This window comes from Urocitellus parryii, chromosome 7 (genome assembly GCF_045843805.1).
Source record: "Urocitellus parryii isolate mUroPar1 chromosome 7, mUroPar1.hap1, whole genome shotgun sequence".
Taxonomy (NCBI): Eukaryota; Metazoa; Chordata; class Mammalia; order Rodentia; family Sciuridae; genus Urocitellus; species Urocitellus parryii.
Window position 1 is genome coordinate 147,198,257 of NC_135537.1, and position 130,813 is coordinate 147,329,069.

General features: G+C 43.4%; 6 protein-coding genes and 1 pseudogene across 7 annotated transcripts; 1 reads left to right on the plus strand and 6 right to left on the minus strand.

Annotated features, from left to right (window-relative positions):
* Positions 1 to 12,331: 12,331 nt before the first annotated feature.
* On the minus strand, positions 12,332 to 15,800 carry Ccl16 (C-C motif chemokine ligand 16). The gene is made up of 3 exons (XM_026380264.2): positions 15,615 to 15,800; positions 13,013 to 13,133; positions 12,332 to 12,613 (listed from the first exon to the last, which is right to left on the minus strand). Exons 1-3 carry the CDS (start codon positions 15,682 to 15,684, stop codon positions 12,466 to 12,468), a joined length of 339 nt encoding a protein of 112 aa, XP_026236049.2. The 5' UTR covers positions 15,685 to 15,800; the 3' UTR covers positions 12,332 to 12,465.
* A 2,142-nt stretch (positions 15,801 to 17,942) lies between these two features.
* On the minus strand, positions 17,943 to 20,768 carry Ccl14 (C-C motif chemokine ligand 14). Its single transcript, XM_026380268.2, has 3 exons — positions 20,631 to 20,768; positions 18,595 to 18,709; positions 17,943 to 18,141 (listed from the first exon to the last, which is right to left on the minus strand). The coding sequence occupies exons 1-3, from the start codon at positions 20,701 to 20,703 to the stop codon at positions 18,054 to 18,056; spliced, it is 276 nt and encodes a 91-aa protein (XP_026236053.1). The 5' UTR covers positions 20,704 to 20,768; the 3' UTR covers positions 17,943 to 18,053.
* Positions 20,769 to 25,811: 5,043 nt separating this feature from the next.
* LOC113175901 (C-C motif chemokine 15) lies at positions 25,812 to 29,749 on the minus strand. Its single transcript, XM_026380267.2, has 4 exons — positions 29,557 to 29,749; positions 27,074 to 27,136; positions 26,474 to 26,585; positions 25,812 to 26,053 (listed from the first exon to the last, which is right to left on the minus strand). Exons 1-4 carry the CDS (start codon positions 29,630 to 29,632, stop codon positions 25,957 to 25,959), a joined length of 348 nt encoding a protein of 115 aa, XP_026236052.2. The 5' UTR covers positions 29,633 to 29,749; the 3' UTR covers positions 25,812 to 25,956.
* A 3,594-nt stretch (positions 29,750 to 33,343) lies between these two features.
* On the minus strand, positions 33,344 to 39,366 carry LOC144255854 (C-C motif chemokine 15-like). The gene is made up of 5 exons (XM_077800883.1): positions 39,240 to 39,366; positions 34,867 to 34,929; positions 34,688 to 34,744; positions 34,105 to 34,219; positions 33,344 to 33,682 (listed from the first exon to the last, which is right to left on the minus strand). Exons 1-5 carry the CDS (start codon positions 39,313 to 39,315, stop codon positions 33,586 to 33,588), a joined length of 408 nt encoding a protein of 135 aa, XP_077657009.1. The 5' UTR covers positions 39,316 to 39,366; the 3' UTR covers positions 33,344 to 33,585.
* A 7,179-nt stretch (positions 39,367 to 46,545) lies between these two features.
* Positions 46,546 to 52,495, minus strand: LOC144255855 (C-C motif chemokine 23-like; annotated as a pseudogene). The gene is made up of 4 exons (XR_013343965.1): positions 52,369 to 52,495; positions 47,845 to 47,901; positions 47,262 to 47,376; positions 46,546 to 46,838 (listed from the first exon to the last, which is right to left on the minus strand). The product of XR_013343965.1 is annotated as a C-C motif chemokine 23-like (transcript).
* Positions 52,496 to 111,760: 59,265 nt separating this feature from the next.
* Positions 111,761 to 113,758, minus strand: LOC144255900 (C-C motif chemokine 3-like). Its single transcript, XM_077800973.1, has 3 exons — positions 113,566 to 113,758; positions 112,587 to 112,701; positions 111,761 to 112,201 (listed from the first exon to the last, which is right to left on the minus strand). The coding sequence occupies exons 1-3, from the start codon at positions 113,624 to 113,626 to the stop codon at positions 112,120 to 112,122; spliced, it is 258 nt and encodes an 85-aa protein (XP_077657099.1). The 5' UTR covers positions 113,627 to 113,758; the 3' UTR covers positions 111,761 to 112,119.
* Positions 113,759 to 120,053: 6,295 nt separating this feature from the next.
* On the plus strand, positions 120,054 to 121,123 carry LOC113175896 (C-C motif chemokine 3-like). The gene is made up of 3 exons (XM_026380262.2): positions 120,054 to 120,129; positions 120,574 to 120,688; positions 121,033 to 121,123. Exons 1-3 carry the CDS (start codon positions 120,054 to 120,056, stop codon positions 121,121 to 121,123), a joined length of 282 nt encoding a protein of 93 aa, XP_026236047.2.
* The last annotated feature ends 9,690 nt before the right edge of the window (positions 121,124 to 130,813 follow it).

Sequence of the window (130,813 nt, forward strand, 5' to 3'; positions counted from 1 at the left end):
ACCATTGACCTGAAAACCAATCACTGACCTTGACCTTGGAATGCTGTCCCCCTCGACCTTCATTGCATGGAATTTTCCCCTGAATTTTTTGTTCCCCAATAAAAGCTCACTCTCTGGCGTGCTTCTCTCTCTCTCCTGCTGGTCTCTTGTATAAACCTCACTACCACATCAGGTGGCTAGAGGCAGGAGCCCAGAGAAGCCGTCTCTGAGCTGGGCAAGGAAAAAGGTAAATTGAGAGCTATGTGTCTTTAATTTGATCTCCCTAGTTAACTTCTATGTTTCGAACCTCTAATTATGAAGCTAGCGTGCTGGGTGCGTGGCAGACCTGATGACCTAGGGAAAACTATATTTTTACTCTTAGGTTTGATGAAGAATGGACAGTCAAGCAACAGACTGATTAGACAAAAAGGGGGTGTGACCGGATGGCGATGCACTGGGAGGGGCTTAGCAGGGTCTGTTTGTTCAGATTCTTCTTGGCTTCTCAGTATGGGACAGGACCCTCATGGAATGAATGACCTGCTTTTGGGGACATGAGTCAGAGATTTCTGTTATGACCATACTTCAAGGAAGAAAGAAGGTCAGAGAAAGAGAAGGGCAGAGAGAACTTTCTGCTCCTGTGATTTCCTCAATTTCCTTCAGCTTTAGGTTCTCAGTGTGCCAAGTGCTGTAGTTAGGTGTAGCGCTTCCTGTTCCCCATCAACCTTTTCCCTCTCACCAAGTATGTGAGCCTGGGCAAGTCACCCCATCTCTTGAGCCTTGATTTCCTCACTCACCCTACCCGCTTTTCTGGGATCCCTTAGGTAGGGTGTTCCAGGACAGGACATGAGGCAGTTTAACATAGGAAACTTTCTTTAGGATTACTGTGAGCATCAAGGGAGATAACATATGTTCTTTATATTGTAGGGAAAGCAAAGATCATTTTTTTTTCGGCACCAGGAATTGAACTCAGGGCGGGGGGCACTCAACCACTGAGCCACACCCCCAGCCTTATTTTACATTTTATTTAGAGACAGGGTCTCACTGAGTTGCTTAGTGCCTTGCTTTTGCTGAGGTTGGCTTTGAACTTGTGATCCTCTTGCCTCAGCCTCTCCAGCCACTGGGATTATAGGTGTGCACTACTGGCTAAGATAATTTTTTTCCTGAGTTATTATTTGGGAAAGGTCTTTGTAAGAAAAGACAGATTAATATGAGAAAACAAATTTAATAATATATATACCTCATGTGTATGTGGGAGATTTCCAGAGAAGAATAAATCTCTAACAAGTGGCTTCACATCTTCTGGAACAAAGAACAATGCTTGTGGGGAAGACCCAGTTACTACAGCCAGGAGAAGCACCATAAATCAAGTCAATGCCTCCTCCATTGATTGAGTTTCTAGTGGTTTAGAGTCATTCTCTTCCCAGTGTAGAGAATTCTACATATAGCTTTTTACTTTACAGATATAAATTTCTCTTTCAAAAGGGTACCTTCCTTTTTTTTAATATATAAACAAATAGGAAGGGTACCTTTTTGTTTATATATATATATATATATATATATATATATATATATATATATATATATCTCGATTTATTTGATCTCTCAACCAGTATGGGCTGTCACACAAATAGAGGAAAATGAAACTAAGAATGTAATAGATTTTTCCAGGGTCTCCTTTGGCTAAAAGGGATTGTTGTTCTAATTCCTCACTCCTTTCAACAATTGGCTAATCTATATACACCTTTTACCATAGGATTTTGTGGTGTTGTTTTTTTTTACCTCCTGACTCAGGGAAATTTGATTCATGAAATTTGATTTGGTCAGTGATATTTTAGCAGGTGAGAACAAAAGAGGCTTGGAAAGCATGTGCACAGTTGAGACTGTCTCTCTCTTGCTCTGCTATTATACATAAGACCATTATATATCAATTTTCTTCCCCAGAGTGGGATCTCTGTTTCCCCTGGACACAGCTCCTGGAAGTTGGGAACAATATTTGCTTTTCCTTTTTGTTTGAGAGTCTTAATTCCAATGCATCCAGTTCTCTTGACTCTTTATCCCTAAAGGTTTGAAGGCGCCTCTACAGAATGATGTCTTCAGGACAATCTCAACTGTTTACAGTCCATTTCAGTTCTTCTTGGTCCTCGGGAATGGTTTTAGCTGAATTAAATACTCTTAACTGTGAGCCCATATAAAAGAAGACCATTTACTGCTTTTCTACTTGGTGCATGGACTAGCAGAAACTAGCTGGAATAGACATTTGCCCATAATTATTATTATTTTTTAAAATATTTTTTAGTTGTCTATTGTGCCTCGCCAGGGTAATTTCTGCTGCCCAGGATAAGCCACCTGAGAAAATACAGTCTGAAATAATTAGTGAAGAAATAAAGACAGAGTCAGAATTATAGTTTAAAGGGAGCACCTGATGGAGTCTTCCAGTCCTGGTAGGAGCTAGAGCCAAATAATTAGAAAATGGCTCTGTTGATTTTATTTAAGGAGGTATGGCAAAAGCAGAATAAGACTTCAGGACTGGAATCTTGCTTCATGATGTCTTGCAGTCAACAGGTTGATTGGCATCTTGGCAGGCTACACCTGAGAGACTGTGTGGCTACAGCAGGTCACCCCATCTCTGGTATTAAGTGGGACCTGACAGACCGAATAGAAATTCACATCTATCTGGGCAGTCTTAACCAGTGGGATTGCCACTGGAAGTTCCAGAATACTGAAATCCGCCCAGATAGATTTTTCTATTCATTGGGCTTCTAGGCCAATTTGGTCCACACATAGTCTCCGGACGGCTCTCGACGGTTGTCAATGAACCTTTATTTTACTTGTTTATATGCAGTGCTGAGAATAAATCCAGTACCTCACATATGCTAGGCAAGCACGCTACCACTGAGCCACAACCCCAACCCCATTTGCCCATTCTTGTACATCTGATTGCAATGAAGAAGGCCCATCAGGCATATTTTATCTCACCTATGGTAACTCACTTTCCTTTAGCACTTTTTTTTAAATACCTTTGTTTATTTATTTATTTATTTATTTATTTTTAAGTGGTGCTGAGGATCGAACCCAAGGACTCATACGCGCTAGGTGAGTGCTCTACCACTGAGCTACAACCCCAGCCCCTCCTTTAGCACTTTAAAGGTGCTGTCCCATCGTGCTCTGGCCTTCATGGCTTCTGACAAGGAGTCTTCGTCATTCAAATAGTTATTTTCCTTGTAACACCTCATTTTTTCTCTCCAGCTTTCAAGATTTTATTTTTTGTTTCTAGCAGTTTGACTTTGATACACCTAAGCATGAATTTCTTTGAATCTATTTTCTATGGGCTTTTCTGGCCTTGACTTTGTAAATTTGTGCCTTTTACCAAAGTTGGGAAGTTTTCTGTCATTATTTCTTCATGTTTTCCCATTTTATTCCTCTCACTTTCCTTTTTGACTCCAAGTATCCATGGGTTGGAACTTCTGAAAGAGTTTCATAAGTCCCTGAAGCTATGTTCATTCTTTTCTGATCTTTTTTTCTTGGTTGCATAATTTCTATTAACATATTTTCAACTTTATTGACTCATCTCCATTCTGCAATTAATATCATCTAGTTAATTTTTAAATTTTTAGGTATATTTTAAGAAGTTTGAGCTCTTAAATTCTATTTCTCTGTTGATAGTTCCTGTCTTGGCATTTATTATGAACATATTTTGCTTTACTTCACTAAACACACTTATAATAGCTGTTTTAATGTCCTTGTCTGAGCTGGGTGGGCTTTAGTGTATGGTGGCATGTATCTGTAATACCAGCGACATAGAAAACTGAGGCAGGATGATTGCAAATTTGAGACCAACATCAGTAACTTAGTAAGACTCTGTCTCAAGAAAAATTTAAAAAGGATTGGTGGGGGCCAGTGGATGTAGCACAGTGGTAAAGTATCCCTGGGTTCAATCTCCAGTCCAAGATATAAGATAAAATAAAATGAAAGTTTTGTCTGATGATGCCATTATCTGGTTCATCTTAGAGTTGACACACACTGATTGTTCATTTCCTGAGACTGGATCACACTGATCAAAATTATTGGAATAATTTTGGATTGTACCTTGGACTTGTGAATATTAAGTATGTAGAGACTCCAGATTCTGTCATATTAAAGATTTTTTTTCTGTTTTTATTTCAGCAGGCTATTAACTTTTTAGAGACAAATTGCAAACTTTCATGCTTACAGTGGATGGCAACTCAGAGTTTAGTTCAGTTCTTTTAAGTTTTGGCTGTAAGCTGTTTCAGTTTTACTAGTCTGTAGGGTTCAGGAGTCAACTAGAAACCTGACTCATTGGTCTGAAGATACCACAGTCTTCCCACTAGAGTGTTAGTCAATCCTGGGGTATCCCTCACAACAACCGAATTTCCCTCCAACCCAAAGCTACAAAAAAGTAGGAAGTCACTCCATGCCTGTCCTTCTAAAATCTGCCTGCTTTTGTAAGTCTTTCAAATTCTCAGTTGTATCTTTAAATTTTTTTCCAGTATTTGTAGCTTTTACTTGCAGAATGACCAGTCTGTTAGGTAGAAGCAGAATTTGGGGATTTGGGATGACCAGTATAATAAGAACTTTAATAAGATTCTTATTAAAAATTGCTTTTCTTGGACTGGTGTTGTAACTCAGTGATAGATTGCTTGACTAGCATGTGTGAGGCACTGGGTTTTATCCTCAGCACCACATAAAAGTGAATAAATAAATTCAAAAGTTACAAAAAATGCAATCTGTTAAAAAAATTGCTTTTCTTAATGGTGGCTCATGCCTGTAATCCCAGCTACTTGGGAGGCTGGGGCAGAGGATTTCTAGTTTGAGGACAGCCTGAGCAACTTGTCAAGATTCTATCTCAAAAAATTAAAAGAGGGCTTGGATGTTGCTCAGTGGTAGAGTCCCCCGCTCCCCCACACAGAGAGTTTCTTATCATACAGTAAAAAATTATATTTTGCATTCCTTACCATTGCCCTTACTCTGTTTCATTCATCTTTATAGAACCTGTCTTTGTTGTGTGTTTGTGTATGGTCTCTTTTCTCTTCAACTAAGGTAAGCTCTATGAGTAGGATCTTTATCTATTCTTGTAGTCTTAGTGAGGACTGAATACTTCAGCTCTCTGCAAGGGGAGAAAGCAAGGAGAGGCGGAATGATGGGGGCACCAGCAGGAAGCATCTCAGTAGCTGAATTTACGGGTAAGTGGTCTTTAATACATTAAACACCGTAGTTTCCTAGCTCTTTAAAGATTAGAGACTAGTTATGTGGCTATAAACCACTGGGTGGCGCTGCCTACCAAATTTCCTAAAATCAAGTCAGCCTAGAATTGCTTTTCAGCCACTCTAAATCTAAATCCTTACCATTTAAATCTAAATCTAAATCTAAATCTAAATCCTTACCATTCTCCAGAACGCAGCTTAAAATGCTAAATGCCATCTTTGTCCTGAACCCTGATTGACAGCCAAAAAGGCTCTATGAAAATGACTTCTATTCCTCCTGCCCTGGTCTTTATGTGAATTTCATGAATAGATGTTTGGGGAAGTCACATATGCAAAAGGCCCTGGATAGGAAGGGTTCTAGTTGGAAGTGGCTTCTGCCCAGCAGCCTTTTCCAGCTGGATCCAACTGGCTTAAGCCATGCATTGGATGTAATAAATGGACTTCTCTCCTTTGCATCTAGGACGGTGCCAGTTATATCTTGTTCTTAGGAGAATTGGGAAACTGGTCACTTAAATCATCTGTGTTCTGTGGTCCAGATGAGAAACCCCATGTGTACAGTCCAGAGAGAAGGACTCCTGTTTTGGTCAGAAGGCAAGGGAGGAGAGGACGGGAGGTTCTGGTGTGTGCTCATGGTGGAAATAAGCGTGTTCCCAAATGATGTCTTGGTTCTGTTGCTCACCATGTGATTCTGTTTCCAGCTTTTCCTTCGCTGTTATAATGGACAATGTGGAATTGAGAACTGTCGTCCTATCTTGTCTTTCTTTTACTAGAGAGAACTGGGCTCAAGCAGCCTTTGTAGGGGAAGGGAGCAGCTCTCCTGTGAGCTGGGCCTGGTAGTAGGCACTTAGCCTATCCTGATGTGTGTAAATCTACCAATTACCTACAATCATGAGGATCTCAGTCTCTGTTTCATAGCAAAGAAAACGAATGCTCAAAGCTGTTGGATACTTTGCATAGCAACATGCTCCACATTCTCACATCTTTAAAAATTCTCCCTTCAGTCCACACCTGCCTCCGGTTGCTTCCACAAAATCTTCTTAGAGTTGCTCCCAGTGCTGCTCCGACTTCCACAAACCCCATTCCCTCTCCCACCCATTTTGGTTGGGCTTTAGATTTGCCCCTGAAACTTCTGATCAAAGTCACGGATGGCCTCCATGGATCAAATCCAACGGCCCGCTCTCTATTCTCCCTTATCCCCTGTAGCACCCACCACGTTTGGCGATTTCCTGTTTCTTGCACCATTTCTTCTTTGGGCTCCGGGCTTACCACACTCTGCTACCTTCCTTGCTATCTCACTGGCCACTTGTCCATTCCAGTTTTGACTATCCCTGCTCTGCTCTACCACTAGATGTCTAGATGCTCCTGGGGGAGCCTCTTACCCATTACCCACTCCCTCTTGCTGACTCCGGATGGTCCCATGGCTTTATATCTCCAGCCTGAACTTTTCCTGGCACTGCAGACTCAGACAGCCAACATCCCACTCCGCGTGGCCACATGGAGCGTTAACAGGCATCTCAAGTTAACACGAGCAGACAGAACTCCCGATACCTCCTGTCCCCATGAGACTTCCCCTTTCTGTAAATGGCACCAACAGCCATCTGGTTGCTCCAGCCCAAGCCTTTCTCAATATGTTCCCAGTGGATCCCTCAAACATTTCCCAGATCTACTCACTTTCTTCTGCCTCCATCCCGCCCACCCTGGTCCAAGCCACCATCACTGTAGTGTGGACTGCTGCAGTGGCCTCCTCACTGGGCTCCTTGCCCTCAGCGATCCATCTCTGTATGGCAGCCAATGCTTCTTTAAACATGTAAATCAGAGGATTTCACTTGACTGCTGAAACAATCCCCGTGGCTTTTCACCTTTCCTGAAATAAATTGCTCCCTCCTTGTTTTGAGTGGCCTAATTTTGCCTTCTTTTTTAAAGTTTTAGTTGTGTGGACACAGCACCTTTGTTTATTTATTTATTTATTTATTGGGGTACCGGGGATTGAACTCTGGGGCACTGAACCACTGAGACACATCTCTAGCCCTATTTTGTAATTTATTTAGAGACAGGATCTCACTGCGTTGCTTAGTGCCTCGATTTTGCTGAGGCTGGCTTTGAACTTGTGATCCTCCTGCCTCAGCCTCCTGAGCTGCTGGAATTAGAGCTGTGCACCACTGTGTTGTAGCTATATATTTATTTTTATGTGGTGCCGAGTATTGAACCCAGTGTCTCACATGTGCTAGCTGCAAGTGCTCTGCCACTGAGCTATAGTCCTGGCCCCTTTGCCTTCTTTTATATCAGCCTGCTCTCCTCCTCCTCCATGCTCCAGCTGCCCCATCCAGGTGCCAAGCGAGTTCCTGCCTCAGGGCCTTTGAACAGGTTGTGCCTTCTACCTGGAAAGTTCTTTCTTCCTGTATGCTCTCATGGCTGATGCATTTAAGGCATTCAGCTCTCAGGTTAGATGTCATCTCCCCACTGAGTTCTTTGTCACCACCCAATCTAATGCAGCCATTCTGGATTTTGAGAGCAGTTTGATTTTTTTTTCATTTTTATCAATTCTAGAATCCAAAGTTTTCTTATGATTTCTGTGTATCCCCAAGGACTTACTTCACAGTTCTCAATCTCTAATCCCTTGTTCTGGGGATACTGGTCATGTGTCACATGTACGTTACACTGGATTTGGATTTATCTCCCTCTTCAATTTCCCCAAAACCACTCCAAATGATTGATGGAACTTTTGAGAGCTCCGGGGAGTAGGGTGTATTTGCTGTTCATTGCAGTCTCCAGCCTTTTCCTCGATTCCTTGCTTTCTTTCCCCTGGGGCTCTCAGGGGCAAAACTCCCTCTTTTTGGCTCACTCAGAGCAACTTCATTCTCTTCCTCTGAAGTATCTGCCTCGGTCTGTAACCATGTTCTGGGGGCGTTTCCTACTTCAAAGAGGGTTACCAGTGCATTTTCTTGACCAAAGGTCTTTCTTTCATCCATGGGTAAGATTCTTCAATTTTCTTCCCAACTTCCAGTAGTAGGGACTGAATCCAGGGCCTTGCACATTGTTAGACAAGCTCTCTACCTCTGAGCTATATCCCCAGCCCTTGTTTTAGCTTTTTGGAGAACAACAGTGTTTTATCTTTTTTTGTAATACTTGTTCAAGACCCTGTGCTGGGGGCTGGGGATGATTGCAGCAACCTTTTAAGATATCAGTTCTATTTTGCAAAAGAGAAAACTTGGCTCAGAGAGATAAGAGCCCTGCTAATACATACTGGGCTCTGGAGAGACTCAAGGAAACTTTCTGCATTTTTGCCCATTGCTTCTTTAAAGCTTTCTTGGCAGGAGTTAAAGGACATTTGCCCGGGGGCCAAGCTCTCCAGGTAGTCCAGGTCGGGAGAAAAGCCTCAGGTCTGGAGCTACTGCTTCCTCAGTCAGGTGACCCCAGTCTTTCCCACACTCTAGGAGTCTCAGGCTTATGTGGATTTGACTTTTGTTTTGTTTTGTTTTCTTTTTTTAAGAAAATATGGCCCCCAAGTTCTAGTGCCAGATATGCCAGAGACTCATACTGTGACATTGGGCACTTCCGTGTCCTTCTCTATCGTCTAGTTCCTTTATCTTCACAATGAGGAGAATCTCTTCCCTGACCCATACCCTATGGTCCTAAGGGAACGTCAGATACAGGGAGAAAAGGGCCCCTCTGTGAAGCACTTACTGTGTGCTAAGTACTCCTCACATCACCTGCCAATCCTCTCCACATCGATAGGTAGCTACTACCATCCATCTGTTCCACAGAGTGAGGAGATGGAGGCTTAGAGGGGGTCAGTGGTGACCCAAGTTAAGTGGCAGAATTGAGATTCGAACCTGGATTTTTCTATCCAAGTTTGGTTCCAAAGACTTTTAACCATCACATCAGCTGTGTCCCCCAAGTGCCAGCTCAGGCCCCTGGCAACTCTCAATGGCTGCTTACACATGAACATGCACACACGTGCTCTCCCGGGGGAAAGTGTGTGCTCACTTGGCCCACGTCAGAGGGCGAATAGCATTTCTAAAGTTAGCCTCAGGACATCTGGTCATCTGATCCAAATCCTCATGGTGTGGAGAGGAACATGCTCTTGTGTTACCCAGAGTTGCTTTTTCACTTTCTTCTCTTTCTGTCCCAGCTGGTTCCCCCATTTCTGTTTGGGCCTCATTCACCTGGAATTACCCCTTCTCTCATACTAGACTGAAAAAAATCCACTAATAAAGCTCTTACTTTCTACTCCCTCCCAACTGGCCACCTCTGTTCCACAGGATTGACAGCTCCTTCCATAAGCTGGTTGAAGTAGGTGTATATGGGTGAGGTCTTCACTTTAGGATGGCAAGAGCTGGAAATCCCTGTGTGCCAGAATGAGGAGGTGTGTGTGTGTGTGTGTTAAAGTCAGGTACCCATCTTCCTTCCTTGAAAAGAATAGGAATACCCCCCACTTTTTTTGGTATCAAGGATTGAACCCAGGGGCACTCAACCACGGAACCACATCCCCAGCCCTATTTTGTATTTTATTTAAAGACAGGGTCTCACTGAGTTGCTTAGTGCCTCACAGTTGCTGAGGCTGGCTTTGAACTCACAATCCTCCTGTCTCAGCCCCCCAAACCGCTGGGATTACAGGCATGCACATCTGTGTCCGCCTTAGAATAGCCCTTTAAAAAAACACTTAAATGTGCCCATGAATCACCCTTCTGGTTCTGAACCACTAGCCGTTTTTTGTCAAGATATATGTTATGTGCTGGGTGGGGATTTGCTTTTGTATATATAAATACTCAGATTTTTATACTGACAGCTCAACCTTGAACTTCTCTGATGAACAGGATAAAAAAAAAAGATAATGACATTTAATTTCCAACCTGACAGAATCAGGGCCCTGTGCTTCCTGTTTTCAGCCCATTCCTGTCCTTTAAGACTTTGAATCCTAGTTCCCTGACTTTGACCCTGGTGCTGGCTAAGGACTTTGAAACTTCCTCTTGCCTTGGGTGTGCCCTCTGTTGTCGTCCGGCCTCCTGTGTCAATTAGGCCCTTGTCACTCCCCCCACCCCCAACTCATGTCTACTCGGGCCTCTGCAAGCGAAGTTACAGGCCTGACTACGTTGTGCGGGTTAGTGATTCCTTGAACCTCAGACTGTGAGCTCTTGAAGGGGGGCATTGATCATATTTAGCTGTAGCACTTGGGCTCTGTTAGCAAGGAGTGCAGACAGAATTCCTGGAACACTGAGCAGGAGCTCACAGTCCAGGGAAGGACAAAAATAGGTAGCACTCACCTCCTGTGGAGAACAAATGGTAGCCAGCATGTGGGGTAGATTCCTCACCTGCCTCTGAGCTCCCTCTTAAGATAGTGGTGATTGATGGGTCATTGTACACACTCAGGTTGTTTTTGATGCAAGGAACAGAAACCAAGATCTGCTAACTCTGGCGAGCAGAAAGAAAAGGGGGAATACCACAGGTCCACTGATGGGTGATAAGACAAACAAAATGTAGGGTATACGAACCATAGGAATATTGCTCAGCCTTAAAAAGAATGAGGTTCTGACATATTACAGCATGGATGAGCCTAGAAGACAGTATGTTCAGGGAAGTAAGTCAGTCACTAAAGGAAGGACACTATATGATCCCACTTAAATGAACAACCTGGAGTAGTCAACTTCATAGTGACAGAAAAATAGAATGATGGTGGGGGAGGGGAGAATGGTGAGTTGATAGGCAATCGGCACAGAACTTCAGGCTGGGATAATGAGAAGGTTCTGGAGGTGGTAGGGGTGATGCTGAACAACAATGTGAGTATACTCTATGCTTAAAATGATTAGAGTGATGCATTTTATATTAATGTATTTTTTAATGCACACATGAACACACATCCCAGAACTGATCTAAACCAATGAAGGTTACTCCAGGGGTGCTAAGGGCCACTGTGGCCCTTCAACAATTTTTTTAAAAGGAGGAAAAATAGTCAGGGTGCTGGGGTACCTCATGGAATTGAAAGACTAGCCAAAACCCTCATCTTGGAGAAGGGCAGGAAGCAGAGCAGCGTCAGGAACTTCAGGGCAGAAGTTCATAGGTCTCTTCCTTTGGGAAACTGCCAGAATTTCACCTCTGCTGCCTACGCAAGTAGTCTGTTTCTCAGGTTCAAATTTCCAGTCTCTCTGAGAAAGAGTCAGGTGCCATGGGGCAGAGGCAGGCTCATGTATTCCCAACATGGCCACTGGGGGCAGTAAAGAGTCAGTTCGCCAGAATCCAATTCATGAGCCAGTTTTCACCAGTTTGTTTCTAGTAGTCATCTAACTTTAATTGCCAGATTTTGTTTTGTCCACTCAACAGCATTTTTTTTTTTGAAAATGTTGGATTCTGTTGAATTCAGCTCCCTGCTTTTGAGCTGGAGAGAGAGGAGTAGAGAGCAGGGGATATCTACTCTATGTTCCTGTCCTTAGTGCTACCTAACTCTCTAGTGCCCAACCTTGACAAAATTATTAAGGCAATGTAGAAAAGGCTGGGGCGGGGGAGGGGGAGGGGGTGGGAAGACTACTGAGTTTCTTTTATGCTCTCAGGGAAAAGGCAGAAAATTAAGAACCAAATTGGCAATTAAGGACACTTTATTTATTTGCAAGCTTGAGATCTGGATTGAGAGTTTACCCCCAGCCTAACCTAATATCCTTTCTCTGCCTTACATAATTCAGTATGGAAGCTACAGGAGCATGCCTCTGCTGTTGAGTCTGGTATCCTTTGCATGGCACTTTGAGGAAGACCAAACGTGGGGGTGGGGATGCAGCAATGTCTCTGTTACAGGTTAAAAAGTGATTAACATGGATATTTCCGCCCTGGGCTCCCCGATCCCCACCATCAAATTATGTTTTGGAAAAAAAAAAAAAGAATGGGAGAAAAAAATAGATCCAGGAAAGGGATAAGATAAACAGGAAAAATCAAGAGTTCTGTGGGGTTAATGGGCCAAGATTCAGAGACTAGAGATGGTTTGGTTGGTTGGAAACTGGAATATTTAGAACACCTGGTATATAAGTGTCAGGTGAGAAATGGGATGCAGAGCATGAGAAGAACGTGAAAGAGTTTTTTTTTTTTCTTTTCTGAATTGAGAATGTATCTTTCCCTGCCCTTAACTTTGACATTTCCTCCCAAAGTTGAGACAACATTCAAAATACTTTTATTTTGATCATTGACCTGTGTCTTTATGTCTGTGCTACCTCAGACCTTAGGGCTCCTTCCTCCACAGACCTGGGCCTGCATGGAGGCCTTATCATCATGGGGAGCCAAACTAGGGCTGGCCTTTTTCTGTTCTGATGATTTTAACTGAGGCTGAGTTCTTGGGAGGCAGCAAAGGTATTTGGGGATCCTTGATGTAGTCTTGGACCCAACTGTCGTTGGGGTTGGCACAGACTTCTCGGTTCTTCTTGGTGACAAAGCTGTGGAGGCAGAGTTGGATGTCATGGGCTGTGGAGCAAGAAAGGAGGACCAGTCCACATGCCCCCTCCAACTCTCACGGCTCATGTCCCCTATAGTCTCCCTTCAGCTCCTCTATCTGGGTCCCCTCAGACCTCTCTAGTCTCCATCCTCCCTTCTCTTAGTCCCTTCCCCACTCAACCTAGACATTCAGGCTCGGGTTTCACAATGGCTGCCATTGACTGAAAACACAGGTATAAGTGGCGAGATCAGGAATTAAACCCTGGTCCCTGAGATTCAAAGCCCAAACCCTTGGCCACTCCCTACTCCACTGCATGGAGACCTCTTGGTCTTCTGCAGCCCACTCCTGCCCCAGGGTTTCCCTCCCATTTCCACAGACGTCTTGGCAGGCAAGTGCTTACATGATTGCTGGCAGGTGACAGGTGAGGGCCTCTCTGTATCCTTTCACCAGTTTCTGTGGCAGTGTTTTCTCATAGTATGTCACGCAGCAGGAGGCTTGAATGTTCACCCCCGCAGGGTGTCCTGAAGGAATCACATTGCAAGTGGAGCCAGTGAGATCAAGAGGGAGACCAAGGCTGCTTACCTCCATCTCCCATGGATCGCATGCCACTCCTCTGATGGCAAAGCCACCTGTTTGCAGCTTGATGGGTGATAGGGAAAGAGAGAAAAAAAAAATGAAACCCTCCAAGGACACACATGGGAAGCCTTCAGCCTCAGAACTGAGTGTCATCTAAATACAAATGGCGCAGAGACTCATCTTTGCTAGTGAAACTGGCTCACTCTTGTTTACTTGTGATTCAATTTGGCAAATATGTATTGAGCTCATGTCTTTATGGGGGGTAAAAGGACAAGGCCACCGCAAGCCAGGGTAAAAAGAAAGTGAAACATTAAACACTACCATAGAGTGTGGTCCAGGGCAGAACAGACTTCGGGACAAGGTGCTGTGGAAACAGAATGAGGGGGACTGAGCCCAATCTTGGTGGTTGAGGAAGTCCTAAAGCAGGAGGTGGGTGCCTGGATTGGTTTTCAAAAGATGAGTAGGATCTAGACAGGCAAAGGGTTTGTAGGATGAGGAAGAAAGAAAGAGGCCTGAGGTTGGGAGAAGCTCACTCAGTGGATCTAGCCATCGCTGAGCAGTTTGGGGTCTCTGGAGGGAGAGGAGGGGGAGGAGGAAGGATGAGGAGGAGATGAAAGGGAGGGAGAGGGATGGGACACACACTGACCAAACTATGGTGAAATCTGGGCTCCAAACTGGAGGCATTAGAGCTGCTGAGGTAGGGAAGAGGGTGACCAAGAGGAAAAAGTGTACAATTCAGGCCTCAGAGTCAGCTGGGATCAGAATCTTGAATAAATGATTTGAATCATGAGCAATTTTCTCTCTCTCTCTCTCTCTCTCTCTCTCTCTCTCTCTCTCTCTCTCTCTCTCCCTCTTTCTTTTTGTAATATTAGGGATTGAACCCAAGGGTGCTCTATTACTGAGCTCTTTTTAAAATTTTATTTTGAGACAGGGTCTCACTAAGTTGCTGAGGCTGGTCTAGAACTTGAGATCCTCTTTTCTCAGCCTCCTGAATTGCTGGGATTACAGGTGGGGACCATCATGCTCAGCTCTAGGTTTCAGTTTCCTCATCCGTTAAATAGGGATAAAAGATACTTAAAAGATCACCGTGAGAATAGTTGAGAAGATGTCTGACCCAGCCCGGCCACAGAAAGCTCAGTTGGTGCTCCTTAGAATATCATTGAGAACAAATGGTAGTAATGGCCATTCTTCTTGCTTGGAAACAGCCGTTTTCCTTCTCTCTGAGGTTTGCAGGATGTTGGACTTGATAGGTTAGTGCTCTCTTGAGCTCCCCTGACTACTTGCCAGTTGGAGATATGACCCAGGAAGTCAGGCCAGAGACACTCCCATCCCCCAAACCCGCAGAGTGCCAGTAAGTCCTTCTGTGTAGTCTGACCCTGTGTTTCCAACCAGTGACAAACTTTGGGATATCTCAAGAGCGCCCTCTGGCTGATCCATGTTTCAAGAGGGCTATTTTCTTTGAGATCTGAACCCACTGCGTTGGCCTGACTGACGTTCCCAGAGGACATGGTTGTCCCTTCCCACCCACCAGACACACACAGTTCCTCCATAAGTGACTCTGTGTACAGTTCTTTTATAAGTGATGTTCCTGTCCCTGGTTCTCAAAATAGAGTTTACAAAGACCAAGGTCAGTCACCCTGAGAGTATGTGGACAGATTGCATGATGCACTTGACCTTTGCTCCTCTGTGTGTTGATGCAGGCCCAGCCAGGCCAGACCACAAACTTTGGGAGAAAAGATGGGCTGGGGCCACCCAAGGTGTCTACATAGAAGGGCTGAGTGTCTTTGTGCTTTTTTTTTTTTTTTTTTTTGTCACTAGTCCTCATAAATAATGGCAGAGGCAGGGGATAGGGAGTGGGCAAATAGGTCCCAATTCCCCCTCTCTTTGGATCCCAAACCTTTCAACGCTCCTCTCTTTGGTCTTTGGTGGGATAGGAGTGAGAAAGGGGGGCACAGATCTCCAAATAGCATACTTGGCCATCCCATGGAGACTCATTTTGTTTATCTGGAAGTCCTAGTAATCCATGGCAGCCGCTGCAAGGAAGGGGGGTGTCTGGTTCAGACTCCCCACTCCTGGGCTTGGACCCAAGTGATGGCTTCTACGTTCCTCACCCTCATTTCACTTGCCACACTTATTTACTGCACTGCGTTCTCCTCTACTTCTTACTCTCCTCTCCCTGAGACTCCTTGCAGACTCCTCAGGAAACCGAAACTCAGTTTCCTAGACCTGCCCATCCCCAGAAGGTTCTAGATCAAGCCCAACTCTACTTACACAGGGGAGGAATTGAGACCCGTAGCTGGGGCGAAGGCTGGGAGCGGCCCTGGGGCTGGTGTGGTCAGAGAGCTGACAGTACTGTTGGTATCCCCTCTCCGCCTGCCACCGGTTCCCCTTTCTCATCCCTGCCTTACGGGGACCAAAGGACTCACTTGGCTGGAAGTAAGAAGCCGATGTGGTGGCGAGGATGAGGAGAAGGAGGGCAGCCACAGAGACCTTCATCTCTCAGCAGGTCCGGACAGCTCCAGGGGACTGCTGAGTGGAGGTGTCCACCTTGCTGCTGGTCCTCGGTGCTCCCACTGCTCAGCCTTCTGGACTCTGACCACTTCAGGAGGGGGTGGAGGAGGAGAAACAGCTGCCTCTGTTTTGGCAGTGGAGGATGGGCGGGAGCTGCTGAGTTAGCAGGATTTGAATTCACGTGAGGGGAAGATTGGAGGACTGTGTGGCCAGGGGCCGCTGCCTGCCACTTTGCATGCCCCGTAATCCTCTCAATAGTGAAGAAGTGATCACTACTCCAAGGCCGCTGGCGCTTAGAGAGGGGAGGTTGCAAGGGTTGGAGGTGAATAGGCCAGCAGTACCGAGAACCAGATCTCTTTGCTTTCACAGTGTCACCTACCACCATCTCTGGGTTGAGAAGGAGGCAGGGTAGAGCAGTCCCAGTTTGCCTCTGGTGACTGGTCTTTGGGAGAGTGAGCAGGGCCTCCATCCCCAGTCTGAGGACACCTGATTGAGCTCAGACTCTTTCTTGTCACAGGTTATGCTACTAATACTCGGATAAAACAATAAGCCTGATGCCTGGGTCCCCATTTGTTGTTGAGGTGCTTGGTTTGTCTGTGTTCTTATTTATCTCTTTGGACCGTAGACTCTGAAGTGTTTTTATATTTCTAGTTGTTGATGGCCTTTATTTTATTCATTTATTATTTATATGTGGTGCTGAGATTTGAACCCAGGGCCTCACACAGGCTAGGCAAGCACTCTGCCACTGAGCCACGACCCCAGCCCTCCAGAGTGGTTTTTAGGTGCAGCAGCAGTCTGGGTTTTCCAAATACAGATTCACCGAACCCTGCCACCGTGGCCAGTTGTGACCAGCAGAGGCATTCCCATGCTGCCGCGAACCTGACAGGCAGTTTCCGTGGTCCTGAGTTCACTGGGAACTGCACCCCACCCCCATCAATCCTGGGCTCTGGCTGAATCTGCCCCACCGCGTCTTCTCTCTTTCCATTCCCTCAAGACCTGGTCCCAGGTTATGGCAGCAGTCTGTGAAGAGAAAGAAGATGCAGGGGATTTTACTGCTAATGGACTGCAAGCTTCAGAGGCCCAAGGGAAGAGTCAGGAATTGAGGGCAGCAGGAGGCAGGGCCCGATAGGCAATGTGCAGCTGGGGGGGCCTGCTGTTTGCTGTGACTAATTCTAAATAGGAGACACATCTAATGCAATGAGTCTTGGTGGGTCCCAGGCAGTCAGTGGTGGTGAAACTGTGACATCTTCCTAGGAGAGGGAAGGAGGGTCTGTGAGTGCTCCCTTGACCTCTGTTCATTGGAAGTGAGGGGGTCTGAGGAAGCCTGGGTGTGCCTTTAGCCCACTGGCCCCTGCTGGTTGCTGCTTTTGCCCACACACCTTTGTCTGTGAAAGGCTGCTGGCCAGGGCAGGGCGGTCAGGGTCCCTACACCAGGCACACTCTTCCTCCAAGTACACGAATTTCCTCCTTAACCCTGAAGATAAATTTAGGAGCCTATTCTTGGGGCACAGATCTCTTGATTCCTGTCTCATTTTGTCCTTCCTTCCTTCCTTCCTTCCTTCCTTCCTTCCTTCCTTCCTTCCTTCCTTCCTTCCTTCCTTCCATGATGCATCCGTTCATCCATTCATTTAATGAGCACCTGACATGGGCCAGGCTTTCTGCTTGGCCTTGTGGGGGATACAAAACGGAGTAAAGCAAACAGTATAAACTGGTATATGGAAGTGAAGAGGGAGGAACTGTCTAAATGTGAATGACTCATTTCTATCCCAGTCAGCAGCAAAGAAAAACATGCACACACACACACACACACACACACACACACACACACACACACATGCACTCTGGAGTCTGACTATTAAGGAGAGGGCTTCATGAAGATTGGGTAGTGAGTTTTAGCTTCTGTACTTGTTGTGCAGCTTAAATGAGATGGTGCCAACAGGCTGCTTAGCAGGGTGACTCGACTGTGGTAAGCACTGACAACATGGTACGTGTTACCCCTGGCACACAGGAGGTGTGTGAGGAGGTGGCTTCACCCTGTGTTTCTCTCTTGCTTTCTGCTCAGCTTCCCACTACCCCACTCACAGTCTGGACCTGTTTTCTGGACTCTGGCAAAATTTGTGCACAGTGAGACTTGATGCTGAGGTGCCACACCCGACTCAGCTCACTGGTGTCACCAGTCTCCTGCCAATGGACAGATTCAGTAGAAATGAACGAGGGCAGGGAAAGGCATGAGGGGTCTTTAATTCAAGGCAGGGCAGCTCCCAGGGGTGGTGGGGGAAGGTTGGGGTGGAGGGGCCTTGGCCTCTTCTTTTCTTTCGGCTGAGCTGAGCCCTTCTCCAGCACTTCTGGATCACTTAGCTCTCCTCCAGGTCCTTGATATAGTCCTGGACCCACTCATCCTTAGGGTTGGCACAGATGGGGTGCCCCTTTTTGGTGATGAAGCTGTGGAACAATAGGGAGAAGGATTACAAACCAAGGGGTCCAGTGGCCAAGGAGAAAGCCCATCCTCCCTCCCTCCCAAATCCCTGCTGGGCCAATCCCATCTCTCCTTCCTGTGTTAGCAGCAGCTAGGGGCCTGGTTCTCTTCAGAGACATGCTCTTCAGCCCCTGGGGCTCCAGCACGTGTAGTCTCTGTGTTCCCCTCTCCTCCCACCCCCCAAAATGATCTTGTGCCTCCTCTTTTCTCCTGATGCCTCCCCATCAAGGGGCCAGCATTCAGGTGGCTCTCTCAGCAGGTTTCAGTCACTGAGTCCCCGGTGTGCCCTCTGGCTGCCTCTCCCTGTGTGGACGCACCTGGGAGGCATTGTAGGAGTCCTGTTCCATGTCCTCTCCAGCCCCTCTCCCCAGGCCCTGCTAACCCCCCCTCCCCCAGTGTGGTGTGTCGTTGCCACCTACACAATTCCGGACTTGGGACACTCGCTGCTGGTCTCATAATAATCTATAATCCGATGACTCGGGGGTGCATGGGAAACATAGGTGAAGCAGCACTCTGAGGGGTTGTAAGGTCCTCCTGAGGAGAAAGCAAGGGGCATGCTGAGGCGAAGCCTCCGTCAAGGATGCATCGCTGCTGCTCCTGCAAGGAGGGAGGAGACAGCCCCGCAGAACTTGGAGGGAGGGCTTTGGAGAAACTCATCTCTTCTCCCTCTCCTTAGCATTCTTCAGCCCCTTTCCTCCACCCCACATGGGAAGGTCAGCTGATGACGTCCAGCTCCAGGCTTGGAAAGCAGTGAACCCCACCTTCTCATTGAGCACACTAGGAAGGTGGGGTTCACGGACTAGGAACTGACTCACAGGGAAGGCTAGTGACTGGCCCAAGATCATGGGACCTGAGCTCTTTACTCAGAAAAGATGCTCCAACTAGGAGTACTTGGAAAAAATGCCAACACAGCTCATGGCATTTGGGATGCAGCTCCACCCAGTCCCTTGTCCTGTCCCCATTAAGCCCATAGACAGCAGAGAAGGAAGAAGGTCCACACCAAACTCTTGAGGACAATGGTCATGGAGTCAGAACACCCCAATTCTAACCCATCTTCACCTTTTCTATGGATGGTGACCATTTCATTTTCCCTCTCTGTTTCCCCCACTGTAGTTGAACTGTGTCGGTGGATTTTACACTGAGCTTTCTGTGGCTATATTGGGGGAACTGTTGAATTTGAGAGCAGTGTCCTGGGGACCTCATTGAACCCTTTTTCCTGTATTATATACTGGCTTCTGTGGAAGATTTTGCTTGGAGAAAAGTTTCATGGTCTAAAAATTCTAAAAATCACTGGATTAGGTGACTTTTCAGCTATTGTTTGACTGTGAAATTTCACAGCTCTTATAAGAGATGCAAGGGAGTGACAGTGAGGTTACCCCAAACTTGAATTTCAGGGGTAGTGGGAAGGGCCCTGTACGAACAATCACATACTGTAGTCATGGAGCTGAAAAATCAGGTGTGTGCATGTGATGTGCCCAAGCTGGACAGAAACATGAGTGGGCACTGCAGTGGCATCAGAGGTCACTGGGTCATCGGGGCAGATGCTTGGGTAGAAAGAGAAAGGTCTGGTCCTGCACCCAGCTCTATGCCAGGTATCATCCTCACTATCCAAGGAATGGACTAAGGGATCCTTGGTCCCTAACGCCCACTCAGGGCTCTGACTCTACCACCTTTGTCCTCTGAGCTGACAAAGGACTTTTCAGAGATCAAACTGTCCAGATTTGCCTCCATTAATTTTCAACTGATTTTATTTCAACAACCTTCTACATTCCCCTCCAGTTTTCTGAAAACAGAAACAAGGTGGAGTTAGGACACCCCAATTCTAACTCTCTTCACCTTTTCTTTGGACTGTGACCATTTTATTTTCCCACACGGTAAGTGAGGACTTTGGATTGGGTCAGTGGATTTTACCCTGAGCTTTCTGTTCTGGGGGCTTCTGTGGCTATATTGGGGTAATGGAAGGGCAAGGAATAGTTTTGGCTTTCTGATAAGGCCACTCATCCTAAGAATTAAATTGCAAAAGGGTGGCCCAGACAGGAGCCCCCACTATTGTGGCTCTTCTAGTCCATACCCAAGTAATACTGCGCTCACAGGGCATGGGTGACACCAGAAATAGGCTGGGGGCAAATCTCAGGGTGAGGAGGGTGCTGATAGACAAAATGGCCTTGAAGGGTTCCAAACCCTGCTCCTCAACCTCCCTGGGATAATACCCCCCCCACACACACCCCCCAAAGCATAGGCTGCTTTTATGCTTATTGGCAAAGAGAGGAATTGAGGGAGTGGAGAGGAAGGCTGGCCTCCCTCTTGGCCTTGAGGGGAAGGGTCCTGGAGTGAGTAAGGAAGACACCAGTTTAAGAAGATGGCAGACCCCCTACACCCCACCTCTCCAGCCATCTTACTCTGCTTATTTTCCCACAGGGACTGGATTGGAAGGAAGAAAAGGTGTTGCACTCACGTGAGGAGGATGCGACCTTGGCCTCTAGAACAACAGAGAAAAGGAGGAGGAGGAGGAGGGAGACGGTGGCCATGGAGAATTTCTTCAGGAGGAGAGCTGGCCTGCCGGGGGCTCCCGAGCCTCCTGGGGTGAGGGAGTGTTGAGAAATGATCACCGAGGCAAATAAATATATATATATTTTTTCAAATAAGGGAACTGAGATTTTGAAAGGAACCAGGAAGCAGCGGATGACTCAGCGATTTCACATCCTGCCAATTTGTGGAGGGTGGTGTGAAGGATGCATGGAAAGCCAAGATTCCAGGCAGGAAATTGCCTCCCATCCTCAGCGGGAATAACTCCTCTGATGTAAGCCGTTGCCCTGCCGTGGGTCACGAGATAGGGGCTGGGGCACTGTCTCAGCCTCAGCCAAAGATCTCAAGGCTGAGATGTGTCCTGTGCCCAATTCCAGTTTCAGGTCTCCTAACAAGGGCAGGTGGGGCGTGATGATTCAGGATCTAGAGACCAGAGGACATTTGGGGTAGTGAGTTGAGGTCTGCAGTCTCCCTTCATTGATCAGAGCCAGGACTCCCTCACCTAAGTTCTGAAGCAGTTCCCAGCCTCATCCCCATCCCCCTCTCCACAGGGGGAGGATGTGTAAAGAAGAGCTATGATGCTGAGGAGATGACTCATTTACGGAAGGATGGCTGCACACCATAGCCACTGTCCCCAATGCATTATGAATTTAGTCTTTATAACAACAGTTGAGGAAACCGAAGCTCAGAAGCCAAGCACAAGCTTTGACACTTGATAAGTAGAGCTGGCGTTCAAACTCAGTCTGGCTTTGAAGTCTGTGTGCTCTAAAGAAATATGGTGGCCCCAACTAAACTCTCCCAAAATGTCCAGGCTGGCTGGGGTTCTCTATAAGAGCTTTAGTTTTAGCTCCTTCTGAGCTCGGGGAAGGAATCCCTTTGGTGCTTCCTCTTGCTTTCTGACTTTTGCTCCAGAGAAGCGGGGTGGAAAACATGGAGGATGCTCACTGCAGGGACAGCTAGCAGGTTTTATCGATTAGTGGTGAGTGGGAGCCCTGTACTAGAAACGATTCTGAGGCTGTGTGTCCAGGTCCTCAGGAAGAAGTCCTGTGATTGGTGTGTGGTCTCTGTGCAGCTTGTCCTCTGTGTACCTGCCATCCTTAGGTTAGTCTAAGCTGGCCATTGACCAAATGGAAACCAGGGATAAGACGGGGCCAGTGACTTCTCATGTTCACACAGTGACTTGGATCCCACTCTGCAGACTCAGTCTACTGGCCCTCACCATGCTCTTCTTGGGGGGCACTTTGTCCATTCTGCTTGCTGTTGTGGTTACGTAGCTGTATTAATCTCTTTTCACCTGGAATCATCAGGGCAGGGAACATCCATTGTTCATCTTTGTCCATTCATATAAGAGATGATTTCTAAATGCATGTTTTAAAGGGAAAATGAATAAATAAATCAAACCAGGTTATTCATGTGTATGGTATAGGAAATGGCTGACTTCTCAAGGTTAGGTGTGGAGACAGTCATTAATTTTCTTTATTTGTTACCATCCGTAACTGCACTGTTGAACTCCTCAAATAAAATGTCAACAGTTGTCATTAGGAACAATCTCAGGAAACAAGTTGTTTCTGGGAAGAATATGAGTTGGGAAGAGAAAGGGTTCACTCTTGTTTTCATGAAGGTCTAGCCCACCTGCCCAGGAAATCCCTTCATTTTTCCAGCAGTTATGGAGTTCGGACCTGCATCATTCTGGATATGCTAACTGCTCTACTAAACAACCCAGGGGATTAAACAAAATGAAGGCTTATTTTTTTCACATGTCACGGTCTCATGAGGTCAGCAGGGGGGCAAAGACCCGTGTGTTGGGGAGAGCTGTTTCCTTCGGGAACCAGGGCTTTTTCTATCTTGTGATGCCACCATTTGCAGCCTAAGACCTCTGAATTATGACCAAAAGGGAGAGACTGAGGAGGACTGAGAGATTTTCATGAACCAGTTCTGGAAATGATATAAAATTACTGTCACCCACAGTCTATAGCCAATATCAAACCACCTCACTCCCATCTGATGATAAATGGGTTGAAAATACACAACATTATGACCAGGAGAAAAAGGAATATAGTTGGTGGCCACGTCACTTTTTTTAAAAAAAAAATATTTATTTTCTAGTTATAGGTGGACACAATATCTCTATTTTATTTTTATGTGTGGTGCTGAGGATCGAACCCAGTGCCTCACGCATGCTAGGTGAGCGCTCTACCTCTGAGCCACAACCCCAACTCCTACATCACTTTTTTTAAACGTAATTTTATGCCATTTTTTGACCTTTTCCTATTCCTACTGAATCAAATTTCAAAGGGTGGAACCAGCAGTGTGTGTGTGCGTGTGTGGGTGTGTATGTGGGTGTGTGTGGTGCTGGGGATTGAACCCATGGCCTTGTGCATATGAGGGCAATCAGTTTTTTAGTAATGATTCTTATGCCTGGTAAGGTTTCAGAAGCCCTTATCTATGTAACAGATTTCTAGCTGCATTATATTGTTTTCTTTCTTTCTTTTTTAAAATTTTATTTATATATAACAGCAGAGTGCATTACAATTCTTATTACATATATAGAGCTCAATTTTTCATATCTCTGATTGTATATATAGTATACTCACATCAATCCGTGTCCTCATACATGTACTTTGGGTAATAATGATCATCACATTATATTGTTTTCTTTAGCCCTTAGACAATGTAATTTAGGCCTGGGGAGTCCCAGACTGTTTGCCTCCAAGTCTAAATAGCCTAATCTTTTTAGTCCAGTGTTGTATAATAATTTGGAGATTTAGTAATGAATTAGATGTAATTTTATATCATATTTTCATTTTCAGTCTCCTCTATGGATTGAGGTATTTTTAAAGTTCAGCAATTTAATGTGTTTTCTTCTCATCGTTTTCCTAATGTGTAGCAAAATGCATAACATAAAATAGCCACTCAATAATAATTTGTTTGAGTGACATAAATATCTATTTTAGAATTCCTGAGAAAGGGGTGTTGGCAGAAGAAACTTGTGTGGAATGACTCGGCTAGTTCCCACTTCAGGGCAGCTGGGAGCAGGGTTTGCACAATTCTCTAAACCAAGAAGGAATCTGCTGAGAGAGTCTTCCAGAGGGGATCATGGGCCAAGCAAGAATTGTGCAGTTCCCCAGGTCACAAGAAGCCCCACCCCACCTCTCAGTGTATCCCCCAGAAGTTAACCTGACCACCTCAATGAAAGCCTGGCAAATGCACTTCTCCTTCCTCCCCATCCAGCAGAACCAGAGCTCCTATAATCAGAATTTGCATTTATACCCAGAGAACTAGGGACTTCTACTTATGCTGAGAATAGCATCATGGGGAGAAAAGCAAGGCATTTCTGAAGACCCTGCATGGTCCACCAGTTAGCCCACCTACCTGCTATCCACACCTCTTTAAGTGCTGTCTCTAAGCAAGGTCCTAGGACACCTGCAGAGGAATCACCCAGGACACTAGTTTAAATTGAATGCACTTGTGCTTTATCCCTTATCTCCAATCACTTCCCAACAATCCCTCCCCATCTGCACCAAAAGTCAGCTGTCTGAGGTCAGTAAAGAATTCTTGGAAATTAAATATAGAAAGAACATAACTAAAGACAAAAGAAAATTTCTATCACACAGAATAAAGTGTAAAATATGAGAGAAAAGTTAAGACTCATAAGGGAAAGTGTAAAATATGAGAGAAAAGTTAAGACTCATAAGGGATAGGTGCACAAAATCCAATACCCACCGGTTGTTCTAGAAGCCTACGATAGCATGAATGGAGAGAAGAAAATAAGAAACCCACAGGGAAAAAGTTGAGTTAAAATAAGGCTCAAGCCTTCAGAGTAAAAGGCTAATTGAGGGAATAGCAGGCTTGATGAATAAAGGACACATTTAGATACATTTTGGTAAAATGTCTGAATTTCAAAGATAAAAGGACATTTCCTAAAAGTTCTAAGGATGTATTTTATTCAGTTAATAAGAAATCAGCTGGCTTTGGAATTTTGGCGTTATATGATATAGGAGAAGATGATTGAGCACTGTCTACAGAGAGAAAATGATCTTGAAAGAGGACTTTCATAGTCAGCTGAACTATCAAAAGGTTTTGACCCTCAAAATCTCAGAAAGTATATTGTTTGTATCATTTGGAGTTCCTTGTTGCAAAGCAGTAGAATATGACTCTGGTTGATTTAAGCAAAAGAGAAATTTATCCCTAAGATTTTGAGTAGTACCCAGAAATATCAGGAAAGCTTGAAAAATGGGTGGAGACCTAAAGAGAGCCACTTGATTGCCACAGCCAAAATGATGCACCAGGAGCCAGTAGTGTGGATACTGCCACCTCTGCTGGGCACTGAAGCTAGCGGTGCCGACCTCCAGAACTGGGTCATGAACATGTGTGCCGGCACCACCACCTCCAGAATCTGTTGCCACCACCACTGTCACCTGGGTGGATTCCTTTCTTCTTCTCTGCAATACTGGAAGGGAGTATCAGAATGACCAGATTTGCCTGCCCTGGTCCCACAAGGCAAGGGAGGGTGCTTGCCTTTCTCATCCTTTCCAGTAGGAGGCAGTAGGAGGATATATTCTAGTAAGATGAAAAATTCAAGAGGGAAGCTGTGGGCCACTTGTCATAAGATAACAAATTCAGAAGCGTGGTGAGAAAAAAATCCCTGTAAGCCTTTTTTTTTTCCCCCCCCGCAGGTCTAGAATCATTTCTGCAGACTGGAAGAGGAACTCAGAATGATCTTGAGGAATGTTTCCTAGAATGAAGTGGTTGCCAGGCAACCATGAATGCTGTGAATCTTTAGGTACAAATCAAGAATGATAATGAAACAAAGACCAGAATCTCTCTTTTGGTAAATAGGAAAAAAAAATTATGGGATAAACAGGAACCTTTCAAAAGATTACTCTGGGTCAGATATTAAATAAAATTGTACTGTGATTTGAGCAAATGGTGGAGGAGATTGTAACCAAGCCTTCAAAGATTAGCCATTTCAGAAGAGGGGAGATGAGACAGGTGAACTTGTTTTTTATTTCTTTGGGGCTCAGCAATTCTTTCAGTTTTATTTTGGTTTATTTTCTTCAAAAATCCAAGCAAAGTTAAACTGAATACTCTTTATTAAGTGCATTAGTTTTCTAACCAGAACAGAACAGCAAATTTCTTTAAAAAATAGTTTGGGCTAAAAAATTCATAGGAGGTACTCGGGCAAGAGAATTGGGGGGTGGGATGGCTGGCCATCCTGTTCTTTCTTCTTATGCAAGGTTCATAATTCTTGGATCCTAGGATGATGGATTGTGCTTCAGTTTTTTCATGCACTCTTGAACTGATGGATCATCGGGGTTGGCACAGACGTGTTGCCCCTTGTTGGTGATAAAGCTGGGCGACAAGAAGGCGATTATGAACTGAGTTATCTTCAGCAAGTGGACGAAAGGAGCCCCATCCTCCTTACCCCTGGGAATCACCACCCAACAGTCTCTTCTTTCCATTCTCTACAGAAGGCAGCTCAGGCCCAGAATCCTCTCTGAGACCCTCCTCTGCCTGGGAGGCTCCCTGAGGATTCATGGGAGTGTCCTTGGGCAGCCTTCTGCCTGCTCTCTCCTTCCTCCCCTCTCCTCCTCTCCACTAGGAAGGTCTCATCCCTCATGCCCTGCAGGACCCTGGTGAGGACACAAGTTGTCCCTTACCTGGCAAGATCCAAGGGTGGAACTATTTTAGACACCCATCCCTCATGCCCTCCCTCCAAGACCCTGCCGGCTCCCTGGCTCCCAATACATGATGGGTGAGATTGACACTTACATGACACCTGGCTGAGAGCACCCACTGCTCGTTGTATAATAAGTTTTCATGAATGTACACCGGATACTTCGTGTAATATATGAGAAGCAGCAGTCAGCAGGAGAGTTAAAGACTGTAAGTGGAGAAAGGGCTATTTAAGGGACAAGTCTTTTCTCTTAAGAGTACCACGGAGGGTGCAGTGAAGAGTACCAAGGAGAGGGACCAGCACTCAGAAGGGATGCTTCTTCCTCCTTGGGCATCACTCAGTGTCATCTCCTTGCTTCAGAACCCCCACCTCAAAGTGGAATGGTGTGTCTGAAGGTACCCAGGTGGACTTACAGCCTCAATAGGGGCAATAGCATTTTCTGAGAAGGGGAAGGCAGCTACAGGCACCAGAGAACACCCTGTGCCCCAGCTGGGAAGGCTCTCAGGACTGCCAGGTGGGAATAGAAAAGGCATCTTTGCAGGAGGTACCCGTGGCCCATCCTGATCTTCCCTGGAGATTTCTACATACCCCAGGGTCCTCCAGATCTCTCTGCCCTGTCAATATGGTGGATGAAACCATAGCACGGATCTTGCTCATCTTCTGCTTTTAAATATATAACACAATGGAATATTTACCTTTATTAACTAGTGGAGGTTGAAACGTATGCTCTCTCTCCAAGAGTTCTCTTATTTCTGGATCTGAAAGAAATAGAAAGATGGGGAGAGAAATAGCTGGGAGGCAGCACCCTCTCAGTGTCTCTGCTCCTCTATTCCTTGCCCCATCCCAAGGTAGAGAGGCTCTGATCCTGGACCACCGTCACCTGTCTGGGTTTAGGCCTGTCTCAGCCCTTTTGTATCATGAGTGCTCTGGGTCCTTTTGAAAATGTTGGAGACATGAAGACTATGTACTGACTCTGAAATACTAAAAGCAAACTGCAAGTTGAACATGCTTCTGGAATTTTAGGACTCTGGAATCAGCAAGTTTTTCATCTACTCATTTGGTGGCAATGTCCCTTGAAGTGATGTGAAGCTACTTCCAGTCTTTATTTATCTAACTTAGTATAAATATTCCTAAGTGTTTGATTAAAATATGCTCCCCAGAGACCACCAGAGAGATTAGGTAATGTCCAGGTATGGATGATTTTTTCAAAACCAGAAAAATTTTGCATTTCAGAAAACATCTAACTCTAAAGATTGTTGGTAAGAAATTGTGAACCTGCATCATTCTAATTAGGCAAGTGCAACTTAACTTCTAGCTGGTTTCTTAAATAGTTACAATTAAATTACATTTAATAAGGCATACACTTCTACATGTTTGATATGATGTGGGTAGAACTGCAATGAAAATAAATAAATAAGATCTGAGCTGGGAATGGTGACTCACTATCATGCCTATAGTTCCAGTGATTTGGAAAGCAGAGGAGGAATTTCGAAAGTTTGAGGCCAGCCTCAGCAACTTAGTGAATCTCTTAGCAACTTAGCAAGACACGCTCTCAAAATTAAAAAAACAAAAAGGACTGGGGATGTGGCTCAGTGGTAGATTGTTGAGTTCAATCCAAAGTGGAAAAAAAAAAAAGAAAGAAAAAAGAAAACAAGAAATCTGAAATAGCCTTATCTTTCCATAACTACTTCTGAACTGAGAAATAAATTTTGATCTCCCTGATTCGCTGGCCTGTCCTTATGTTTAACTGTCCTGATGTTAACTAATTTCAACAGTTATTATCTATATGATATTAAAGCAAGTTATTTAAGGTTTCTAAACCACAGTTTTTCTCATTTGGAAAGTGAGAGAATATAATAATGATAACAACAACCACAATAATAATATACAAACTATATAAAATTGCTTAAGTCCTACTCTTTTGTTCCCTACATGAATGGCAAATTTCCAACTTGTTCCAACTAATACCTAACCCACAAAGTGGTTTGGAAGACTCAGTGTTTAAAGAACAGTGACAGCATGGCACATAGAAAATACTAGATAATATGTTTGTTAAATAAAAATTCTAATTGTTAGGTGACTGTTAATCAATCCTTATTTTTATTTTTTATTTTTTTCCCCTGTATCTTGTGACATTTTAACTTCTTAAGAACCTTGACAGCTAGAGAGAGAGCCTCTCCCAGGACTGGTCAATTTTTAGAGAGAACAATTTTTAGAGAGTGTTTGTCTCACTCTCAAATGCCATGCCAACATGTCCCCTGCCCTAAATCATTCTATAGCCAGGTACCGGACAATGAAAGACCATCATCACTATATTCAAAGCTTTCGGGACGTATTCAACCTATCCAGTCTTAAACAGCACCCCCTCCTTTGACCTGAGTTCTTCTCAGAAACCTCATACAGGCTCTGGCATAGGTTTCCCCTCTATCCTTCTTGTGCTCCCTGGCCCAAAGCTGAGGTACACCGTGGCCCTCTGCTGCTCAGTGTACCTCCCTCTCTTAGGAAATGTAATAATACATTCTTTTTTTCTTGGTACCAGGGATTGAACTGAGGGGCAACCACTGAGCCACGTTCCCAGCCCTATTTTGTATTTTATTTAGAGACAGGGTCTCACTGAGTTCCTTAGTGCCTGGCTTTTGCTGAGGCTGGTTTTGAGCTTGAGATCCTTCTACCTCAGTCTCCCGAGCCTCTGGATTATAGATGTGCATCACCACACTCAGCTGCATTCTTCTTTTTTTTTTTTAAATGGCATTGGTCTCTCTGGAGATTCAGTCACCCCCATAAATTAAAATTCCACACATTCAAATGAGAAGGTGACCTCAGGTGAGTCACTTACCTGGCTAGTCCCAATTCCTCTGAAAATGACATTTCTACAGTAGATGGTATATAATGATGCAAACATCATGGAATTCTCTACTTCTTTCCACAAATTTATACTTTAATGATGGTTCTTTCCATCTAGCTAAAATGCCAGCCAAGAGAAGGTATCCAATAATTCTGGCCTTGCAAAGGAGAAAACTCTTTCCCCAGATGGGACCAGTCATCTCTGTGCAGTTTCTCTCAGGGATCACAAGCTGCAGACAGAGTCAGGGAGGGCAGTGGTGCCCTCTGCATCTTCTCCCCAGACCAAGAGTTACCCGAGGACCTGGCCACTGGTGAAGGGGCTCTCCAGACTCACCGGGTACGACCTGGGCCTGGGATCCAAGGGCAGCACCAAGAATGAGGAAGGAGAGGGCAGCTGCAGAGACCTTCATCTTTCCTCTGGGCAGGCAGAGTTGTTCTGAGAAATAAATTTTGATCTCCTTGATTTGCTGGCCTGTCTTTATGTTTATCAAAGGAGGAGGATCAGGAAGTCACAGGACAGAGGTCAGAATGCTCTCCATTGGCTCATTAATAGTGAACATGCTATTTCTATAAGACAGAAAGAGGCTGAGAATGTAACAGGAAGTAGAGGGCAAAGGTGACATGGGGATTTTCCAACTGTCCCAGTATACAGGCACAGAGAAGAACTATTTCAAGAAGGATTCCTCTGTTAGGAGACTCATTGGCTCTTATAAATCTGACCACAGGGCGAGGGCGGATGTCTCTGCCAGACTCCCTGACTCAGGGTTGGGACTTGGTGGACACTGTGTCCATTTCCAGTTCTCTTCTGGCCCAACCTGAAGGGAATTGAAACTTAGGAGCCAGTCCAGTTGGCCACTGGAATGAAGAGCAGGAGATTAGGGGCCTGGAGATTCCTAAGCTCTGATGATCTCAAGGCCTAACCACTGCACCCTGACTCTCAAGTGCCCTAAAGCCTGCAATCAGGGTACCCTCCAGGAGGCATGCTGGGGCCTGCAGCCTTGGCCTTGTGATTCATCATTCAGAATCTGCCAGGGGCTTCTCATGGACTTGGGGCCAACATCAAAGTCTTTGTGTGCAGAAGGCCCTGAAGACTTGGGTTCTCTTCCCACGCACTGCCCCTCCACTTTCCAATACAATGACACTTTAGTGAATAATAAGTTCAACAGCTAAAAGTGTATTTTTAAATTTAGATTTTCTTCCTTAGGAGAGGACCTATATACTCAAGGACCCCAATAGTTGTGCTTAATGGATAAATTGGTGCTGTGCTAATATTAATTCCTACTAAGTCATCAACTCTATTCAGGAAGGTTTCTAGGCCCTTGCTCCCTCCAAGTTGGGCCAAGTGTTCCTGCAAAGTGGTTCCACAGCATCTGGCATTCAAATCCCATAGTTCCAGTCCTATTCTATTTCTAAGGCTTATTTACCTGATTCCCACCCCCACCCGCCTTCTCCTTCCTCATGGGTGTGGTTAAAAGAGCATAGGTGATCCATTCTCTTAACAAAATCCCCAGTGCACAGTTACAAGGTCCTTGGATATCTGCAAGGATGAGGTAGTTAACAGAGAATAAAGTAAAACCAGAGGTGTGAGTTTCCATGTGCAAATGCACAATGGTGATAATGAAATAAAGACAAATCATTTTCTTTTGGTTAATCAGACTGAAAATTAATGGAAAATTCTTAGAAACTAAGACTTGCATGAGATTCTCATGGGTCAGATATTAAGTAAGTTGTGTCATTTGAGCATGACCATAGTATGATGAAAGATACTGTTTTCCAAACTACCACAAAACCTTAAAAATACTAGCTATTTTGGTAGGGAGGAGAAGATGAGACATAATGTGAATTTGTGTCTAGTTTCCTTGGGTTATAAAAATCCCCAGTTTTTGTTGTTATCTCAGGAATTTTTTTTTTTTTCAATTTGTGACTCATTGCTCTAAAAGTTATTTCCTCCTGTTGATTTCTTAGGCAAATCATACTAAAAGTAGACATAAGTTTAAAACTTTTTCTTTTTTAAAAAATATTTATTTTTTAGTTTTAGGTGAACACAATATTTTTATTTGATTTTTATGTGGTGTTGAGGATTGAACCCAGTGCCCCACGTATGCCAGGTGAGCACACTACCGCTTGAGCCACATCCCCAGCCCTAAAACTTTTTCAAATAGAAAACACTTTGTTGTAGTTTAGAATTCAGTGCTGTCCTTTGAATTTTATGAGATAGTAACCAAGGTGTACTAATTGTAAAAATAAGCTTATATGCTTAAATAGAGGTATACATATATATATATATTTTAAAGGTAGAGTGAGAGAGGAGAGAGAGAGAGAGAGAGAGAGAGAGAGAGAGAGAGAGAGAGAGAGAGAGAATTTTTCAATATTTATTTTTAGTTTTCGGCGGACACAACGTCTTTGTTGGTATGTGGTGCTGAGGATCGAACCCGGGCCGCACGCATGCCAGGCGAGCGTGCTACCGCTTGAGCCACATCCCCAGCCCGTGTACATATATTTGATAGCTACTCTCTTTAAAAGTTTTGCTTTTCTTTTTTTGCAGCATTGGAGATTGAACCCAGGCCCTCTATTACTGAACTACATCCCCAGCCCTTTTTATTTTATTTTGAGATAGGGTCTTCCTATGTTTTCCAGACTGACCTTGAACTTTCGATCCTCCTGCCTCAGCCTCCTGAAGAGCCAGTATTACAGGTGTATGTCACTGTGACTGGCTTACATGGTCTAAAAATATCCTTTAACTTTAGAGGAAAAGTCTTTTCAGAACTTATGTATATTAATAAAAACAACTAAGACTTAGAAACAGGGCAAAGGATAAGTGCATACCTTCCTATGTCATCCTGGAATGTTGCTAACAGCCCCTACCCCTCTCCAGGATTCCCGTAAGTGTAGAGGATGGTAGGTAGGGGGTTATGTTCCACTTACTATTAACCAGGTCCCAGAGTTTAAGAAATAACGTATTAACTTGAAAATTTTGACCAGGACACATGCAAATGATTTCTGTCCCCCAGAAGTGATCATAAAGCTATCCAGGTTTTGTTGTTATCTCAGGAATTTTTTTTTTTTTTTTTCAATTTGTGACTCATTGCTCTAAAAGTTATTTCCTCCTGTTGATTTCTTAGGCAAATCATACTAAAAGTAGACATAAGTTTAAAACTTTTTCTTTTTTAAAAAATATTTATTTTTTAGTTTTAGGTGAACACAATATCTTTATTTGATTTTTATGTGGTGTTGAGGATTGAACCCAGTGCCCCACGTATGCCAGGTGAGCACACTACCGCTTGAGCCACATCCCCAGCCCTAAAACTTTTTCAAATAGAAAACACTTTGTTGTAGTTTAGAATTCAGTGCTGTCCTTTGAATTTTATGAGATAGTAACCAAGGTGTACTAATTGTAAAAATAACCTATCCAGGTTTATGATCACTGTGTACACAGGTACTAATCTATCCCCTAACTTAGCAAACATGTTTTAGAATATCATCTGCAATTAACTCTATAAACTCTATTCCTCCAGTGATTTTTTGGATCAGTTTTATGATTCCATCACACATGAACCCATAACATCATGTATGGTTTAAATACACACATTCAATCTATATTTGAATGAGTCATGGCTTTAGCTATTTAAAAATAATACTATGATATCTCTTGTTTCAAAGATAATACTTATCCTAAGATGAGTAATTCCATCAGTTTCCTCTTCCTCATAAACTTCAAAATAAATTAGCAAAGTAACTGGATTTTGCTCTAGAACAACTCAGTCCTGGTATATAAGGACTGGCACAGGGTGCCGTGAGACCTGAGAGACAGACAGATCGAGCATTAGAGTGCAGTTTACTGGGGCCTCACTGATAGATACAATTTGAGTCAGAAAGAGAGGCAGGGAACTGGGTTTGGAGAAAAGAGACTTCATTGTAGCTGGAATGTACCTGGTTTACCTTACACTGACGTAAGTGTCAGGCACTCTCCTGGAGCCAGACTCTGGTTGTAAAGCTCCACATATCACTTTAATGGTTTTATCCTTTTATACTTTTCTGGGAATCTATGCAGGAAAACCCAATTTGAGTTGTTCTGGGGCAATCATGGTGGTTACAACTCAGGATCTGCCGTCAAATCAGGCTGAATCCACACAGATGCTGTTTATTGTTTACCAGATGCGTTGCTTTAACACTAAACAGAATACAGACTTTTTTTTTTGGTTTGTTCACTTGTTTTCAGTAATTCAGGCCAAGAATCTCCCAGGAGGTAGTTGGGTTGAGGGAGTTGGGGGTGGGGTGGCTGGCAACTTGTGTTCCTTTTCCTCAATTGATTTTTTTTAGCTCCAGATCCGTGGATCACACTCTTTCTTCATGTTTTTGCCTTCTACAAGACTGAGTTTAAGTTCAAGTTTGCCATGCACTCCTGGACTCCCCCATCATTGGGGTCGGCACAGATTCGTTGTCCCTTCCTGCTGAAGAAACTGGAGAAAAGTGGGGAAAGGATTGCAAAATGAGTTGTCTTCAGCAAGTGGACACAAGGAGCCCCATCCTCCTTACCCCTGGGAATCCCCACCCAACAGTCTCTTCTTTCCATTCTCTGCAGAAGGCAGCTCAGCCCCAGAATCCTCTCTGAGACCCTCCTCTGCCTGGGAGGCTCCCTGAGGATTCATGGGAGTGTCCTTGGGCAGCCTCCTGCCTGCTCTCTCCTCCTCCCCTCTCCTCCTCTCCACTAGGAAGCTCTTATCCCTCATGCCCTGCAGGACCCTGATGAGGACACAAGTTGTCCCTTACCTGGCAAAATTCAAGGGTGGGACTATTTTAGACACCCATCCCTCATGCCCTCCCTCCAAGACCCTGCCGGCTCCCTGGCTCCCAACACATGACGGGTGAGATTGACACTTACATGACACCTGGCTGAGAGCACCCACTGCTCGTTTTATAATAATGTTTCATAAATGAACACCGGATACTTCGCCGAGTATATACGAAGCAGCAGTCAGCAGCTTCCTGAATAATACCTGCAGGCAGAGAAAGTCCATTTGAGGGCCAAGTCTTTTGCATCAGGAGTACCATGTAGGTTGCTGTGAAGGGTACCGTGGCGGGGGACCAGGGCTCAGAGGGGATGCTTCTTCCTCCTTGGGCAGCACTCAGTGTCATCTCCTTGCTTCAGAACCCCCCACCCCAGAGCTGACCTCTGTGTCTGAACCATGATAGGAGCAGAAGTATTAGCCCTGGAAGGGAAAGGCAGCTGCAGGCATCAGAGAGCACCCTGTGCCCCAGCTGGACGGACTCTCAGGACAGCCAGGTGGCCATAGAGACGGCATCCTTAGAGGAGGTACCCGTGGCCCATCCTGATCTTCCCTGGAGACTTTCCCCACCCTCAGGCCCTCCTGTTCTCAGCCTGTCCTGTCAACAGGGTGGATGAATCTCTAGCATAAGTCTGAGCCCCCCTGCTGCTTAGAAATATGTCCTATTTGGTCATTTACCGTGCTGAATTTTTGGAGACTTAATAGGAATCCTCAGAAGTTGTCTTTTCTCTAGATCTGAAAGAAACAGACAGGTGGGGTGGAATTTACTGGGAGACAGCACCATTTCAGCATCTCCACCCACCCCATTCCTCACCCCATCCCAAGGCAGAGAGGCCCCGATCCTGGAACACAGTCACCTGTCTGGGTGGAGGCCTGCCTTAGCCCTTCTGTCTTGTTCTTTTCTGCGATTCTTCGGGGCCCTGTTGAAAATGGTTGAGACACAGAGACATTCTACTGTCTCTTGAATACTAATAGCACAATGAAAGTCCAATATGAGTAACTTCAAGGGATCCATTCCTAATGTGATGAAGTCCACACTCTTTCTTCATGTTTTTGCCTTCTACAAGACTGGCAAACAGCAAGTTGTCCATCAGCTCATTTGGTGGCACAATGTCCCTTGAAATGATGTGAACCTATTTACAATCTTTATTTATCCCATTTGGTACTAATACTTATGTGTTTGCTGAAGAATTGTGTTAGTCAGCTTTTTTTTTTTCTTTTCTTTTTTTTTTTTTGTACTGGGGACTGAACCCAGGGGCTCTTTCTCAATGAGTTACATCCCCAGTTCTTTTTACCTTTTTAATTTTGAGACCAGTTCTCGCTCAGTTGCTGAGGATCTCATTCAGTTGGTGAGGCTGGTGTTGAACTTGTGATCCTTCTGTCTCAGTGCCCCCCACCCCTCCCCTGCCCCTAGTCTCTGGGATGACAGGTGTTTGCTACTACCATGGTTGCCTGGGTGGATTCCTGACTATTAGTCAATTTTTAATCGCTGTGATCAAAACACCTGACAAGAACAATTTAGAGGAAGGAATGTTTATTTGGTGCTCTTGGTTTCAGAGATTTTATTCCCTGGCTGGCTGACTCCATTGCTGTAGGCCTGAGGTGAGGCTTACCAAGGGGACAATTGCGGAAATCTGCTCAGCTTGTGACAACCAGGAAGCAGAGAAAAAGAGTGAGGAGCTGGGGACAAGGTATACAATCCCCAAAGTCATGTCCTAGTGACCTACTCCAGCTATGCCTCCCTTGCCCATAATTATCACCTAGCAGTCCACTCAAATTCTTAATTCATAAAATGGATTAATCTATCTGAGTTTACAGCTCTCACCCTTGCCTAAAAGCCCACCTCTGAACCTTGCTACATTGGAGGTCACACTTTCAAAATATAAGCTTTTAGGAGGATCTTTCTAGATTTAAACCGTAATAGAAATATTGCTGCATTTCATAGAAATAGTGTGCTTTCCAGATCCCAGAAAGTTAAGCAACATGCAAGTGTTTATTGTCTTAATTTTTAAAAAATTGTAGTAAATATATATATAGCTTCAAATTTTGCTATTAAAACATTTTAAAGTGTCCAGTTTAGTAGCCTTAAATATATTCCAAATACAGTGCAAGTATCACCACCATCCATTCATAAACCTTGCAAATACCACTCTGTGTAGCTTATACAAGGAGAATCATGCAGCATCTGTCTTTCCTGACTGATGGCTTCACTTATGTCACCCGACCCTCGTCCATGTAGGAGCATGTCAGAATTTCCTCCCTTTTCATTGCTGGATAATATTTCATTACACGTGTCTACCACATTTTACTCATCCATCCATTATGCGTCCACTGATGGACACATCTTGTTTCTACCTTTTGCCTACTGTGGAGAACACTGCTAAGAACATGGTGGTACTGAAATCTTTTCATGCACATGCTTTCAAGTTTTTGGGAGTGTGTACCCAGAAGTGAAATTACTGGATATCATCTTAACTTTTCAAAGCCCCCCAAATTCTATATTCTGAAATTCATACAGCCCTAACTGTTTGGGGGGATTATAGACCTGTATTGTGCTAATTAGGCAAATGCAGCTAAACTTTTAGCTCTCCTTCCTTCTTTCCTTTGTCCCTCCCTTTCTCTTTCCCTCCCTTTCAACTCAGTCATTTCCACAATTGCCTGTATCACAGACTAAAACTAGCTCTAAAATTGATATTTATTTTTCATATCAAAACATAAATTAATGATTTGGGCAACAAGGATTCAGTCATCACAATTGCTTTCTTGTTCTTAGTTCATTTCTTTTCTTTGTTTTTTTTTTCCTTTTTTTTGTACCAGGAATTTAATGCAGGAGTGCTTTATCACTGAGCTACATCCCCAGTCCTTCTTCTTATTTATTTATTTATTTAATGAGAAAATTAAAAAGAAGTTTTATTATAGATATTTTAAAATACAAACTCAAAAAACACTATCATAGAGTTCTTATTTTTTTTTTAAAATGGAGTGCATTGAAAAAATTTTAATGTCAATCTCCATTAACCTGTATTTCACATAAAGTAAATATGATTGTTTTTGCACTTAAGGAAAGAAAATATAAATGTAACTTAAAATTGAATTTGGTTCTCATTGATTCTTTTAAAAAATTTTAATTTGTTTTAATTAGTTATACTTGACAGTAGAATGCATTTATGTACTTTGCTATATCATACATAGATGGGATATAATTTCTTATTTTTCTGAGTGTACGTGCTGTAGAATCATATAGATCATGCAGTCACATATATACATAAAGTAATAATGTCTGTCTCATTCTACTAGCTTTCCTATCCCCACATCCCCTCCCCTCGCCTCCCATCACTTCCCTCTATAATCTAAGATAATGCTATTCTTCCCTAGTGGCCCCCCCACCCCTGCCTTATTGTGATTTAGTATCTGCATATTAGAGAAAACATTCGGCCTTTAGTTTTGTGGGATTGGCTTATTTCATTTAGAGTGATATTCTCCAACTACAACCATTTACTGGCAAATGTCATAATTTCACTCTTCTTTAAAGCTGAGTAATATTTCATTGACTATGTATATCACATTTTCTTTATCCATTCATCTATTAAGGGATTCCAAGATTGGTTCCATAGACTAGCTATTGTGAATTGAGCTGCTATAAACATTGATATGGCTGCATTATTGTCATATGCTGATTTAAAATCCTTTGGGTATAAACCAAGGAGTGGGATAGCTGGGTCAAATGGTGGTTCCGTGCCCAGTTTTCTGAGGAATCTCCATACTGCTTTCCATATTTTTAATTTTGAGACAGGATCTCATTAAGTTGCTGAAGACTTCACTAAGACACTGAAGTTTGCCTTGAATTTGTGATCCCCCTGTCTCAGCCTCCCAAGTCACTGGGATTACTGGAGTGTGCCACCATGTCCCTCTCTTAGCTCATTTCTTATAAATTGTCAACCCTCTATACCTGGGGGTTCCACACCTATGGAGTCAACCAACTGTGGTTGAAAATATTCTTAAAAAGAATAAAGAAAGAAAAAAGTTGCATCAAGGGGCTGGGAATGTAGCTCAGTGTTACAGCACTTGCCTAGCATGTATGAAGCCTAGTTTCAATATCTAGCACTTCAAAACTGAAACAAAGCAAAAACACAAGTTGCATCGGTACTGAACATGGTCATTATTTCCTGAACAATATAGTATAACAACTATTTACTAGCACTTACATTGTTTTAGGTACTATAAGTAATCTAGAAAATATTTATAGCACAGTGGAAGATGTGCATGGGTTATATAAGGTCATGAGCATCCAGGTATTTTGGTATCCATGTAAGATCCTGGAATAATTCCCCAAGGACACTAAGGCAAGGTTGAATAGTTACATATAAATTGTATATAATGAGGCACCTGTATACAATATAATATGCTTGATATGGTCAAGGTGGCCTGTACAAAGTATCTTAAATAGTCTTGGCTTCCCATAACTACTTCCAAACTAGCTCCTATCCTAATTTCACCACCTACCAGCTGGGTGATCTCATGCAAGTTATTTAAAGTTTTTATAAATCAGTTTTCTCATTTACAAAATGACAACAACAACAACAACAATAATATGCAAATAAATGACTGATATCATGCTAGGTTTTTCCCCAACAAAAATAGCTATTTCACATCATTTAACATAATATCTATCCTGCAGGATTGTTAGCAGGAAGAAATTCATTAGCATCTGTAAGAAACTTGGAATAGTGCCTGCCCTGTACAGAGGAATCACTAGACACATATTTGTTAAAGAATAGAATTGTTAGGTGACCTTGTGTGAGACACTTGCCTGGGTTGGACCACTTCCTCTCCAATATGACAGATTTATATTAGATGGTATATAATGGTTCAAATGTCATAGAATTCTATGCTTCTTTCAAAAAAATTTCCAGTTGTACTATAATTTTTTTTGATCTAGCATTGAATAGTCCCCATGTCCATTAAGGAAAGGTATCCAATAACTCTGGCCATGAAAAAGGAAATAATTGTCCCCAAACAGGACCAGTCATTTGTGGACAGTTTTTTTTTTTTTTTTTCCAGGCTGCAGACCTTTTCCAGGTCTATACCTTGCTCTTCTGTTAAGTAAGTTCCACCACCATGTCTGGGATGGACAAGAGTCACTAGAGGAAAATGGTGCCCGCTGCATCTCCTCCCCAGACCATGAGTTACCGAGGACCTGGCCACCAGTGAAAAGGCTCACTGGACTCACCATGTATGACCCGGGCCTGGGATCCAAGAGCAGCAGCAAGAATGAGCAAGGAGAGGGCAGCTGTGGAGAACTTCATCTTCCCCGTGGGCAGGAAGAGCTGGGCTGGGGACTCCTGAGCTCACCACTCCTTGACTCCTTGTCCTGTCTCTGTGTTTATAAAAGGAGAATCAGGAAGTCCTGGGCAGAGGCAGAGTGCTGTTCATTGGCTATGTCATAATTAACAGCTGTTTCTAAAAGAGGGAACTGGGACTACAATGCAAAAGGAAAGGCAGGGCTGAGGATGAAACAAGAAGTGAGACCACCACCAAGGTGACACTCACAGTCCTGTGGAGTTCCTGAACTGTCCTAATGGGCACAGGCAAAGAGGGAATATTTTAAGTAGGATCCTTCCTTCTAGAAGTTTCATAATTATTCTATATCATAAGAACTCTTCCCCCACAGGACTTAACCATTAGCTATCCAGAATCCTATTGAAGGAATAGTGAGGAACGAGAGAGAAATGAGAGACGGAGACCAGACAGAGACACACAAGAGGGTGTATTCATCAGAGCAGACAAATAAAGGCCATCTCTCTATAGTGGAGAGAGGCAAAATAGGCTTGGGTTCTGGCACTTTTATGAGGCAGGATCAGAAATCAGAGCTGGGTGGTTAGGGGTTGGGTTGGGTTGGTATGAGGGAGTGGTGAGCCTTTCTCAGAAACACCCTTAGGCGGGAAAGCAAAATTTTCCTTAAAATGGCAGCTGTCACTTAAGATGGCTGTCTAGATGCTAAGCAAGGAACTTATACCTATAAGCACAGTGGTTCACCAGCAAGAGCTCTAACTTAAACCCAATCACACGATTCCTTTCACAGTGTCTAGAGATGTGTTTGGGCCTCCCCTGGTCTCATAGTACACATCTAATTCATTAATAAGCCCTTTGGTTATTTTTTGTTGCTGAAAGCTCAGTCTTTGTCCCTGATGCCAACCTAATAATGAGGACATGGTTTTGAGAAAAAGGAAAAAGAAGGTGTATTGCTTTGTTAGCAAAGGAGAAACACAGGGGACTCCTGTCTCAAGGGTTGGGATTCTGCCCATGAGCAGGAACAGGGGGCTTTTAAAGAGTTGACCCAAAGGCTTCATTCCACATGTCCTCTGTTGGAGTGGTGATTTGCTTGCTAATTTGAGAGATAGTCATTTCTGAGATCTTCTGGTGCCATCCCCAAAGTCTGGATTACTTGGTTCCTATGCAAGGTATGTGCTCAGGGACAGATCATTCTGCATAGGATGGAGATTGGGGAGGGGGAGAGATTTGGGAGGAGCAGGGATAGAGAAAGAGAAAGAAACAAGTCCATTTTAAAAATCAGTTGCAGTGGCAGAGCAGCAAGGGCTACATTCAGAGCATAAAGTGGACCACTGTTACAGCTGTGCCTTCAAAAATATGTCCAGAATTTTACCGTAGTGGCACTTCCTTTCTCCTTAGAAAAGACTTAATTGGGCTTCTTCAGAAATCTTCACCATGGCTGATTTTGGGACTGTCAGCAAAAGAGTCTCTGCAAAAGAGTTCAGTGTAGATAAACTTCCTATTTTCATGCTGCCCTATTTTACTTGGCCACAGGCTGGGAAGAAATCAGCAGTCCAGGTGCTGGATACCCCCTTACTAGTTTTTCACAAACATGTATCCAGTATAGTAGTTTGTGGAAATGTGCAAACAAGGCCTGCAGCCTTGAGCTGGGCTTCACGGAGATGTCTACATTTTTAAGAGAAGTTACCAATTGGGCTAAGTGGTAACAGCTGTCAGGGGGGAGGAACAAGAGGGGAGAAGAAACTCTCCCCTTCTCAGGTGTTGTCCTTGAAGGGTTAACTTGCCCAAAACCATGAAAGAAAAAGCTGCTTTATGTGAACTTCTGCAGACTGTGAACTTCTGAGCCCCTCCCCTTACATGCTGGGTATAAAACTCTGAAACTACCTGAACTCGGGGTTCAGGGGATTGATTGATTACAGCAAAAGCTGTGCTCTCTGAACCTGTCTGCAGCCAAATAAAACTGTTTCCTGCTGTCTTCGGTGCCTGGTCTCATTTGTCCCTACAATATTACTACTCCTTGGAAGAAAATCCCCCGTTTCTTTTCTATTAGCCCTTTCAATACTTCTCTTGTGACTATTTACACAGACCCCACAGGCTAAGGGCTCAGTCCCACAGATCTGCCTCTGCTTCAGATGTCAGTCACAAGTGGCAGGCTGCCCACCACTTCTGTCTGACGTGGCTACCGTAGAAAGACCCCGTGACCCCCGCCTCAGGTTTGATATTTTGCTCCAACTGCTCACAGAACTCAGGGGAAGAATTTACTTATGAGATTACCATTTTATTATAAAGATTACAGCTCTGGAACTTCCAGGAGGAAGAGTTGTTGTCGATTAATCCAAACTCAAAAACAACAAACATTAAAAAGTGCTTATTTGTGGGTCTTAGGTAACAGTGGCCACTCTTTGAAGAGTCACCCTTGGCGGGGTTACTCTCACTTCCCCTTTCTGCCCTTTCACAAGTTTGCTTCCCCTCCCAAATCCTTTTGCAAGGACAAGTCCCGTGTCTTTTGCCCAGCCTTCTAAATTCTAAAGAGAAGCCCCACCTAAAGGCTGAAGATGTGAACTGCTAACTAATCTTTCTTAGAATTTACCAAACTCAGAAACATCTGATGACCTTCAGATGACATCAGAATGTGGAACACGCTCCCGAATCTTTAAATCTTGTGTTAGCCGATACTAACACAGAACATGTAAGTTGCTGTGAAGTCTAACTTGCAGAAAAGTGTATGTTTATCTAAGAAACCATAGGAACCAGCCCCAGGAAGTAGAAGTCCCTTTTGCAATGCCTCTGAGAGGAAGAACAGACACGAGCCCAGGATGATGAAGACCCCACTCAGCACATGGCCTTCCTGCCCTGCACCTCCTCTCCCTTCCTATGAAAGCCCTTCGCACCCCTGATGGCCCCAAGATGAAGCTCTTGTTACTGAGAATAACAAATAAACCGGCCAGCTTCACTTGCTGTTAGTTGACTTAAAATCACTATTTTTGGAGGCCACACAGCTGGGCCACACATTTTTAGTCTCCCACTAGCTTTGCTGTAGATAACACCTCCGACAGGTGGGTTGTGATGACAACGGTTGCATAGCCTGCTCTTCAGGGATCTGAAGGCCACTTTTGCTGAAAATGGTGTCTCTTCACGTGGTCCTGCAGATATCTGGTGGGTGACTGGAACAGGATGAAACCACTTGACATCTCTGTCTTCATGTTATATCTGTCTCCTTTGTTGCCTTAACCTCTGGGTTAGATTCTACTCAGCTCTGAAGACATGTGGACCACTGGAGATGCCGAAGCCAAGTGCCAATGTCTCGGCTTGGCACAGAATCACGAGCCACCACACAGCTTTGTAGATTCAAACAGCAATTCTTTATTCCCGATCTCACACCAGCCTCCACACACGTTCAGGGGCAATTCCAATATGTCCGATCCCAAATCCTACTCCACGAGGCTTTTTCCAAATCCCATTTTAATCTCACTAGAACTCAACGGGAACAAGCAGCAGGAACACCCTAATCCCAGCATCAATAATCTTCAACCTCAACTTCCCTAAAACTCCTATTGTCACGCCCTAAACCCAAGGACAGAGATATTTCCTGCAGGAATACACCCTAATCCTGGATCCACCCTGGTGATTGAGCAGGGTCACCTTTCTCAAACACACAAGCAAGGTCGCAGCAAATTTCCAAGGCAAGTCCACTTAACATGGGGTACACTGGCAAGGATTACGATGCGTCATACCTACTTGGTAATGGCCCTCAGCATGGAGACATGTTTTGTCCCAAACTATAAAATATGGTTAACTGAAAGGAAATCGAGGAACCGCGAGATGGGTGAGCAAGAAATGGAAGACAGAGACCACATGAGAGTTTATTTGTCAGAGCTGACAAAGTCACAACTCTCCATAGATGGAAAGAGGGAAAACAGGCTTGGAGTTTGGAACTTTAATCGGGCAGGCTCAGGGATTAGAGCTGGGAGGGTCCTAATCCAGGCGGTTAAGGGTGAGGTTGGTATGAAAAAGTGGTGAGCCTTTCTCAGAAAGGCCCTTGGTTGGGAAAGTAAATTTTTTTTTAAAATGGCGGCTGTCACTTAAGATGGCCGTCCAGATGCAAAGCAAGGACCTCACATTCCCTCCTTTTTTGTTTGTTATTGGGCCACTTAAGGGACAGGGACATAGATCAATCTTCTGTAGTGTCATCCTGCTGGGAGGGGCGGCAGTGTCTGGACCCTTGTTAGGGGTGCAGGGTGTCATTGAGGTAATGGTGATGGTCAGGAGGTTCCAGGTGATGCTGACTCCAGATGGCCCAATTTTGTAACAGAAGCTGGTTCATGGCTTGGTTAGAGATCCCTTGAATCTGGTCTTGAATAGATCTAATGATGTAGGGGACAAGCATCTAAGCTCTGATGATCTCAAGGCCTAACCACTGCACCCTGACTCTCAAGTGCCCTAAAGCCTGCAATCAGGGTACCCTCCAGGAGGTATGCTCAGGCCTGCAGCCTTGGCCTTGTGATTCATCATTCAGAATCTGCCAGGGGCTTCTCATGGACTTGGGGCCAACATCAAAGTCTTTGTGTGCAGAAGGCCCTGAAGACTTGGGTTCTCTTCCCACGTACTGCCCCTCCACTTTCCAATACATTGACACTTTAGTGCATAATAAGTTCAACAGCTAAAAGTGTATTTTTAAATTTAGATTTTCTTCCTTAGGAGAGGACCTATATACTCGAGGACCCCAATAGTTGTGCTTAATGGATAAATTGGTGCTGTGCTAATATTAATTCCTACTAAGTCATCAACTCTATTCAGAAGGTTTCTAGGCCCTTGCTCCCTCCAAGTTGGGCCAAGTGTTCCTGCAAAGTGGTTCCACCGCATCTGGCATTCAAATCCCATAGTTCCAGTCATATTCTATTTCTAAGGCTTATTTACCTGATTCCCACCCCCACCCGCCTTCTTCTTCCTCATGGGTGTGGTTAAAAGAGCATAGGTGATCCATTCTCTTAACAAAATCCCCAGTGCACAGTTACAAGGTCCTTGGATAACTGCAAGGATGAGGTAGTTAACAGAGAATAAAGTAAAACCAGAGGTGTGAGTTTCCATGTGCAAATGCACAATGGTGATAATGAAATAAAGACAAATCATTTTCTTTTGGTTAATCAGACTGAAAATTAATGGAAAATTCTTAGAAACTAAGACTTGCATGAGATTCTCATGGGTCAGATATTAAATAAGTTGTGTCATTTGAGCATGACCATGGTATGGTGAAAGATACTGTTTTCCAAACTACCACAAAACTTTAAAAATACTAGCTATTTTGGTAGGGAAGAGAAGATGAGACATAATGTGAATTTGTGTCTAGTTTCCTTGGGTTATAAAAATCCCCAGTTTTTGTTGTTATCTCAGGAATTTTTTTTTTTTTTTTTTTTTTTTTTGCAATTTGTGACTCATTGCTCTAAAAGTTATTTCCTCCTGTTGATTTCTTAGGCAAATCATACTAAAAGTAGACATAAGTTTAAAACTTTTTCTTTTTTAAAAAATATTTATTTTTTAGTTTTAGGTGAACACAATATCTTTATTTTAATTTTATGTGGTGTTGAGGATTGAACCCAGTGCCCCACGTATGCCAGGCGAGCATACTACCGCTTGAGCCACATCCCCAGCCCTAAAACTTTTTCAAATAGAAAACATTTTGTTGTAGTTTAGAATTCAGTGCTGTCCTTTGAATTTTATGAGATAGTAACCAAGGTGTACTAATTGTAAAAATAAGCTTATATGCTTAAATAGAGGTGTACATATATATATATATATATATATATATATATATATATATATACATATATATATATATATAAAAGGTAGAGTGAGAGAGGAGAGAGAGAGAGAGAGAGAGAGAGAGAGAATTTTTCAATATTTATTTTTAGTTTTCGGCGGACACAACATCTTTGTTGGTATGTGGTGCTGAGGATCGAACCCGGGCCGCACGCATGCCAGGCGAGCGTGCTACCGCTTGAGCCACATCCCCAGCCCGTGTACATATATTTGATAGCTACTCTCTTTAAAAGTTTTGCTTTTCTTTTTTTGCAGCATTGGAGATTGAACCCAGGCCCTCAATTACTGAACTACATCCCCAGCCCTTTTTATTTTATTTTGAGATAGGGTCTTCCTATGTTTTCCTGACTGACCTTGAACTTTCGATCCTCCTGCCTCAGCCTCCTGAAGAGCCAGTATTACAGGTGTATGTCACTGTGACTGGCTTACATGGTTTAAAAATATCCTTTAACTTTAGAGGAAAAGTCTTTTCAGAACTTATGTATATTAATAAAAACAACTAAGACTTAGAAACAGGGCAAAGGATAAGTGCATACCTTCCTATGTCATCCTGGAATGTTGCTAACAGCCCCTACCCCTCTCCAGGATTCCCGTAAGTGTAGAGGATGGTAGGTAGGGGGTTATGTTCCACTTACTATTAACCAGGTCCCAGAGTTTAAGAAATAACGTATTAACTTGAAAATTTTGACCAGGACACATGCAAATGATTTCTGTCCCCCAGAAGTACACAGGTACTAATCTATCCCCTAACTTAGCAAACATGTTTTAGAATATCATCTGCAATTAACTCTATAAACTCTATTCCTCCAGTGATTTTTTGGATCAGTTTTATGATTCCATCACACATGGACCCATGACATCATGTATGGTTTAAATACACACATTCAATCTATATTTGAATGAGTCATGGCTTTAGCTATTTAAAAATAATACTATGATATCTCTTGTTTCAAAGATAATACTTATCCTAAGATGAGTAATTCCATCAGTTTCCTCTTCCTCATAAACTTCAAAATAAATTAGCAAAGTAACTGGATTTTTCTCTAGAACAACTCAGTCCTGGTGTATAAGGACTGGCACAGGGTGCCGTGAGACCTGAGAGACAGACAGATGGAGCATTAGAGTGCAGTTTACTGGGGACTCACTGATAGATGCAATTTGAGTCAGAAAGAGAGGCAGGGAACTGGGTTTGGAGAAAAGAGACTTCATTGTAGCTGGAATGTACCTGGTTTACCTTACACTGACGTAAGTGTCAGGCACTCTCCTGGAGCCAGACTCTGGTTGTAAAGCTCCACATATCACTCTAATGGTTTTATCCTTTTATACTTTTCTGGGAATCTATGCAGGAAAATCCAATTTGAGTTGGTCTGGGGCAATCATGGTGGTTACAACTCAGGATCTGCCGTCAAATCAGGCTGAATCCACACAGATGCTGTTTATTGTTTACCAGATGCGTTGCTTTAACACCAAACAGAATACAGACTTTTTTTTTGTTTGTTCACTTGTTTTCAATAATTCAGGCCAAGAATCTCCCAGGAGGTAGTTGGGTTGAGGGAGTTGGGGGTGGGGTGGCTGGCAACTTGTGTTCCTTTTCCTCAATTGATATTTCTTTAGCTCCAGATCCGTGGTCTATGAGTTTAAGTTCAAGTTTGCCATGCACTTCTGGACTCTCCCATCATTGGGGTCAGCACAGATTCGTTGTCCCTTCCTGCTGAAGAAACTGGAGAAAAGTGGGGAAAGGATTGCAAAATGAGTTGTCTTCAGCAGGTGGATGCAAGGAGCCCCATCCTCCTTACCCCTGGGAATCACCACCCAACAGTCTCTTCATTCCATTCTCTGCAGAAGGCAGCTCAGGCCCAGAATCCTCTCTGAGACCCTCCTCTGCCTGGGAGGCTCCCTGAGGATTCATGGGAGTGTCCTTGGGCAGCCTTCTGCCTGCTCTCTCCTTCCTCCCCTCTCCTCCTCTCCACTAGGAAGGTCTCATTCCTCATGCCCTGCAGGACCCTGGTGAGGACACAAGTTGTCCCTTACCTGGCAAAATTCAAGGGTGGGACTATTTTAGACACCCATCCCTCATGCCCTCCCTCCAAGACCCTGCCGGCTCCCTGGCTCCCAACACATGACGGGTGAGATTGACACTTACATGACACCTGGCTGAGAGCACCCACTGCTCGTTTTATAATAATGTTTCATAAATGAACACCGGATACTTCACCGAGTATATACGAAGCAGCAGTCAGCAGCTTCCTGAAGAATATCTGCAGGCAGAGAAAGTCCATTTGAGGGCCAAGTCTTTTGCATCAGGAGTACCATGTAGGTTGCTGTGAAGGGTACCTTGGCGGGGGACCAGGGCTCAGAGGGGATGCTTCTTCCTCCTTGGGCAGCACTCAGTGTCATCTCCTTGCTTCAGAATCCCCCACCCCAGAGCTGACCTCTGTGTCTGAACCATGATAGGGGCAGAAGCATTAGCCCTGGAAGGGAAAGGCAGCTGCAGGCATCACAGATCACCCTGTGCCCCAGCTGGGCGGACTCTCAGGACAGCCAGGTGGCCATAGAGACGGCATCCTTAGAGGAGGTACCCGTGGCCCATCCTGATCTTCCCTGGAGACTTTCCCCACCCTCAGGCCCTCCTGTTCTCAGCCTGTCCTGTCAACAGGGTGGATGAATCTCTAGCATAAGTCTGAGCCCCCCTGCTGCTTAGAAATATGTCCTATTTGGTCATTTACCTTGCTGAATTTTTGGAGACTCAATAGGAATCCTCAGAAGTTGTCTTTTCTCTAGATCTGAAAGAAACAGACAGGTGGGGTGGAATTTACTGGGAGACAGCACCATTTCAGCATCTCCACCCACCCCATTCCTCACCCCATCCCAAGGCAGAGAGGCCCCGATCCTGGAACACAGTCACCTGTCTGGGTGGAAGCCTGCCTTAGCCCTTCTGTCTTCTTTTTCCCTGCGATTCTTCAGGGCCCTGTTGAAAATGTTTGAGACACAGAGACATTCTACTGTCTCTTGAATACTAATAGCACAATGGAAGTCCAATATGAGTAACTTCAAGGGATCCATTCCTAATGTGATGAAGTCCACACTCTTTCTTCATGTTTTTGCCTTCTACAAGACTGGCAAACAGCAAGTTGTCCATCAGCTCATTTGGTGGCACAATGTCCCTTGAAATGATGTGAACCTATTTACAATCTTTATTTATCCCATTTGGTACTAATACTTATGTGTTTGCTGAAGAATTGTGTTAGTCAGCTTTTTTTTTTTTTTTTTTTTTTGTACTGGGGACTGAACCCAGGGGCTCTTTCTCAATGAGTTACATCCCCAGTTCTTTTTACCTTTTTAATTTTGAGACCAGTTCTCGCTCAGTTGCTGAGGATCTCATTCAGTTGGTGAGGCTGGTGTTGAACTTGTGATCCTTCTGTCTCAGTGTCCCCCACCCCTCCCCTGCCCCTAGTCTCTGGGATGACAGGTGTTTGCTACTACCAGGGTTGCCTGGGTGGATTCTTGACTATTAGTCAATTTTTAATTGCTGTGATCAAAACACCTGACAAGAATAATTTAGAGGAAGGAATGTTTATTTGGTGCTCTTGGTTTCAGAGATTTTATTCCCTGGCTGACTGACTCCATTGCTGTAGGCCTCAGGTGAGGCTGACCAAGGGGACAATGGCGGAAATCTGCTCAGCTTGAGACAACCAGGAAGCAGAGAAAAAGAGTGAGGAGCCGGGGACAAGGTATATAATCCCCGAAGTCGTGTCCCAGTGACCTACTCCAGCTACGCACCCCCTTTCCCATAGTTATCAACTAGCAGTCCACTCAAATTCTTAATTCATAAAATGGATTAATCTACCTGAGTTTACAGCTCTCACCCATGCCTAAAAGCCCACCTCTAAACCTTGCTACATTGGAGGTCACACTTTCAAAACATGAGCTTTTAGGAGGATCTTTCTAGATTTAAAACATAATAGAAATATTGCTGCATTTCATAGAAATAGTGTGCTTTCTAGATCCCACAAAGTTAAGCAGGTGTTTATTGTCTTTAAAAAAATTTTTAAAAATTGTAGTAAATATATATATGGTTTCAAATTCTGCTATTAAAACATTTTAAAGTGTCCAGTTTAGTAGCCTTAAATATATTCCAAATATAGTGCAAGTATCACCACCATCCATTCATAAACCTTGCAAATACCACTCTATGTAGCTTATACAAGGAGAATCATGCAGCATCTGTCTTTCGTGACTGACTCGCTTCACTTAATAGCATGTCAGAATTTCCTCTCTTTTCAATGCTGGATAATATTTCGTTGCATGTGTCTACCACATTTTACTCACCCATCCATTATGTGTCCACTGATGGACACATCGTGTTTCTACCTTTTGCCTGCTGTGGAGAACACTGCTAAGAACATGGTGGTACTGAAATCTTTTCATGCACATGCTTTCAAGTTTTTTGGGGTGTATACCCAGAAGTGAAATTACTGGATATCATCTTAACTTTTCAAAGCCCCCCAAATTCTATATTCTGAAATTCATACAGCACTAACTGTTTGGGGGATTATAGACCTGTATTGTGCTAATTAGGCAAATGCAGCTAAACTTTTAGCTCTCCTTCCTTCTTTCCTCTGTCCCTCCCTTTTTCTTTCCCTCCCTTTCAATTCAGTCATTTCCACAATTGCCTGTATCACAGACTAAAACTAGCTCTAAAATTGATATTTATTTTTCATATCAAAACATAAATTAATGATTTTGGCATCAAGAATTCAGTCATCAACTTAGTTCAACAATTGCTTTCTTGTTCTTAGCTCATTTCTTTGTTTGTTTTTTTTTTTTTTGGTACCCGCAATTTAATGCAGGGGTGTTTTATCACTGAGCTACATCCCCAGTCCTTCTTATTTATTTATTTATTTAATGAAAAAATTATAAAGAAGTGTTTTATTATAGATATTTAAAAATACAAACTCAAAAACACTATCATAGACTTCTTACTTTTTTAAAAAATGGAGTGCATTGAAAAGATTTTAATGTCAATCTTCATTAACCTGTATTTCACATAAAGTAAATATGATTGTTTTTTTGCACTTAAGGAAAGAAAATATAAATGTAACTTAAAATTGAATTTGGTTCTCATTGATTCTTTTTAAAAAATATTAAATTTGTTTTAATTAGTTATACTTGACAGTAGAATGCATTTATGTACTTTGCTCTATCATACATAGATGGGATATAATTTCTCATTTTTCTGAATGTACATGTTGCAGAATCATATAGGTCATGCAGTCACATATATACATAAAGTAATAATGTCTGTCTCATTCTACTATCTTTTCTATCCCCCAATCCCCCCCCCTCTTCCAACACTTCCCTCTACAATCTAAGATAACGCTATTCTTCCCTAGTGGCCCCCCACCTCCGCCTCATTGTGATTTTAGCATCTGCATATTAGAGAAAACATTCATTCAGCTCTTAGTTTTGTGGGATTGGCTTATTTCACTTAGCATGATATTCTCCAACTCCAACCATTTACTGGTAAATGCCATAATTTCACTCTTCTTTAAAGCTGAGTAATATTTCATTGACTATGTATACCACATTTTCTTTATCCATTCATCTATTGAGGGATACCGAGGTTGGTTCCATAGTTTAGCTGTTGTGAATTGAGCTGCTATAAACATTGACATGGCTGCATTACTGTGTATGCTGATTTTGGGTACAAATCAAGGACTGGGATAGCTGGATCAAAGGTGGTTCCCTGCCCAGTTTTCTGAGGACTCTCCATACTGCTTTCCATATTTTTTGTTTTGAGACAGGGTCTCATTAAGTTGCTGAAGGCTTCACTAAGACACTGAAGTTTGCCTTGAATTTGTGATCCTCCTGTCTCAGCCTCCCAAGTCACTGGGATTACTGGAGTGTGCCACCATGTCCCTCTCTTAGCTCATTTCTTATAAATAGTTAACCCTCTGTATCTGGGGGTTCCACACCTATGGAGTCAACCAACTGTGATTGAAAATATTCTAAAAAGAAAGAAAGAAAGAAAGAAAGAAAGAAAGAAAGAGAAAATATGCACCAAGGGGCTGGGAATGTAGCTCAGTGTTACAGCACTTGCCTAGCATGTATGAAGCCTAGTTTCAATACCTAGAACTTTAAAACTGAAACAAAGCAAAAACACAAGTTGCATCAGTACTGAACATGTCATTATTTCCTGAACAATATAATATAACAACTATTTACTAGCACTTACATTGTTTTAGGTACTATAAGTAATCTAGAAATTATTTATAGCACAGGGGAAGGTGTGCATGGGTTATATAAGGTTTTGAGCATCCAGGGATTTTGGTATCCATGTAAGATCCTGGAACAATTCCCCAAGGACATCAAGGCAAGGTTGAGTAGTTACATATAAATTATATATAATGAGGCACATGTATACATATGCTTGATATGGTCAGGATGGCCTGTACAAAATATCTTAAAAAGTCTTGGCTTCCCATAACTACTTCCAAACTAGCTCCTATCCTAATTTCACCACCTACCAGCTGGGTGATCTCATGCAAGTTATATAAAGTTTTTATAAATCAGTTTTCTCATTTACAAAATGACAACAACAACAACAACAATAATATGCAAATAAATGACTGATATCATGCTAGGTTTTTCCCCAACAAAAATAGCTAATTCACATCATTTAACATAATATCTATCCTGCAGGATTATTAGCAGGAATAAATTCGTTAGCATCTATAAGAAACTTGGAATAGTGCCTGCCCTGTACAGAGGAATCACTAGACACATATTTGTTAAAAAATAGAGTGGTTAGGTGACCTTGTGTGAGACACTTGCCTGGGTTGGACCACTTCCTCTCCAATGTGACAGATTTATATTAGATTGTATATAATGGTTCAAATGTCATAGAATTCTATGCTTCTTTCCAAAAAATTTCCAGTTGTACTATAATTTTTTTTGATCTAGCATTGAATAGTCCCCATGTCCACTAAGGAAAGGTATCCAATAACTCTGGCCATGAAAAAGGAAATAATTGTCCCCAAACAGGACCAGTCATTTGTGGACAGTTTTTTTTTTTTTCCAGGCTGCAGACCTTTTCCAGGTCTATACCTTGCTCTTCTGTTAAGTAAGTTCCACCACCATGTCTGGGATGGACAGGAGCCACTAGAGGAAAATGGTGCCCGCTGCATCTCCTCCCCAGACCATGAGTTACCGAGGACCTGGCCACCAGTGAGAAAGCTCACTGGACTCACCATGTATGACCCGGGCCTGGGATCCAAGAGCAGCAGCAAGAATGAGCAAGGAGAGGGCAGCTGTGGAGAACTTCATCTTCCCCGTGGGCAGGAAGAGCTGGGCTGGGGACTCCTGAGCTCACCACTCCTTGACTCCCTGTCCTGTCTCTGTGTTTATAAAAGGAGAATCAGGAAGTCCTGGGCAGAGGCAGAGTGCTGTTCATTGGCTATGTCATAATTAACAGCTGTTTCTAAAAGAGGGAACTGGGGCGACAATGCAAAAGGAAAGGCAGGGCTGAGGATGAAACAAGAAGTGAGACCACCACCAAGGTGACACTCACAGTCCTGTGGAGTTCCTGAACTGTCCTAATGGGCACAGGCAAAGAGGGAATATTTTAAGTAGGATCTTCCTTCTAGAAGTTTCATAATTATTCTATATCATAAGAACTCCTGCCCCTCGGGACTTAACCATCAGGTACCCAGAATCCTATCGGAGGGAAAGTGAGGAATGAGAGACCAGTGAGTGAGAAATGAAAGACGGAGACCAGGCAGAGACACACAAGAGAGTGTATTCATCAGAGCCGGCAAATAAAGGCCGCCTCTCTATAGTGGAGAGAGGCAAAACAGGCTTGGGTTCTGGGGCTTTTATGAGGCAGGCTCAGGAATCAGAGCTGGGTGGTTAGGGGTTGGGTTGGTATGAGGGAATGGTGAGCCTTTCTCAGAAACACCCTTAGGCGGGAAAGCAAAATTTTCCTTAAAATGGCAGCTGTCACTTAAGATGGCCATCTGGATGCTAAGCAACGACCTTATACCTATAAGCACAGTGGTTCACCAGCAAGAGCACTAACTTGTAAACCCAGTCACATGATTCCTTTCACAGTGTCTGGAGATATGTTTAGGCCTCCCCTGGTCTCATACTACACATCCAATTCATTAATAAACCCTTTGGTTATTTTTGGTTGCTGAAAGCTCAGTCCTTATCCCTGATGCCAACCTGATAACGAGGACACGGTTTTGAGAAAAGGGAAAAAGAAGGTGAATTGCTTTGCTAGCAAAGGAGAAGCATAGGGGACTCCTGTCTCATGGGCTGTGATTCTGCCCATCAGCCTGAACAGGGGGCTTTGAAAGAGGTGACTCAAAGGCTGCATTCCACATGTTGGAGTGGTGATTCGCTTGCTAATTTGAGAGATAGTCATTTCTAAGATCTTCTGGTGCCATCCCCAAAGTCTGGATTACTTGGTTCCTATGCTAAGTGTGTGCTCAGGGACAGATAATTCTGCATAGGATGGAGATTGGGGAGGGGGAGAGATTAGGGAGGAGCAGGGATAGAGAAAGAGAAAGAAACAAGTCCATTTTAAAAATAAGTTGCAGTGGCAGAGCAGCAGGGGCTACATTCAAAGCATAAAGTGGACCACTGTTACAGCTGTACCTTCAAAAATATGTCCAGAATTTTACTGTAGTGGCACTTCCTTTCTCCATAGAAAGAACAAATCAGCAGCAAATACAGTAGAAGGCAAGAAATAATTAAAATTAGAGCTGAAATCAATGAAATCGAAACAAAAGAAACAATCGAAAAAATTGACAAAACTAAAAGTTGGTTCTTTGAAAAAATAGATAAGATTGATAGACCACTAGCCACGCTAACAAAGAGAAGAAGAGAGAGAACCCAAATTACTAGCTTACGGGATGAAAAAGGCAACATCACAACAGACAATTCAGAAATACAGAAGATAATTAGAAATTATTTTGAAACCCTATACTCTAATAAAATAGAAGATAGTGAAGGCATCGATAAATTCCTTAAGACATATGAGCTACTCAGATTGAGTCAGGATAATATAAACAACCTAAACAGACCAATATCAAGTGAGGAAATAGAAGAAGCCATCAAAAGACTACCAACCAAGAAAAGCCCAGGACCGGATGGATATACAGCAGAGTTTTACAAGAACTTTAAAGAAGAACTAATACCAATACTCTACAATCTATTTCAGGAGATAGAAAGAGGGAAAACTTCCAAATTCATTCTATGAGGCCAATATCACCCTGATTCCCAAAGCAGATAAAGACACCTCAAAGAAAGAAAACTACAGACCAATATCCCTAATGAATTTAGATGCAAAAATCCTCAATAAAATTCTGGCAAATTGGATACAAAAACATATCAAAAAGATGGTGCACCATGATCAAGTAGGATTCATCCCTGGGATGCAAGGCTGGTTCAATATACGGAAATCAACAAACGTTATTCACCACATCAATAGACTTAAAGATAAGAACCATATGATCATCTCGATAGACGCAGAAAAAGCATTCGACAAAGTACAGCATCCCTTTATGTTCAAAACTTTAGAAAAAGTAGGGATAACAGGAACTTACCTCAACATTGTAAAAGCTATCTATGCTAAGCCTCAGGCTAGCATCATTCTAAATGGAGAAAAACTGAAGGCATTCCCTTTAAAATCTGGAACAAGACAGGGATGCCCTCTCTCACCACTTCTATTCAATGTAGTTCTCAAAATACTGGCCAGAGCAATTAGACAGACAAAAGAAATTAAAGGCATTAAGATAGGAAAAGAAGAACTTAAATTATCACTATTTTCGGATGATATGATCCTATACCTAGAAGACCCAAAAGGGTCTACAAAGAAACTACTAGAGCTAATAAATGGCAGGATATAAAATCAACACGCATAAATCAAAGGCATTCCTGTATATCAGCGACAAATCTTCTGAAATGGAAATGAGGAAAACCACCCCATTCACAATATCCTCAAAAAAAATAAAATACTTGGGAATCAACCTAACAAAAGAGGTGAAAGATTTATGCAATGAAAACTACAGAACCCTAAAGAGAGAAATAGAAGAAGATCTTAGAAGATGGAAAAATATATCCTGTTCATGGATAGGCAGAACTAACATCATCAAAATGGTGATATTACCCAAAGTTCTCTATAGGTTCAATGCAATGCCAATCAAAATCCCAAGGGCATTTCTTGTAGAAATAGATAAAGCAATAATGAAATTCATATGGAAAAATAAAAGACCCAGAATAGCAAAAGCAATTCTAAGCAGGAAGTGTGAATCAGGAGGTATAGCGATGCCAGATTTCAAACTGTACTACAAAGCAATAGTAACAAAAACAGCATGGTACTGGTACCAAAATAGGTGGGTGGACCAATGGTACAGAATAGAGGATACAGAGACTAATCCACAAAATTACAACTATCTTATATTTGATAAAGTGGTTAAAAGCATGCAATGGAGGAAGGATAACATCTTCAACAAATGGTGCTGGGAAAACTGGAAATCCATATGCAACAAAATGAAACTGAATCCCTTTCTCTCACCATGCACAAAAGTTAACTCAAAATGGATCAAGGACCTTGATATCAAATCAGAGACTATGCATCTGATAGAAGAAAAAGTTGGCTCCGATCTACATATTGTGGGGTCGGGCTCCAAATTCCTTAATAGGACACCCATAGCACAAGAGTTAATAACAAGAATCAACAAATGGGACTTACTCAAACTAAAAAGTTTTTTCTCAGCAAGAGAAACAATAAGAGAGGTAACTAGGGAGCCTACATCCTGGGAACAAATCTTTACTCCTCACACTTCAGATAGAGCCCTAATATCCAGAGTATACAAAGAACTCAAAAAATTAGACAATAAGAAAACAAATAACCCAATCAACAAATGGGCCAAGGACCTGAACAGACACTTCTCAGAGGAGGACATACAATCAATCAACAAGTACATGAAAAAATGCTCACCATCTCTAGCAGTCAGAGAAATGCAAATCAAAACCACCCTAAGATACCATCTCACTCCAGTAAGATTGGCAGCCATTATGAAGTCAAACAACAACAAGTGCTGGCGAGGATGTGGGGAAAAGGGTACACTTGTACATTGCTGGTGGGACTGCAAATTAGTGTGGCCAATTTGGACAGCAGTATGGAGATTCCTGGGAAAGCTGGGAATGGAACCACCATTTGATCCAGCTATTGCCCTTCTCAGACTATTCCCTGAAGACCTTAAAAGAGCATACTTTAGGGATACTGCTACATCGATGTTCATAGCAGCACAATTCACGATAGCTAGACTGTGGAAACAACCTAGATGCCCCTCAATAGATGAATGGATAAAAAAAATGTGGCATTTATACACAATGGAGTATTACTCAGCACTAAAAAATGACAAAATCATGGCATTTTCAGGGAAATGGATGGCATTAGAGCAGATTATGCTCAGTGAAGCTAGCCAATCCCTAAAAAACAAATGCCAAATGTCTTCTTTGATATAAGGAGAGCAACTAAGAACAGAGCAGGGAGGAAGAGCAGGAGGAAAAGATTAACATTAAACAGGGATGAGAGGTGGGAGGGAAAGGGAGAGAGAAGGGAAATTGCATGGAAATGGAAGGAGACCCTCACTGTTATATAAAATTACATATAAGAGGATGTGAGGGGAAAGGGAAAAAAAAACAAGGGAGAGAAATGAATTACAGTAGATGGGGTATAGAGGATAGGAAAGGTAGCAGAATACAACAGTCACTAGTATGGCAATATGTAAAACAGTGGATGTGTAACTGATGCGATTTTGCAATCTGTATATGGGGTAAAAATGGGATTTCATAACCCACTTGAATCAAATGTATGAAATATGATATCTCAAGAGCTTTGTAATGTTTTGAACAACTAAGAAAAAAAACTAAGAAAAAGAATTTTTAAAAAGTGAATGGCAAACAACTTCTGTTTCTAAAACTAGTATCATGGCTAATGGCAAACTATATATATATTTCTTTTTTTTTAAAAGAGAGAGAGAGAGAGAGAGAGAGAGAGAGAGAGAGAGAGAGAGAGAGAATTTTAAAATATTTTTTAATATTTATTTTTTAGTTTTCGGCGGACACAACATCTTTGTTTGTATGTGGTGCTGAGGATCGAACCCGGGCCGCATGCATGCCAGGTGAGCGCGCTACTGCTTGAGCCACATCCCCAGCCCCAATATATTTCTATATATTTTTTCCAACAGAAAAAAATATATAGAAAAGTAGGCAAAATTTAATCTGTTTAAAGGCATCAAGGAGCAATTGAGGCAGTGAGGACTTAAGGGGTGAAGGTCAGGGAAAAAGAAAAAGCAGAGAGGGTACTTGATATTTTTTTTTTTTTTTTTTTTTGGCACTAGGATTGGAACCAGGGCCCCATGCATGCTAGGCAAATGCTCCACCGTTGAGCTATAACCCCAGCCCCAGAGAAACTGATTTAGGTGTAGGCTTTTTCACCAAGAAAGTTGAAGATGTAAGTGGTAGAGACCATTGATTATCAAAGAAGAAATAGATCTGGGTGGAGAAGCACATGCCTGTAATCCCAGGGACTTGGGAGGCTAAGGCAGGAAGATTGCAAATTCAAAAGCCAGCCTCAGCAACTTAACAAGACTCTACACAAATTAGCAAAGCTGTGTATGAAAATAAGAAATAAAAAGGGCTGGGGATGTGGCTCAGTGGTTAAGTGCCCCCAAGTATAATTCCTGGTACCAAAGATAAGAAGAGGAAAGAGGAAGAGGAAGGGGGGAGGAGAAGGACAAAGAAAAGAAATAGAAAATATGAATGCAGTAATCTATTAAAATCCAAACCCCAATGAATACATCTGAATGCCAAGGTGATAGATTTCCTTGCAGTTGATACACATGAAATCTTTTGGAGGTATTAGGATGGACTTAGGCCTGAGCCTAAGCAACTCCATTTTAAAAACTCCAGTTTGAAACCTGCAGTCTCACCAGGCACACCCACAGAGCCCTCCAGTATGGCCTCAAACAAGTTACTTCCCCTCACCCTCATAAATAGAATGAAGCCTCTGGCAGGCTGTCCTCGCCTGATAAGAGGAAAGGCAAGAAGATCAGGATAGAGACCACCAGACCAGATGTTTCTGACCCCAGGGTAAATGATGTCATGGAGAAATCTGGTGGTAGCTGATCAAGATTGAAAGTGGGGTCAAAAGCCCCCAAATTCAGTATAAATAATAGAACTGATAAATAGGGATTCAGCCAGCAGAAACAAGGATGCACTTGAGCTAGAGAGCCTGATGCAGACCTGGCCTGACATCCCAACACTTGTCATCATTTCCTGATTCTCTGCATGATCCTCACTACTCTCAAACTCTACCTGGACCTTGGTGAGAGTCCCAACTTCTCCCTATGACTCTCTGCTCAACCAGTCTTTGACTCCACACCAGGAAAAGCCTGCCTTGGTTCTAGAGCCGGTCACCGCGGTTTAAGTGAGTGTATATCTGCTGGACATAAAGCCTAAGGCTTGAGACTTTTGAACTTAGCATGCAGAGGGAATGTCCGTAATTAGCCTGTCATGATTGTGTTTTGCAGTGCTTAGAATTAATCTAGAATTGTTTGCTGTGAATGAATTAATCTAGAATTGTTTACTGTGAATGGATTATGTCTATTGCAGTGCCTAGCATTAAGGATTGTCGTTTTCTTGATTAAGAACCTACAGAGTGAAATTATATTGAGTAATTTGAGTGAATAAAGCATTGAAAGGGGCAGAAGCTCATGGACATTCTTCATTTCTCCTCTTGACTGCATATGTCACAATTTTGCCCCCTGGCGACAGGAGGTAACAATCACACTGTGAGCCAAGTTTCTGGGATCCTACCTACCACACAATTCATTTTTCAAAATAGAAAGAACTTCAGCCCATTATCCTGACCTTCAGAATAGGTGCAGAAAAAATTATCCAATCTGGATTTTCTGGCTTCCATTTTCTGTTTTCTAATCACAGATGGAGATTAGTCCTTTAGTTCCCTCAGCTGTAGGATACGTTCAGAGGTAACATGTGATTTTTGAAAGAAGAATGGATGAGGGAAAAAATTTTCTAACTGCTCAGCTACAGGGTGGGTAGAAACTGTCATTCTGCTTACTGAAGGTGACAGTGTTAGTTATTAACGACAAGGTGAGTTGTGTCTGGTTTTATTCAAGGTATACTTTCCTGGTCAGAGTCCAGAGGCTGGGTTGGGCTGCGGGATGCAGGATCAGGCCCCTCACCACCACCCCATTCCCTTGCCTCCCAGCCCGTATTTTTCTTCCTCTGCAGAAATTCTGACTCAGGCTCAGCTGAGCGGGTGGTGCTCAGCCAGTACCCTGCAGCCAGACAGGTGGGCAGCAGCTCTGTGGTCAGTGCACCTGTGCTCTCCTGAGCCTGCAGACTCCCGCAGCTCCTGACCACAGCATCCTCGCCCAGCTTTCCCCTGTGGCTGTCGGGTTGAAGGGTGCAGCTGAGGCAGATGGCTCTGGTTTTTAGCGAAGGCGGCAGTGGCTGCTCAGAGTTCAGGCCGTCTCAGGGCTCTCACAGCTCCTGGATGAGGAGCTGCTCCTTCTGGAAGCTAAGAGAGTCATGGTGGTGACCTCTGCTGGGGGCTTGGTAGTGTGTCTGCTGCTCAGCCTGAATCCAGAGCACGTGAAACTGTCCTTAGAGGGACACAGTGGAGCCTTGTCCTGGCACCCAGCAGAGTTTTCCTGAGGTCAGGGCTGTTCCATGGAGCCCTATGACAGGCAGTATCAGGAGGTGCTGGCCAGGTTGTCTTGGGGGACGGTGCAGCCTCACGTCCTGCCTATCCATGAATATTTATTCCATGAGTGAGGAATTGGAAATCAGGTACCTGCTCAAAAGGCGAGGGATCCAATAGCCACGCCCACCCCAAATGGTGAGGAATGCTTTCCAAGATGTAGTTGGTGTGCTTCCAGAGCCAGGGTGTCTGGTGATGTCAGGGGAACTGATGGCCTTGTGCTGTGGGGAGGTAGCCTGAGTGACCTGCATGGGAGGGGAGCGGAGTCTCAGCGGTCTGCAGATGTGTTGGTAGGTGGTTCTTCTAAGGCTCTGGCCGCGTCTTAAGTGAACTGGAACTTTGGCTTTGGGTCCTGCTCGGACACTGAGGCTCGGAGCCCTGCTGCGGGGTCACAGAGCTGGTCATTTCTGTAGAGACAAGCTGTACAGGGGCCTCTAACACTCTCAGAGATGCAGAATTCCTACTAGGAGAGATCTGGATCACAGAGCAACACAGATGCTGCTTCCCTCTGGTCCGCCGTCTTGAAACTCTTTTCAATTTCTTTCTTTAGTTTTCATTGTATAGGTCTTTCATCTCTTTTGTTAAATTTATTCCCAAATATTTCATTTTTGAAGCTATTGCGAATGGGATAGTTTTCCTAATTTCTCTTTCAGAGGGTTCATCACTAATATATAGAAATGCATTTGATTTATGGATATTGATTTCATATCCTGTGACATTGCTGAATTTGTTAATATTAGAAGTTTTCTGGTGGAGTTTTTTTGCATCCTCTATGTGTAGAATCACGTCATCAGCAAATAGGGGTAGTTTGAGTTCTTCTTCCCCTATTCCTATCCCTTTAATTTCTTTCATCTACAGCTCTGTCGTGCAGTCTAAGCTGTAGTGGAGTTTAGACAGCAGTATAGTTGAAACTCTGGCTAGAGTTTCAGGGACTATGCAGAGTAGAAGGTGAGAGAGGACATCCTTGTCCTGTTCCAGTTCTGAGAGGAAACGCTTCCAATCAGAAATGCACTTTGAGGATGAAGAGGTCCTAGTTCCTCTGCTCTCTCCCCCCACAGCCCAGGTGGGATGTCTCTTGGGAAGCTGGGGGTCCCCTCCCAAGGCTGCCCCACCTGGCAGATGGCCTAGTTCCCCTGCAGAGGCCACATCGGGGATGGGGCGAGCAGCCACCCAGCGGGCTCATGGCCAGTGCCAGGCAAGGCAGGTGTGGGCAGCCTAAGGTCCTCAGCAGCTGCCTGGGTATTGCCACCTCCCACCTGCTGCTTCCTGAACAGGCCGCTCAGCCTGGACCAAGACCCAGGGCCTGGAGCAGCCACTGCAGAGGCCATTCCAGCCTCTCATCGCCCTTGCACTCTGAGGCTCACTGCCCTGTGCCCTCGCTGCCGCCCCAGCCTGGAGCTCCTCACTGTAGCCACCGGACTCCCCACATGGTCGCCAGATGCCACTGCAGCAGGATTCCTGATACCCCAGCAAGATGAAGATGCTCACCACAGGACGCCTCTGTGTCCTCAGCCCCACTTCCGGACTCTACTGGTGCCTCTGCCACAGTCCAGCAACCAAACTCTCAAACCCCAGCTGGACTGTGATGGTGCCCACCAAGGGCCCAACGTCAATGCCCTTCACCCCCCGCCATGATGCCTGACTCCAGTGCCCCATGCCGGATCCCGGATGAAGCAGCATGTTGCTGCCGCCACCACCAGACTCCATCATGGACACAAGACAGCGATACTCGGCACTGGATGCCCACTTCACCCACTGCAGCCAGACTCCTGTGGCACTGCAGGACAGAAATGATCATGGCAACATCCCTCTGTTGTCACCACAGCTGCTTCTGGACTCTTCTGCTGCCACCACCACTGTGAGTATGCAGCAAGGGATCTCCCAAACTGCAGCTGGATGCCAACACCTTGGCATATGCCACCCCCACGCCAACTGTCAACTCCGGACCTCCCTCGCCTGATGCCCTAAGCCTGAAGCAGCTACATGTTGCTGCTGCTTCCACCAGATGCTACCCACTCCATGATGCCTGTTCACCAACTCCATCCCAAAGATGCTGCTGTGCTGCCCAAGACCACAGAAGCTGGGAAGTTGGGCAGTCTCCATCCCAGTTGCCTCATCAGTGCCCACTGCTTGCCGCCTGCCTTTCCTCCCCCAGGACCACCCACCAGTCCTTCTGGGCCCTTGAGCAGGAGTTGTGCTAACTCGGGGAACTCATCCAAGGAAAACAAGTGAGTACTTTAAACAAAGGTTGCAGTCCTCAGAGCAGGCAGTGGGGGGGGGCTAGGTGGGTCCAGCCTGATGGTGAGGGGGCAGGGGTGGAGCTACTGGCCTCCTCTGAACCTTGACCCTGTGGGGCAAGCTGGAGAGGGATCTCTGGCTGCTCTGGGAGCCCAGCCTGGAAGCAGCTTCCTACCTCACCCTCACACTCCTCTCTGAAGGGGATTCTGGATTCCAGAGAAAGCCATCTGGGCTCTTGGGCTCTGGGTAGTGGTATGAGCCAGACTGGACAGACTCCACCCACCTGGACTTGGGGAAAAGCCCCCTCTTGGGAAAATACCCTCCTAGATCTACCAAACTTAGCCTGACATTGGCTTCTTCCATGAGATTATCAAGAAAGGAAAAATAAGTTACCTAGTTTTGTCTTGCAAAGGGTAGTGTGGGGAGAGGCAAAGGCATCAGAGTTGGTAGAGCTGAATTCACATCCCTTTTAACTGGGTGACCTTGTCCAGGGTCCAGAACTAGGTACAACCTTGGTTTTGCATCTGGTAAAACAAAGATGGTGAGGATGATAAGCTATCACCATCTGTTGTAGCTGGAGACCTAATGCGTGGTTCATAAATCTGACTATTCCAATAACTTAAGAAAATGACAAAGAAGGCACACAACCACACAGAAGTACCTTTTCAATAATCTGGGGGTGGCTCTGTGAATGTAAGGGCCCATGGAAAGATATAGAGCCACTGGAATTCTTTATTCTTACATAGGAGACACACAAGGGGAGTTTCCATAGAACATTTTATCCCTAAAAGGGCAAAGGGGTTGGAATACAAGGGAACAGATGAGTGTAAGTCAACCCCAGTGGATGATGCCTACACCTGGAGCCATGCCTTGTTATCTGAGCTGGGGTGATGCCCACATTACTGCAACCTGGCACTGCCCTGCCAGACTGAATGCAATAATTGTTCAGAACCTGGTGCATCAGGACTTAAAGGCGTCCGCATCCAAGGCAGCTCCCGACAATAAACCATGGGCAAATCAAGTTGTTCTGCATTACCTCACCTTGGGAGTCAGGTAGGCATTCAGCAATATTTCCATGCAGAAATATATTCTCAGACTAAAGGTGACACACCTAGAAGTGCACCTTTGGATGACAACTGACGTGTGAGGTAGGGAGTTGAAATTTATATCATGTTTTTAGATGAAATAATAATATATGGAAGATCATAAACCAAAGCATGAAATGTTGGGTCAGGCTCATGGAATTAAAAGCTGTTTTCAAATTTGTTTAAAGTTACATTGAGATAAATCTATGTAGTTCAAACCTTCCAGGATTTCCCCCACCTCTGCCGCACGCACAGGGAGCAGTGTCCACAACTTTTTTCCTCCTCTGTACAGTATCACCAAATGTGTGTGTGTGTGTGTATAAACACACACACACACACACATACATATATATATATATACTCACACACATATACATAGGGTATTATGTAATATTTTGTTCTTTTGGGTTTGTTTTTAGACTGTCTGAAATAGAATCTCATATACATTCTTTTGCTCCCCTTCAGCTGACCATCAGGAAGAAGGAAACACCAGAGAAGCTTGAGGATCAGAAGGACACCAGCCCTGCTCTGGTCACTCTGAAAGCTGGCTAGCCTGCACACACCAAAATTGAGGAAACAGCAGCCCTGCTTCAGCCACTTGAGGGCTGGCTGATCAATGAAAGGAGGAAAATAAACTAAGCAACAGGACAAATGGAGTGTTTCATCCTGTAAGAGGGCTCTCATACTGTGGTGCATTGCCACCCCTTCCTTCTGTCATATACACAGTCCTCTCCTTGGTCTTTCCTACAGGACTGACAACAACCAGACACATAGCTAACCCATAATGGGGGGGGCAAGGGAAGATTGGAGGGACTTTGGATTGGGCAGAGGGGAGTGTGGGAGGGGAGGGGATATGGGAGTGGGAAGGATGGTGGAATGAGGTGGATTCTATTAATCTATGTACATGTATGATTGCAGGAATGGGGTGACTGTGCATTGTCTAACCAGAGAAATGAAAAGTTGTCTCCATTTGTGTTTAATAGTCAAATGCATTCTGCTGTTATATATAACTAATTGAAAAAAATTCATAAAGGTCTAAGGCTTAAAAGGAATTTACACTTTAATGGTCATAAAATATGTACACTTTTCTTATATAAAATTTAAACTTATTAATTAAATTGAAAAAAAAAAACCAACTAGCACATGTACTAGTTCAAACCTGAAAGGACATTAAGGCTTGGGAACCTAGCTCACTATTTGGAGGATGGTTTTTCTATTCTTGGTGGATTCAAAAGTTTAATTGACATAGTATGGATTATGCTATTGTTTATTGCTTTCATGTTTGTCTCCCCTTTACAATGAAACATTGGGTCAACTACAGAAGCAGCTGTTAGAGAGAGAGAGAGAGAGAGAGAGAGAGAGAGAGAGAGAGAGAGAGAGAGAGGTGGGGAGGAGGGAAACGGGCAACACGGAGAGAGAAATTAAGATTATGGCATTATATAAAATTTTAAGCCTAGAAGATGGTGTTTTTTGATTTAAAGGGTTAAATAATGAGCATCAGAGGGGGTAACCATGTATCACAAATACTCCAAATGATGTAGTGTCCAAAAGATCCCCACCTTAATTGTAATATATTAGCCTTTCTCCTAGTAAACAAGATTTTTTTTTTTTAAAGTCATTAGGATTTCTAGAGAGCTCATTGTGGTTTAGCTCCTCTTTATTGTAAAGGTCAGGTTTCTCTTTCTTGTAAAAGTTAGGTCTGCAGGGCTGGGGTTGTGGCTCAGTGGTAGAACACTTAGCTAGCAGGTGTGAGGCCCTGGGTTTGATTCTTACACCACATAAAAATAGAATAAGGTATTGTGCCCATCTACAACTAAAAAAACAAAAGTTATGTCTGCAATCAAGCTTGTTGATGTACAAAAGTTACTCTTTCTCTTTTCTTATTGTGAAACCTCTGTCCAATCTAAAAACATGAAATAAAAAGTAACTATTATGTTAACAACATTGTGTTGTGTAACCACTCACTGAATAGAAATCCCAGAGAACTTCCATTCCTGGGGTCCAGGGATTTTTTGGCATTAGCCCCTCTGGATTACACCAGCTTAAATAAACCTTGTTCCTGCACATTTCTCAAGTGTCCAGCCTCCTCTGTCCTACATCAATATCTGCTTGAAATGCTAGAATGTCCCCATTCTTGAAGGACACTAAGAGACAGTTTCTCTGACTCTGCCACATTATGAATTCTATCCAAAGATATTGTTCACAAAAAAACTAAAGGGAGATTACACTATAGTGACCTCCGGGGGGGGGGGGGTGGGGAGATTCAGTGTTGCATGATGAAACTTGTATACATATATTGAATTGCGATGATATACCCTGTAAAGATATAGAAATGATACATCTGAATAAACATGTTTTGTGAGAAATTGAATGTCATGTTTGCATTTGGGGTTGTTTCTAATATTATGCTGTAATAATATTTAATGATGTGATTACATTTTTTTTTTAAATCTGAAAAAGACATCAGAATTTTGTACAGTAACATTGTTAGTAAAGGGGATATTTTGGTGATTAGAATTCATGCTTTCCTGTTTTTAAAAGTTTACATGTTGAATTAAAGCTTTGCAGCAGACATCAACTCCGTTAGAACCTCGGGCTGGTGAAGCCACAGTGTGGTGCCTGACCAGGGAAGTGCCCATGTGTCCCTGGTTCTTTGACACCCAGTAGATAGGAGCCCTGACCCAGGGGGGTGGGACCTGCATTCCAGCCCCCTTACTTGCTCATACTGGGGCACCTTGACTGCTGTGCTCTGCTTCAATCTCTCATCTGTGAGAATATTTGCCCAATGTGCCATGGGGCTGTTGAAGATCAGTGATGAAATTTATGAAGTTTAACTAAGTCTGGCTGGTCTATAGCTGAGGAGTGGGGCACCCTGCCAAATCTGCCTATGTGACTGCCCCACCCTCTACCTGCTTTCCTGTGTGGTCCCTGTGGAAGGCAGGGGCACTCCTGTTCATCTGCCATGCAGCCTGCCAGTTTCAAAGGGTGGGAGATGTTAAGTAGCAGTGAGTAGTGAGAAATGAAATGCAAACCAATAACAGGGCAAGATCATGGGTTTTCCTTAAGTTACTTTTAAGGTTTTCTTTAAATTAATTTTAAGGCAAGTGGGTACTCAGATAATGCAGGAAAACAACAAGTATACAAATAAAGAGAACAAAAGGAGCCAATTAAGAAATACATCAAAGGTTTAATAGGGGCTATTCCTAACTCTTGACAGGGTCAGTTGAGGTCATTGTAAAGCTAGAGTTGATGGCCACAGGTGTCCCAATTCTCACATTAACATAGGATTGACTTGTAAATAACACTCCCCTCCCTAGGTGGACACCATGACAGTTCTGGAAAGGACCAACTAGGGCCCAAAACTCTACCACCTGACATGAAGGAGTTGAACACTGATTGGCAAAGGGTGCTGAAGGTGGGCCCCAGTTCTCAAGGCACCCCTAAAACACCAATCCATTTGGAGACAGCATTGTTCCATTGTCGTTCTCGGCTGGGAGAGGACCCATTCTCTCAGGAGTGCTCTGTGTTTGAGCCTTACTCTACTTATAATGAAGCTCTCCTGCATGGCTTTTTGGGTCTGCCTTTAATTTTTCTTTCTTTGGAACACAAGCACTGAGGTTTGGAGCTTCCACTCCCCACTCTCCTGGAGTCCCTTGTCAACCCTAATGACTTGCATCTTGGTGTACCATTGCAGTAAGAAGAGTCTCTTATTTGGAGCTAAAGTTTTATGGCAATGACTGAACATTGAATGAATCCATGAGTGGTGATAGTAGCAGAAGCTTTATGAATAGGGAAAGAACATTTACATTTGGTAGTAGGACTTTGTGTTTAGGGGGAAAGATGTGAGGATATGGGGGTTAGTATGCCTTAGCTACTTTGGAGGAGAGCTCTAATGAAGGGGGATATTAACAGGAGAGTAGACAGGAGTATTGGGGGGTAGGTAAGTACTTAGGAGGACCAGAAAAAGCCTAGAAACATTCACCTATTTGCATTTAGTAAATTATATGTAGTAGAAATAGTAATGCTTGGGAGGTTGGGAGGGGAAGAGAAGGAGGGAGAAAAGTACAAAGAAAAAAAGAAAGAGAAAAGAAAAAGGGAAGAAAAAAGAAAGAAAAAAAATGCAATCTTAGAGTTCTCTATTCTTCTCTTCCAGTAGGTGCCCTCAGGATGTAGGAAGCAATCTGTGTGGGGTGGCTCTCCCTCCCCTGCTGGGTGTCTCTCCAATCCCAGTCTCTTTGGGCTGCTTCTGGTCTCTAGCCCCCTCATTTCTGCCTGCCAGGCCCCACTTACTGGGCCTCCTCTCCCCAGCTCTAGTTTCACTCTGGGCAATGCAGTGCCCTGGCCGCCCTGCACTCTTGAACACCTGGGCGCTCTCTGTTTGTTAGTCACCCAGTCATCTCCTCTGAGAAGTGTCTGTTCAGGTCCTTGATAAATATTGATTTGACCTAGAGGAAGGAAGGAAAGGAGTAAAACTGGTTTCAAATGATCTCAATTGGGAAACTGCTTTGACTTGAACTCATTTAAATCAATTCTAAGTTCCTAAGATTTCTTAGAAATGTTTTTTTTCTTTTCCCTGACAAAGCCCCCAAAAGAAAAGTTTGGGAATTCACATTTCCATGTTTCAGTAGCTTAAACTACTCAACTCAATGTGTAACAACCTCCTCCCCTGCTCAGGTCTCCTCCCTCCTCAGTGCTCAAAAACGCAGAGTAGCAAATACACATCCAGTTGTCTTTGATATCTTAAAAAAGGGGGAGGGGAAGGAAGGAAGAGTAGGAAAGAAGGGAAGATGAGAAGAAGGGAGGAAGGGAGGAAGGGGGGAAGGGGGAAGAGAGGAAGATAAAAGAGAAAGGGAAAAAGCCAAAAGTAACCTCATGACTTTCTTGCAGTTTAAGAAATCCCCTTTTCCTCCTTTCCAGGATGATGTAGCCACCCCAGACATTACAAACAACTGCAACAAATGAGTCTGGCAGCATAAAAAATGTCTAGTATTCAAATCTTCATGGTGAGACCCATACATCTTGTACACAGTCTGTCGAATGTTTTTCGCAGCAGGTGAATCAAACCCAAAGACACTGGACAGTCTGTGAAAGGGGGCGAGAATTGCAGTTCTGAAGGCCCCTGACTTTGGTTGTTTACAGAGTTCAATCCTGTTTATTGTGATCCTTGGTACCTTCTTCATCTGTATATCCTGAAGGTTCTTCCCCTGGTTTTAGGAATCTGCCTACATAATCATATTTTTTCTTTCAACTGCATTTCCCATTCTCGAACACTCTCCATTTGCACTGCATTCAAGTCTGAGAGATCATCATATTCATCTCTAAATGCATCCTTATCTAGGCAAAATGTTGCCAGTCTTCTGGAGGCATCCCTACCAGCAAATATTCCATATGCACCCGCGGGGCCCTACAACTTGCGGCATTTGGTCACAGCGAAGACTTTCCTATTGACCTCAAGCAGGATGCACAGCTAGAGCGACCCATCCGACTGGCGGAGCTACTCCAGGCTGAAGTCCCACATCTCCATGTGCTGCAGGGAGGGCCCGGGCTCTCCTTCCCTGCCCCAGCTCCTCCTCCCGCAGGAGGCCCCATTCTCGAATACTCAGGGTCACTTGGCCAGTGAGCCACACCCCCAGCCCTATTTTGTATTTTATTTAGAGACAGGGTCTCACTGAGTTGCTAAGCAACTTGCCTTTGCTGAGGCTGGCTTTGAACTTGCGATCCTCCTGCCTCATCCTCTGGAGTCACTGGGATTATAGGCGTGCGCCATTGCGCCCAGCGGTATTTGTTCTTTTTAAAATACTGGATAGAATTCTTGTGTTTGTGACTGGTGTCTTTCATCAACTTCAGGAAAATCATTGCTGTTTATCTCTTCAGATCATGCTTTTGTCTTTTTCCCTCCTCTTGTGACTCAGGCTGTGTTAGGCCTTTGGAGTACCTCTGACATGGCTCCTGTGTTCTGATTGTCCATTCTTTTTCTTTGTGTCAGTTGGAACTTTTTGCTACCTTGTACCAGTTAATCTTGGTTTCTGCTGTTGGTCTGCTCTCACATGTAGTAACAAGGCCCTCAATATCAGATACTGCCTTTTAGAGTGATAGGATGTTGACATGACTTTTATCTATTGATTTCAAATTTATGAGCCTGTAAGAATCAGGAAATTTTTGTCTTTTCATTTCTTCTTCATTTGGGGGTAGGTTTTAATTACAGTTGGCACTCAGCAGTCTTCTCCTTTTCTCATTTCTTTTTTCTCATGGTTGTTTTATTGTTTTTTTTTTTTTTTTTTGCAAATTGTCCGACTTTATCATGTTTCCTAATTTCTTATTATATCAGGGATTATGGATTAGGGAAACTTTGAAAGAGGTTCTATCCTTTCATATAGGGTTGTACTTTCTTCTGGCAGGTAGATGGGCATCAGTGATTGTCTTGCTCTAATTGAAGTTTAGTTTTATGCTTTTCTAGCTAAGGTTTTGCTCTTACTACTAGTTGAGGCTGTTCTGGAGTCTAAGCTGAAGTCAGGGTGTTCACCCAGGGCCTCCTCTTTGCTGGGACTTTAATTCTGCTCAGCTCAGGAGGCTGGTGACATTTTAGTCCAGTTCCTCAGGTTCCCGGTCCCTGCTTTCTACTGGGTTCCCAGCCTCTCATCCTGGATCAGTCGGTGAGTTGAGGGGAATTTGTAAGTTGACTTAGGCTCCTCCTCTGCAGTCTCATCCTTTCTGAGGTTTTTTCCTCAGATTCTAGCCCCTCTAGGATTTGGACCCCTTCCTTTCTCCTCATGTCAGTGACCTGTTGATGGCTATCGGGGCTCTAGTGACCCATGCTACAGCCCAGAAAATATCTGAGGGAGAAGCAGGCTGGAGTGTGCAGCGGCTTCCTGTGCTCCTAGCACACGTGTTGGCCTTGTTGTCCTGCTTGTCCCACTGGCCCTCCAGTTCCAGATGCCACGGTTGGCTCTGTTTTGTACAGCCTTCGTAGCTGTTTCGGGTGGGAGGGTTGTGCGACAGTAGACACAGTTTCCACGGCATGTTCCCAGGGTTTTCTTCTTTATATTTTGTTATCATTATTTCCATATCTAGTGCTTACAGGAAAAGATGAGATCTATTCCAGAAAGCCTCTGCCGGGAACTCTTCTTCAAGAGGAAGCACTTGAACAATGAACAGAATGACATGGACTTCGATGAGCACTGTCCGCTGGTCTTCTCTAATAGCTGGTCTTTGGATCTGCACCTGCCAAAGAATGGGGAAGTCACCTGTGATGTGCTTCTGATTTCCCAGGAAAATCCACCAGTCCTGGACACTTTCCTCAGGGTAGTTGAGAATTTAGAAGATGATTCCCCTCTTTCTCAGGGAACTAGATATAAGCTTAAAGGCTATTCTTCCCAAACTGCCCAAACTTTAAGGCAGAACTGGCAAAACTTGGTGGTTTTCCTATGAAACTCACCATCATGAGGAAGATATTCTGCGTGAGTCTTTTTTTGTTTCAATTACTTTTAGTTATACATAGCATTCATTCTATGAGGCCAATATCACCCTGATTCCCAAACGAGATAAGGCCACCTCAAAGAAAGAAAACTATAGACCAATATCCCTAATGAATTTAGATGCAAAAATCCTCAATAAAATTCTGGCAAATCGTATACAAAAACATACCAAAAAGATCGTGCACCATGATCAAGTAGGATTCATCCCTGGGATGCAAGGCTGGTTCAATATACGGAAATCAACAAACGTTATTCACCACATCAATAGACTTAAAGATAAGAACCATATGATCATCTCGATAGACGCAGAAAAAGCATTCAACAAAGTACAGCATCCCTTTATGTTCAAAACACTAGAAAAACTAGGGATAACAGGAACTTACCTCAACATTGTAAAAGCTATCTATGCTAAGCCTCAGGCTAGCATCATTCTAAATGGAAAAAAACTGAAGGCATTCCCTCTAAAATCTGGAACAAGACAGGGATGCCCTCTCTCACCACTTCTATTCAATATAGTTCTCAAAATACTGGCCAGAGCAATTAGACAGACAAAAGAAATTAAAGGCATTAATATAGGAAAAGAAGAACTTAAATTATCACTATTTTCGGATGATATGATCCTATACCTAGAAGACACAAAAGGGTCTACAAAGAAACTACTAGAGCTAATAAATGAATTCAGCAAAGTGGCAGGATATAAAATCAACACACATAAATCTAAGGCATTCCTGTATATCAGCAACAAATCTTCTGAACTGGAAATGAGGAAAACCACCCCATTCACAATATCCTCAAAAAAAAAAAAATAAAATACTTGGGAATCAACCTAACAAAAGTGGTGAAAGATTTATACAATGAATACTACAGAACCCTAAAGAGAGAAATAGAAGAAGATCTTAGAAGATGGAAAAATATACCCTGTTCATGGATAGGCAGAACTAACATCATCAAAATGGCGACATTACCCAAAGTTCTCTATAGGTTCAATGCAATGCCAATCAAAATCCCAAGGGTATTTCTTGTAGAAATAGATAAAGCAATCATGAAATTCATATGGAAAAATAAAAGACCCAGAATAGCAAAAGCAATTCTAAGCAGGAAGTGTGAATCAGGAGGTGTATCGATACCAGATTTCAAACTGTACTACAAAGCAATAGTAACAAAAACAGCATGGTACTGGTACCAAAACAGGCAGGTGGAACAATGGTATAGAATAGAGGACACAGAAACCAATCCACAAAATTACAACTATCTTATATTCGATAAAGGGGCTAAAAGCATGCAATGGAGGAAGGATAGCATCTTCAACAAATGGTGCTGGGAAAACTGGAAATCCATATGCGACAAAATGAAACTGAATCCCCTCCTCTCACCATGCACAAAAGTCAACTCAAAATGGATCAAGGACCTTAAGATCAAATCAGAGACTATGCATCTGATAGAAGAAAAGGTTGGCTCCGATCTACATATTGTGGGGTTGGGCTCCAAATTCCTTAATAGGACACCCATAGCACAAGAGTTAATAACAAGAATCAACAAATGGGACTTACTCAAACTAAAAAGTTTTTTCTCAGCAAGAGAAACAATAAGAGAGGTAACTAGGGAGCCTACATCCTGGGAACAAATTTTTACTCCTCACACTTCAGATAGAGCCCTAATATCCAGAGTATACAAAACTCAAAAAATTAAACAATAAGAAAACAAATAACCCAATCAACAAATGGGCCAAAGACCTGAACAGACACTTCTCAGAGGAGGACATACAATCAATCAACAAATATATGAAAAAATGCTCACCATGTCTAGCAGTCAGAGAAATGCAAATCAAAACCACCCTAAGATACCATCTCACTCCAGTAAGATTGGCAGCCATTATGAAGTCAAACAACAAGTGCTGGCGAGGATGTGGGGAAAAGGGTACTCTTTTACATTGCTGGTGGGACTGCAAAATGGTGCGGCCAATATGGAAAGCAGTATGGAGATTCCTGGGAAAGCTGGGAATGGAACCACCATTTGATCCAGCTATTGCCCTTCTCAGACTATTCCCTGAAGACCTTAAAAGAGCATACTACAGGGATACTGCCACATCGATGTTCATAGCAGCACAATTCACAATAGCTAGACTATGGAACCAACCCCGATGCCCCTCAATAAATGAATGGATAAAAAAAATGTGGCATTTATACACAATGGAGTACTACGCAGCACTAAGAAATGACAAAATCATGGCATTTTCAGGGAAATGGATGGCATTAGAGCAGATTATGCTAAGTGAAGCTAGCCAATCCCTAAAAAAACAAATGCCAAATGTCTTCTTTGATATAATGAGAGCAACTAAGAACAGAGCAGGGAGGAAGAGCAGGAGGAAAAGATTAACATTAAACAGAGTCATGAGGTGGGAGGGAAAGGGAGAGAAAAGGGAAATTGCATGGAAATGGAAGGAGACCCTCATTGTTATACAAAATTACATATAAGAGGTTGTGAGGGGAATGGGAAAAAATAAGGAGAGAAATGAATTATAGTAGATGGGGTAGCGAGAGAAGATAGGAGGGGAGGGGAGGGGGGATAGTAGAGGATAGGAAAGGTAGCAGAATACAACAGTTACTGTTATGGCATTATGTAAAAATGTGGATGTGTAACCGATGTGATTCTGCAATCTTTGTAATGTTTTGAATAACCAATAATAAAAAAAAGGCTTATTTGGGGGTCTTAGGTAACAGCGGCCACTCTTTGAAGAGTCACCCTTGGCAGGGTTAGTTTCACTTCCCCTCTCTGCCCTTTCACAAGTTTGCTACCCCTCCCTAATCCTTTTGCAAGGACAAGTCCCTTGTCTTTTGCCCAGCCTTCTAAATTCTAAAGAGAAGCCCCACCTAAAGGGTGAAGATGTGAACTGCTAAGTAATCTTTCTTAGAATTTACCAAACTCAGAAACATCTGGTGATCTTCAGATGACATCAGAATGTGGAACACGCTCCCGAATCTTTAAATCTTGTGTTAGCTGATACTAACACAGAACATGTAAGTTGCTGTGAAGTTTAACTTGCAGAAAAGTGTATGTTTATCTAAGAAACCATAGGAACCAGCCCCAGGAAGTAGAAGTCCCTTTTGCAATGCCTCTGAGAGGAAGAAAAGACACGAGCCCAGGATGATGAAGACCCCACTCAGCACATGGCCTTCCTGCCCTGCACCTCCTCTCCCTTCCTATGAAAGCCCTTCTCACCCCTGATGGCCCCAAGATGAAGCTCTTGTTACTGAGAATAACAAATAAACCGGCCAGCTTCACTTGCTGTTAGTTGACTTAAAATCACTATTTTTGGAGGCCACACAGCTGGGCCACACATTTTTCGTCTCCCACTAGCTTTGCTGTAGATAACACCTCCGACAGGTGGGTTGTGATGACAATGGTTGCATAGCCTGCTCTTCAGGAATCTGAAGGCCACTTTTGCTGAAAATGGTGTCTCTTCGCGTGGTCCTGCAGATATCCGATGGGTGACTGGAACAGGATGAAACCACTTGACATCTCTGACTTCATATTATATCTGTCTCCTTTGTTGCCTTAACCTCTGGGTTAGATTCTACTTAGCTCTGAAGACATGGGGACCACTGGAGACATGTTTTGTCCCAAACTATAAAATATGGTTAACTGAAAGGAAAGCGAGGAACCGTGAGACGGGTGAGTGAGAAATGGAAGACAGAGACCACATGAGAGTTTATTTGTCAGAGCTGACAAAGTCACAACTCTCCATAGATGGAAAGAGGGAAAACAGGCTTGGAGTTTGGAACTTTTATGGGGCAGGCTCAGGGATTAGAGCTGGGAGGGTCCTAATCCAGGCGGTTAAGGGTGAGGTTCTCAGAAAGGCCCTTGGTTGGGAAAGTAAAATTTTTCTTAAAATGGCGGCTGTCACTTAAGATGGCCATCCAGATTCTAAGCAAGGACCTCACATTCCCTCCTTTTTTGTTTGTTATTGGGCCCCTTAAGGGACAGGGACATAGATCAATCTTCTGTAGTGCCTTCCTGCTGGGAGGGGGGCAGTGTCTGGACCCTTGTTAGGGGTGCAGGGTGTCACTGAGGCAATGGTGATGGTCAGGAGGTGCCTGGTGATGCTGACTCCAGATGGTCCAATTTTGTAACAGAAGCTGGTTCATGGTTTGGTTAGAGATCCCTTGAATCTGATCTTGAATAGATCTAATGACAAAGGAGACAAGCATCATCAAAAGGCCTGTGACAAGGAGAAGGTCAGGAAAAGAAGTGCCCACTGCAGAAAGCAGTTACTTAGCTGCCAGCCTTCAGTTCCAACGGCAGTGGTAAGCTTGGAGGCCTGAAGGAGATTGGAGATAAAGGGGACATTTGTAATTGAAGTTCCCTTGGTGGTTAGGAACCTGTGCTCCTTCCAAATAGCAGAGTGGGAGAGAAGTATGTGGAAAGCATATTTAGAGTCAGTGTAGACATTGAGGGAAGCTCCCTTTGCCAAAGAGAAGGCTCTGATGAGGGCAACCAGTTCAGCCTGCTGATTGGATGTATTATTGAGGAGGGGACCCACTTCCACAACCGAGGTTAGAGAGACTCTAGCATACCCCGCCTGAAGAACTCTCTCTCTTCTGAAGGAAGAGCCATCTGTGAACCGTGTGTATGGAGCAAGGGGCCTTCCTGTATGTGGGAGGGATGTTGAAGAAACTCCTCCAGAGTGCCAATGCATGAATGGGTAAGAGGAGAAGAGGTGGCAGAGTCCTGAGGAGTGGGGAGGAGAGTAGCAGGGTTTAAAGGTGAACATGTGTGGAAAGTAAGACTGGGATCTTCCACCAGGGAAATCTGTAGAGATAAAAGGTGATGGGGGTTGGTAAGGAATGTAAGCCCTTGCAGGTAAGGAGTACTTTTAGGTGATGAGGAGCCAGGATGGTGAGTGGGGCCCCAAAGGTGAGTTTCTTTGACTTGTTAATGAGAGGCTGCAGCCAACATTGGTAGGCAAGGGGACCATCCCCCAAAAGTAGGGTCAAGACCCTTCAATAGATAAGCCACAGAGGCAAAGTTTGGCCCCAACATGTGGTGTATCCGAGGACTCCTAGAGCAAATCCCTGCTTTTCTGCCAAGTAAATGTGAGAGATCAGGGTGTGTGAGATCAGGGAGCTAGAAAGAAAGTTTTAAAGTGTTGTAGCCAAGGGAGAAGTTAAATTGACAATTTTTCCCCCTTTTTCTTTTGTTTTCCTTAGGCTTCCTATCAAGCCTGTGGAGTCTGTCCTTTGTATTTCAATGTTAGCTTCAGTGTGGCCTCGGCCAAGGAGCATGCTGCCTAGGGCTTTACCATGCAGGAGAGTTCTAGGTCCCTTGTTTGTCTAGAAGTAGGGTCTCTGGAGGAATCCAGAGCTTTAGTGGCAAGTAGAAGCTGGATGAGGGAGCAAGAGAAGCAAAGGGAAGGCTTAGAGTGGAGAAAGGAGAAAGCCTGCACATAAGGGATTTTCTTCCATTTTCCTGAGGGCTCTCCAAAGTTATGAAGATTGGAAGGTTGAATTGGTTGAATTTAGATCAGGAGCCAAACGGAGTGGGGTTAAGTGGGCGAAGAAGCAGCTGAGAGGTGAGTCAAATGGGATTTGGGAGTTCTCCATGGCGAGTTGGAATATGGAACTGAGAGAAGGGAGTCACCCACTACTTCTCTAGTCCGGGGCTTTGCCTGGAGAGAGTCTTGGTTGCCTGGCCAGGGCTTTTGTGAGCTCTGCTGAGGAGCTGAGAACCAAGACCTGAAGAGTGAACTTGCCGAGGGGAAGGGATTGGGAGTTCCCTATGGTGAGTTGGAGTGAACTTGCCAAGGGGAAGGGATGGGTGAGAATCTCGGTGCTGGGCCAAGATCTAAGTTCTAGAGAGGAGACTGCTGTCACTAGGGAGTCAACTTGTGAGGAGGAGGGGAGAGAAGGGCGAAGTCACTTACCCAAATGAGGCCAGAGGGTGGATGAAGAAGGAGAGCACTAGGTGAATGAAAAACATGTGTGGTCATTGCCCTGGGCCAGGACCAGGCCAGGATCCCAGAGCAGCTCAAATCCCCAGAAGGGAGAGCAAAGCTGATGGGAGAATGTGATGGAGTCACTGGCATCAATAAAAAGAAAAATGTTACAGGACTGATCACACACCCCTGGGACAAGAAGCGGGTTTATTATCAGGAGCCTGACGAGGCTGCTCTGCAAATAGAGAGGGATGGCAGAAGCAAGGAGGGAGAGCGGGTATTGTAATTAGGCAGAAAATGGAGGGGGTTTTTGAGACAGATGTGAATGGGCTCGTGGTGTGAGGCCATAGAAGGACTTGAAACATCCCAGTAGGGTCCACCTTGGAAGGGGGTAATGGGAAGGCACTGGCAGAAGGAATAGGGGATGGTCCTAAGGTAAGGGTGAGGATCAGGGGAGAGGCAGGTGAGTCTGGATGGAAGCATATATGAGGGGAGAAGGAAAGCGTTGCCCCCAACTTTGTGAGGATGTCCCTTCCCATAAGGGGAACAGAGCTCTGTGGAATGACCAAAATGGAGTGGGTAAAAATTAGAGAGCCAAAAGTGCAAACAAGGCTAGGTGTCTGTAAGGGTAGGTAGTAGGCCCCCCGAAATCCTTGAGGACTATGTAGCCCTGGTGTCCAGGAGGAAGGAGACAGGCCTACCTGAAATATGCAGTTATCCTGGGTTCCTGTGAGTGATGGTAGTGGTCAGGTGATGAGGACCTGGGCCTCATCAGGCCTCTGCAGTCAGTTCTAAGAGTTGGAAGGGCCAGATGGCCAGGAGCTGCTATGGGTTTGGGGATAGGCAATGGCCTAGTGTCCTTCCTGATGGTATTTAGGACAGGGGCCTGGAGGCTTGTGAGGCTTCGGACATGTATGAGCCCAGTGACCCAGGATCTGGGTGGACCTGAGGGACTCTTCCACAGGCCAGTGAAACCAGGGACAGATGTTGAGGCCAAATGGATGACTTGAGAAAGCATCTGATATTTCTGCTTCCGGGCCTTCTTGTCTCTACCATTACACACCTTAAAGGCGACTCCCAGAATATCAGCTTGGGGAGTTAGGGGCTCCCTCTTGAGGCACCTTAGTTTGGCCTTAATTTCAGAGAAACTCTGGGAGAAAAAGTAGGTCATTAGTAGTTGTCTCGCATCTAGAGTCTCAGGGTCCAGATTAGCATATTGTAATAAAGCCTTGGTCAGGTGGTCTAAACATGCTGAAGCATTTTCATTTTTATCTTGAATGACTTCCTGGAGCTTTTCATAATTGATAACCTTATGGCTGCCTTTCTAAGTCCTGCCATGAGGCAAGTAACAAATTGGTTTCCACTAGTTACTCCTTCAGATGAATTATAATCCCATTTGGGGTTCTGGTCAGAGACTGCTTCAGTGCCAATTGGATGGGTAGGGGAGGTCTGGTGTACCTCGTCATTATAATTTCTAGCTTGCTCCCAAACTTGCCTGTGCTCCTCGGGCAGGAGGGTGTTAGACAAGATCATATGGATATCATGGAAGGTCAAATCATATAATTGCATCAGATATTGAAATCCTTTTATATATGGTGGGACTTGAAGTATAGGACCCAAACTGCTTTTTTATCTGTGAAAGATCTGACAAAGAGAAAAACTCATGAACCCAGATTACATCATCTATCCCAGCCACCTTGCGTAGAGGACATAGAGATGTGGGTTGGGCAGCGGCAGCCCATGGTCATGTAGCAGGAAGAGAGAAGGGTGGAGGGGCCGAGGGAACAGTTGCTGCAGCAGCTTTATCAGAAAGAGGCTCCTCTGCTGGGTCAAAGGAGGAGTAGTCCTGGGTAGGATTTTCTGTCCCTTTAGAAGCAGGCGTAGGGGAGGTGAGAACTAAGAGGACTTATGCAGGAGAGCAAGAGTTGCAGAGAGAGGATTTAGAACTTAGAGAGGAGACGGCCTGAAAGTATGATATCTCTTTCCATTTTTCTGAATGCTCACAATAGTTGAAAAGATCCTTGATAATATTGGGATCAAGAGTGCTGTTAAGTGGCCATTTAGAGTCCAAAGGATATTGAGGCCAGATCCAATTTCACAAATGGATAAGTTTTGGGGGTTTTAGGTCTGGGGTGAGAGAGAGAGAGACCCTAGGTTAGCCAGGAGGCAGCGTAGGGGACTATGGGAGGGAATGGATGAGAAGTCACCCATGGTGAGATGTAGGAGGTATGTTTAGAGGTGGGGTGTCCCCCAGTCTCTAGTATCACCTAGTTGAGAGGACGGTAATGCTCAGGAGGTCATCACCACTACTGGGAAAGCATGGGGGGCAGGGCCCATAGAGGCACTTGAGCACCTGGCCAGGACTATGTAAGGTCAGAAGCCCGTAGAATGGACAGAAACCATAGAGATTACCCCAAGGCCTAGAGATAGTCTCACCAGGAACAAACTCCCAATCACCCTCGGTGGTTTTTCTCAAAACTCAGGACCCAAATAAAAGACCCCCTATAACCTGGTTGACAGTAGGGATCAGCCGTAGCTGTGAAAGCTGTGGCTGGGGGTGTCCCCGGCCACACAGTAACCCTGGGGGTGCCGGATGATCAACGGTCACTTCCTGGGACCTGTAGTCATTTAGGTCAACGAGGAGACAGGGGTCTTACCTAAAATGTCCGGTGGTGGGCACGGAGAGGGCATTTGGCAGAATGGAGGGCCTGGTTCCACGATGGAATTCAGATAGGGGCCCAGGGATGCTCATGACCCTCGAAGAGGGGAGCAGGCACACTGGGGAACCCCATTCTGGGTTTTGGCACCAATAAAAGGAAAGTAAGAAACCCAGAGGTGGTGAGTGAGAAATGAAAGAGACGGAGACCAGGGAGAGATACACACGAGAGTTCATTTGTCACAGCTGACAGATAGACAGAGAGAGGCAAAACAGGGTTGGGGGTCAGGCCTTTTATGGGGCAAGCTCAGGGATTAGAGCTAGGTGGGTCCTAATGCAGGGGGTGTGTTAAGGGTGAGGTTGGTATGAAAGAGTGGTGAGCCTGTTAGACTCAAGAAAAGACCACTAACTCCAATTAAAATCAAATTTAAGTAAGCTTATTATTTTGACTGGCTGGGCTGCCTCTCCCAACAAAATCGTGGGAGCCAAGGACAGCACTACAGCTTTTTTGCATCCCAGCTTTATAGCCCAGAAAGTTACACAAACGGGGGTTACAGATAACAAATCTCTGAGGAGCATAACACAAATGCTAGTTTACATTTTTGCTGGCCCCGCCATCAGAATTTATGTAGGTCATTAGAGCCTCGGAGAGGGTTGTTATCTGGCCAGGGAAGGCCAGGATTTATGAGGCGTCACTAAGGTTTAGGAAAGGGTTGTTTTCTGGTCAGGGAAAACCGGGCATGGGTGAGTTCAAGGCACGGGCCGGCATTCCAAGCAGTTTTACAACATCAAATTATGGCCAGGCTATACAGACGTCCTAATATTTTTACAGAAAACAGAAATTAATCCTTCATAACTTGTGACAAGCTGGCTTCTGATCTAAAGAGAGAAGTAGGCTAGGTATATCAGAGCCTTTCTTAGAAAGGCCCTGGGATGCAAAATTTTTCTTAAAATGCCGGCTGTTACTTAAGATAGCCGTCCAGATGCTAAGCAAGAACCTTACATTAACCAGATCTAGACTAGCCAAGTCTCTCTTTCTTCCTTTTTCAAGGCTAATGATATCTACCAGTCATCATGACTAGAAACACCACACTATGAAAGGAGTGAAAAGAGGTGGCACCCAAGGTCTATAAGAACCCCTGTAAGATCTCCACCATTCTCAGAACATCTATGACTAATCCTCCCCTTTATTATTCTCTCTCTTGCCCTTATTATTCCTATCCTATATACCTGGAGTTGAGAAGATGATTTGTAACCAAAGCTTTCTCTTCTTTATTCATTGGCCACTGAATAAAGTCTTCCTTTTTCCCCAACCCTCATCTCAAGCAGATTGGTTTTTTTTCCTGGGATGAGCTTCTGAACCTAAGTTTGGTAACACATCTCCAGGATGTTGACCTTTTAATAAGCCTGTCCTTTATGTGCACCCTCATCTCTGAAATATTGCTTTTGGAGGCAAGCAGCCTGCATCTATTTGGCAATATTAGAAATTGCAGTTTGGGAGACACAGATTCAGATAACTCTAAATTGGTGTTCTGAAAAGTCAAGAAAAGAAGGAGCTCATGTTAAGCCAACAATGCTTATTTATTACAAGGTGGTATAAACTCTTCTGTGGGGAAACTTCTGTTGGAGTTGAGAATAGGTGCTGTGTGACAGGAGCTATAAATAATCAATAGAAGCTATAAATATAAATAATCAATATACTTTTTCAAAAAAGTCCATAAAACAAGAGCCTGATAATTTTTTTGATATCTATCTTGAGTCTCAGGGTACAATATAATCATCTGTTGTAGCTTCTGCAGTCAGAGGTAACCTAAGCCTAAGTTCACATTTCCTGATGTCCACAAGTCCTTCTCCCTCAATGGCCTCCCAACTCCATTTTGAAAAACTCTTCCAATATATTTCTCATAATTTTCCTTTTATTCTCACATTGCATAGAATGATGTGTGGGGAAGGGGTATGGTGCTTCCTCATCCTCTCCAGGTGCCCCACCCTCCTAGCTTCTCCACCAGTGTAGAAACTCTCGGAACCCCATCCTTTTGTATTTTTATGGGGATTTCATTACATAAGAGAGAGAGAGAGAGAGAGAGAGAGAGAGAGAGAGAGAGAGAGGAGAGAGAGGGGGGAGAGGGGGAGGGGGGAGAGGGGGAGAGGGGGAGAGGGGGACGGAGAGAGGGAGGGAGAGAGGGAGAGAGGGAGAGAGGCAGAGGGAGAGAGGGAGGAGAGGGAGGAGAGGGAGGAGAGGGAGGAGAGAGAGAGTAAGAGAGTAAGAGAGAGAGAGAGGGGGGAGGGGGAGAGTAAGAGAGGAGAGAGAGAGTAAGAGAACGAACAGGAACAGGATGTTGATATTTATGGGCTTAACACAGGATGAGGAGGAGTAAGGCGAGTGTGCTGTTACTTCTTCATTGGCTGAGAGTTCATGCCACTTCAGGGATTGGAAGTGCGCCATTCAAAATTCGCGCCATTCACAGGGATTGGAGGTGACGGTTCACACGCCATTCAGTGCATCATGGACCTGAGGTCCCGGAAGAGAAGCAGTCTGGGCGCCATCTTTACCAACACATTTCACTTAGTGTTCAGCCCAATCCTCAAAATAAGCTACAAGCCCTTCAGGGGACCTGGTCCCTATTTGGTCTGTTTTCATATCCTCCTCTGCCTCCTCTTAATGTGCTCCAGTTATGCACATCAGCTCCAGTCTGAGACTTTCTGTTCCTTCTACCTGGATTTCTCTTCCCTAAAATATCTGCAGGTCTTGCTTTCTCACTCACTTAGGTCTCGATGTCATATGTTCAGTAACTTTTTCTCTGGACACTCTATCTAAAATTATAAGCTCCTCTGTTCTAATGCTTTTTTCTCCTGTACACTAAACATTACCTAACATACTTCATATTTCATGTCTAAATCTTTGTCCATCTCTCCTACTAGAACATATGCTTCATGAGAACATTGTTCAATATTCTTCCCTTTGTCTATGGCATGTTGTAGGTTCTTATTTTAGCCTAGGTTCCCCTGAAAGCAGAGCATAAAAACTATTGGGTGCACTTCATTTTTTTGAGAAGTATTCCAGGGACAGGAGTGTGGAACCAGATCAGATGACTTATGGGGATTGGTGCTTGATTCTGCTTGGATTCTTTCTTTTTTTTTCTTTGAAGAGACTTATGAAATGCATTTGAGAATATTTTATTTGACATAGTAAAAGGAAAGCATTTATCTCCTGATGTCTATCCCTGTGGCACTTTAGAAATATAGCTACAAATTCTTGGACACTCTTTATCTTGAGCAGTGGAATTATGTCCTCTCCTTTTGAAACTAAGAAAACCTGTGGCTGGTTTAGCTACCAGCATACGTCAAGTGACCTCTGAAGGTAGTTCATGAAAAGCTCTGGAGCTTTATCCTCGATCACTGCTAATCTTGGGGCTCTGACATACCATGAGAGGGGGACTGACCAGCTTGAGGCCACCATACTGTGAGGAAGCTCAAGCCATATGCCTGAGCTCTGGTAGAGTGGTCTGGTACCATAGAGGAATCCAAGCAAGTCTCCAGGAGTGGAGGAGATATCTACTCAGATCTTCCAGGTTCTTGACCATGTCATAGAAAATAAATTAAGGGTATACAGGTACAAATAGCAGAGCAAGAGATATATTATAAAGGAAAATATTCACTCAAGAATGGGAGTGCAGGCAATCTCAGAGAGAAAGACAGAGGGAAAGAGACAGAGAGACAGAGAGAGGAAGAGAGAGAGGGAGAGAGGGAGAGAGAGGGAGAGAGACAGTGAGTTGCATAATATTGGTCGGAGGTTTTAACATTTGTAGGGGAACAATAGCTAGAGGGCTGACTAGAGTTGAAACTGGGGCAGAGTTATACAATTTTGTGCCCAGTTTTCCCTGAACTTGAGTATTGTCCTGCATGTTTTAATCATATTACTTCCTACCTACTATTTTGTAGTTTTGTTACTTTTTCACCAGCCAGTTGGCAAGTTTTAGGTCAGGATGCAAGTTCAAAAACACATCTGGGTAACTCCCAAGTTGTTTGTTCTGTATTCTAGTGGTTTATGGACATTTCTCTTTTGAGATTTCAGTGTTCTCTCTGTACCCCTAAGTTCTTATCTCATTTCCAAATGAGCATAGCCTTCAAATCATCCCAGCCTAGGTTCCAGACCCAGGAGTGAGGAAGACTCTAAATCTACCCTGTCCTATATTGAAACTATTGGCCACATGTGGCTACTGAGGATTCCAAGTCTCTGGGCTGGTTCAAGTCAAGATGTGCTCAAAGTGTAAACTAAACACTGAATTTCAAAGATTTAATTCCTCCTCTTGAGTGTAAAATATCTCAATAAATCTATATTGATCATTTCTTGAAATGATATTATTTAGGGTATAGTGAGAAATAAAACATTATTCAAATTAATTTCATTGGTTTCTTTTTACTTTTTGAATAGAGTTATCAGAAAATTCAAAATTGCGTATGTGACTCACATGTCTATTGGATAGCACTGGTCTAGATTTTTCCAGGTCCCAGCCATTTGAATCACCTCTTGCTACTTGTGTCTTGGCTGAGGCCATCGGGATCATGGAGCAGACAAGACATCCCTGGTGATCCCTGTATGAGCTTATGACCCGTAGAATGTGTGAGCATCATAAAATAGTCGTTAGATACCACTGTGCTGTAGATGAGTTATTACACACATGGATAATGGATCACAGATCTGAATTTCTCCACCCTCTGGTTTGCTCATGCAGCTGTGTTGACTGTGTTCTTTCACACCTCAGCATCAGAGACGCTCTAGAATGGGAAGTTGTGAAGTATGGCCTGAAGCAAGAATCTGAAGGAGACTTCTAGTCTAGGAAGTCTGGTGACTAAAGCACCGGGTGAGGTAAGGGGTAGTGTTAAAAGGATGTGAAACAGTATCTGATTACACTATACCCTCTGCTTCCCTCTGATCTGTTGATTTGTTATGTCTAAGTCCATTGCTTGCCTTAGTTCTCCCAGGTTCCGTGGAACCCATGCTGTGTAATCTGGTGTGTCTCCACCGCTCTATCCTCCCCAGCAGTCAGGACCTCTAATCCAGCAGAGCCTAATATTGCAGGGAAGGAAACCACAGATGTGGGAATCCTGGAGAGAAGGGGGCCAATTCAACATCCACTGTCACTTCCTGAGGACATAATATCATATAGCAACTTTTGATTCAGTACATACACTGATAGAATTATTTCTAGTAGCTCTATCCTGAAGGGCAGTTCCCAACTCTGAAACTGATTGCCCCCTTAGCTAAGTTATTAACAGTCCACCGTTCTTTGGGTCTAGATTCCTTGTGCCTGCTGTCTCACATCATGTGCCATAAAGTGGATCCCTTTGTCTGAGGCAACATTGGGCATGCTATAATACCATGCTATCCAATCAGGCAACCTGTAAATCCTTGGATGACTGGGCAGACAGAGGAACTACTGGGAAGGAAAGAATAACAGACCTGGAGTAAACATTTCTGCTGTTTTTGGATTGCTTTCTCTTGCAGAGTTCAAGAGCCCAAGAAACTACCAAGTAGCTTTCAGCCGTGGCAGTAGCTACAGTGAACTTGGTGAGAGAGAGGCCCATGGCATTGGGCCCCTGCATACCTGCTGTCCTCACCAGCACAGCCTCTCTGCTCAGGAGCCTGATGTACTATCACAGTTGTGGCTGAGTGACAGGCGGCTGGCATCCAGAGGACAGGAGAGTCTGTGCAGGTGCTCACTGAATTTCTCCATCATTAAGAGTGTGTGTGGTGGCTTCTGAACCTGTCATGAGTACTTGTCCAGGATGCACATTCTTGAATCTGGAGCAGCTTCCTCGCAATCCCAGCACCAGAGAATCCCCAGTGCAGGAACAGAAGGGGGGACACACAATGGCCAAAGTGAGGTGCTGTCAGATTATGTCTACAAGAAGCTGGGCAAAGCCTGTGCACAGCCTGTTGTTGCTGTCATGGTGGCTGGAGCAAGGGAGGGGGCTGATGGGATGAAGTGGTCTACCAAGGAGCTGGTCACAATATCACTTGTTCAGTAAAAGAAAAAAAATGAAGGAACAAATGTCTGACCTCACAGCCATTATTTCTTAACTTGTTCAATATCGAAAACATTCGTGGGTGGTTTCTGTGTGCTTCCTGAGACTTTTGTGACTTCTCTTTCACCACCAAGCACCTCGGTGACATTTAAGATTCAGATCAGCTCTATTTGTTACTTAGAGTGGCATAATCTGGGGAGGGCAGGGTGCTACTCCACAGGGCTGCTGCAGCCTGGGCGGTCTCACAAGGCCAATAATAAAAACAGCCAATGCTTATTGAGCACTTTCCGGGTTCCAGAAGCTATGTTACCGGCTTTACAAACATCATCTCTCAACATCCTACGAGGCATTTACTGTAATTGTTTCACAACGTTGTCTAGCACACCCCATGACTTCTGCCCTTACAGAAACACCCAGTGTCCTGCCACTTCTGCCTGTAAACACAGCTCTTACCGCAGCCCACGATGTATGCTTGCACAACACATTTGTCTAGTAATAAGCTGAGCTACCCAAGTAATGGGTATATCGGGCAAAGGATCAGCACGTTCGAGAGAAAATGTCCCCTCACTGAGGCAGTGCATCTTCTTTCTCAGTCCTGGTCTTAATCTGTGAAAGGAAATTTTCTTCTATTACTTTCAATTTTACCCGCCCCCCCCCTTTCGTATCGGTCCATGCCTTGGGGGCCTGTCCATGACTGGTCATGAAGCCTGAGAATGGCTGTCCCAAGTGCAGCTCCTTGTTGAGAAAAGATGCCTGACATTGCACAGGACACTGTTCTTGAGTCTCCAAGTGAAATCATCCTGGGCACTTGACCTCATCTGATGGACTAGAGACGGCGCAGAGGCCAAAGTCACTTGTGAAGGGTAGAGCGGGGCATGAGTCAAACCAGCTGGCTCTGGACACAATACTTTTATTTTATTTATTTATTTTTATGTGGTACTGAGGATTGAACCCAGTGCCTCACACATGCTAGGCAAGGGCTCTACCACCGAGCCCCAACTCCAGCCCAAACTTAAACCAGTGTTTTTATTTATTTATTTTTTTCTTTTGTGGTGCTGGGGATTGAACCCAGGGCCTTGTGCTTGGAAGCACTCTACCAACTGAGCTATATCTCCAGCCCTAAACCAGCTGTCTCTGAGATGACTTAGCAGGACATTTTCCTGCGAGGCATTTATTCATATTAAGTAGTGACAAAGCAACCCAGGAAAATTCTTTCAGTTGTGAAGTGAAAACTGCCAGATGAGCCAAGAAGTTCCCTCAAACTCAGATTGTCATCCTAAAGGCGAGGGAGTGATCTAGCTCTCTTTGCACATCTGTCAGGAAAGGCAGTGATGTGCATGCTGTCTCTTGAGTTTTGCACAGTAGGGTACATATGAGTGGCTTTGGGCCTGGCACCCTCTTCCCAAGAGGTAAAGCACCCTCGCAGCCTCTGCTGGGCTTATCACCGTGTGAGGGAATATCTTTCTCTGTTCCAGACTCAATGTGGGCTCCTTTGATCTTCAGCATCTGTGCCATATGGAACCTGGCCAAACCCACTACTGTGTCCATTCCTGGTGGGGAGGGAATAGATCTCCCCTCTGTTGGCTGTGGGCTGTGCCATTCAGCCGCAGGTTACCCATGCTCACTATGGAAGCTGGTCTTCTGCATGTGAGAAAGTGCTCTTCCACCCGGTTTGCCTGTGCGGGCCGTGTCTTTCTTGGCAATCCTGACTGCTGCCAACCACACAGTTTGCTTAGGTTGCTCTTCAGGCCCTGTCCTGGGCCCCATGCTTTAGAGCACCATTTACATCCGAAACACACCCACACCAAATTCACCAGGGAGAACAAACACTCCCCTGTCTCCTGGGACATGGTGCTTGGGGTTGGTGCAGCATAGCTCAGACTCTCACCATCCATGTTGGGGGTGGACTCTGTTTATGCCCCAAAGAAAAGTGCTTCTCCATCTCTCTTGCCCCATGGCCTTCAAATAAAGCCTGCCTGAGTCGGAATGTTGGGAAAGTTTGTGGTGGTGTCACTGCCACACTAGTGACAGACACCTCTTTGGGTGCAGGGAGAATTTGAGCGCTAGAAGTGCTCAGCAGTTTGGGAAGAGAAGTCAACTAGCCTGCCCACATCTTATCTCTCAGAGAATGGGTATACATTCCTGCATCGTGAAGGGCTGTTGCCTTGGGGTGCTCAGTGATCATTTTTCTTGTTCTTTTTTGTGTTCCCATCTGTGCAGCAGAACTTACAAAATCAAACTGCTTAGGCAGTAGCTGCCCATGGGTGCAATATAAAGCAATGCATTTTACTCTCAAATCTGTTCGTTAGCTTCCTTTTTAAGTTTAAAATATTGTCACATCTGATATGGGAACATCCTTTTGGATTCTTGCCTTGGTAAACATTAGGGACAGGCCTGATCAGGACCTACAGAACCAGGTTGGCTGGTGAGGAGAGCTCCTGACCCACACCATCTTCCATATGTCCTTACCAGAAATATCTGTGATTGGAAATAATCGTGTGTGCCTCTTCCTTGTGAGTGATCTTAAGTGGTCTGATTATTGCATGAGAAGAGTTTTCTTCTTAAGTTATAAGGGGAATAATGGAGCCTACCAACCCAACTTTTTGTCTCTCCTATGTCTGTAGGACTGGACCCAGGCTTTCCTTCAATAAATAAAACAAACCCAAATACAATCCCTTTAAAGAGGCCCAGAGGTCTATGTGGGCTGCACAATTAACCCTTCTCTGGGTTTGCAAATAGATGTGGTCCCTTAAATATCTTCTGACCGTTCCTGTATGCTGGGTACTATGTTTATCTTTTTTGGTGATAACACTAAGTCAAAGAAAGACATTTCAAAATTTTGCTCCGAAGTTTTTCTACTAACTCAAATGTTTCTCCCAAATCAAACTGATGATTTGAAATTAGCTCTTGGTTCAAATATTCAACTTATTCTGTCTTTTGGGAGATTGTTTGCAAAAAAATGGCTGCAATAATTCCTCCCACTCATGTGCATGGTCTCCAAGAATCACTTCGCATTCTGGGTCTGGCCTTGGCTGGTGCGTTGAGACTTGCACCATTTTGCTGCTGGGATCCTTGATATCTCCTGAAGGAGGAATGATCACATGAGGAGAAAGATCCTCATGTCCCTGGTCAGAGGGCCTCCTAGACCAACAAATCCCAGCTGAGCTGTCTCAGACTGAGAGAATCATCCACCCAGTCCACAGAATTGTGAGAGCAGGAAATGTCTGTTGGTTTAAGCCATGACATTTAGGGGGTGGTTTGTTTCGCAGCAAAAAAATGATAATTCTCTCTTTAGGCCAAAAATATGGATTTCTCTTCTTTATAAACTCTCTGAAAGCAAAAGTAATAGTTCCTCCTTTAAGAAGAGGCTCGTGGCTTCTGATTAAATTAGTGCTTATTATAGGAGGCGTACACAAATATTGGTAAAGATGCTTTATTCCATAGGCTGGAGGAAGTCCTTGCTACCAGAGCTCTGTGGCCTCTGTGCCCAACGAGGATTTCAGAGGACACGAAGATAGATCCCTTTGGATTGATAGGAGGAGGAAAGTTCATGAAAGGGAGAGCATCTGTCCTGGGTCTCAAAAATTGGATAGAGATTGTATTCCATTTCAAAAGGCAGAGAAAGGAGGAGGAACATTCTTGTCAGATGTAATTGCCAGTAATAGGAACAATAAATAGATGCACTGAGGCATTGGGCATTTACTGTTTTATGTATTTTAAGAGTATTTTATAACTACATCCTATCTACCACCCTGCAAAATAGGTACAGTCTTTGTCTCTTTTTCCAGATGAGGGCATGAAGCCATAAAGCAGGGGAATAATCTGCAGACATTTGCTGTGTGCCCTATGACTAGTAAGGGGCAGAGCTGGATTGGGACCAAGGTCTCTCTGATATCACCCCTCCCCCATTTAGACAAAGCCATGGAAATGGTGACACCACATATTTTGGTTGTCTATACAATAATGGGAAAATAGGTATGATCAATAACATTTTAAAACTTTTATTTGAGATAGTGTAGATTCATACACAGTTGTAAGAAATTGTACAAAGAAATTCTGTGCAGTGTCCCCTTTCCTCATTTGCTCCCCATGGTAACATCTTGCAGAACTATAATACAGCATCACAACCAGCATGTTGACATGGGTGTGATCAAGATACAGAGCAGTTCCTTCACCACTGGGTCCCTCTTGGGACCCTTTTATAGTCATACTCACCTCCCTTCCTGGCAGCCACTAAACTCTTCTCCATTTCTATAATTTTATCATTTCAAGAATGTTAAATAAATGGAGTCACACAGCATGTCACCTTTTGGGATTGGCTTTTTCTCACTCAGCCTGATTGACTGGAGATTCATTCAGGTCATTGTGGATATCAGTAGTTCATTCTTTCCATTGTTAGTGATGTTCTGAGATACAGAAGTACAATATATAACAGTTTTTTTTTAAAGCATGTATCCATGGAGGGATTTTCAGTGTAGGGTAATTATGAATAAAGCTGCTATTAACATTCTTATGCACTGTATGTGTGTGTGTGTGTGCGTGCGCACGCACCCATGTGTGCATGCATAAATCTTCATTACTCTAGGATGAATGCCAAGGATGCAATTAATTTTTTTTTGGTGGGGGTACTGAGGATTTAATTCAGGGGCACTCAACCATTAAGTCACATCCCCAGCCCTATTTTGTATTTTATTTAGAGATAGGGTCTCACTGAATTGCTTAGTATCTTGCTTTTGCTAAAGCTGGCTTTGAACTCACAATCCTCCTGCCTCCCAAGCCACTGGGATTACAGGTGTGTGCCATTGTGCCTGGTGCAGTTAATGTTAATATGATTATCAATACTTTAAGACAATTTCTATGGTTAAGAGGTTTTTTTTTCTTTTTTTTTAAGTAAAACAGGGGGCAATTGTTTGTTCTCTCCAGTACCCTTGTTTCTTCTGGAAAGATGCTCTCTTCTCTGAGGGAATTGCTTTGTCCACATAGCCCTTAGGATTCCCAGGCTCCTGCCAATCACAAGCAGTTTCTCCTTTCCTGTGGGCATGGGGGACCTACCATTCCCCAGGATTTTTCATATTGTAATGAAGGGAAGAGTAGTAGCTCCCTCAGGTGGTGAAGAAACCTTAAGATTCCATTCCTGGTTGAGAGCATCCAGGTCAACCTACAGATGACCAAAGGAAGTTGATACCATACTCCTGTTTGCTCTTGGGCCAGTTCACCCTGAAGATACCCCTGCCATTTTCTCAGAATACAGGAGCAGATAAAAACAGTTTTCGTGGGTTTTTTTGTTTTGTTTATTTGTTTTTTGTGTGTATACGGGGGAAACATTTTGTGGCAACTTTCTGTGACCTTCTGGGGCTACAAGTAAAGGATCTTCCATTTCCCAGTCCTGAACTCTTTTTTGCTTCCTGTTCCGGGTTCTGACTCTCCTCACTTTAGTGTTGAGATTCAGTCCATCAGAAGCCCCCAAACTATGCACATTCCTGATGTGTCCTGCATAGTTTTCAAGAAACAACCCTCTCTGTTTTCCCCAAGGCTCAACACTGAGGCCTGGAGCCCCATGGCTTCCTAGGGCCCCAGAGGACTGAAGTCAGGAAAAATCTTCAGAAGAGAACAGAGTTCAGCACCATGAGTAAGAGCTGAGAGAAAGGGGCCTGGGATAAATTTCAGGACAGGGCAAAACCCTGGGCCTGGCAGAGGTGAGGGGATGGGACAGGAGACCTGGGCTCTGCTCTTCCTGTGTCCTAAGCTAAAAGGCCCCAGCTGCAGGATGGCTACTGTGCTTTGAGCTCCAGATCAGAGCTGGCATCCTGGGCATGTGACCTGTGCAGTCACTCAGGCTCTGTTTTTGGTTTTGTGCTCTGCTGTCATCATTGTTTTGAAATTCTTCATTTTGAATAAAGGGACCTGCACTGTCGATTTGCTTTGGCTCCTGTTCCAGATCAGTGTGTCATCATGAATGCAGGCACTGTGGAGGTGGCACCAGGTGTTGGCTCCTTTGGATGATGAAGCCGAGGAGCAAGAGGCAGAGGAGTGGGAGTTGAGCCTCCATCCAGGTCTGTCTTCCTAATAGAATCCTGCAAATGTCTCTCTTAGGGCAGGCCTCCTTTCTGAGGGATCGCTGCAGATTCCCCAGGACCTCAGACACACCTGACTTGGCATTTCCTTAGTGATTCCCATGATCCCTTCAGGCAACACCCTCTTTTTATCTTCTCTCTCCAACCCATGGGCCCCTGGACCCACTGGTTTCAGTTCCCCTCATTTCCCTAAAGGCTTGGCCAAGGCTTAAAGGTCCCTGACCTCTCTCCATGTCCACACATGTCTTGTTCAGAAGTCTTTGTTTTCCCTTGAAAGTACGCAGCCCTTTTCCCCTTTTCAGACATGTTGGCTTCTTATTACCCCCTGAGGTCCGTGGTTGGAACCCAAGTTTGCCTGACTCTTTGTTCTGTGATGGTCCCATTATAGATTGCTCTTGATAACAATAGTCATTGTCTTAACAATAGTTACCATTGCTTAAGTCCTTACTGTAGGCAGGTCAGCATTGCACACCAGTGGGGTGCCAAAAATCCAAATTAGGATAAATGATATTTTAATGCAATTTTTACAAAATCAAAATCCATGATGTATGAAATATTTTTAAAAATGTAAATAAGCCTGGCACTGTGGCACACATTTGTAATCCCAGCATCTCAGGAGGCTGAGGCAGGAGGATGGAAAGTTCAAGGCCAATCTCAGCAACTTAGCAAGGCCTTAAGCAACTTAGTGAGATTCTGTCCTAAAATAAAAAAAAAAATTAAAAAGGGCTGGAAATGTGGCTCAGTGGCTAAGTGCCCCTGGGTTCAATTCCATGTACAAAAATAAATAAATAAAATAAAATAAATAAAAGAGGGTCTAATTGGCTGTACTGAGCCAATTAGAGCCCAAGGCAAAAAAAAAAAAAATCTAGCCATCTGTCCATCCATCAATCTTTCTGTCCATCCCTCCATTCATCCATCCAAACATCTATCTAACTTTCTAGCCACCTACCGTGTACCATTTTGGTCAGCTTCAAGAATACTACATAGAGAGCCAAAAAGATTATGTCCCTTTTCTCCTGGAAATAAACATGAAATGATTCATATAAATAAATCTGTATTTACACACTGTACGTAATAAGCAATACAACAGAAAATAATGTTTTAGGGATAAGAGATATGCCAATCTGAGAAAGTGGCATCTAGGTTGAGAATTATGAAATTGTAACAGGAGTCCACTTTATGCTTTGAATGTAGCCCTTGCTGCTCTGCCACTGCAACTGATTTTTAAAATGGACTGGTTTCTTTCTCTTCCTCTCTCCCTGCTCCTCCCTAATCTCTCCCCCTCCCCAATCTCAGGGGAAACAGGGTTACCTTTCTTTCCATCTTAGGTAGAATATCCGTCCCTGAGTATATACCCACCATAGGAATGAAGTAATCCAGACTTTGGGGATGACACCAGAAGATCTCAAAAATTACTATCTCCCAAATTAACAAGTGAATTAAAATTCCAGACAGAGAACATGTAGAATGCAGCCTTTGAGTCACCTTTTTAACCACCCCCCCCCAAAGGCGGACTCATAGCCTTTGGGACAGGAGCCCACTGTGTTTCTTCTTTGCTAGCAAATAAACCTTCTTTTTCCTTTTTCTCAAAACTGTCCTTGTTATTGGATTGGCATCGAGGACAAGGACAGAGCTTTCAGCAACAGTAAGGTTGTTCCTGCTCGAGGCGTCAGTGACACACATATGTCATCCACGTACTTTGTGGGCGTGGGTATCTGTGCCTCTGCTTGGCAGGGAGAGTGATGATAATGGTGTAAGGGTGGTCTGCAGGTGGCCTCCTCCTGGGCTGCTCCTGGATAGGCGCTGGAGGGGCTCCTTTCCTTTGAGGCACAGGTCAATTTTCTGCCTCAGCAGCCACAGGGCAGCCCTGCCAACTTCCTACCAACTTTTCTTTCCTGTCCCTTCCTTTCCCCAGTCTTTGCAACATACTTCCTGTATTTGAGCCTCTGGAAGTTCAAAGAGGAACAGATCAGAGACCCTGACTCACCCAAACCATCCTTGCCCTGGAATTGGTCTTCTCTGATCCGTCGATAACAATACCCTTTCAGTTATAAGCAATAAACTTCTCTTGTTAAGAAGCCACATGGCTGGATTATTGCTTCTGCTTTTCTCAGAGCCATAGAGAAAAAGCCAAGCCCCAGGATCTGGAGGAGAGGGACAAGGCTGAATTTTATGATCTGTATTTTCCCCTTGGCAGCTGGGCAGGATTTAGGGGTGGAGGACCCTATGGTAGAACAGGCACATCCTGGGGAACTGGGAAGAACAGAGAGTTCCTAGGTACACTGAGAGGAGTAATGCACAGCCCTGTTCCTGGTTTCACTTCTGTAAAATGTCCCTGAGGCTCTGTCACATTGGGCAATAAGCAACTGGGGAGAAGTGAACAGCATCCTCCATTCCCAGTGTTATGCTCGAATTTGGGACCCCCAAAAGACCACCAGAGACCCAAGATCGATGTAAGCAGCAAAGAGGTGTTTATTGCAAGCTAGCTCGGTCCTCCGCGTGCACACAACAACTGGTGACTCTGAGAGGCCCCGAGCCCAGGGTTTGCAGCAGTTTTATACACTCTTGGGGAAGGCAGGGACTTCACATACATCATAGCATGTCTTAGCAAATCATCACACACCGAGGGAAAATCATAAAACAACTCTAAAACATGATTAGCACAGTCACTGGCGGGAACAAGTTGGGTAGGGGTGATTATTAGTACAAGAGGGGGATTCATTTGAACAGATTGGTTTAAACCACGAGGGGAGTAGTGCTGAACTACATGGTTTCCCAACATGTTATCAACCACCATAAACTACTGGGAGGGTCATCTGGCATCCCAGGTATTTTCCCAGTCTCATGCTGATTGGTGGTTGCTAGGGGGTTGCTATGGGTCCTCACCTAGCCTGACTGAGTCAGGGACACCTGGCTCCGCAGATCTCTCCTGTTATTGTAGATAAACAACTCAGCAGGGTGGGTCTGTGCCTAGGAGTACTCTGTGGGTCTTTCCAAGGACAAGGGTCACGCCTCCTTCCTTGGACAGGCTTTGCTCTGAGGTAGAGGCTGGTTTCTCACCAGCACTCCTGCGTCCATCAATAAACTGGTTTTTATAAAGAATATTTCTGTCATCTGTGCCTCCTCTTCATTCCCACGGTCACCATTTTATTCCAGTCTTTCACTTGGACTATTGCAATCAATGATCTTCTCATTGTTCTCTTTTCTTTAGTTTTTTTTTTTTTTTTTTTTGCTGCCCCACCCAAATCCATTCTCTGTCCTGAAGCTGGAGGGATCTTTCCAAACCCAAATCGGGCCACACCAGTCTGCCAACAGCCCTCCACCTGCATGGCTCTGACCTTTCAGCCACACTGGTCTTGCTTCCACTTGAGGAACATCCAGAGATCCTGCCAACCCAAGGCCTCTGCCTTCACTGGTCTCTCTGCCTGGGAGGCTGTCCTTCCGCTGGCTTGCTTTGTGACCACATCTTCTTCATCTTTTAAGTCTCAAACTGTGACCTTCTTAGAGAGGCCACCCCTGAGCTTTCCTAAGAAGCCATGCACCTCAGCCTGGTTAAGGTTTGTCAAAGTCCTGGATACCATCTGCAACTACTCCTTTATTTGATCACTTGAGGATCCAGCAGGTAAGTTCCTTGAAAGCAGGGGCTGCACCTTCTGGGTCACCCAGCAACTACAGCACCTGCAGCAGAGCCCACTAGAGGTAGAATGAGGGTATGGTAGGCTGTGGGGCATCGGAGGAGGCAGAGATGGAACCCTATGGGGTTGGAGGATGATGGGGTTCAGAGATTAGCATTTGAAAGAGATCTTGTAGAGCAGTCAGAAGGCATGCAGCTGGACACTGCAGAGATGAAGGAACCACAGTGAAAAATGCACGAGTGAGGCTGGTGTTTGGGGCTTGGCTGTGCACTCTGAATACCTTGAAAGGAACAGAATGATCAGTATCTGACATGTTGCATAGTATTTCCTGGCCAACCCTGCCGCAGTCCGGCTGCAGCAAAATAACCGGGGGATGACGAGCAACTTGTGTACATTGATACAGCAGGAGTGGGAGCCCTTTATTGTAGGACCGGAGGGTCCTACAATATACATTCCACACAGCTTATCTTAATTAACATAAACTAGATACAGCAGTCAACCAGTAAGGAATCTCCACACTTAATGGCTCGGTGGCGTTACTTCACAAACCACTCCCTCTGCAAAATGCCAGGCGCCATCTTGACTTGTTTACAGACTCTAGCACAACCCAAATTCATAATGTGGGTCGCCTGACTCCACCTCACAGGTCTTTCTTTGCTTCTTGCTTCAGGCTCCCACTTCCTCCAGGGGAACCAAACTTGCTAGAGTCCAGTGATCTGTTTGGGTCCAACATGGTTTCCTCCAACGCCTCTCTGCTTTCTTCAAAATTCGAAAAGTATGTCCTCAGATCAATCTTTACTGCTGCTGTTAACAGTTCACCAGGTGCCTGAGGCTCCACAGCCTTGAGGGCAGATAGTCAGACAAGGCTTCAAATAGAACAGAAGTCAGTGCAGTGACCATCAGGAAGAAACCTCAGTGGGGACACCTCAGGGCAGGACGGATTCCTGCAGAGTTGTCCTGCCCAGTCCTCTTCTCCCCCATGTTCTGGGCAGTTTGGCTCATCCAGTTAATGCTGCACTGTACGCACTCGAACCTAAGCAGGTGGTGGTGAGATGTTTACTGGTCTCTAAACTGTGGAGCAAGAGGCAGAAGGATTAAACAGTGAGGAATGTAAATGCCAAGGAGGGGTCAGAATATCCTCTCCATCCCCTAGGTCTCTGTCTCCTTCCTGGGCGATGAGTCCCAACAGGGGCCAGAGCAAGAGCTGAAAGTCCCAGACCCTGAGAAGGTTATGACATGTTTCAGCATGTAATTCTAAGTGAATACGATACTACTAACTGGAGGACCATGGTAAGGATGTCTAAGTAAATTCTGGTTTTCCAATGACATCTACTTTCATGTGTGTGTGTGTGTGTGTGTGTGTGTGTGTGTGTGAAATTGCGAGTATCGCATTCTTTCCAAAGCATTATTTGCTGGTCCTCCAGGTACATGCTGGTTGCCTGTTGGGAAATCCAGCTCTGATTCCATTTACCTGAACCACCAAGGCCACCTCGAACTCTTCCCCAATCTCCTGTCAGCCTTTTCCTTCCTCTGTCTACTGCCACTCCATTTACAGGGGGTGGCTTCCATCCGGCAGGCTCCATCCCTGCCCAGAAAGTCCCAGATTGGCCCTCCGTGCCTCCCCATGTCTGTGCCCCTGGCAGGTACCTTGCGTGCTGGCCCTTCCCTCGAGAGTCTTCATCTCATTGATTCCAGTTAGGGGAGGGCAGCTCAGAGGGTGAGGGGCATAGGGCACACTTTATGGGTTAGATAGAAAATGATGGATCACACACCTACGTGGACTCTTTCAGGATTCAGCAATATTTATTGGTGTCCTCATTTTATATCTGGAAAGGAAGTAGGCAGAGCAAGGCTAAGCCATTCTCTGAGAGACTTGACATGGTACCCTGTCCCCAAAGAATAGGAGGACATGCCTTTCTTTCAGATGAGAAACAGACAAAAAAAAAAAAAAAAATCAAAAAACAAACCCAAACAAACAAAACAACAACAGTAACAACAACAACAACAAGATTAGCCACAGCCACTGGAAGCCGTCTCTTCTCTTTGTAAGCACTTCCTCATTACTGGCCCTCCATCCCTATCAGGGACCTCATTCTTGCTTGATCAAACTTCAAACCCATTATCCTTTTTTTTTTTTTTTTTTTTTTTGTAGAGGAGGTGCTAAGGGTCTTCAGTTGTGAAGGTTTTAAGAATATGCCACGCGCCAGTCACAGTGGCCCACACCTGTAATCCCAGTGGCTCGGGAGGTTGAGACAGGAGGATCGTGAGTTCAAAGCCAGGCTCAACAATTCAGTGAGACCTTGTCACTAAATAAAATACAAATTAGGGTTAGGGATGTGGCTCAGTGGCCGAGTGCCCCTGAGTTCAATCCCTAGTATCCGCCCCCCTGCAAAAAAGAATATGACAACCTCAAATTTGCTTCTCTGGCATGTTGACTATTTTGAATTAAAGGCATTTAAAAAAAACAGCAGGTGCAAGAAGTTGAATCTGGCTTTCATGCTGGTTCTTCAAACAGGTGAAATTCCTATGTGAAAGATGGCCTCCTTTTACCAGATGTAATATTCTTATTAGCAGGAACAGGAAGTTGAAGCTGAGGGAAATTTGTACAAACCAACCTTGGTAAACTCACCTTTGGCTTTGTCATCGTCAACATTTCTTTACTCTGTTAATTACCTTAACCCAAGCCCTGTTACTTCATCACATTTCACAACTTCCTGAACTGTGTTCAGTTCAGCACATAAGTAACTGACTGCCCCTTTGGGTCTTCATTTCCTCAAGAAGGTGCCTGCACTGGGTGACACTTGAATTAGATTAATTTGCATAATTTTCTCCTATTAATCTATCTCATGTCAGTCTAAATCTTAGACCATCTGGGATCATAAGAAGCAGGTGGTTGGCCTTCCCCAACATTTGGTGATTTTTTTAGCTATGATTTAATTCTCCCCCTAAACTCTAAGAGGTTGGTGTTATTGTTTCATTAGGAACATACCCTTGACAAGGCTTGGGAAGGTTAAGGAACTGACGTCAGAGTTACCTATTCACTGGCTGAGATCTGAAAGAGGAATGTTAATGCCAAAGCCCAAAACTTAACCTTGCTTTGACATCACTAACTCATGTGGCTGCAAGTGTCTTTTAACCTTTCCAAGAGAATGTCCACAGGAGATGGTGATGTCTTGCTGGTAGAATAGTTGTCATGATCAAAAATAATGTGAAGCATTCAACACAATACCTGGCATGGCCAGCATTTTTATTAAGCATTTGTTAATGTGTTAGAAGTGTTCTAAGCCTAATTGTATTTACTAATTCAATCTTCACAGTAAACCTGTGAGATGACAGCTACCCTGTTGTAGATCAAGCCATGGAGAGGTTAAGTCACTTGCCAAAGCCATATAGGAGAATGAATGATAAGATAATTATTTCCTTTGTACCAAGGCCCCTTCTTTGTCCTTTCCTGAGTGCTCACCTTGAGTTTTCAGGGAAGGAGAAGACCAAGGACTAGTCCATTTTAAAAAATTACTCCTAAATTTTATTAATGTCTTCAGTCTCTACATCGTCTACAATGAGACGTCTGATTCAAAAAGCATTCTTATGCACGAATAGATCAAGATAGAGTTAAATAACTGATCTCTAAAACATACACATCACTTTTGTTCAGGTGTGTATCAGAAAGAGCAATAACCTTTAAGATTTTTCTCTTTGGATTAAAAGCATTTGGAAATTATCATTTAGGAATGCCAAGTGTTTTTCTGGAACAAATGTATTTTTCAATAGGAAATGGCAATGTAGTTACAAGGTACTGATGTTGATAAGGAAGACTGGACAAACCATGGTGCCGTGCATGATCAATGAGAAAAGAGATCCAGAAAACCCAAGGTTCATGTCAAATAAATGAATCAGGGAGCATGAATGGTTTCAGGTGGAAGGAAAGATACTGTGAGGGACACCCATATATGTTCAAGGTATGTTGTGTGGGTAGGTTCTATAGATTAATTTGTTCTTTTATTGGGAAAGGAGAAAAATGAAATATGACTTCCATTTAATGGCACTTATTGATAAATAAATGCAATTCGATCTAGGGTAGCAAATGTCTTCCCTTCAGATACACAGCAACCATAACAGATGACATGGTAGTAGCTGAAGCAGAATGCTTATATCCCAATATTCTTATGGTGCAGAAAAATAGATATTAAACTGTTATGTATTGTTCCCATATATCATGCTGTCTATGCTCATGAAATAATTTTCAAGTTTCCTGAAATAATTCTTCACAATTTGGCAGATTAAAGGATTTATTAAACCATAAGTGATGCTCAAACTTTTATTCAATAAGAGTCAGTTCCAAACTCTGGAGTTGACAGCTGCTGATTGTATTCAGTTTGGGCTTTTCCAAGAATGAAAAAAAAAAAAAATTCCCCACACCACCTCCCTTCATTCAGCTAAAATACAAGCACATGCACTGCGGTTCCCTTCTTTTTCTCTGGTCATCAGAGGAATTTGCCTCCCCACCCCGCACGAACCATTCGTAAACAAGACGATTGCTCAAAATATTCACAGAACAGGAAGATATGAAAAGCCACAACCTCAACAATATTTAAACCATCATCTTCTCACATCAACTACAAGGGGGAAATGGAAGATAATAAGCTATTCACTATATTGTAAATGATTGGTACATTGAACTTTAATCTCGAAAGTGAATACTAGGAGGACAAGAATAATTTGGTGTGCATTTAATGAACTTGTGATTCTTCTGCCTCAGCCTTCTGAGTACCTGGGATTACAGTTGTACACCACTGTGTCTGGGAATTTTGTTCTTTTTTTAGTTATTTTTTTTTTTGTTGTTATTTTTTATTTCTTGCATTTCTATACGGATTTTATGATCACCTCATCCATTTCTGCAAAGAATTGAGCTTGGATTTAGATTGGATTGCATCTAATCTGTAGAGCAAGTGCAGGAGTACTACCATTTTAATGTTAAGGCTTCTAATCCTTGAACATGGAATATCTTTTCCATTTATTTAATTCTTCTTTAATTTCTTTCAATGAGGTTTTATAGTTTTCAGCATACTAATCTTGCATTTATTTTGTTAAATTTATTAGGGAGTATTTCATTCCTTTTGAAATAATTGTAAACACAAATGCTTTCTTTCATTTTTGTAGTTCATGGCTAGTGTCTAAAAATACAATTGTTTTTTGCATATTGATCTTATACCCTGCAATCTCATTAAATCCATTTATTAGCAAGAGTAATTTTTAGTGGAATTCTTTGTATTTTCTCTATATAAGGTCATGTCTGAATTCTCCTCTTAACTAATGATAGCATCTTATTGTTTACCTCGTTAATGATTTAAATCAAATCTTTGACACTTTCTAGGACATTCATGTGAGAGTTATAGTTTTAACTATTAGAAACCATTATCCTTTCACAGGACACAGCTTCTTGGAAGGTTCTCTTGAAGAAATATCCTGGTGAATTTTGGGAACTGAATATGGGTTGGTTGGAGAATGGGAAGAAGGGTGTAGAAGGGCTGGAGAAAAAGGCTGAGGTCACACTGTGCTGGTGAGGGTGGACTCAGTACTTTTCACTTCCATCCTAAAAGCAGTGGTTTGCAACTGAAGTGCTTTAAACCAGGGATCACGCTCCAGAGAAATAACTGGAGAAGGAGCCAAGGCCGGGAGGCTTTGGCCAGATGAGAGATGATGTGGGTGTGGACAGCGGAGACTAGAACAAATGGGTGAATTTGGAATATAAGGTGTTTTGCAAAACAAGGGGACTGATGATATCCTGAGGATGAAGAGTCGATTCCCAGGTTCCTTTACCAGTGTCAGGATGGTTGAAGTCGACTTGGACAGAAATGTTTAAGATATTATAGCTCCTGAGTTATGAAAAACATCATCATGGTATCCAGACATTTCCCTTCTTCCTAATATTAAAGAATGACACAAAAACTTGCCCTTCCACGGTCAGGAGCTACGAATGAATCAATTCTTTGAACTGCAAAGCCCTGGACAGTGAGATTCTGCTTCTGGGAGTTTCTCTGTGGAAAGATGTTGATTGAAAACTGCCCAGTTGATTGGTGTCATCTGTTCATTAGTTCTATAGCTATGAGTTCAAGCACCAGCTGCCCGGTGCGGGGGGGGGTAGATGAAATATGGGCACTTTCAATAGCCTTGAGGTGCCAGCTGACTGGAGGCAGAAGAGATATGAGCACAGGCTGATAAGCTTTAATTGGGCTCTTCCCCTCACAAGTCTCCTTTTTGTTTATCTTGTAGAAACTTTCTCATAATAAATCCTTTTGACATTTAAACCTATATAATAAACGTGTGGAGCTAGCTCTGGGTTAGTCACACAGCATCAGGGCTGGCTTCCCCACCAAGTCCTGCTTCATCTCTGTCTGCTTGTTTGTCTTTATTTCCCTTATATTTCTTTATTTCCAATCCAACTCACCCCCTACATCCAGGGACCGGCTCAACAGTCACACAGGCTTGTGACCCTCCACCTACATCTATAAAAACCTCTCCCTTGCTTAGCTAAACACCTCTTGCAAGAAGAAAAAAAAAAAGAAGAAAATATTTTTGTGCTCATTTAATCCACAAAGCAAACCTAAATATGTTATTGTTAACATGGAATCCAAAGGTTATTGAGGAGGGGCAGCTTATTCTGGGTCACCCAGAGTCCATGACAAAGGGAACACTAGAAACCAAATGTTCAGCTCCAGGCTCACACTTTAAATGCTCTTGCCAAAATTATTGATGGCATAAATTTGGGTAAATATTTGCCTTTCTTAGTCTCATTTTTCACATGTGTAAAATGAACCAAATAATCCTTGCCTTACAAGTTGATGAGTAGAGAAAATATTTGTAGAGGATCAGCACACGAATACAGCAGCTGTACGCAAGAGGCCATAGGCCTCTTAATATCACTTCCTGGTGCCTGCTCCTAAGGGCCCTTCTGCTTGGCTTCCAAGGGTAAACAGTGCCAGTTGCTCTTTTTCTTGCCTTTCTCACATTTGCCCATGCTCTTTCTCTTTGACCCAGCTGCAGGGCACTCTTTCCCATTCCCTATTTACCATCCAGTCGCAGGCGATGGACACATCCAAATGTTCTTGGCTAAGTTGCCTCCCCCTCTTAAGCCCTCAGTCTGCTTGCTCCACAGCTCTGTTGCTATGGTGATGTCCAGCCTGAAGATGCTTCATGTAAAGGTGCAGAGGTGCACCTTTGGCTGCAAGGAGTGTGAAGACTTGGACCCCAGGAGCTTATTCTTAGAAAGCATTCGATGCTGAGATGCAGGTGCTCTCTGGCCACCAGTATTCTTAGAGAAGTCAAAGCAGTGCAAGTCAGAAGGCTGACCTTCTACCTCCCTCCTCCCTTTCTTTCTGGCTTCCTTCAATATCAGGTACCCAGAAATTAATCTCAAGTTAATCCTGTCCCTCAGTTCATGGTCCTTCACCATCACCTGTTCATTTCTGGTCTCTACTGACTTTTGTTATTTTTCTCTTTCCCCCAAGGGTACTTATTCTGATGTGAGCCTACCCAAACAGACAAGTGAACAGTTACCTACCCCTATAAGTAATGAAATAAAACAATAGCACAAGAAAATAATAAAGTTCAGTTTGCATGCTCATTAACTTAATACAGACTCATTAACTTCCATAAAGCAAAAAAGTAGTTCAAAACTCCCCATAAAATCCCGGTGTGTTCTCATTTGATGACTCCTTAGTGAAGTCCTAGAGCCACCTACAGGTCATTCATCCACTTGCTCATTTCCTCCAGTATTCATTATGGAGCAAGAGGGTGGGAAAACAAACACCGAGCGAGCCACACATTGTGCATGCACAAAGCTAGATCAATGGAGGAAGAACTTATAGTGGTCTCCAAGCTCACCCAATCTCATGATGAGTTACTACTGGCCAGGCACCCCTGGATGCATGGTAGGCAGTGCCCAGGAGAGGAGCCCCTTGTATGCTTTGCTGAGCAGTGTATGGGTATACCCTCCTGCCAGAGCTTCGGTCTTTCAATGACTGATCCTACTTCCTCTATTCAAAGAAGGGCTGGAATGGGAGAGGGGAACATGGGCTAAGGCTCAAAGGCTGTTTCTTTTGTGGCAAAGTTGTCTTGTTTTTGCACACGGGCATACACAGCAATGGTGCGGGCTCACAACAGACTGAATTTTACTATTTCCCCAGCTGATCACCAAAGATCTGATCCTTCACCTGCAATGCCTTCCATTCCACTTTCACAGTTGTCCGTTGTTGCCAGAAAAGGAAGTGGGAAGTGCAGCTTGGGACACCCTAACTGCACCCATGCTGACTTGCAGGGACCGCTTCCTTTTTTAAAGTGCTAACAAAGGATTCTCAAAAATTGCCTGGATTGTTCTGGGGCCTTGCCTAGAACAGAGGTGGAGGATGGTTCTGAAGTTTGTGAATACCATATTCTCCTCACCCTCTGCTTTTTTCAAAAGCTGACTGCTTTTTGCTTGTTGTCAATATTCCACAGCCCCTCTGCCTCCCCAGAGCCTGCGAAGATCATCTGTATCTGCTGGGCATTGTCTCAGCAGCTAGTCCCTAAGCTGGGGGGCTGAAATGCCACCCATCTTTAGGCATGAATTTTTTTTTGTATAATTCCATCAAGGAGAAAGCATATCAAGAAAGGCAAAGACATATCAAAAAATGTTACTGGATGATCCCAGGGATTTCTGTCTGACTTCTTTTTGCTTAAGTATTCTCTAAATTTCTCCATAGTGTTACTTTTTTAAAAAAAAAATAATAAGAGCGTGAAAGTGTTTATTTTGCTATAAGAACAAAGTAGTAAAGGCCTCTTACTTTCTTAAACTCTCTCTTATTTTATTGATTTTTTTTAAAAATAAGTGACAGCAGAATGCATTACAATTCTTATTACATACAGCACAATTTTTCATATCTCTGGTTGTATATACAAAAAAGTAGAGATACTACCATGTATTTTATCCGATTATAATGGAATGAAATTGGAAATCAATGACAAAATAAAAAAATAAGAATTTCTCCAACACTTGGAGACTAAACATTATGCTACTGAATGAACAATGGGTTGCAGAGGACATCAAGGAGGAGATTAGAAAATTCTTAGAGGTAAATGAGAACATAGGCACAACATATCCAAAATCTCTGGGACACTATGAAAGCAGTTCTAAGAGGAAAGTTCATTGCATGGAGTTCATTCCTTAAAAGAAGAAAAAGTCAACAAATAAATGACCTCACACTACATCTTAAAGCCCTAGAAAAAGAAGAACAAATCAACAAAAGCAGTAGAAAGCAAGAAATAATTAAAATTAGAGCTGAAAACAATGAAATTGAAATGAAAGAAACAAATGAAAAAATTGAAAAGCAAAAAGTTGGTTCTTTGAAAAAGTAAATAAAATTGACAGACCCTTAGCTGAGCTAACGAAGAGAAGGAGAGAGAACTCAAATTACCAGCATACGTGATGAAAAAGGCAATATCACAACAGACTCTACAGAAATACAGAGGATAATTAGAAATTATTTTGAAAACTTATACTCCAATAAAACAGAAGACATTGAAGGCATCGACAAATTTCTTAAGTCCTATGATTTGTCCAGATTGAATCAGGAAGATATACATAATTAAACAGACCAATATCAAGTGATGAAATAGAAGATGCCATCAGAAGCTTACCAACCAATAAAAGCCCAGGACCAGATGGATACACAGCTGAGTTCTTGCTTGCTTAAACTCTCTAGCATCTTGTTTATGGATGAACTCTGGGTGAATCTCCAGTACTCAAAGTCTCTGTTCAATAAATAACCTTCCATAGCCATGGACTCCATATCTGTGGACTCAACCAGCTACAGGTTGAAAATATTTTTAAGAAAGACTACATATGTACCATGCATGCAACTATTTTTCCCAGAAGTTTGTACTTCTGTTGTCTTATGTTTAACTTCTATAAATACATACATCTTACACTAATGATCTCCTCCTCCTCCTTCTCCTCCTCCTCCTCCTCCTCCTTCTTCTTCTTGTACCGAGGATTTAACTCAGGGGCACTTAACCACTGAGGTACATCCCCAGTCCTTTTATTTTGTATTTTATTTAGATAGAGTCTTACTGAGTTTCTTAGGGACTTGCTAAGTTGTTAGGCTGACTGTGAACTCTTAAAAAACATATTTTTAAATTGTTAATGGACCTTTACTTATTTATATGCAGTGCTGAGAATCAAACCCAGTACCTCACACAGGCTAGGCAAGCACTCTACCACTGAGTCACAACCCCAGCCCTGGCTTTGAACTTTTGATCCTCCTGCCTCAGTCTCTCAAGCAGCTGGGATTATAGGCATGTACCACCCTGCTAGGCTTAATGTTCATCTTGTTTAAGCAGTTGATATTGCCATATGATATGTTATATAAATATGTTAAAATAGAATCTTTTGTGTTTGCATGGATATTTGTCCTTCCTTGTTCTCTTCATTACTTCCTGAAGATCTAGCATTCTATCTGATAGTATTTATTTTAAGCCTTAAGTACTTTTTTCAGCAATGCTTGTGAGCTGAAAATGTCTTTATTCTGTCTTCATTTCTGAAGATTAGGGTTTTTTTTTTTGTTTATTTACTGGATATAGAATTCTAGTTTGACTTAAAGATACCCCATTTTGGGGGGGTGAAATGTTACCTAGCATTTGCAGTGCTGTTTCGCTGTGTGTAATAACTTTTTCCCCCCTCTGGCTGCTCTTAAGATTTACTCTTTATCTTGCATTTTCAGCAGTTGGTGATGTTGTGCCCTGCTCTCATTTTCTCTGTATGTATCTTGCATGGGATGCCTAAGAATGTTAGATCTGTAGTTCAGTGTCTTTCATCAATCACATTTTCAATTTCTTTTTCTTCTTCATTCTCTTGCTCTCTCTTTCTGGAATTTCAACTTTATGTATGTTACTCTTTATGGTGTTTTCCTACCTACCTTTCCTACCATGTGCTCTTTTTTATTTTTAATATATATATATTTTTTTCTTTTTGTGTTTCAGTTTAGTTTCTTGATCCACATTGAAGTTTATCCATCTGTTTCTCTGCCCGGTCTAATCTTCTGTAGCCCAGTTAATGTGCCTATCACTTGAAAAATCTTAATTTTTTAATTTCTAACATTCCTTTTAAAAATGGATTCTTTTGAAGATTTTCAGTGTCTCTGATAAAATTCCCAATTCTTCATTCACACTGGCCATGTTTTCTACCAAATCTTTAGTCATACATTCATTTTTTTTTAAGTCCCCATTTGATCATTTCAACATTTAAGCAATTTCTGGTTCTGCTTCCATTGACTATTTCTTCTGGTCACAGATCATGTTTTATTGGTTCTCCACGTCTCATAATTTTGATTGTATATTGGGCACTTTATATAAATGAGCAATAGGACTGAAGCAAGTAATGCACCCATAATAGGCATGCATTTTTGCCGCAGTCTGGCTGGGCAAATAACCAGGAGGTGACAAGCAACTTGAAGGTTCAAATGGGAACTCTTTTATTGCGGGGCAGCAGGGGTATATATACCTAACTAATTACACACAGCTTGACTCAATTAGCGTCATCCAGATACAGCAATCAGCCAATAAGGAATCTCCACCATCTTAATGGCTCTGTGGTGTTGCTTCACAAACCACTCCTCCTGACAAACTGCCAGGTGTCATCTTGACTTGATTTCAGCCCTCAACACATTTTCTTTCAGGCTGCTAGAGGGTGGGGCTGATTCAATCTGTCTGTATTTGGATATGGGCTTTGTTACAGCTTTAGCTTGACTCAGTTTGCTCTGACTTGAAGTGTTTTGTGAGCAGGATTATAATTTCTCCCTAGTAGAGTTTGGGATTGAAACAATGGAAAGATTCTTCAGACATCATTGTGCAGCCAGTTTCTAAACCACAGGAGATATTTTTAAGTTATAGCCTATTTATCCATCTGGGTCAGTGGTGATCTCTCTTTATAGTTCGATTCTCAGCTTTCTGCACCTTGAGAGATTTCTCTTTGCTTCTTTGCTCTAACCATAGATTTTGAAAGGCAGAGGCTTTGCAATTTTTGAAGGGCTGAAATGCTACCAGAGGGGTTTCTTTAAACTTTCATTGACCCAACATCAATAGCTGAAAGCCCAGAGTGTTCCAGAATGATTTCTTTCAGTTTTCCTCCTCCTTGCCTTCAAGACCTAGAGTGCCTCAAATGGATTTATCCCAGCTTTTCTGCTCTACCCTCCACTTTGCATAGCTTAAGACCTGGAAAGATGTGGATGAACTTCTTTTTGTTGTTCTAGTCCCCTGCCTTTGGAATGTAGTTGCTTTGAACATGGTAAAGGCCCCACATATCTCAGGTCTTTCCTCTCAGCTCTGATGCCCGCAGCCTTACCTGCTCACCCTGCATGCTCTTAGTGAAGACTTGTAGGAAAGAGTTGGCAGTTGGGCGTTCACTTGCTCCGTGTGTGGGATGCCCTGGAATTCAAGTCTTTCATGCCAACCCAGACATGGGCTATTGAAAGTTAGGGTTCAGTAGGTCTCTTTTTGGAGTTTAGTTATTTTGTTCTGTTTTTATACATGTAGCCCTCTGAATTTGTATATATATGTGGGGGGGGGGCAGAGAGTCATATTCATTGGGGCATAATTCAGATATAATTGGTAATTTTTTATGGGTATAATCTATGCCTCTTTTGCAGTCAACCACTCTCTGTGGTTGTCAGTCCTTAGCAACCATTGATCTGATTTCTGTCTCTATAGTTTCACCTGTTCCATAATATTGTTGACGTGAAACAATACATTGTGTAACTTTTGTAGTCGGTTCATTTGTTCATCATCATCATACTTTTGAGATTTACCCATGTTGTGCATATCTATAGTTGAGTGTTTTTTTTTGCTGCTGAATAGTATTCCATTGTATGGATGTTGTATCACTGTGACCAAAATACCTGATACCAACAACTTAGAGGGCTGGGGATTAGTTCAGTTGCAGAGTGCTTGCCTTGCATCACAAGGCCCTGGGTTCAATCCCCAGCACCACCACAAAAACAAAACAAAACAAAACAACTTAGAGAGGGAGAAGTTTATTTTGGCTCATGGTTTCATAGTTTCATCCATGGTTAGCTGACCTCATCACTATGGACCCTAGATGAGACAGAACATGATGGCAGAAGGATGTGGCAGAGAGAAGCTACTTAGCTCATGGCTGCCAGGAAGCTGATCAAGAGATGGGGTGAAGGCCACAGAGAAGACATGTCCTTCCAGGGCTCTCCCCATGACCCATCTCCTCTACCATGCCCCGCCTCCCTACAGTTATCCACCCCCAAGTTAATTCATTCAAACTAGGATGTACTGATTAGTTTATATCCCCCTTCTGATCTGATCATTTCACCTCTGGATATTCCTGTATTAACACTGGAGATTTGGAGGACTCCCCTAATATCCAAAACATGACAGATGTATAGTTAGTTCTGCTATAATGCTTATTTAGAAAATGTAGGTTTATTTATACTGGTAGGATTGATGTATAAGAAAAAAACTAGAGTATAATACAATCTTTTCCATTTGCAGTATGAACAAACCACGTAAGAATTCACAAAATTTCCCTCCCTTAAAAAGCCCTGCCAGCCACCTCAGGTTGTTGCATGTCATAAGCCACACCTACATCGACGACTAGAGTTACATCCTTGTGAGTTCAAACAACTTTCCTTCTACCACTTTATAATAATTGAAAACTGCAACCCCTCTTTACGGTAACCATTTTAACATGTGTTAAAAACAGTGATACTGTTTTTATTAGGGCTTTATTTTTCAAATGTATCACTGATGAAGTAATTGAGTGCTGTGCCCCATCTTTATCTTCTCCCTAATCCCTGTGAGTTTCATGAATGATTTTGCATGCCATAGTGATATTTTAGAATTACATGTCTCATGTTAAAGCAGAACCAACTGCACAGGGTTGTTTATCCATCCACCACTTGGTAGGCATTTGGGTTGTATTTGAATAAAGTTTGGGGCTATTTTGAATAAAGCTGGTAAGAATATTTGCGAACAAGTCTTTGGACATAAAGAAATAAATAGCAAGAAGGTATTTGCAGGTAAATGGATTGGAGAAGATAATGCTAAGTAAAGTTGGACAATCCCCCCAAAACCAAATGCCAAATATTTTCTCTGATATAAGGAGGCTGATTCATAGTGGGGTAGGGAGGGGGAGCATGGGAGGAATAGATGAACTCTAGATAGGGCAGAGGGGTGGGAAGGGATAGGGGGTTAGAAATGATGGTGGAATGTGATGGACATCATTATCCAAAGTACATGTATGAGGACATGAATTGTTGTGAATATACTTTTTATACAGAGATATGAAAAATCGTGCTATATTTGTAATAAGAATTGTAATGCATTCCGCTGTCATATATAAATAAAAAATAATAAAAATAAATAAATAAAAAAGAAGACAGAAGAGGTAAACTTGACTGTTCTGATGTGTGGAGCTGTAACCTGCCTGCCTACCGGAGCAATTGGCATGGAGTTTACTCTTTACTTGAACCCCAACCCCTCTGCCGATCTGTTGGATTCAATGCTACCAAGACCTCCTCTGGGTGGACATTTATTTTCAATTGTAATAATAGTAAGAAAGGATAATGGGAAAGAGAAAATTTAAATTTAATTTAGAGATGAAATTATAGCATTTAATATAATCTACTCGGGATGTTGTGTGAATGCACTTTCTGCCACTGTAAGAAACATCTGAGATAATCAACTTATGAAGAGAAAAGGTTTATTTTATCTCATGGTTTTAGAAGTTTCATTTTCTGATTGATTGGCCCTATTGCTTTGGGGGCAAAAATCATGCTGTGGAAAAGCACATCATGACAAAGAGAACGTGGCAAAGCAAAATTGCTTCTTTTATTACTGGAAAGAAAAAAGAAAAAGGCTGTGGAGACAGAGCCCTACTATCCCCTTCCAGGGCTCACCTCCAACAACCTGGAGATTTCCCACTAAGGTCCCATTTCTTGAAGATTCCACCACTTCCCAATAGTGTCATGGGTTGGGGACCAAGCCTTTCGCACATGAGCCTTTCGGGGACATTTATACAAACCGTAGCATATTTCTTTATATATAAAAAATATCAGTTCCTCTAAGTTGTGTATACTCTTCCTAAAATTGGGGAAGTAGGTGTGAATTTCTCATTTAAATCTCAACGTTCTGAAGTTAATTTGATGAATAAGTTACTCATTTATTTTCCAATTTTGGGCAATTTTACTGCTCTGGTTTCCTTAATTTGTATATGCAACTTAACGTGTTGCATGGGATTGATTTTGCTGCAGAAAGCTGCTTCTTATGCTAAAACGACCACACCAGAGATCATCTCCAGGAGAAGCATTGCATCCTCCAGGTGCCTTTGTTGATGGGTCCAGAGTGTGGCTGGACAGGAGGAAGGGGAATGAATGAGATGGCAAGCAGAGAGGCCTGGCCTGCACCCTGACACTTAGTGTGATAAGCCAGAGAAAAGTGAAGATGTGACAATAGGTAGAGGGATATGACTCGTCATGCCATTGCCCACCCAAGAGAGGGAGCTGGTGAGCTGGAGCCACATCATGGAACAGAGAATGTCAGGTTAAATCTATTCCAAGTGGAACAGCACCTTGAGAGCTATGTGTCTGAGGGATGAGAGTGTGGGATATGGACTGTATCCGGATCTCTCAAAGTCCTCCAGGCATGAGGACATGGTAGGCTAATTCTTGTGGGGCACGAAGACCATGATTAAGGAGGAAAAGTAAGGTCCCAAGTATACCCAGGTTAAAATCTCAACACTGCTCATCACATAGCCAAGGGGAAGTTACTGAAACTCTTCAGACTTCTGTTTCCTCTTTGATCAACACCAGGGTTGGCAGAGACCAGCTGGCCTTTTCAGATTTGGAAGCTCTAGAGAAAGGCAAAATGATTAAGGAGATAGCCAGGAGGGAAATTTCAGGGCTCAGGGTGGCCCCCTCCATTTCTCTTTCTGACTTGACATCTCAAGTCTGTTGCTTTCTCAGCAGTCAGCTGAGAAGGCAATTAGAGATCAAGTCTGGGTAGAAAGATTTTGGATTTTTCTCTGAATTATGTGATGTGCCGGGAGGTAACATCTTGCCTGGAGCAGGCTGTCTCTGACTGGGAAACCGTGCATTCCTGCTAAACCTGTTTCTCGTGGAACAGAGGCGCATGGGGGCTGATTGTGAATGTGGGCCTTGTTCTGATCAATGTTAACAGCAATCTGTCTTGGACATGCTTCTTAAAGTCTCTGAATCTGTTCCTTCGTGTCAATGAGGGTCACTGGAGTAGACAATGTGTATAAATCTCAGTCTAGGTCATGGTTCCGAAGAGTCCTTAAAAACGGTTAGCCTTTGTTCTCAAGGACCCTTAAGTTATGAAAATACATAAATGTGCTTGACAGAATGCCTGGCTTGGGTATGCCTTCAAGTGGTGATTTCCCTGGTACGTGGAGGTTTGCATTTGTTTTTAATATTTTTCTTTGTCTTTGCCTGATGAGGAACGTGTCACCAGCAGACAGCCGAGTGTCACAGGAATGACACTTGTCCTCTTTCTCTTGCTTTCCTTTCCTACTTGGGTGCCGTCATTCCTTCCGGCCAATGAACATGATTTGTCAGGAAGACAAAAACAAAAGAATAGACAGAGGCCCAAGGTTTACTTCAGAAAAAAAAAAAGAATTTTTTATTATTCTGACTTTTTTTTTTTTTAACAATAAAGAGTTCCCAAAAACTCAGTAAGTATCTATGGATGGATTTGGTCCAGAAAGGCCTTAGAGAAGGACACAATCTTTCACAATCCCCCTAAGTACAAATCAACCACTATATGAGTGACAGGGAAGAGGGCTAGGAAAAGAGGGTGCCATACGATTCCTCAGAGGAAACATCCAGAAGGTCAAATGATTGACAGTATCTGATTTAATTAACTCAAGAAAAACTAAGAAAGGCTTCAGAGTATGGTTAGTGGAGGGTGAAGGGACCCATAGGAGAGAAGACTTCGGGGGTTGCAGGGACAGTCCCCTGGATCCCCATCTCCCCACACCTCTCAATGTTTCTTGCTGGATCACTCCAAGTCCCTGATGTATTCCTGGACCCAGGCTTCACTGGGATGGGCACAGACTTGACGGCCTCTTTTGGTGACAAAGCTATGGAGAGGGGAGAAGTATTAGAGACTGAGTGAGGACATTCCTGGTCATATTCCCACTTGCAGATTGAGGCTGGTGTACTTTATATCAAGAAATAATCCCCCGAATATCAGGGGCCCCCTAGTCTTCCCTGAGTGATGCATGGAATTTCTTTCTGCTGTCTCCTTCTCTCTTTTCTTCCCTGCATTTCTGGGAAGGTCTTCCTTGTCTCCCTGCAGGTCCCAGCCCATGTCAACAAACAGCCCAGCAGCCCCCCTCTGTGTCCTGCATGCACACTAGCCCCCAGTGGGCTCCTTCTGTTCCTAGGTCCACTCCTGCAGGCAGCCCCCACCCTCGCTGTCCTGTGTCACCCCGGGCGGGGCTGGGCAGGAGGACTAGTACTTACACGATACCCTTCGAGGAGCATGTGCTGCTGGTCTCATAATAGGAAGCCACGTGTTGGCGGGGGATCTTTCGGGAGATGTAGGCAAGGCAGCAGAAGGACGGCTCCTGGCTCCTATCTGAGGGGATAAGGAGTTACTGAGAACAGACAAGCTGCAGAGGGTCAGGAAGAAGTTGAGTGAGTGCATTGCGCAGAGTTGAGGCTTAGGGGAAAAGAAAACTAGAAATAATTTGGCTTTGTGTTTCTTTGTTTCTTATTGATTTCTTTAGTCTTTGGTTTTGCTCTCTTCATTTTGTTCTTTATCTTTCTCTACAGGAAACTGGATTCTCTAGTCTACTCCCTTCTCCTGAGATTCTCTAAATAGTCTATTCCCTCCTCCTAACTCTCTTTGGGAAAATTACCAGGGATTGAACTCAGAGGGGTTTAATAATCACTGAGCCACATCCTCAGCCCTTTTTAAGATCTTGTTGAGTTCTTAGGGACTCCTTAAGTTACTGAAGCTGGCTTTGAATTCTCGATCCTCCTGCCTCAGCCTCCCAAGATGGATTATAGGTGTGCACCCACCATGGCCTGGCTGAAATTTATTTTCCTAATCTATGAAATCATAAAGTAGCTGAGAAAACTAGGCAGGTCCTGTAAGTTATCTAAGGGGTTAAACTCTTGGGGACCACTGAGGTAATTCTAAGTCTTACCAGGACCAACAGAAACTAAATAGACCTTGATTCTGGCTTATGCTAAAAACCCAATAAGTTACACTTCAATGATGTCTTCTAAAAATGGGGTAAAACCCCTTCCAACTCCTATCCTCCAGCCCAGATCAATAGACCACTTTTGGACCCTCTTGAAGAAAACAACTGTGTTATTTTGAAGCCCTTCCACGTTCTCTAGTTTCACAGGGAGTCCTGAGCCACAGCCCTTGGACAGTGTGGTCCGACTTCTGGGCAGGGAGCACCCATTAAAAGAAGATGGACGACAGACTCACCTTCTGCACAGAGGGTCGAGGTGCAGAGGAGGACAAACAGGGCAACCACAAGGACCTTCATGACGCTAGACTTGCAGAGGAGGCTCCAGAGCTGGGATGGGGACTCTCTACTGGGTCTGCTCTCCAGGATCTGAGCTGTCCCCTTCTTTTTAATAGGCAGCCCTGGACCATGGAAACAAAGAAATTTCACGTGCCTTCGCCAGAAATTTTAAATAGATTGGTATCATGTGAGCGGTCCACCCTGGGTTGCCTATGGATATCAGAGTGATTCATAAGAGTTGTTCAGTGGCCCTTTTGATTGGGGGTGCTTATGAGGAAGTTGGGTCTACCGAAGGGTGACCAGGAGCTGGCATCCACCCAGGAAATCATGCTGAGCTGTTTCCTCTTCATAGGACAGATATCTCTCTGAAGTGAGTGGTCACTGCTTCCTTTGGTGGGGTAGAATGCTTTGATGGATTTCCACAATTGTTCTTTTTTTTTTTTTTTGGTACCAGGAATTGAACTCAGGGGCACTTAACCACTGAGCCACATCCCCGGCCCTATTTTTGTATTTTATTTAGAGACTGAGTCTCACTGAGTTGCCTAGCACCTCGTTTTTTTGCGGAGGCTGGCTTTGAACATGCGATTTTCTAGTTTTGTTACTGTAGTTTTTTAGAACATGGTCAAATATAGCAAAGTCTTTATGTGCTTTTGAAAGAATGTTTACCCTGAACTTGATAAACATATGCTATATATGTTCATTTATTAAAATTTATTAAAATTTTGATGTTCAAATAGTCTATATTCTTACTAAGTTAGGGTCTGCTTATTTCATTGGTTACCAAGAAAAATGTGTTAAATTTTTCCACTATAATCATGATTTTTTTTCTATTTCATCTTTTAGCCCTCAGTTTTCTTTATATATTTTGAGGCTGTGTCATTAGAAGTACACAAATTTAGAACTGTTACAAATTTCTGGTAGGTTGAGCATTTTGTTGTTCTCAACTACCTCTTCATTTTTGAAATTTTTTTTCTTTTTCTTTTTTGGTTAGTATGAACATAAGTTACTTTTTCTACCTCTTTAATCTTTCACAATTCTTATATTTAAGGAGTATCTCTTTAAATAGCATACAGTTGATATCTTTAAAAATTTTTGTTTTTAAATTTCAGTATTTAATCTTTTTACATTCAATTACCGATATACTTACATCTAATCTTACTATTTACTTTAAATTTGACCTGCCTGTCATATATTTCTTTTCTCTTTTAATAATCTTCTTTTGAGTTGATTGGGGTTTTTTCCCATTTCCATGATGTATTTATACATATTCATCCTGTATTTTTATGTTTCTTTACTACTGTTTACACTACAGATTAAGACAAGAAACCTGAACTTAATACGGTATAATGTAATATAATGCCATTGTCACTACCCACATAATGTAATATCCTTGGGATATGCTATACAGTACTCCTGACTTTTATGCAATTTTGGTATGTTTGCATTCTATATAAATATAAAATCCAAACTGGGCACAATAGTATGTGCTGGTAGGGTACTGAGGCTGAGACAGGTGGGTCCCTTGGCAACATAATAAGGGCCTGTGTAAAAAATAAAATGAGCCAGGTGCAGTGGCCTGCACTGGTAATCCCAGCAGTTTGGGAGACTGAGGCATGAGGATTGTAAGTTCAAAGGCAGCCTCATCAACTCAGCAACTCCCTAAGCAGCTTAGTGAGACCCTGTCTCAAAATAAATAAATTTTTAAAAAAAGTTAAAAAGCTTTGGGGTCATGGCCCAGTGGTTAAGTAGTGTAGGTTCAATCCTTGGTACAAAAAACCAAAAACTGAAAATGAAAAAAACAACCCCCAAATCCAAAATCTCTATTATATTTTATTACTCGATAGTCAATGTGTATTTCTATTTCATCTTTTTCTATTTCATGTATTTGGTTTTCACTACATATTTATTCAATCCTGTTGCTCTTAAACCCTTTGAATCTCCCCGCTCCATCTGAATTCTCTTTCTTCTGCCTGAAGGGACCCTTTTGTATTCTTTACTGTGAGTCTTTTGATGGTGAAGTCCTAGTTTTTGATTGACTGGAAATGTTTATTGTACCTTAACTTTTGAAGGCTATTTTCCATCTATATGAGCATTATTGACTTTAAGCTCTTCAGGAACAATCATTACTCTGGCCTCCAGTGTCCGTTTTTCTGTTGGAAGACACTCGAGCTTTTTCATGGAAGGTCATTTCTCTCTCTCTCTCTCTCTCTTTCTCTCTCTCTCTCTCTCTCTCTCTCTCTCTCTCTTTCTCTGTTTTTGAGACTTTTCTTCTTAGCTTTGGTTTTCAGCACTGTGAACACCTGGCGTGGTTTCTTCCTCTCTCTTTGGTTTTATGTTCATCGTGGTTTTTTAATATCCTGTCGTCTCTGATGTCTTTTTGCAGTCCTAGGAGGTTGGGCTGCTCTGATTGGGCTCTGGCTGATGCAGAACAGAAGGATGAGACAGAGGCACCCCGCAAAGACATTCCCAGTCCTCCAGGGCCTCTCCGTTCCTTCCTCTCCCACGTGAAGCTTGAAACCATCTGTATTTCCCCCCAGCCTTCATATTCCATGGGGGACTTCTGGGGCAGCCTCTTCTCTGTCACTTTCTTGCCTTGGTCCTTTCTGCCCTGGGAAACTCCTCTGGTTCCCTGAAGGCCCCAAACCAGGTCAGAAAGCACCTCTGTGGCCTCTCCCTGGGTTCCACATCCTTGGTGGGCCTCTGCGGGATGGCTCCCACCCTCCTTGCTGTGTGTACCTGTCCTCTCTCCATGTCCCATGGCTGGCCTCCTCCACAGGCCCCGTCTCTCTGCAGATGGAAGAACCACCACTGACTTATACCGGGGTAGGAATGCTGGCCGCTGGTGTCACGATGATCATCAACATATTGACAGCGGGTCTGGAGGAACACAAGAGGGAGCAGGCGTTGGGGTCCGTCCCAACAGTGGGGGAATAGGCATGCAGAGCCTGAGGAAAGCAGTCAACTCCTTTCCTCTGAGGGGGCCAGCAAGAAGTTGGAGAGGTCACCTCTCAGGGTTGCAGAGCTGAGCACCAAAAGAACAAAAGAAGCCCCGAATTTGTTCTTGGCCTTGAGTGTTTGTTTTAAATCTCTGCCTCAGTAGTCTCAGGTTCCCTCTCTGGGAATACAGCTATTGGAAGAGCTGGTCCTTGCTCCCTCTCTTTTGGAGGGGAACTTTCCAGAAAGAGGCCACCCTCTGTGAATCACCCTAAGGGCGGAACTTCTTGGCAGAACTGAGGGGAACCCACCCCTTGCTCACAGCGGGAACCAACGGCACCTGGAGTTTGCATCTCGTTCATGACTGAGTTAGGCCATGGTTTTCCCAACTAAAGATGGGTCTTAGCCCTCCTTTGCCTTTCAGATCCAGGAATTAAGATAGATCAGAATCTTGGGCTGGGGTTGTGGCTCATTGGTAGAGTGCTTGCCTAGCATGTGTGAGGCACTGGGTTGGATTCTCAGCACCACATAGAAATAAGTAAATAAGATAAAGGTCCATCAACAACTAATAAAAACATTTAAAAAAATCCTTGGGAAATAGTCCAGAATGCTCTGAAGGCTTCTGTGAGGTTCTTTGCTTTCCCTCAGAGAATACTAAGGCACAGGAATTAAATGACATGGCTTGGCTGTCTCTCCAGAGCACTGGGAAACAGCTCTAGATTAAAGGAAGGATGAGGTTGAGAGAGCCTCGTGGTCCAGAAGAGACTTGTGAGCGGAGGGCCACGACGGGATGGTCCATAAGGGCAGCCACAGAGGCCTGTGGGGTGTGGACAGGCAGAAGAGGGAGGGGAAAGCCAAGAACGCTGCTGCCTGCATCCTTCTGGGGTTCAAGCCACACGCCCACCCCTTTAGGCAGCTCCAGATCATGAGGTGTTGGAAGCTGGTGAGGAGCAGAGGGAGTTGGCTGGGTGCTTAGAGACTTGCTCTAAGTTCCTCATTCTGGGGTGCTGTGGGTCCCCTAGGGGATCAGGATGCACAAGAATAGCCCAATTGCTCACTTGTTGGGGCTGATTATATGGAAACACTTTTGACAGTGAGAGGAGGTGAGATGTTAGTGTTAGGGCCGCAAGAACATGGAGAAATGTGTAGGTTCACACTGCCTCCCACAGACCTGGGCTAAGGCTCCTCTGGCCACACAGGGTGATGTAGATAGTGATGCCACAGCATCCTGGCGGGGAGACAAGTCATTCTCAAACCACACCCTGGGAGCAAAGGACCATGACATCATGTGGACTGCAGTGCTTCTAAGAAAAATGTTAATCAGTGAGAGGTCAGGAGCTGGTGCCCAGGCTACAGTCATGACAAGAGTGATGAGCTCAGCCTTGGAACCACTGATTCAGCAACAGCCACACTTCCTTACCGGCGGCCACCGCCAGCCCACACGGGTTCTAGACAGGAATGTGCGTTCGATGTGGGACGTCTCTAGAGACCAGAAGCCATAAGGGTCCTTGTTTTTTTGTGTTTTTTTTTTTTTTTTTTTTTTTTTCCCCAGGAAGTCTACAGCTAGGAAAATATCCTCTGGAAAGGACCTTATTCATGGAGAAAGTTTTACTTATAAAGTACCATTGGTATAGTTTATTTATGACAATTAAATATTGGAACCAGTCCAAATGTGCCACAATGGAGCATGATAATATTCATGTACTAAGCAGACAGTTGGGTCAATTAGGCAACTCCTAAAGTCACTAGAATTATTTGGAAGCCTCTTCTACTAATAATTACAAACAAGAAAATGCCCAAGTTCCATCTAGATGGAGACAATGGTAATCCTTATCTCCTCCTCACACAGGAGTGAAAAACAAGCAAGCAGACAGAACTGTCATGAGCCGAGAAAAAGCTGCACTGGAGAGAAACAAAACAGCTGGCCACAGGGGTGCTGGCCTGTAATCCCAGTGACTCAAGAGGCTGGGAAAGGAGGATCACAAGTTCAAGGCCAACCTTGGCAACCTATCGACTGTGTCTCAAAATCAAATAAAAAGGGCTGCTGGGGATGTAGTTCAGTGGTAGGGCATCCCTGGGTTTAATGTACCGCAATTTAAAAAGAAGAAGAAAGAAACAAATCAAAATGTTATGAGGGGTTAGGCTTGAATAATAGAGTTTTTCCTACCTTTGAGGAAAAAAAAATTTACTGATTACGATGCAGAATTTGTTATGTAGGAGGGTGAGAATGTAGAGAAAAATCCCCACATTCTGAACCTATGTTTGCCGTGGAGTGTACCCAGATTTTACATACCAAATTAGTTTTTATTCTTTCCTGTATTTTGCACATTTTTAAAATTGGCTTTTACTAACTTTGAAGAAAATCTATAGTTCACCTTTTAAAGCATGTAAAAACCAACTTGAATCAAAGCTCCAGGAACATCTATCACTCCTTCCGTATTTCTGAGGCCCTTTCCTGTGTCTGTGAGGAGACTTTGTGGAGGTGTGATGCCTTCTCAGCAGCAGCCATCTTGTGACCCTGAGATGACAAACCTGTAAAAGAAAAGTCAACAGAATGATGGAGGAAGGGAAGATGTTTCAAGAAACTCCGTCCTTGATGTCACCATGGAATTCCAGCCAACCAGGGAAAGGCCCATTTTAACTTTAACTAAAAACAGGAAATATTTCAGGATTTTTAAGAAACGAGGACTTTCCTTTTAAATGTCTCTCCCTTCTCAATTTTAAGGGCTAATTATTATTACAAGAAGTAAATCTCCCACAACTTCTTGAATGCTAAGTCACCTTTTAATTGCTACAGATAAGCTGTGGCCAGCACCGTGTGCATACCACTTTCTTCACCTTTGTGTTTATGTCCCTGGGATAGATCCCTGCAGAGCCCTTCTGATGGGAGGGTAACAGACTGGGAGGCTTATCTCTCTCAGGAGCCCCAGTCAACCCAGCCAACCCAGGGAGTGGCACATCTGGGGAGGCTCACGAAGCCTGATCACCCAGCCAGTATCTGAAAGCCCCCCTAATTCTCGCCCTTGGTGGCTGAGGCTTCCCTAATTCTGCTGTCTCCCTCCAGGGCACGGTTCCACCTTGTGCCTCTCAGGAAGTGAGAAGCTGTCTTCATCTCCTTACCATCCGTGCCCTGGGATAGCTGGCCAGGAGGGGCAAGGCTGGGCTCTGGGAGAAAGGCTTTGCAGACTGCGGCTCTCGGGAGAAGGCGCCAGCTCGCTTGGTCTCAGCTGACACCAGCTTCTCACCTCCTCTCGCTGTGGAAACCATTTCCCCATTGAGGAAGGGACTGAGCCACTCGTGCAAATTGCTTGAGCCCTGTGGTGACCCCCAGCCCTGCCAGCTCATGCAACATGCAGCACAGCACCAACACCACGGTTAGAAGGTCCCCCTTGACCTCCCCAGGCTGCCTATAAAGAGAGGAGAAGCCTCAGACCCCACAAGGGAGCAGCAGCCTCGAGTCCTCCCGCCCCCTCTCTTCTCGGCCAGCACTCAGCCCACTCTGCAGCCCGGCATCATGGAGGTCCCCGTGGCCGTCCTCGCTGTCCTGTTCTTCACTGAGGCCCTCTCCTCCCTGACCTGCTCTGCCTCCCGTGAGTCTGTCTTCTGCTCTGTGTCCTAACTCTCTGGCCATGGGCTGGACGGCAATGTCCAAGTCTGAGCCTGAGGCCCTCCGAGCAGAGCATGCCAGAAGAATTTTGAGGCTCCTGCCCAGAGAATTTAGCTTCCTAAGGGGTTTTGGTGACTCGATTCTGGAGGACAGAGAGGGACAGAGTCCCATTTTATGGATTGGAAAGTGGAGGCCCAACTGGGATTTTGACAGACGTAGTTTATTAAAAAAAAAAAAATACTGAATTTACTGTAGAGAGGCATAAAGTCCCCAAACTAAGGTAAATAAATCAAAGAAATACCAACTTCCTTCTGGGTCCCTCTGTCCCCCCATCCCCACCTCAAGCATGCTGGGGGAAGGCCAGAAGCGGCTGGTCGGCCTCTCCTCTGATCAGGCACTTGGGGTCTTTCTGTCCTGTCTCTCACAGTGGGTGCTGACACCCCCACCGCCTGCTGCTTCTTCTACATCTCCCGGAAGATTCCGCGCAAATTTGTAGATGACTATTATGAGACCAGCAGCCAGTGCTCCAAACCCGCGGTCATGTAAGGGCCGGGCCTCCTGGCCACCCCTGGAGAGGGAGGCTGGCGGGCTGGGTGAGGTCCCATGGGAGTGCTCTGGGTGCAGGAGTCCAGGAGGTGCCTGGGGGGTTTTCAGACCTGGACTGGGGCTCGAAGAGCCCTGGGCAGTGGGAAGAGGGGGAGGAGTGACAGCAGAAAGGGACTTTCTGAGCAAACCCTTATGAGACATTTGGGGAGGGTTCGAGAACCCCAAGATTCAAGGGAAACTGTCTGGACAGGCCCCAGGTGTCTGGGCAGAGAAGGATGCAGGGCCCCGAGAGTCCCCTGCTGGAGTCCTCAGTATCCCCTCCTTCCACCCTTCTCCACAGCTTCCAGACCAAGAGAGGCCGGCAGGTCTGTGCTGACCCCAGCGAGGCGTGGGTTCGAGCCTACATCACCGACCTGGAGCTGAACGCCTGAGTGGCCTGGAGGAAGCGGGGAGGCAGCACATCTGTGGGTGGATGGGGGAGCAAACACCTGAGCCAGGGCTGTGACCCCGCAGTTCTGGAGGCCACCCGTTCTGTGCGTCCCACCCTCATGCCCAGCCTCACTCTGGGGCCCTTCTTACATTTTAGTGTATGTATCTCATTTAATTCTTGTAATCAATCTCTGTTTAAAAATTGTATTATGCAATGCATGTTTTCTCTGACAGCCAGTGACTTCCTCTTCACCACCCTCCCCCCCTTTCCTTTCAACTCTTCTCACAAATAATGCACAGAGCAGCCAGTGTGATTAGCTGTACCAGAGAAATTGTGCCCATATAGATCTCAAACAACAGGCGCTTACTGAGTGATTTTGTCCAGCGTGGCTTTCAAATGATTGAAGGCACTTGTGACAGTTTTTATCGATTTTGTTTGCTCAACTAATCAGAATCACAGATGGACACAGACCCTGGAAGAAGAGTAGGGAAATATGAAAAGAGGCAGAAAACCCAGGAACGGGGCAGAGCAGTACTGCAGATACACCAGGTGCTCCCTGGAGATACTCTCCTGAAAAGTTGAACCAGACACTCTTATTTTATAAACCAGATCATAAAGGATTTGATCTAGGAATATTTTGTGCCAAGACAATACCCACTGATGCACATAAGTTCATTTTCTCATTCACGCTTTCCTCTGTGTGATGACTGACATTTGTTGAGAGTTTACCGAGTTCTGGGTTCTATCCTAAGTGCTCCCTTAGGTTAGTAGCAAGTCTAGTGACCCTGCCTATGGAGCAGCAAAGACCTGGCAGGTGGCTGAGAGTCTTGGTCAGATTCTGTGCTCACTGCTCAGCTTTGGGGAAGAATGTTCTTTCTCCATAGCCATCTTTGAATTGAGGGTTGGGGGCTTGGGTGGGCAGCATTAGCTAATAAAAATACAGATTGAATCTTTTTCTTTCTTGGTATGTCTTATGCAATATTTGTGACATACAAATAATTGTTTGTTGTTGACCTGAAACTCAAATTTCACTGGACGTCTGGGTTGTATCTGGCAACCCTCCTTAGAGTGAATGCTTCTTACACAGGTGACTATTTCCTGTACTAGGTGGGAGTCCAAGGATTGGCTTAAATTGAATTCACCAGTAGAATTACTTGGAGGAGCTTTTAAAAACATCAATGTCAGGGCCTCACCTCCAAAGCTACAAATTTATTGGATTTGGGAGAGGACTGGCATCTGTGATTTAAAAACTTCCCAGGTGATATTAATGCCATCCAAGTTTGAGAACCACTGATAAGGTATAGCCACAGGCTGTTTGGGGCCTGGGGGTTTCAGAGATAATGGAATTTCTTTGTTTTTTTTTTTTTTTTTTTGTACTGGATTAAACCCAGGGGCACTTAAACATTGAGCTCTTTTTATATTTTGTTTTGAGACAGGGTTTCTTCAAGTTGTGTAGGGCCTTGCTAAATTTCTGAGGTTGGCTTTGAGCTCATAATCCTCCTGCCTTAGCTTCACAAGCCCCTGGAATTACAGGTACGCACCACCTCACCCAGCCTCTTTGATTTGTTTTTCTTTCTTTTTTTTTTTAATTTGTTATTTTAAGTTATATGTGACAGTAGAGTAATTTAAAAAAACATTTTCCACATTTTTTAGTGGTGCATTATAATTGTACATATTGATGGAATTTGTCCCTTTGATTTTTGAAGGCTTCGGACCTACTTGTTTTTATTTTTTTCACTAATTCCATTGTATGGTTACTCAGAAACAAACAAGAAAATCCCCAGATACAACATTACTTCTAGAACTAGGTTTTGGAAGCGCTCTCCCGGTGCAGAGCTTGTCCAGAGTCTCCCACCCATCCCTCATCCTCTTCCCACTTGTAGCTCCACATTGCCCTCTGCTGGTGGAACAGTGCAACAGGTTGGAGGGCACTATCATTGGCTCCTGCCTCTGCTGTGTCCTAGCCCAAAGAACTGGAGCGTTCATTGTGATGGTTAATTTTATGGGTAGATTCGACTGGGCCAAGGGTTGCCTTGATAGTCTATAAAACATTATTTCTGGGTGCATTTATGAGGTGTTTCTGGAGAGATTAACATTTGAACCAGAAAACTGAGTAAAGATCACTCTCACCAACTCAGGCAACCCACCAAGGATCAAAAGAGATCAAAAAGGCAGAGGAAGGGTGAACTTCTGTCTGTTCAAGTTGTGGCATCTGCTCTGGGCATCTGCCTTTGTCCTCAGGCTTTCAGACTGGGCCAGGACTTGCACCATCACCTCCTCCTCCCCCTGCTCAGGCTTTTGGACCTGGGCCAGGATTTCAACCATCAGCTACCCTGGCTCTCAGCCTCCAGACTGAATTACTCCACCCACTTTTCTGGTTCTCCTGCTTGTGTCCACATCTATATCACAGATAGCATCATCTATCTAGAGAGAGACGATGTCTGTTGTTCTGTTTTTCTGGAGAGCGCTCATACATTTATTTTATCAACAAGACAAAATGGACAAACCTTTAAAAGGACGGATTTGAGAAGGGGGCGAATCGGACTACCTGTAGACCTAACTTCTGTGTCCTGCCTAGTCTCTCACCTTCTCATTTCTGCTTACACTAATATTGGTTTGAAGAGAAGAACTCTTGTGTTTTTAGTCCTGTAAGCTCCAAATCACTGGATTCTCAATCAGCTTGGTTTGTAGGTGGTAAACAGCAGGAGTCCCTCTTAAAACTATTTTTTTTCTTCCCTTTTATCAGATGAGTCCATTTTAAAGTAACTCAGTCTTTTTCTTAGTGGGCCTAAGGACTCATGCAAGACATAGTTAATCTCTAGTATTCTCAATTTTTTTGAGCTCTTCTTATCCATATCCCTTTAAGTTTTTTCTTTTTCCTAATTGCTCTGGCTAGAGTTTCAAGGACTATGTTTAATAGAATCGGTGAAAGAGGGCATCTCTGTCTTGTTCTAGTTTTTAGAAGGAATACTTTCAGTTTTTCTCCCTTTAGAATGATGTTGGCCTTGGATTTAATGTATAGAGTTTTTCCAACGTTGTGGTATGTTCCTACTATCACTAATTTTTCTAGTGTTCTGAATATGAGTGGATACTGTACTTTGTCAAATGCTTTTTCTGCATTCTTTGAGATAATCATGTGATTCTTGTCTTTAAGTCTATTGACATGGTGAATTATGTTTATTGATTTCTATATGTTGAGCCAACATTGCATCCCTAGGATGAAACCCACTAGATCGTGGTGACTTATCTTTTTAGTATGTTTTTGTATGCAATTTTCCGGTATTCTATTAAGAATTTTTGCATCTATGTTTATCAGGGATATTGGTTTGAAGTTTTCTTTCTTTGATGTATCTTTGTCTGGCTTTGGTATCAGGGTGATACTAGCTTCATAGAATGAATCTGGAAGGGTTCCCTCCTTTTCTATTTCACGGAATAATTTGAGGAGAATTGCTGTTAGTTCTTCTCTGAAGGTCTGTAGAACTCAGCTGAAAATCTATCTGGTCCTGGGCTATTCTTTGTTGATAGGCTTTTGATAACATCTTCAATTTCATTGCTTGGAATTGATGTGTTTAAATTTTCTATGTCCTTCTGATTCAACTTGGATACACCATATATCTTTATAAATTTGTTGATGTCTCCAGGTTTTTCTATTTTATTGGAGTATAAAGTATCAAAATAGTTTCTGATTATCATCTATATTTCAGTAGTGTCCCTAGTGATATTTCCTTTTTCAACACCAATTTTAGAAAGTTGAGTATTTTCCCCCCTTTCTCTTGGTTAGCTTGACTAAGGGTTTATCAGTTTAATTTTTCCAAAGAACCAACTTTTTGTTTCATTGATTTTTTGAAATTTTTTTGTTTCACTTTTATTGATTTTGGCTCTGATTTTCATTACTTCCTGTCTTCTAATGTTTTTGGTATTGATTTGTTCTTCTTTTGCTAGGGCTTTGAGATGTGATATTAGGTTATTTATTTGATGACTTCTATTTCTTTAATGAATGAGCTCAATGCAATGAACTTTCCTCTTAGAACCACCTTCATAGTATCCCAGATATTTTGATATGTTGTATTACTATTCTCATTTACCTGTAAATATTTTTTATTTCATCCCTTCTCTCTTCAGCTATCCATTGATCATTCAATAGCATATTATTTAGTCTCCAGGTGTTAGAGCAGCTTTTATTTTTTTAAATCATTGATTTCTAATTTATCCCATTATGATCTGATAGAATGCAAGGTATTATCTCTATATATTTATATTTGCCAAGAGTTGCTTTATGGCCTAAGATATGATCTATTTTAGAGAAGGATCCATGTGCTGCTTAGAAGAAAGTGTATTCAGTAATTAACAGATGAAATAGTCTATATATGTCTGTTAAGTTTAAATGTTTAATTGTAGTTTTGAGTTCTATAGCTTCTTTATTTAGTTTTTGTTTGGAGAATCTATTCCGTGATGAGAGAAGCATGTTAAAGTCACCCAGTATTATTGTGTTGTGGTCTATTTGCTTCTTGAAATTGATAAGGGTTTGTTTGATGTACATAGATCTTCATTGTTTGGGGCACAAATATTTATGATTGTTTTGTCTTATTGATGTATAATTCCCATAAGCAGTATGAAATGACCTTCTTTGTCCCTTCTGATTAACTTTGGCTTGAAGTCCACTTCATCTGATATGAAGATAGAAACCTCTGCTTGTTCATGGGATCCATGTAAATGATATGTTTTTTTTTCCATCCTTTTACCTTCAGTCTGTGGATGTCTTTGCCTATGAGATGAGTCTCTTGAACACAGCATATTGTTGGGTCTCTTTTTTAAAAATCCAATCTGCCAGTTTATATCTTTTAACTAATAAGTTTAGGCCATTCATATTCAAAATTATTATTGAGAAATGATTTTTATTTTGATTTGTTTCTGGCTTTTAATTTGACTTAGTTTCTCCTTTGATTGACTATTCTCTCTAGTGTATTTCCTCCCTTTGCTGGTGTTCATTTTTATTTTCATTTCTTCTTCATGAAATATTAAGTATGTTTTGTAGTGCAGGCTTTGTAGTTGTGAATTCTTTTTGACTTTTGTTTATTTTGGAAGATTTTTATTTCATTGTCAAACAATTTTCCTGGGTATAGTATTCTTTGCTGGCATCTATTTTCTTTCAGAGCTTGGTATACAGTACTCCAAGATCTCTGCTTTGAGGATCTGGGTTGAAAAATCAGCTGAGATCCAGACTGGTTTCCCTCTAAATGTGATCTTTCATTTTCCTATGGCAGGCTTTAAAATTTTATCCTTATTCTGTATCCTAGGTATTTTCATAATAATGTGTGGGTCTGTTGTAATTTTGTATATTTGGGGTTCTATCAGCCTCCTTATTTGATTTTTTCCATTTCATTCGTAAGGTTTGTAAAACTTTATGATATTATTTCATTGAAAAAATTGCACAATTCCTTTGGTTTGTATCTCTGAGCCTCCATCTATCCTGATAAATCTTATATTTGATCTTTTCATGTTACCCCATATTTCTTGGAAGTTTTGTTCATGGTGTCTTAACATCTTTTCTCCATGGTCTCCATGGTAGAGGGGACTCCCCCTCCCCCCCTGGGGGAGGTCCCTCTAACCTGGTGTCTGGGGTAGGTTGGTGATGCTTTTAATTGAATTTTAAATTTGTTTTATTAATTCTTTCATTTCAAGGATCTCTGCTTGACTTTTTTTTTAAGTATCTCTATCTCTTTACTGAAGTGATATTTTGCTTCCTGTATTTTCTTTCTGGTTTCACTCCTTACATTGTTTACCTCTCAGATCAGTTTAACTGTGAACATTCTAAACTCCTTCTTTTGACATTTCTGCCACTGTGGTATTGATAGATTCTGTTACTGACGTATTTTGGTTTGTTTGGGCAATTTTTTCCCCTTGTTTTTTCATGTTGTTTGTGTGTCTACCCATCTAACAGTATGGATCTGAGGCAATAAAGTTTCTACCCTATGGATTTATAGTGTCCCTGAAGGTTTCCAGAACCTTACCATTTGGGGATACAAATAATAACAGCAACCAGTGCAAAAAATATATGGCTTAAAACCAAATAGATCCTGCTGTGGTATCTACAATGTTAATTGTCACAATAAACAGAAATGATGTGATTAGTAATTGCCTACAGTAAAAACAATAAGTTTGCAAAAAGTGTTTAGAATTTCAAATGGTGACCAGGGAGAGAACAGAAGTGATGTAGGATGTGATGATTATGAGGGAGGAGAAGAGAAAATAGAAGTAAAAAATTAATGGAAGAGTGAAATCACAGTAAAGATTGGCTATTAGCAGAAAAAAAAAGAGAAAAAGAGAATGAAAGAAAACAGATGAGAGAAAAAGTATGTAAAATAAAAAGTTAAAAATAAAAGAATACAAACAAAACCAAAATATACTAATCAAACATCCTAGTCCTCAAAATACTGATTCATGAAAAATAATTACCTTCAAAAAATATTAGAGGGGCTGGGGTTTTGGCTCAACAGTAGAGCACTTGTCTAGCACGTGCGGGGCACTGGGTTCAATCCTCAGTATCATATAAAAAAATAAAATAAAGGTATTATGCCCAATTGCAACTAAAACAATTTTTTTAAAAAAATGTTAGAAACAAGAAACAAGAAAAATATGAATACACATAAGTGTTCATGAACCATTCATGTCACAATTCAACAAAGAAAAGAATAAAGGGAAAAAAATCTTGATGAAAAGTTGAAAAGTTAAAGAACTTTTTCCACTTGAGTTCAAAAGCTTCTGGCTTCCCTACTCAGCAGTGTTTGGTGGGATGGGCTGGAGTGTGATGCCTGCTTCACTCTCAGGGTGGGGTTGCTAAAGTGTGAGAGGAAATCCTGTAGGTGGAGCTCCTAGAGGTGGGGTTTAGGCTTAGGTAGTCTCCAGGTTTTTCACTGAATGGTGATTTTTCTGAAGACTGTAAATCAGTGCATCTTAGGACCCAGGAGTTGCTGGTTTATGCTGGGAGATTGCACCCCAGAGATCTCCCCTGGGTTCCACTCATGCAGTAGAGGAGCCAATCCTTAGTCCCTCCATCACCCATGGACCCCACATTTCCTGGTCTGTTGGGTTAGTCTCCAAACTCAAGCATTCCCACCCCTGCCCTTTCAAATTCCTGGCCTGGTGCATCTCTCCCAGCTGGTCCTGCAAGTGTCTAGACTGGAGGGGGAGACAGGGAGCCAAGTGAGTTTCCATGACCTATATTCTCCTATGAAAACACTTCTCCATGTTTGGTTTTCTCCTGGTCACTTAGGCACACTCTGTGTCATGCAGTGTGGGTTTGCCAGGCCTGTATTTCAGGCCAAGCTTGGGTTTGCCAGGAATCAGCTCCCCCACTGCCAACCTCATGCATGGCTGCAAAATGGTTCCTTCCTCCTTGATTGCCAGGAGAGATGGTGATTTCTTTCCCACACAAGGACATTGCACAAGGACATTTCAGGTTGGTAGGACAGTGACTTTGACCTCTGATCTCTCTATACCCAGACATAAAACCTCCTAAAAATGTGGGTTCCTTTAATTCCCTTATCCCTCCACTTTGTTTGTGGGGGAGGGGGACCACTCCAGCAGGCACTATCACCACCAGTGGTGACAGTGGCACCTGGGATTTTGTCCTTATTTTATTATATTCAGCCACCTGAGTCCCTGACCTGCTTTGAATGTCCAGAATTAATTCCCAGAAAAGCCCCCCTCCACCAGCCTTTTATTTTACCTTTTATTTTGAGAAGCTGCCTGTCTGCTTTCTTGGTTTTATGCCAGGGAGCAGCCAGGGAAATGACCTTGTCTATTCTGCCATCTTGAAAAACCTCTTAGCTTTTAACTTTTTAAACTCAATAAACTCCTAAAATATTTTGAATAAAAAATTGCATACTCATACTTAATGAAAGTCAAAGGTAAAAGAATGGAAATGAGAAGTGGAGATCTCCATTTCTTAAAAGTCATATTCGCCAGAGGAAATCTATAATAGAGATATGATAATGTAGTTTGTCTAGTTAGAGATACACTTACAGACTGTATGGTCTGTGATATAGTTTTTATTAATATCATGGACACTTTTCCTCTCAGTATATTTACATCAATGATACTTTATTATTTTCAGTGATTTCATTTGTTATATAGTTATTCAATGATGTTGTAAACTACTCCTCTTTGGAAGAATATGTTTCTCCTTGGTTGTTTTTACATATAAAGTTACAACGAACAAATGTGTTCTACAACTTTATAAATACAGGTGTATATATATTTGTGTTTCCAGAGAGTGCTTCTTGACATAGATTCCTAGAAATAAGATAGTCTTATGGAAGACTTAAAGTTTAAAGATTGCTGAAAACCTGTGTCATTGCTCTTTAAATCTTCTGACTAAAAGATCTTTTTTTAAAAAGTCTTTTTTTTGTTCAATAAAATAGTGTTTTATGTTGAACTTTATAGAATATGAGGCTTATAGTTATGATCATTTCCTTTCTGCTGACATCCCCCTTCAGACTTTCCTACTCCCCCAAACCCCACCATTTTTCCAACCAGAGTTTCTGGTTTTACCACCAAAACAAGAACAGTGGAACCACCCAAATTTTAAGACTGGTTTGTTTGTTTGCAATATTTTTCATTACCGTTTCATGTAGATGAACACAGAACTGGTAAATAACATTCTATAAATATTTGTTGGTTGATGGTTTTGGAACAAAGTTTTTTTCAGAAGAAGACAAACAACTATTCCCTTACACTACTAGTACGTGTCAACCACTGGGTGATTGATGGGGCTGCGGGGAGGGCGGTGTGTGGAGAGCATTGTGGAGTCAGAGAGTAAAGAACTCATAAAAGCATTGCAAACTTTAATGAGGCTGAAGAAACCAACAGTTATGTTAAGAGTCCAAGATGGCAACCAGCCCATAGTAGAGGTGGGTTCAGGAGCTGAAGGAAGAGTCTCAGGGCTCGCTCAGGTCCCTGCTCCCTCATCTACCCACCCATAGATACAACTGGTTTCTTGTCACTTCTAAATCACTCAGGAATTCAGTTCTGAGATCAGTGACATACTTGACTTGTTGAAGTTGACACCGACCTCCAGCCTCTTTGGTAAAGAGAGAAGTGGAGAGAGATAGAGTTATAAAAATTGAGAGAGGGAGTTCCAGATCTCACATCCTCTACAGCCCTTCTGCCTTAGGAAGCTAAGCTCAGGTTTGGTCCACTTTCTCAGGATTATTTCCCCAACCTAGGATCCCTAGACCTTTCTAGAATGACTTGGGGTGGGGTTCCTTCAGGCAGCTTTTTCTCCTCTGACATCCTCCTTTCTTCCCTCTGCCAGAGGGGCACCTCCTCCCTCCCTCCCTATAGGTCCCAGGCCAGACCAGAAGATAATTTGATGGTTTTTCCCTGAGTTCTACATCAAAAGTTGGGGACCTCAACGGTGTGCCCTAGGATGACCTTCACCCACCTACTGATGCCTTTAGAGGCTGCTCCCACTCCACTCCTGTGGGCACCATCCCTGCATATCCTGCCTCTTTGCAGAAATGGGCAGGAGGACCTGCTTTTATTTGGCACCGGCTGTTGGTTTTATGACAGTCACCTACCCATTTGCTGGAGGTCAGCTGGGAGATCAAAGCAAAAGCAGCAGATGCTTGGGGCCCTGAGCCAACTCTGAGGGAAGGTGACAGGCAGAGCCCGAGTCATTTTTCCATTG

What these genes read in the sequence shown, in the direction of transcription:
- LOC144255900 (XM_077800973.1), bottom strand. Translation starts at nt 113,626, where the DNA reads ATGAAGGTCCTTGTGGTTGCCCTGTTTGTCCTCCTCTGCACCTCGACC. An exon ending in CTCGACCCTCTGTGCAGAAG is followed by an intron (nt 112,702 to 113,565) that starts GTGAGTCTGTCG and finishes TTATCCCCTCAG; the next exon opens with ATAGGAGCCAGGAGCCGTCC. An exon ending in TGCTCCTCGAAGGGTATCGT is followed by an intron (nt 112,202 to 112,586) that starts GTAAGTACTAGT and finishes CCCTCTCCATAG; the next exon opens with CTTTGTCACCAAAAGAGGCC.
- LOC144255854 (XM_077800883.1), bottom strand. Translation starts at nt 39,315, where the DNA reads ATGAAGTTCTCCACAGCTGCCCTCTCCTTGCTCATTCTTGCTGCTGCT. An exon ending in CCAGGCCCGGGTCATACATG is followed by an intron (nt 34,930 to 39,239) that starts GTGAGTCCAGTG and finishes CATTTTCAACAG; the next exon opens with GGCCCCGAAGAATCGCAGAA. An exon ending in GTCTCCAAAAATTCAGCACG is followed by an intron (nt 34,220 to 34,687) that starts GTAAATGACCAA and finishes CTCTGCCTGCAG; the next exon opens with GTATTATTCAGGAAGCTGCT.
- LOC113175901 (XM_026380267.2), bottom strand. Translation starts at nt 29,632, where the DNA reads ATGAAGGTCTCTGCAGCTGCCCTCTCCTTCCTCATTCTTGGTGCTGCC. An exon ending in CCAGGCCCAGGTCGTACCCG is followed by an intron (nt 27,137 to 29,556) that starts GTGAGTCTGGAG and finishes TATTTCTTTCAG; the next exon opens with ATCCAGAAATAAGAGAACTC. An exon ending in ACCTCCACTAGTTAATAAAG is followed by an intron (nt 26,586 to 27,073) that starts GTAAATATTCCA and finishes CTCCACTTACAG; the next exon opens with TCTTTAACTCTCCTGCTGAC.
- Ccl14 (XM_026380268.2), bottom strand. Translation starts at nt 20,703, where the DNA reads ATGGCCACCGTCTCCCTCCTCCTCCTCCTCCTTTTCTCTGTTGTTCTA. An exon ending in CAAGGTCGCATCCTCCTCAC is followed by an intron (nt 18,710 to 20,630) that starts GTGAGTGCAACA and finishes CTTTCTCCTCAG; the next exon opens with GAGGACCTTACAACCCCTCA. An exon ending in TGTCCCAAGTCCGGAATTGT is followed by an intron (nt 18,142 to 18,594) that starts GTAGGTGGCAAC and finishes ATTGTTCCACAG; the next exon opens with CTTCATCACCAAAAAGGGGC.
- Ccl16 (XM_026380264.2), bottom strand. Translation starts at nt 15,684, where the DNA reads ATGAAGGTCTCTGTGGCTGCCCTCCTTCTCCTCATCCTCGCCACCACA. An exon ending in GGCTTCTTACTTCCAGCCAA is followed by an intron (nt 13,134 to 15,614) that starts GTGAGTCCTTTG and finishes TGATTCCTTCAG; the next exon opens with GACACCCTGCGGGGGTGAAC. An exon ending in TGTCACCTGCCAGCAATCAT is followed by an intron (nt 12,614 to 13,012) that starts GTAAGCACTTGC and finishes CTGCCTCCACAG; the next exon opens with CTTTGTCACCAAGAAGAACC.
- LOC113175896 (XM_026380262.2), top strand. Translation starts at nt 120,054, where the DNA reads ATGGAGGTCCCCGTGGCCGTCCTCGCTGTCCTGTTCTTCACTGAGGCC. An exon ending in CCTGACCTGCTCTGCCTCCC is followed by an intron (nt 120,130 to 120,573) that starts GTGAGTCTGTCT and finishes TGTCTCTCACAG; the next exon opens with TGGGTGCTGACACCCCCACC. An exon ending in TGCTCCAAACCCGCGGTCAT is followed by an intron (nt 120,689 to 121,032) that starts GTAAGGGCCGGG and finishes CCTTCTCCACAG; the next exon opens with CTTCCAGACCAAGAGAGGCC.